Source organism: Tauraco erythrolophus, chromosome 2 (genome assembly GCF_009769465.1).
Source record: "Tauraco erythrolophus isolate bTauEry1 chromosome 2, bTauEry1.pri, whole genome shotgun sequence".
Taxonomy (NCBI): Eukaryota; Metazoa; Chordata; class Aves; order Musophagiformes; family Musophagidae; genus Tauraco; species Tauraco erythrolophus.
The window spans coordinates 62,184,194-62,306,089 of record NC_141466.1 but is presented as its reverse complement, the minus strand read 5'-3'; the positions used below and the strand labels follow the sequence as shown (position 1 = coordinate 62,306,089).

At 45.5% G+C, this 121,896-nt stretch overlaps 2 protein-coding genes and 1 non-coding gene across 3 annotated transcripts; 2 read left to right on the top strand and 1 right to left on the bottom strand.

Moving 5' to 3' along the window:
* Positions 1-715: 715 nt before the first annotated feature.
* Positions 716-4,631, bottom strand: GDF7 (growth differentiation factor 7). Its single transcript, XM_086623509.1, has 2 exons — positions 4,295-4,631; positions 716-1,638 (listed from the first exon to the last, which is right to left on the bottom strand). Exons 1-2 carry the CDS (start codon positions 4,629-4,631, stop codon positions 716-718), a joined length of 1,260 nt encoding a protein of 419 aa, XP_086479635.1.
* Positions 4,632-23,587: 18,956 nt separating this feature from the next.
* Positions 23,588-23,669, top strand: TRNAS-AGA (transfer RNA serine (anticodon AGA)). The gene has a single exon. It is a non-coding gene; the product is annotated as a tRNA-Ser (tRNA).
* A 211-nt stretch (positions 23,670-23,880) lies between these two features.
* HS1BP3 (HCLS1 binding protein 3) lies at positions 23,881-75,532 on the top strand. The gene is made up of 7 exons (XM_086623500.1): positions 23,881-23,921; positions 28,700-28,865; positions 38,268-38,475; positions 40,578-40,800; positions 63,569-63,720; positions 64,222-64,357; positions 74,779-75,532. Exons 1-7 carry the CDS (start codon positions 23,881-23,883, stop codon positions 75,005-75,007), a joined length of 1,155 nt encoding a protein of 384 aa, XP_086479626.1. The 3' UTR covers positions 75,008-75,532.
* The last annotated feature ends 46,364 nt before the right edge of the window (positions 75,533-121,896 follow it).

The window sequence follows — 121,896 nt, the reverse complement described above, 5'->3', positions numbered from 1 at the left end:
CAGCAAAGCCGGCGCAGCAGTATGAAGGCAGCCAGAAAAACTCCTTTAACTCAAAGAACAGATCATTGTCACCTCCCCTCTATCCCACCGCTGCAGCCAGAGGGGTGATGCTGGCCTGACCCCTCTGCCGCAGCCACCACTATGTCCCCTGCTCAGGTCATCATCCCCACCGAGACAATTTTGGCTAGACGTTTTCCAAAACCTTTGGGAAAGAAGGTGTCAGCTCAGCTTGGGCAAACTGAGCAGATCAGGCAGAGCTCAGAGGCAGAGCAGGCATCATCCCGGGGCTTTGCTGGGCTGTGTGCCCCCCTTACCAGGGTGGGAGGAGACAGAAAAGGCAAAGAGGTGGCAGCAGCTCTGAGCGGGAGCCTGGCCGCCCATCTCAGCGCATCACCCCTGACTGAGTCCCAGGAAATCCAGCGAGGGTGGTGGGGGTCACTCTTTCTTTGAGAGGGCTCCAGGGGGGCAATCTATAGCCTCGCTGTCCAGGGAGGGGCATTCGCAGCCCTCCTGGCCTCATGGCCAGGGCAGCCCTGGCAAGGCAGGGAACGCCTGCTCTGAGCTCAGCTTTCGGAAAGGCACACACATCAAAATGTGTACGTATGTATATATATATATCTTATATATATATATATTTATATTTATATATAAAAAATAGGGCAGGGCTGCTGTGACGGGCAGGGCGGGGTGGGGAGGGGGAGAGCTGCAGAAATTGCTACCTGCAGCCACACGTCTCCACGACCATGTCCTCGTACTGTTTGTAAACCACGTTGTTCCCAGAGTCTATGTAGAGGATGCTGATGGGGCTGAGCTTGGAGGGCACGCAGCAGCTGGGTGGGGTGGACTCCGGGTCCATGGAGTTCATCAGGGTCTGGATGATGGCGTGGTTGGTGGGCTCTAGGTGGGAGCGCAGCGGGAAGTCGCAGACCCCCTCACAGTGATATGCCTCGTAATCCAGGGGGGCGATTATCCAGTCGTCCCAGCCCAGCTCCTTGAAGTTCACGTGGAGGGGCTTCCTGCTGCAGCGGGTCTTTGCCTTCTTCCCGTGGCCTCTGCCCCCGGACCGGGCAGCAATGGTGGTCCGTCTCTTCCTCCGTTTGGGGTACGCCTCCTGGCCGGGATCAGGGGGCTCCAGGAAGTGGGGGCTGCCCAAGGCCTTGATCTTATCCCGGATCTCCTTGAAGAGGTTCTCCTTCCTCTGGGTGCGGGAGAAGGCCACAAGCAGGGCTCGCTCATGGGGCTGCGGCTGGGGCTTGCTGAACCCCAGCTGCCGTGGAGGCAGGAGCCTCCCTGACTGATCCGAGACGATCCTCAGCAGGAAACACAGCAGCTTGCTGGAGGGAGATCTCTCCCTCCGATCCCGCAGGGTTTCCCAGACATCAAACACCTCCCATCTGGAGGAGTCCGCGTCCAAAATGTCTGCAGCCCTGGAGTCCAGCAGCTGGGGCTCCTCACCGTCCCGACTTGGGCAGGTGAAGAGGAGGAGGTGGTGGAAGGTGCCTTCGGGGGACAGGGCCAAGCTTTGGTTTTCGGGGAGGGAGCGTAGAACTCGCAGCTCCGCGCCCGTCACCTCCTCCGCCTCGGGCAGGCTGGAGATGTCGAAGAGGTATTGCTGCTCAGGGGCGGATAGGGAGGCATCTGGAAGAGATAAAACAAAAAATAAAAAAAAAAAGGAAAAAACAATATAAAAACCCAGCAAGCTGAAGGCAAGCTCTCGTTACAGAGGTGCAAGGGACGCAGAGCTAACAGGGGAGATCATCACCTTGCACCAAGGCTCGCTAAGCATGTCGGGGAAGGGACCCAGCCTCTGTGCCCCGCATCCAGGAACGTCATCCTGGCTGAAGGCACCGAAAGAAAATGGGGAGGAAAAGGCAGCGAGGGAGAGAGGAAACAATTCAAACAAGTGGCTTCCCATCAGCACTTTTCCCCACGTCCCGAGGTGGCTTCTCTGCCTCTCCCCGGGTGTTTCAGTGCCCCCAGCTGCACCACTATCCTGTTTTGACACAGAAACCCCATCTGAACCTGTGCAGCACAGCCCCATCCCCAATCAGCAGGTCGTCACCGATTTCTTCTGCCCTAAGTGTCACCCCTCTGCCGCAGCCTCAGCCATGCCAAGTGAAGTGCTGTGAAAAATCTCATTTTCTCTCGCAAGCAGACGCAGGCACACATGACACTGTGCCTCGGGGTGTCTGACGAAGGCACTCCCAGAAGCTGAAAGTGAGCCCAGCTTGAAATTGTCACTATTTTTGGTGGATCCAAAGCCCAAACACAGGCTTGCACAGTTTCTGGCACTGATTAAATATACTTGGTGTGAATTAAAAAAAAAAAAAAAAAGCAACACAAAACAAAAAGAGATGGGGTTGGGGAGAAGAGATGAATGAATTCTGGGAAAGTTGGTTTTCATTTTCCCCCTCTAATAAGAAACTGAACCTGGGCATGCTGCAAACATTGCTGCTGCGCCCGAGCCCCCCAAATTGCTATGGGCAGAGCCCTGCCTGATGCCCCCACACTGCAGATCCCCTCCCATGGGCATCACTCCTGGGCTGCAGCCTGCACCGCCCTCCAGGTGGGAAAGATTTTTCTCCCTGTCATTTATTGTTGTTATTACTATTATTATTATCCTCATTATAAATATTATTACTATTATTATTATCGCCATTATTATTATTAATATTATTCTTTTTAAAGTAGATCTAAAGTTCCTGTGAGCAGCAGATAAGGAGATCCCTTTGAACAGCTCATCTGGTTTCGTTTTGCGCTGAAACTTCCCAGGAGCTGTGCACAGTTTTTCCCCGGCTCTCCCAAGCCGGGCACTGCCCACTGTCCCATCGGAGCATCCTCCCTCTGTCCCGCCTCGCTCCCCCGCCGTTTCCCCACCAGCTTCCACCAAAAAACCTGCCTGCAAAGGCTGCCGACAGGATACGGTCCCTGCCTGGGTTTGGGTTCGGGGATGGGGTTTGGGGGCTGCGGGGAGCTCTGCACCGCCAGCCGCCGCTCTCCCACCCCGGGGCAGCCGGCGACAGGCACGGAGGGAGCCCGGGGCTGCTTTTCTGTTCGTCTTTTCATTTTATTCGATCGGGATTTTATTTAATATTGTTTTCTGTAGTCGAGCGAACTTCGCGGGCGTATCTATAAATACATAAGAGTTAACTGCGTAGATGTGTTTATTTGATTATTATCATTAGATCCGCGGGTATGAAGGGGACAAAAGAGGGAGAAGAGGGAGAAGCGGACCGCGATGCCGAGCTCAGCCGGCGGGGTCGGCGGGAGACGCTCCGGAGCGCGGCGGCAGCCCGGGGCTGAGCCCGTCGCGGTGCCCCACGGAGTTTTTCGGGCTGCAAAGGCTCTGGCGGGGCTTCTCTTTCCAGGTCCCGGGGATGCTGCGCGGATAAGTTGCTCTCAAACGGCGCCGAACGCTCCCGGCCCCGCTGCCGGGCAGGGCATCAGGTGGCGGGGGGTCCCGAGAGCTGCCCGCACCCCTGTCCGACCTGTCCCAGCTGGGCTGCAGCTCGCAGCCCGTCCCAAATAGCATCCCCAGCCCCGAGAGCCATCCTCGACCGTGACTGTATGTGCAATCCCATCGCCATCCCCGACCCCAAGCTCATGCACAGCCTCATATCGGCAACTCTTTTCCCCAGCTCCAGGCACAACCCCTTTGCTATCCCAGTCGTGACCCCAGCCCCATGCCCACGCACAGCCCCATTCCCACCCCTGTCCTCATCTCCATTCCCATGCTCAGTGTCATCCACGGTTCCATTCCCGTTAAACAACTGATGCACACCCCGTGAAGCTCCATCTTCATCCTCGCGTGCTACCCCATCCCATGCAACCACCTCCTGCCCAAAACAGTGCACAACCCCATTCCCCAACCAACGCACAAGCCCCATCCCCAGGCACAACCCCGTGCTCACACCAATGTGCAAGCCCTGTCTCCATGTGCAACCACGTCTCCAAAACCATGGTCAAAGTAATGCGCGACCTCGTCTCCATCCCCAAACTCACGCAGAAGCCCGATCCCCACACCCATGCACGAGCCGCAGCTCCATCCCCAAACCCACGCACGACCCCGTCTCCATCTCCGAATCCTTGCAGAAGCCCCGTCCCCATCCCCAAACCCATTCCCAAGCCTCATCCTCAAGCCCAAACCCATCCCCATCCCTCCCGCCCGACGGCGGGGTCCCGGCGGGGCAGCCCGTCCAGGCTCCCCTGCCCCGTTGCGGGCGTTGCGCTGCGCTGCGTTGCGCTGCGCGGCGCCGCGCTGCACTGAGCAGAGGTACACGCGTCCCGCACTCACCGCTGCGCCCTCGCTCCGCGAAGCCCGTCACCGTGTCGGCGCGGCGGCCGGGTGCGCGGCGGGCGGCCAGGCGCTGATAGAGGGCCACCATGTAGTGGTGCGGCACCACGGTGCCGTTGCGGAGAGCCCCGTCTCCCCGCGGCGGGGAGGAGAAGGGGGAGGCGGCGGCGGAGGAGGAGGAGGAGGAGGCGGAGGAGGAGGAAGGCGCGGCTGCCGAGGGTCGCTGGGGAGCGGCCGCCGACGGGCCGCGCACGGCGGCGGCCTCCAGCCCGCGGCGGAGGCGGCAGGCGCCCAGCAGGCAGAGGCAGAGGGCGGCGGCGGCGGCGCGGAGGCGCATGGCGGCAGCCCGGTGCTCGGCGCTGTGCTGCTGCCGCCGCCGCTCCCCGCCCGCTTTTGAACATCGTCTTCGCCCGCCGCCGCCGCCGCTGCCGCCGCCGCCGCCGCCGCCGCGGCCGAGGCGCCCCCTGCCGGCCTCCCGCGCCCCCCCCCCACCCCCCCCCTAACCACCCCCCCGCCGAAGCGCCGCCCGCGCCCCGGCCCCCGCCCCGCCTCCGCTTGCAGGTGGGACTCCCCGGGCCCCCCCTCCGCCTCCCGCTGGCCCCCGGGCCCGCCTTGCAGGGAGCACCTGCGCCCCTGGTAGGGGGGCAACCGCACCCCTCATTTGGAGGGGGGACCTCCGTCCCACAGCCCCCGTGCTACGGGGGTCGCCCGAGCCTTAGTTTGGGGACGGGGGGTCCGACTCTTATTTTAGAGGGCGACCCTCGGTCTCCGGTCGGAGAGAGGACACCGCCATCTCTGTCTGGCCCGTATTTTGGGCAGGGGAGCACCTCCCATCCCATAATGGAGGGGGAACCTTCACCCTGTATTGGGGGGGTCACCCGCCACCTCGTATTGGGGTGGCAGACCCCGGCCCCGCACTGGAAACGGGGCAGCCCCGGCTCTGTTTTGGAGGGGGGAACCGCCACCACACTTTTTGAACGGGAATCACCGCCCCATATTGGAGGGGGACACTCTACAGCCATTTAGGAGGGGGGACCCCTGCCCCGGTGTTGGAGGACCCCGCTGTGCCCGCGGGGGTGAGGCCGGGCCGGGAGCGGCCGGGGGGCGGCCCCGCGGGCCCGGGCTCCGCGCCGCTCCGCGCCTCCATCGGCCCCGGTAATTCCACCTCGGGAGACCGACACCGGAGCAAAACAAAGCCCCGGCCGGGCTGCGGGCTGATGTTTTCCCTTGCACGGAGGGTTTCCTTGGTAAAATTCAGATGTTTCCTTGGGTCTCGATTAAAATAACAAAGTGGGGTATTTACTAGGATGTTATTTCAAGTCTCTTAAGTCCCTGGTTATGTCTGTTGCGATTTCTCCGCAAATACAAAAACAAGCGCCGCGATGATTTATTAGAAGGAATGTAGGTGTTTCGCCAAAACAAACACGGCTTTTTTCTTTTTTTTCCCTCTCCCCCCCCTAAAAAACAATCGCTTCTCACGAGCATTTGTCACTGTGGCCTCTCAGATTTCTTTCTGCTGTAATTTTACAGGTGCTTTGTCACAGCATCGCGAGCGGGTTTCTAATGCCAAGCAGCGGATTTGCTCGGTACGTTCACATAGCGCGAAGCATCGGAGGCAGCTCCCGTGACAACGTCCCGAGAGATCCCGGTCCCACGCGGTGCGGGATGGCCTGGCCCGAAGCCATTTGCGTGCCTCGCACACCTCGCACGGCATTTTCACGATTTGCACGGCTCACGTGGCACTTGCACGGCCTTCACACGCCATTCGCACGCCTAGCATGCTTTGCTCCTGCGGCAGGAGGCAGAGGAAGGGCCGGCAGAGGAAGGCTTCATTAACTGTTTTTTTCTTCTCTCAGCTACTCATTAAACTCAGCCAGATGCTGTTCAGATGCTAAAGGTCTCTTCAAGAAAAGCATCCAAAAGACCTTGCACCTCCCGGTGCCCCACTCCCCCCTGGGCAGGGTGCTGGGACCCCGGCCGGGTGCCCCCATAGCATTGGAGGAGGCAGCAGTGGGGCTGAGCGCTCAGGGTAGCCCTTCCCAAAAACGGGAAGGCTGAAAAACACTGTCCTGCTGTCCCGCACCTCCCAATTCCACCTCCAGATCCATACCCCGAACTGGGATTCCCTTCTCCCCTGATGCGCCTGCTGCGGGGTACCGCAGTGATCCCTTCCTAGTGCTGTCTGGGGAAGGATGCAAAAGGGTCAGGGGAAGGATGGATGGATGGATGGATGGATGGATGGATGGATGGATGGATGGATGGATGGATGGGAAGGACTGCTGAGCTTCAAAAAATGGGCAAACAAGTCCATCCCTAAACCTCCAGGCTTCTTGAAATGGTTTGTGGAATGTCCTGCTTGGATTCTTCTCAGACAGCAATTTTCACAGGAAACAGTGAAAGGTACAAAAAAGGTGAGTGAAGGTCCTGCCTTGGGCCACCTGCGTCTGTAGGCAGGTACATCCTCCTGCGCGTTGGGGTGTGTGTACCTGCCATGCAGGAGGAACCTCAGGCTTTGACAAATTCCCAGGGATGGGAACTGCCACTATGTTTTTTCTGTATATCTTAAAAAAAAAAAAAATTACATTGACACGACAGCCAGCCAGGCTGTGCCCCCTGTTTTTTCTTTCCCCCCAACTTTTTCACCACCAGATCAGTCCCCTTCTCAGCCCCCAGTGGGGGCAGCAGGGCCAAATCTCTGCTTGCTGCAGGCCGGCAGGGCTGAGCAATAGGTTCCTCTGCGGCGATCTGCACCACTCCGTCCTTGTCTCCATTCACAGTCAGGGGCCGTGGCGAAGCCGTGCGCTGCTGGGTGATAACAGCCAGATCCCTGTCCTCACCGTCTGTATGGAGACCCAAACACAGGCATGCACATACCCACACAACCCCAAGTGACACGTACATACATGTCTGCACGCGCCAGGCACACATGCCCACACCAGCTGGCACGCATGCGCTCACACACACACACATACATGCACATACACACACAAGAAGCAAAAATTGCACCCAAGAAGCAAATCATAGAATCATAGAATGGTTTGGGTTGGAAGGGACCTCAACGATCATTTAGTTCCAACCTCCCTGCTATGGACAGGGACACCTTCCACTAGATCAGGTTGCTCAAAGCCTCATCCAACCTGGCCTTGAACGCTTTCAAGGATGGGGCAGCCACAGCTTCTCTGGGCAACCTGTTCCAGCGCCTCACCACCTTCAATCTAAAAAATTTCTTTCCTATATCTAATCGAAATCTCCCCTTTTTCAGTTTAAAGCCATTGCCTCTTGTCCTATCACTATATATTCTTGTAAAAAGTCCCTCTCCAGCTTTCTTGTAGGCCCCCTTCAATTCTGCCTGGCTGTGCCAGAGGGGAGATGGGAAATCGCGCAGTCCACCCTCTCAACTGCACAGCGTCTATCAAGGTGCACGACTGCTGAGTTTCCCATCTGTTCTCCATTGCAGCTTCGTCTACACCCTTTTGGGCTTTCTTGAATTTCCACCAGCCCAGCCCAGCCCAGCTGCAGGACTTTCCCAAGCCGACACAGCCCTGTGCAGTGGCGTGACAGCTCCTGCCCCCAGCCCTTCCCTGCTCCAAGGACAGGCTCCCTTCTCTCCCCAGTGCAAACCTTTTGCGCATAATTTCATGCTGGCAAAGAGCCACCTTCTACCAGCCCCCTTCCAAAACCAAATTAGCGCGCTGCTGCAGCAGCAGAAATTGAAGAGGAAAGTCTGCAGTTTTATTTTACAACTCAATTAGCAAGTTTATACAGAAAAAACACCCATATAACCAAGGGAGATTTTATGTCCGTTTGGCTTCACCAGCAAATCGACTTGTTCCTCTTGAGGGCACATTGTGGGTACAGCGATGTGCTCCTGACCATGGTGGCCCTCAACCAACATAACGATGCTGGCTCCAGCCCTACTCGCTTGCTCCATCTCTCTTTGGTCTTACACTTATAAATCTTCTGGGTACCTCCATCCTGGACTGAAAAACACAGTTATGAGACTGTCCAGTCACCCTGTCCACTAAGTATTAAACGAACAAGAAGTCTGCCAGAACCGAAGGTGAAGATAAAGGGCCACATTTACACCTATTTTTTTCCGAAGAACCTATCCTGAATAACTTGACACCAATGATTGTATGCCAGAGAGGGATCCTCACTCCTGCACCTTGACAATTTGCACCATGTCCCATCACAGTTTTTCTCTTTTGTTCACAAAGAGACTCTTCTGGGCGGGTTTTTGGAAAGAAGGAGGGAACCAGCTCACTAAGCCTGTTTTTTTACTGGGAACATGCTTGGGCTGCTGATTTCTTCAGGATCAGGAAGATATTGTTCCTGCCTGGCTGACACTTGGGCTTGTCCTCTCCGTTGCAGTGGAGAGGACTCTACTCCCTCTCTTGGTCCCCTACGCTGTCCTACTTGCTCTCCTGTGTCGTCCATGTGGTTGGGGACCCTTGCATGTGGAGCATTGATTTATTTCCATGTGTGGCGTTGAGTCCTGGGCAGGGTGGACTCTCCTACCATGACTGCATCCTCTTTTGCAATTGTGGGCAAGGTCCCAGCCTGGGACTCTCGCCTGCCAGAGAGAGGCTGCCTTACAGATGCTTTTCAGCAAAGGAAAGAAGGGGGTATTTGATTTAATCAGAACCCCATCAGCTGTGGAAGACCAATTCTCAAAGGATCAAACAGGTAGAAAGGAAATCCTTCAAGCAATAACCATGTACCTGGTGTTACAACCACATTCTCACAGCCTTGTACTTCCACAAACGTTCACCTTTCCTGCCACCAGCACTTTTTGATGGAATAAAAATAAAGTGCAGTGACAAATCCCCTCCACACTTCAAAACTGGAGGTGTTTGTGGCTGTTTCCATCAGCTAAGCCAGTGGGGCTCAGCCAAATTTGCAAGTCTTGAGCAAGTTCAGAGAGGTCACAGTATTGATGCTAGTGGTTATTTGGAAGAATATGTTTTCATGTAGTGACCACTACATGAAGTCTCTTGTGGCTTCACTTAACAAATGTCTTCTAGCAAGATGGCTACAAGTGATGGCAAGGCCAGCTCCCCAAGTAACCAAGCAACAGCATCATTTTCTTTCTAAATCTTCCAGCAACTCCTTCCAAAACTTACTTAAATTGAAGCCAAGCTGAATTCTTCCTGATTGTCTGCACGGGGATGGCCTGGGAAGATAAGACAAACCAAGGTACAAACTCCATACATGAAACATCAGATGGATTCAAAGACCCTGTAGGGCTGCTTTCCTTCAGAGACCTTACGTCACCACAATCTGGATGTCTAAAGCTATGCTTGTCTCGCATCGCTTTCTATTTGAACTTTATACTCTAGCTAAGGGACAGGAGACTTATGGAAACACTTTGCTGAGAGTTCAGTCCTTCTGGAAACATAAAAGCTTCTTGGATTAGACTTTCCATTCCCCTCGGGGAAAATTGTCCTATTCGGCATCTGGTCGACAAGGGTCTGGCATAAGCCACCTGAAGATAGCACGTCTAAACACAGCTGAGCGCTCAGTCGATTTTTAAAAAAGCCTGTTTGCTTTTTGAAAAGTGCGGAGTCAGCAGGTAATTTGTCAATGCACCAAGCCACAGATGCAGAGTTGGGGTTATGACTCACTCCAAGTGTCCTTACGGTGGCAGTCTAGGCTAGGTCTGGTTGGAAGGAGTGGGATTCACTTTGCTTCGTTTTGGCTTCTTTCTCAAACTAATCACCTTCCTCACATTAATCGTTACTGGAGGGAAAGCCATATCTCCAGAAAGTGATTCCAAAGCACTAACAGAAGAGCCCAGCTGAGACAGCTGTTACAGAGGTTTGGTCTTCCTCTGAAGAAAGAACTCATCTTCCTCCCCACGCCTGCCAGTCCATGTGAGATGTCCACAGGGGAAGTGCTCTCCTACAGCTCTCCTCAAGCTCTGCTCCATGCTCCCTTATTTTTCCATATTTCACTCTTCGACCTCTACTCAGTCCCTTTTTCTCTCATCTGTCTCCCAGATTATCATGTTTCTCCCCAACTTCTTGTGCTCCAGATCCCAGCCCAGCCCCTTTGCAAACACTCCTCAGATTTGGGGAGTATCAGCCAGTCCTGATGGGGACACCTGACTGGAGGGTGTCTGCCAGTGGGCACCTAAGGGGGCATGAGAAAGGGAACACTGCACACAGTATTTCACCCGGATCTTTCCCCTTCCCAGCTATTCCCAGGAGACCTCTTCTCTGTCCCCTCCCCATCCCTCCTCAATCTGTGCTGCTCACGGCTGTTGTGTCATTCTCACTTCTCTGCCACTTGAGACAGAGAATCTCTCTGTACCAAAATCAAGTCCTTTGCTTTCTATCCCAAAGCAAAGCCTGACCAATAACTCCAGTTGTGGCTCACTCCTAACTTTCTGTATGCAAGTGTTCACCACTGTGAACATGGAAGGAAGGTGGGGAGGTTTTTTCCCGCTTTGGGTCATCTTCCTGTCCTTTGGTATTGTTTATTCCTTGTCAGATAGCTACTTCTGCTCTCTCATTCACTTCAATGCTCTTAATCCCATGCTTTTATTTTCTGCTGTAGACCAGCCAAATGGAGCTAAACTCTGAAGTCCTTCAGGTCAGCCCAATAGTTCTCCATAGTGACAGGAGTCTGGCAAAAAAAAAAAGTCTTTTCCCCAAGAACTGCTTTCCCTCCCTTTTGGGAACATCACCTTGAGCAAGAGCCAACAGGTGGATGCATCCTACCTAAGTGCAGCTAACAACACAAGGAACCTAGCTGGAGGTATCAACTTTGGCTTCCTTGACAGTTACTCTGGGAACACCAACAAGCCATGGGGGGTTAGCTGAGGCACGCAGAGGGCCAGAGCAGACCCGCCAAGCCCTCAGCTCCAGCCCAGTCCTCCTTCCTTCACTCCTCTGTGCCTGCTGCTGTGCTGGGCTGTGAGGAGGAGGAAGTGTGGAGGAAAGTGGGTGTTTGGGTGGGGAAAAGGTTGTGGTCCAAAGTCCTGTTTGATTGCAACTTTGCATGGTCTGGATCACTTCTTTCAAGGACTATGTCCCTCTGACCTTCTTGCCAGGGCAGCACGTCCTTCCACAACAGACATGGATGATTTGGGCCAGACACCTGGCCATTCGGAGAGATGCCTCTCACCTGAAAGACCTCACAGAGACCAGCATAGACCATGAAGCAAATTGAGCAATTCATAAACTAATTTTTAGCATGACTGTATCTTCTGGCGTCTTGTTCAGTTCTGAATTTTAACCCCACATTTTCTGTTTTCCATCTTGCCTTTTCCAACTTTTTTTTTGGTAGACGTTTTGTGCCCTGGGCCTCTTTCTCCTTCAGCTGTTGAGTAGCATGAGAAGCTCAGAGGAGAAGAAACCATTCCACAGGACCACCTCGACCCACCTCAGCAGAGAGGCTAGGTGGCTGCAGCAGGACCGAGCATCAGCAGAGCGCGGAGGAGTTCCGGGTGGGTGCCCGGGCTTTCGGGATGGATCTCTCCCAGGGCAGGAGCACCATCTCCCGGTGAAGAGATTTATAGCAGCAAGTCTCTCTGTAAGGTGTTTCCCGATGTACACCTGAAACGTGAAAGGCATTAGCACTCTGGAAGACCCTCACTGGGGTTTCTCTCCCCTCAGGCTGTGAAACGTGTAAAGCAGCCCAGTACAAGTGTGGGCTGTATATAAGGGACGGAGATGGAAAATTGGCCGTGAACAGGAACACATTATGTGGGCACATCCCTTCTCCTTTGTGCCATGTTGTCAGATGGACTTCTGAGTGTGCGTCACAGGATTGGCTGTTAGAGTTCTTACTATAGGTGTATCAGGTGAAGCTCCATCTTGTTTTGCATTGCTCTGACCGTCTCAAAGAGCCCTCGAGTTAACAAAAAGAGCAAATCATATTATCGTATTTCACTTAAGGGTCCTGCGCATAGTTTTAATGTGTAAGTCAGAACAAAGTTTTTGCCTGCATATCTTTGCCTAGGTAGATGCATTACGAGGACAGGTTGCACAGAGAAGTTGTAGATGCCCCATCCCTGGAAGTGTTCAAGGCCAGGTTGGATGAGGCTTTGAGCAACCTGTTGTAGTGGAAGGTGTCCCTGCTCATGGCAGGGGGGTTGGAACTAGATGATCTTTGAGGTCCCTTCCGACCCTAACCATTCTATGATTCTATGCACTAAATCCTGCAGGCCCTGCACACTTATTTAGTGCTCCCACTAAAGTCAAAGGCATGCCTCTGTGCAGTGACAGCTGCATGGACGGAGCCACTGATACGCATTACTGGATGGGACGTCAAATGTCTCATCAGCAATGACCTTAATTTCCTAATATGTTACTGTGGCATGTGTTCACAACTGCCTATCTACACGTCTTCACAAAGACTGTAAGTTGGTGTGGGCTGTGCTGACATCAGTATTTAGGTAAAAAATGTTTCTGCCTTTTATATTTGATGCAGGCTACTTACTCGCTTTGCCTTGCCCACTTGCCTGTTCCTACCCATCTAAACACTCACATGCAGGTTCAAGCACCTGAGACCATCTCAGACACTTAAATATGAGAATCTAGTGCCACTTGAAACATCCAGACCTCCAGCTGCTGCCTCAGAAAAGCATGGGGTTGTCCTACACCTTCCGCCTCATCTACCAGCACCATGTGGATGTCTTGGGTGCCTTGCAGCCTGCAAAGAGACCCCAGGTGCCTATTTTAGCACCTGAGCAAAGCACATGCCCTTATAAGAAGATGTCCTGGTTTTGACTGGGATAGACTTAGTTTTTCTTTTTAGCAGCTAGAAGAGCTTTGTTTTGATTTTAGTCTGGGATTCACTATGAGAAGGATGCTGATAGTGCACTGATGTTTATAGTTGATGCTGAGACCTCAAGGACTTTTCAGCTTCCCATGTTTTGCCAGTGTGCAGGAGCACAACAGGCTGGGGGGGGGAGCATGGCCGGGACAAAGGGCCCACAGCTCCCCTTATGATTTGAGCTTAGACTTAGGATTGAGGGCTAAATTGACCAATGAAGTATTCCATATCATGCAGTGTCATCCCCAGTATAAAGATGAGAGTTGACTGGAAAGAAAGGCTTTTGCTTTTCCAGGAGCTCTCTTCTGAGGGCACTCTTGGGCTCTCGGAGTGCTCTCTCTCTCTCATCCTCTTTTTGGGCCTCTCGCTCATTCAGGATTGCAGTGTTGGGACTTATCTGTTTCAGAATCACTTGCCAGGATGGGATAGACATTGGTCACCAAGTGGTGAGCAATTACACTGTGCATCACTTGTTTGTATATGTTATTATCTCTCTCTATATATATATTAATATTTTTTAATTATTATTATTATTATTAATTTTACATTATTGTTATTATTAAATTGTTATCACTCAACCCTGTGAGTCTCCTTCCCTTTTCCCCTTTAAGTCTCTTCCCCATTTCCTGGAGGTGGAGGAGGGTGAGCAAGTGGCTCTGTGATGTTTAGTTGCCAGCTGGCCTAAACTACAACAGAAGAATATGTAGTAGGAAAAACTATATAAGATGGGACTTTCCTGTACTGAAGAAATCCTTGAAGAGCACACCACTGTGTGTGGGTCACTTCAGCAGTGTACAGGGAGGTCTGCCTATTCCGATGGTTCCCACGTTGATTCCACCAGGTTAGTATGTCAAAATATGCCATTTTGGGATCCTTACTCTGTGTCCAAAAGAAAAGTGCAACTGCAGAAGATTTGATATGACTGGCTCCTGTATGAAACAAAATGATTGTCCGGCAGGCAGCTGCCGGTTTGCCAACAAGCACTTTGCGCTTGGAACAAGGAGGTGTTAAATTCAGCCTCTGTCCTTTCTGCAGGGCCTCACTCTGCAGCGCAGATTAAGTCTGGGCTGGCAGTTTTATTAAGAGCCAAAGGCACAAGGACAGTTAAAGATCTTCCTGGGCCCTGATGATTCAGCAATGTGGAAACTGCAAGTGAACTCAGCTCTGAATCTTCTCAGTAGTTTTTTCCTCTGTATGGTGATGGCTTATGGATACAGTATTTATAAGGCAGGCTGTGAACATAAAGACTTGTCCCATGAGCTCTCTAGGCAGACATAATTGTGCAAGTAGAGCTGGCCACTTAGGTGACATCTATACAGGTAAATTTAATGTTTGTAGGACCACTCTTTGACACCAAGGTCAATTGCTGTGGATCAGCTCATGTCCACATGGCTAAACTCCCGTAGCTTTCAAGGCTGATGGCCATGTACAAGCTGTCGGTTGAGAATGGTCCCTGGCTTGTGTCAACAACTGAACTGCCCCCAGAGTCTGCCAGCAGAGTCCTAGGCTGAAAACATGCCAGGGGTCCTTTTAACAATGTCACAGTGCTGACATTGCTCTCTGGCATTATTTAATTTACTTGTGTAAATAGAGCCCTGGAGACCAGGGCAGGGTAGCTGATAAGCTTGTGTGTTGGAAACCTAGCTCATTGTCAAGAGCTTCATTCTTTCAAAAGTGTATTCCAGCAAGGTTGCAGTGAGCCTTGGCTATCCAAGGAACAGTGGCTTTTCTTTTAAAGAAAGAAAGGTCCAGACCTTTGGCATTTTGTGGGGAGCTGAGAAGCTGGCAGCAGGAGCAATGAAGAGCATTCCCCTCGAGATGGACTTAAGCCAGTGATAGCCAGGGCCATGGGACAGCCATGCTCCCTCCCATCTCAGCTTCTCCCTCTCTGTAGTAACAGGTCCCTGCCTGCTCTTGCAGGCAGCTTGGGCAAAGGATGTACATAGGTGAATCGCCAATGCTGCACAGGGTCAGTATGGATGTTCCTGGTGGAGTCTGGGGAAGGAAGAGCATCTTCCATGCAATCAGTTTTTCCATGATTCCTAGGTCTCCCTTTTCGCCCCCCAGCTCAGAACAGCCCAGATCACCTGAGTGATCTGACCAATTCACCTGAGTGTGTAATGCTTGGGCAGCATTCATCATCCTGGTTTTGTAATTGTAGCTTTGAACTCTGAGTGACTGATCTCAATAGAGGCTCTGTATGAAAAGGGAATGGATAAAGCTGGTTGTAGGACCAGCTAGAACAATGTGATCTCTCAAGAAGCTTCACTTCCGTTCTCCTCAGTCATTGTTTCTCTCACCAGATGATGGTTGCTTCTCCTCACCTTACAGAAAGCTGAAAACTTGTTTCATGAGAAAAATATCCAAAGTGCGTGCTACGCCATTGTAGTATCAAGGGCTACATCTATCTCTAGAGCTGTATTTTCCTCTGTCTTTCTGAAGGACAATCATCTGTTTCTATAAAATCATAGAATGGTTTGGGTTGGAAGGGACCTTAAAGATCATCTAATTCCAACCCCCCTGCCATAGGCAGGGACACCTTCCACTAGATCCAGTTACTCAAAGCCTCACCTAACCTGTCCTTGAACACTTCTAGGGATGGGGTATCCACAACTCCTCTGGGCAACTTGTGCCAGTGTTCCACCAACCTCACTGTAAAAAATTTCTTCCTTAGATCTAATCTAAATCTACCCTCTTTCAGTTTAAAGCCATTGTCCTTACACGCCCTTGTCAAAAGTCCCTCTCCAGCTTTCCCGTAGGCCTCTTTTAAGTACTGGAAGGCTGCAATAAGATCTCCCCACAGCCTTCTCTTCTCCAGACTGAACAGCCCCAACTCTCTCAGCCTGTCTGCGTAGGAGAGGTGCTCCAGCCCTCGGATCATCTTCATGGCCCTCCTCTGGGACTGCTCCAACAGCTCCATGTACTTTTTCAGCTGGGGGCCCCAGAGCTGAACACAGTACTTCAAGTGGGGTCAGTCTCCAAATTCAATCTCCAAATACCCATACGCAAATCTCCAATACCTATATAGTATCATTTTAGTAGTTACTGTTTTGGAGGAGTGTCATAAGGAAGCATTTAGGGAGGATTCATTTCACTTGAACTACAACATAAAGGCGAGATTTGCTAGACATGCATCAGCTGTATCACTCTGTTAGCTCCAGAGACCATGCTGACTTGATTTTCAATTACTATAATAAGTACATATATATTTAATGCACATGAAGGCACCAACACGGTAACATCTACTTCTAAGATCATGAATTTCAAAGCAAGAAATGTTTGAGTCATGGTAATCTCTCTCTCCTAGCATCTGCCAAATTAGTTATCTTGAATTGGAAACAGAGCACGAGAACTCATGTAACTCAGTAAGCCAAAAAATCTGTCGTACCTCCCTTACACTTCTGTCCCACATCAGAGGCACGCAAGAAGTGACTGGCCTACTGGCAAGCCAAACCAAACAGGTATCTGCTGAGTTTATGCTTCAGTCTTTCCCTTAGAGAGATGCAATGCCGGCCTCTCACCTATCCAGCTGCCAGGTTTTCACAATGGTTGGAGGAGCTGAAAGTTGTCTATCCACCTGCTTTTCTGTTATATTTGGTTACAATTGGCCATCAGGTTATTACAGGGTTATTAGGTGGGGAGCAGACAGACTGGCAGACATACAGAGTGACAGACAGACAGAGCAATTGCATACACTTTTTTTTAGGAAGAGATGCTGAAGAATAACATGCTAACACCCCCTCACATCCCACCCCCTTCTCTTTTTTCTTGCTAATTCAAAAAGTTGAAATTTTTCTATACAGGAGAACCTCAGTCAGGTCCAAAATCACTCATAAAATGGAGGAATTGTTTCAACAATGTCCCTGAAAAGTTTCATAATTTTAATAAGAAATCCAGGAACAAAATGTGGCCAGCTCTAACCCAACTGACTCAAACCATGCTGCGATGGGTAGTTCAGCAGAGGAGCCTGGGTCTCCATGAACCTCAGCCTTTTCTCACTCCTGCAGACAGGATCTTCATACAGGGAGTCATCTCCACATTTCAAGCAGGTAATGAGCAACCACGAGTCAGCACCAAAGCCAAGCAAAGCTTGGGCTCTTGTTTATCTCCATTCACATAAATTAGCATGGATATAAACATCTCCAGAGCTTGTTTGGTGGGAGTGAGGCAAACCAAGGTAAAGTCCTCGGGCAACAGCTTACGTCAGACGTGTGGTGAAGATGTACTTGAAAAACTTGGCAACATGTTTGGGAATCTACATGCAAACTTGTGCAATTACTGACTGTTCCCTCACCTTTCCTTTATCTGGGGAAATACTCTTTTCATTGTACCTATCTAAATAGTCAACTACTCCAAAACTGTCCTTTCTTTAGAACAAAAAAAAACCCCACAAGTCTACTGTATCTATCTACTGTAGATGTGATTTTTTAATAAGACAGACAATTCTCTGTATTTTAAGGCTCAGTTTTATTAAACTCGGGAAAACGAGGAAATCTCATCTTTTCTTCCTCACTGGCTACCATGAAATTTATCCATGATTTAACTAGGACACGCAAACTTACAAGAGGTGGGATTTTAATTCCACGGCTGCAGCAAATCAAGAGCTAGATTCATCTTTCATCAGGGGTTACCTATGATTTCTACTAGATTATTCCTGACATGTGAATCATCATATTGCAGGTTAACTGTTTAAAGCAGGGGGAGAGGGAAGCATGAGGCATAACGAAGAACAGCTACATAACTCTCCTCCCTTCTCCCCAGAATAAATCTATCCAGAGTTTAGGAGATGTGTCGATTAAAAGGCTGCCTTGACAGGCTATCAAGAACCTCACTACATCATATAACAGAGCAAACCTTAAATCTACCATTTTCACTCCCTTTGAAACTCACAGAGAAGCCCAGTCCTAATACCAAATCTCCTAAGGGTTCACATCTGGGTTCTGTAATTGTCATCTGAAAACAAACAGGGGTAGGACTGATAAAGTGACTGGTCATCTCACTGAAATCTCATTACTCTAGTGCAGCCTTTTTCAGTAATTAAATAATATTGTATTTCTCCCAATATGAATCAAGGCTGCAAAAAAATTTATTGTTCAGGTTTTGAACCGTGTTTTCATAGCCAATTTCTTTTGGTTTGTTGCGCTTGCTTTTTTTCCACCTATTTTATTTACTATGCCCTAAACAGGGCTTTGATTTCTTCTCATTCTGCCATGATTACAGGCAGAGTCCTCTGCCAGGGCTTAAAAAATTGGTGGACTATTCCCTCTTGGCTTCTAAACTCACTGTTCTTCACCTGCTGTTTTGGGGGAGATGAAAAGCCAATCCACGGGCTGCCAAGAATCAAACTCAGGCAGGGAAGCAGTGCTGGGAGAGCTGGTCCCTGCTTGGTGGCCAGGAGACGGACGTGACCTGGGACGAGTTCATGGGGTCACACTTTGGCCCTGATGGAGACCTTCCATTCCCTCATGCCCTCACGGGGACCAGAGTGGGATTAAAGTGCAGGGCTGTAATCTGAATGAACAGACCCCAGCCACAAATCACTCAGTATTTTAACAGGCTTTGGGAGGCTTTTCTTCCTCACTCTAACTCTTTGTGGGAACTCGGGGCCTGCAGAAGATGGCTGGTGGGCAGTCCTCCAGTGGCAAAAGGCTACCTGGTGCAAATCTGCTTTTCATATGTCGCAGCCAGAGCTGAAGGGACAGGGAAGGATCATCCCCTTCACCTCTCGGGTCTGGGCTCTCTGCTACAGCTGCCCTCCAGTGCACTCCTTGTCACTGGTGTTTCCCATTGCTTGCTCACCAAACAGGTCCCCAATTTGGCACCAAGCTGTACCCCGAGGAGGCTAGGACCTGGTTGTCAGTTATCTCACAGGTATCGGACTATAAGCTCTACAGAGGACCTGACTGTCTCACAGGTGTCAGACTATGCGCTCTGCAGCTGCCTGCCAGCCCCCGAACCATCTGAGCATGCCCAAGTCATTGCAAAAATCTCGTTCACATGTTTTTTTAGGTCGCCACTGCAAAGACCAAGGGGATACCTTTTGAGTCATGTCTGGCAAGGGACACCAAACGTGTTTGTGCCCCTTTCTGAGCACTGGGGAGGAGGACGGTTGCTGCATCTCCATCATTTCTCTCTGTATCCTCTTGCCTGTCCTGCCCTAGGCCAGTGGATGGAGAATGAACTATTCTCTGGCAGAAAAGCCCTGTGTGAGTACAGAAAGAGATCATGGAGAACCCACTGCTGATTGCTAACCTTCAGCATTTCTGTCTTTTCCCCTGTTTCACCCCACTCCAACTTGGTCCCCCCTAACCCTCTTCATATTGAGGCAAGTGGCTGAGAAAACTGCTCTGGCTTATGAGTCAGAGCAAGGCTTTTAGTTTGGCTATTGGGCGTAAAACTGTGTATAAAAAGTAAATACAAACATCAGCCCTAACTGCAAATGTGGTCATATCACCGACTGGCTTCGGCTCTGTATAAAATCCCAGTGTAACTGGTCTCAGAGTTAGGCTTTGAGCCTGAGCGGAGAGTTAGTTTGGAGTCAGGGGGATTGATTGTGCAAGAAATCGGTGCTGGACAGGAGCTGGACAGGTGCTGGACAAAGGGTGAGACACAGCTGGGGATCGGAACTAGCACCGGCAACCTGTCCCTCATCTATAGGTTGTGTTTGAGTGCTCTCTAGTGGACAGAAAAATTAGTCCAGAGGAAGACATCACTGATACCCACCCTGAGCTGAAGTCACCCTCACCTGGGTGTCTGAGGCATTGGGTCTGTAATATCTACACACCATGGGGCTGTGCTGAGTGCCTGGGAGCAGCATTTTGGAGGGTGGCTCAAAGCAGGGTCTTCTTGATCTGTGACCCTGCAGGGCAGAATTTTGATGCAGAGTGGTGCAGGGTCATGGGGGATGCACCCCTCGTTGGATGCCTTTGATCAGGCATGGAGCACAGGGTAACGTCCCAAGCCCTTCACTATCACATGGTCTCTCAGCGCTTCTTGTGTTGAAGGAAACACCTGCAGGACCTGCTCCTGTGTGTGCAGTCAGCAGGTAGAAGAGCAGACGTATTGTGGAAGGAGAGTAGAAACAATTTTTGGTCATGAAAGGGACTTCATGAAGAGGTGGGGAGAAATGACGATATTGACTCATTTACCAACCACTGCTGAGCCTCCAGGAGCCCTTTGCTCTGAGAGTCCTGTCAGTGCTGGACATAGCTGCTCTGAGGGAAGAAGATAGTTCTTGTTTCATAGCACAAACTGATAACCCACTAGATATAGTGGAAACATAACCTATTTCAGGGTGACAAGAAGGTTTTTATCCCATGGAAGTCAGCTTTGGACACAGGCCATCAGGTCGTTACGTAGTGGGTACTCCTGGATCAGCAGAACCGTATTACTGAACCCAAATGTTCAAAAGGTGTCCCAAGATCATGACATTTTTAAGGACACTGTATTGCAGTTGGAATTTACCTACATCAGGTGTCTGAGTTTTGAGTTCTGAGAACAGCTCATCACATTTTCCTTTTATTTCTGTGAAATAATGCCAACTAAAAGGTTTTTGATGACAGTGAAAACTGAAACAGCCACTTGCCTCATGAAACAGCTACACCAGCTATAGAAGCTTTATTTATCTCTCCTTAATTTCTTTGCTTAAAACCTGGCTCCTCCAGGTTACCCCTGTGTAGTGGGAGCTACTATTTTAGGTTTTCAAGATGATACTGTCTGTCAGCAAGAGCTCTTCTTGTATGGACAACAACATGGACAACAATATGGACAACACTGCACAATGCTCAGACATCTTGAACACAAATTAAGACCCTTCAACCACCTACCGAGCTTAATTACTTGTCTCTCATTCATTATTCTTCACTTTTTAGAGGCCTTTGACTGAATCAGACTGGCCGTCTGTTTTTTGAGTGTCTTCTTCCACCTGGAGCAGTCATCTTTGACCGTGCTTTATCTAGTCAGAAACCACTAACAAAGTACCACACATACCTGTAGTAAAAGATGTGGGATTGTATATGGGCAGTTATTCTATGCAAATTCAGTAATAGTTTTATTACAGAGATGCTGCTAATTAAGCTATTGAATTAATTAATTTATTAATTTAAGCTACTGAATACTGACTGCATGAGTATGTTGATTCAGTTTGTTGAAGGTCCAGAAAGGAAGAAAAAAACCCCCAATGCATAAATATAAACCAACCAAACTACTAAAACTGTCAACACTGGAGAGTTAAGAGACAGGAAAAAAGTCAGCAGTCCCAAAGAAAAGAGCCCTGAAACTTCAGAGAGTTTCTGCCTCTTTGCTTTGCTCACACACAGCTGAACTGAGGCAAGGGAGACCTATGAGGTTGAAATGAGCAGCTGAGGGTAACCCAGATATTAGTAGGAAATCATAACTTTGTTAGTGATGTTACACTGGTGTTGGTGTGGGTTCTCAGATTTGCTGCACGCTCTCCCATAGCATCTCCAATTGATGATCAGCTACGCTGACAATCAGTGTCTCTGTGCCTGATGGCCTGAGTGCAGTGTCTGGCCAAAGCTCATCGATGTGCTCTTTTCTGAAAAAAAAAAAAAAAAAAAAAAAAAAAAAAAAAAAAAAATTCTTCAATCCAACTGAAGAAATTTTATATGTAGCATCCAAAGCAACACGGGAATCAAAGTCCAAATATTCTGGGAAGTCACTTCTGAAAAAGGCAAGATTTAGCTCCAGCAGACAGTTCCATCGACATATTACAGTTTACTTCTGTCAGGTTTGATTTTTGTCCACTTTTTATGCTGAGATACACTCAGAAATGCACTCTGCACAGTACTCACCTGATGAAAAATCCTACTCTAACCTCACAGATAAGTCTTCTGAATCTTGCCACAACTTCAGAGGTTGGCAACACCGAGGCATTTGTTTTATTTTCCAACAACATGATGTTTTTGATGATACGGGCTGTGGAGTTAAAAACATGCCACATATGATGAGACTTGCTAAGAAAACAGATAAATAGGTAGTGCTTGGACTTCTTCATGTGCATAACGACAGGGTGCACACAACCATTCCAGGTCAAAGACAGAGCCCAGCAGCATACTGGGGCCAAACAGACACTTCTGTTTGGGGAGAAAAGCCTCAGTTTTTGAAGGATCTTCACAGGCGCTTGCGATGTTTGGATGGACGCTGTTCAGCAAGTGCGACAAGCACCACCTCAGTGGGGACTCGGGGCTCGGGTCCTGCTCTATTTTTGCTGTCTCAGGTGGCAAACTGCCAGCTGCTTACTCCTTGTTACTATCTGAATAAATTGGATTATCCAGGAAGCCAACTGGGTATAAAAATGCCATTAGAGAAGTAATTCATTTAGACATATAACTATTTAGGATATACTTACGCTTCCAGAAACTTCAGCCCAGAGCTTTTTAACCCTTCAGAAGCCACATGAGAACGATTCACATTTCAAAAGCATTTTCCAGTGGCTTGCAGCTCTTCTGGGGACTGTGATTCCTGTGCAAGGAAGGCTGCAGCCATGTGGTGGTATTTACACCCTGCTTAACAAAAGGTTTCCAGTGGCAATAGCCAGGGAGAGAAAACAAGTGGGATTTAGGAAGGAACTCCACTTACGAAGTCTCCCTTTTTTGTTTGTTTTGACTCCTGAGTTTCATGCTCCAGACTTGTCGTTTCACCAGAAGCAGAAAAAGATTGTTCTGTACCTGTCATCTTTGCATCTCTCTTGACTTTTACAGACTTCCATCACATCCCCAACTCCTCTAGCTGTTTCTTTCCGATACAAAAAAGCCCTAGCCCACCCACCAGGTCCTCTTTTAGGAGCTGTTCCTCTCCAGCTGCACCCCTGGACCCCACTGCGTACCCACTTGGGGTGCAGAGCCTGTTCTGGAGGTGGCTGCACTGATGCAGCAGCAGAGACTGGTTTCTCTTGCTTTTCTAAAACAAGCATCTCCTTAGTTTTGCGCTGTCATACTGAAGTGCGAGCAGCAGACAGCAGAAAGCTGTGCCTGGTGCCAAGCTTTTTTTTTTTTTTGCTCGGTGCTTCCCGAAAGAAGCTCCGCACACCCGTGCAGAGAAGCACCGAGCAAAAAAAAAAAAAAAAAGGCACCCAGGTGCACCCAGAAGTGTGAAAACAAAGCTGGGCTCCCCAGGCCGGCTGTGGGTGCCGGTGAGGGACAACAGGGGAACAGCTGCCTGCTGCTTTCTTCCCAAAATAAAAGGCTGGAGCAAAGAGCGCCTCTGAGGAACTTTGTGGCCGGGGTCGTGTGGGTCTGCAGGACCCTGCGCCGGCTGCGCGCATTGCCCCGGCAGCGGCACCCAGCACCGGGGCGGTTTTTATTCAAGCTGACGCTCTCGAGCAGCATCGTGCGGGTCATTTTAAGGCGTGCGAGCTGTTTCCGCGTAGGAGGAGGGCACACGGGTGTCACCGGGGAAATGTTTTGGTCCCGTAGTGTAAAAAGAAGGAGCGCGGAGGGTGGCGGAGGGTGACTTAGTGGAGCTTCCGTGCCAAGTTCTTCGCCCGTCGGTGTAGTCGTGGCCGAGTGGTTAAGGCGATGGACTAGAAATCCATTGGGGTCTCCCCGCGCAGGTTCGAATCCTGCCGACTACGGCCCAGTCTTCCCCTTTTCCCTACGGCCCGGAACGTTTTCCTTCTCCCGCTCTTCCCAGCGATCGTTTTGCACCGAAGCCGCCCGGCGGCCAACATCCGGCAGGGCGGCCGCTGCCGGCCCGAGGGAAGGGAGGCGGGACCCCGTGACAGCCGGACGTGGCCTGTCCGCCCGGGCCGGCGCTCATCCGGAGCGGCGCCGCTTCCCCGCGCCATGCAGCACAGCCCGGCGCCCGCCGTGCTGGTCACCACCAGGTACCGGGGAGGAGCGGCGAGCAGCGACCCCGCCGCCCGCCTCAGCTTCGCCAGCCGCGACGGGTGCTGCCGCCGCGGAGCCGCCCGCCGCGGCCTTCCTTTCGCGCAGCCCTCCCCGCCGGCCGCGGGCACCGCCCGGGGAAGGGACGGGACGGGGCGCGGCGGGCGGCGCCTCACGGGGGCCCCGGGGCGGGCGCGGAGGGGAGGCCGAGGTGGGCTGCGGGTTGTCGGTGCGTGGGTTTGCCCCCAGGACACTTCGGCGCTGTGCGGTTCCTCGAGTTTTCCGGCATTTCTCAGCCGGGACACAGCGCCGTTGCCTGCGCCTGACCCGCGTTCCCTGCCGCCATGGGCTGCGCCCCGTCCCCCGTGCCCACCGGGCCGCGGGGAGCCCGTCTGGCGGGAGGTCAGGCCAAAGGTGGGTGGAATAGGTTTAGTCTGTTTTCCCGCTTTCTGGAAATCATTCCCTAGGTGGTTTCAGTTGCATTAGACATTTAAAACCTGAGTTTTCCTACATGTGGCAAAGGGACCCTCAAGAAGAAATGCTTGTGGCAATCTTTATAGAGAAATGACAAGAGATGTTGTTCTCTTTTTTTTTTTTTTTACCCCCGTGAGATATTTGAGACCACATGGAAGCAGCTCCCTGTCAGATGTGACGTGAGAAACACAGGTGTTGATTCAGCGAGGTCTTGACTCGCACCTACCTCCTAAGACATAAGTAGAAACTACTTCAGTCACATTAACTTCAAAGCCATTATTTTAATCCTTAAACACTTGGCTATATCAGGGCCTGACTTCCTTTGGAACAGTGGCCTTGAACCTACAGACGTATCTGACTTAAATCGCGTACCTGTTTTGTAGTACTCACTTTATATGAAGTTTTAGGCTTGGAAATGGAAATCTGAACACCTGGATCTGTTTCACAGTCAATAGACTTTACCTCTTGGAAATTGTTCTGCTGATACTGGAATGCTTTCGGTGACAATATTGGATATATATGTATATGTGGGATTAAGGCTTTAGCAAATGAATGTATTTTCTAGCTTGTGAGATAGGACAGCTGTGTAGTTGTGACCTTTTTCACTCTATACATACTGGTTTTGGTTTGGGAATACGATTCCTAGTTGCTCTGGTCATGTAGGCAAATAATAATCTGTATACTTGTAGTTAGACTATACAGAGAAATAAAAATGTTTGCTGGCTAATTTGTGACTGATATTTTGCCTTCACTTAATGAATAAACTGATCACACAAGTTTTTTTTTCCTTTTACTGTGACCTGGGTCGTCACAGTTTGGTCGCTTCTGGGCAGAGGTTGCTGGAGCTGAGTGCTGCTGATTGGGCTGCTTAGTCAAGGCAGAAAGTGCAGAGTCCGGTCTCCTGACACGCTGGAATAAAGTTTCTCTGGTCACAGCGCTTGCATCCACTTTCTTGCTTGCCGTGGCTACTTTCCCTTCTCTCCCACCTTTCTTAGCCTTTCAGCACAGAAAGCAGATTAATTAAAATACAAAGCCTCTACATTATGCGCACGTCAAAAGATAGGAATGAAAAATGGTGGCTCATCTGTGACCTATGGAAACTGCTCTGTTCAGCAGACCTTTATATAGTCTCCCCTTCCTCTGTCCTGTGCCGATCCCGCATGATCTGATTGTGCAAGCCCAGTGTTACTGGTACGAGTGGTCTTATATTCAGGTGAAGCAATTCATGTGAGGAAAGTTAACTGTGTGCCCAAGTCTCCCCTGAACCGTCTGTATTGTTGACAAAAGCCTAACTTAGAGATGCACAAGCTGCATTTAAAGAAGGAGTAGAAGCAATAAACCTCTGTGTCCAATTTAAACATCCAGCTTCCTCCTTTTGCTTCTTTTTTAAAGCTACTAGCGTAAAAGTAATTGTGTTTGAGGTGAAAAATGCAATGAAACTGTATTCTGTCTTGGGATTTATAAATGCTGCTTCCATTTCAATAACAACAGTAACAGTATCGACTGAAGAAAACGCTGGCGCTGCTTATTTTGAAACTGAGGGGTTACAAGAGCTAGTGTGCACTTTGGATATTACGCTCTAACCGTTGCAGCCTCCCTGCTGACTTCTGTTCGTTTGAAATCATTTTTATATTTAAAAAAACCCACACAATCCTGTTGCTCTGGAAGAGATAATAGTGGTAGATTTCCTGTAAGAGATGATAATGAAAGTGATCACGAGGCCTAAAGCAAACAAACAAAAATGTAGCTGTTCCCTCTACCTCTAATCACTCTCCATTACAGTCATTTTAGCTGAGACTTTTAACAGCTTTAGAAGAAAAACCCTGGGTGTAGATAAGGTACTTATTAACTTCATGACATTTTTAGAACTCTTTGATGCAGCAACTCTTAACAGTGAAGTCATCGTTGTGTCATCTCAGAACATCTGTACGTGGTTGGTGTTTTAAGCTAAATAAGGCCATTCAGGAAGGATGGTTTACAGATGTTTTTTTCCTTTTATTTACATGAAAGGTGAAAAGCAGGTTAATTTGTCATTTATACTCTGTGGTTGTGTTAGAATTCAGTTACTCCTGAGTACCAACCGACAGACCTTTTTGCTGTCGTAGCTGCAGTCACAACTTTTGAGTGACTACACATCTGGAGGGCATTTCCTCTGCTGCAAGTATATTCTAAAAACCCCAGATCTGGCTGATTTTACTGGCAGGTGTCCTTTGAGTCAGCATTTTGGCTGCCACTGAAGGAGACAACGCTCCAGATAATGACTTATGGGTTTGACAGAAGGCTGTGTGAAAGCCAGGCACCTATGTAAGCACTATTGATTCTGTGTTTACAGCCTGACAGTGTGTAACTGAGAACAAAATTTTGTCTGTTAGTGTAAAGTCAAGTCCTTGGCTGGCATAAAATGAGACCAGAATTGGAGCAAACAGAGTGGTGTTTAGGTGCCTGATATAAAATCTTGGCAACGGTAGAGCTGTTGTTAAAACCTTAATGTTTTAAACGTGGCTTGCAAAGAGGATTTGGTACAAAATTGGGCCTGTTCCCTTGTTTGTTGCTGTCTGATTTATAGAGAACTCTCAAGATACTCTATTTAAAAAGCTTTTTGTTCAGTTTTGTGTTGGAGATTCAGAGATTGCTGTCTTGGGAAAACTCAAGTTTCAAAAGAACTCGTCAAGTTTTGAAATGATGAGAGAAGTCTTTTGAAACTTTATTTGAATCTGGATTGTTTAAACCTCTTTAAAGTGTATTTTAAGTTCATACGCCATTAGGTGAAGGGCACCCGTGTTAATAAATCTAAACTTCCTAAAGAAAGAGGCAAGAATTCCACAAGACACCTCTGCAATCCACAGGAAGTCCAGGGCAGATGAGATTTGACATTCCTCATATGGCTAAGGTTAAAAACATAAAAAGCAGAATAAATATTTAATGAAAAGAATTTATTTTTTTTTAAACTCCCTTCTGATTTCATTGAAAAACTTTCACACATAGGAAGGACATACTTGGAAGTGTGTTCAGAGAGTGTTCAATGCTTTGGATGATAAACCTCCTTCTGCTTCTGGCAGAGTATTTGGTTCCATTGACAGCAGTAGTAAGTGTGCTGTGGCTTGGCATGGAGGTAACTTTAGGGAAAGGATCTCTGATCAGTTTTGATTTCCAGTCTATTGAAACCAACTGTTTATTTCATTACATGTGCTGTTCTCTTGTGCCCCAACAGAAGCCGCTCAATGTTCCTGTTGGTGCTTGAGCACTATAATATGATCCTGGCATTCCTCTTGCAAAAATGTCATAAAAAATTTCCTTGGGTGGGAATCCAGAGGAAGGTGTTGCCACCATGGTCCAGTGGATCTGAAGCTGCCAGGAGAAGAAAATGCGTTGAGTAAACTGCAGCAGCTGCACCCTTGTTGCATTTTCCTCCCAGAGGAGCCGTGGGTGGTTCTGACTGTTGGCAGCTCTCACAGGTTAACATTGTGATTCTCTGTCTACTTTAACTGGTTATGAAAGGACAAGTGGTTTTGTTTCCAGTGGGTTTTCTGTGAGAAAGCTGAGATACTTTAGCTAGTGTACCCTTTCTGCTATTTGACAACAAGACTGGCAGTCAGACAGTCAAGACCAGAAGGCAGCTGAAAGAGGTCATGTGCTCCTTTAACTTGCTCAATCCTGAGAGGTGTTTGTCTAATTTTCCTCAAGGACCTTCACAGATGGAATGTGTGATTGGCCCAGCAGTCTGCTCCAGCAGCTTCTTTTTGTGTTTCAGGCTTTGATCTAGTTCCCTGGTTGGCTCTTACAAAGCTCATGTTGTCCTTGCACTCAAGCAATCTCCTTCTTCCTTTCGTGGTCTGTTTCAGCTATTGTCTCTGCCATTCCTGGGGTTGTCCTAAGACAAAGGAGAGATGGATAGGGCTTGGTGTGAATTGTAGTAAACAGACCTTTGCTTCAAAAGAAGCCGTGATGAGAGATCGTGGATCGTCTCATCTGCCCTGCTGGGTAGGACAGCACCTTCAACTCCTGTGAGTGAAGTCTGGTTTTGAATGAATCCCCATCTTCTATTCCCAGAAATGCTGTGTTCCTGGCATTTTATCTGCAGTGGCCAGTGGCAGGTTCTTTGGGGTACAATATAGGAAGCAGGCAGTGTCCAAGTTTGTATTGTTGCAGAGTAGGAACAGTGTTGGGGTAGGGTCTGTCTTGTGTCCTGATGAAATGGGAGTCTTTGCACTGACTTTCTTGAGCTTTGATCTGGATCCTCGGAGATGGTCAGTTAAAAGTCTTTGTGTCACTGCCTGAACTTTGCATGTATTTTTTTCCCTAGGCAAATTCAGAATACGCACACGGGACTGGATTTGTCAGTGCCGGAATACCAGGAAATCCGTGGGAAGATGATGTCTGGCCATGTAGAGTATCACATTGTCGTTGTTACTCGACTGGCTGCCTTCAAATCAGCAAAGCACAAGCCTGAAGATGTAGTTCAATTTATGGTAAATATTTAATCAGTGCTGTGTTAGTGATCACTTTCTTAATCAGCTTTGATTATTTTGGTCCTGATGTAGCAGATACTTTATCATCACAGCCTCCCCTGGTGGAGGTCCTTGGTACTACCTAACAAAGTCTGTACCGTTTCTGCAATAGGAGTATTATACATATATTAATTGAACTTTTTATTCCAGGAACTCAAAGCAACAATGACTGTTTATCATTGCCTTTAAGGCATTTTGCATTATGGGTCAACAAATAGAAACCAATTAAGCTTTCTATAAGTCCTGCTACAAAATTAGTTTCTCTTATATATGTAGTGGCATTGGGATTTGGTACATAAACATGAAATAAATATACAGTAATTTACTTGAATGGAGGGAGAACCATGTGTGGCAGTAAGAGGAATTAACCTTGCGGTAGGTTGGCCTTGACCTGTTAGCCTTGGTCTATTAGCCTTGACATGGTTTTTAAAATCCTGGGTAAGAGAGTTTTACAAGGAAGTGTTCATATAAAACATTATTGAGTTGGATTGTCTTTTTCATGATACTTGCGGAGTAAAGGTTTGAAAACATAGCACATGAGATTCATTTCACAGAATCACAGAAGATTAGGGATTGGAAGGGACCTCACCTGTTTTAAGTCATTTATAGCGTGTGCACGTCCACTTGAGCTGTCTCACCTGGGAATGGCTGTTGAGTTGATTGAAAAAAATGCTTTTAGGGTACGTTTAGTTTGATTTGCTTTAGCTGTCTGCTGAACCACTCCCAAGAAGTGCGTTTCTCTGTCCATTAACTATAACGAGACTCTAAGGGAAGGCACCTTGTTGCATGCTGTGAACATCTGCTCTCTTCAGATGTTTTGGGGATAACTATAATGTCAGAGTGATATGAGTGCGTGGTTACCTGGTAGACCATTAGCTCTAGTGTAACTCACACTCCGTAGCAGATAGCTGATAAATGGATATTTACACAGTCCTGATTTGCAGATAAAGCCACATCTGCCAGTGTTGTGAAGAGGTGCATAGTGAGGAAATTTCATACATTTATTGCACTCCTTGTGCTATATATAACTTCATGGTAAAAGCAGCAACGCTGGCATAAGGGTCTGTTCTGTTCTCCCTCCTCGTCCCTGACCGCTTGTTCTCACTCCTGCAGTGCTTCCTTCTGTGTTCCAGTGTCATGTGGCTATTCTGTAATGTCAGCTGAGGAACTGGTCCTAAAAATGGGTATTTGGGGGATTTTATTTAGTACTAATTTACGTCTGTTTCTTGAGCCTGGGAGTTGCACAGCCCCATTAAAATTTGTTTTAGGACAGGGGAAGGGCTGGACATGGGCATATAAAAGAAGGGGATGTGGAATAGCTTTTTCTGCAGCAATGCCTGCTTATATTATGTAATATTTCCGTGCAGCTCTGTGCAAGAAAGAACCTGACTAAACCCGAGGTGTTAAGCTGAACTATTGTCAGCTAACATTTTGCTTCACTTAAGAAAAAGTAGATTAAATCAGCTTGTCTATAAAAAGGAGAAACAGGCTTCCTACTGTGGCCTCCCTGCTCGTTGAGATTGTCCGTTCCCATGTTTGCTCTCTGTAGGAGGATTTTCAATACTTAGTTGCTTTTCTCAAGTGAAATGAACCTTTCTGATTTCCTCTCTGGTCAGACCTCCTGACATTTCATTCTTCATGAAGAAGAAAACTGGTGTAGTCGGAGGGGAATAACGTTTATCTCATCAGATACATTTTCTTCAGCTGACTAAGTCTGATATATTGTATAGTTTGGTGTATGAGAGTAATTTAAAACCCTGAGCTAGGAGGTTCAAGGATGGATGCTTTGCATCGATTCATTCTGATGAGTCTTTTCTGTATGTATTACTGGAAGGAACAGAGGGACTGACCTGTCCTAACTTATCTCTCTGTAACTTGGATATTTTAATCTGAGTCTGTCCATGCTTTTGAGGTCAATGAGTAGAAGGGGAATGAGGTGACTCATCCTCTTGAAATGCCTCTCTTCTTTGATGTTAGAGGGAAAGCATTCTACGTTTTAGACAGCTAGGGTGGGCTTCAACTCCAGGCTAAAATGCTTAAGGCTCAATTGCATTGCACACAACTCACTGTCTGTACTGCCCTAGTGTTTTCCACCTAGCCTTCAGAAGGTTGTGGGTCTCCCATAGGTCCTGTGTGATATTTGCCTGCCCCACACAAGGCCTTTGTATACTCCAAAGCATCTCAGATGGCATGACATGACTGTCTTTAGGCAGAACAATCTGTTCTCTGATTAGACGTCTGCATTTGCTGCGGATTTCTAAGCTCCCATCCCAGTCAGTGCGGTACTGTTGAGAAGAATGTAGTTGAGCATCTACAGTGTTGGGGAATCCACTTTGCTAAATTTACACGGCTGATAGCATTTGAGAAACCCTAAGTTATCCCAGATGTCTGTATAGGGTCTGACAGATGTGACACCAGGCATAGAGGTGTTGGCACATTGTCCTGGAACAGAGCAAGGTGAGATACTGTAGGCCATCCAAGGTACCAGTAGCTGCCTGGTTTCAGGTGAGTTGAGTTTCAGTCACATCTTGCCAAAATGTAGTGACTATATCTGACTGTCATGAGAGCTGAGACACCTCTTGCATGTAGGCAATTTTCTTAACCTGGAGGCAAATCCCAACCCTATGGCTGCCAGGTGAGGTGAGTTGCGCCCGTAGTGTCTGTGTAGTGCCCTGTTCTGCTGGATGTTGTACCAACACACACAAGAACTGTGACCCTTCTCCGGAGACTTTGCAGGTGATGTGTAAGAGAACTAGGTGACTGGGGAACAGCAGAGAAGAATGAGGTTATGTTGGGCAGCAGGTCAAACACATCAAATTTGTATAGAGAGGGGGAGTGAGATGAGACGTGCGAAGGAGGAAAAAGAAACAACTGTGTGCCTGTTCTACCTTCCCAAGTGCGTGAGCAGTATGAGAGAGGGAGCTGATTTTTGTTATTGTTGAATTTATCAAATTTGAGAGACTGGAGGAAGGAGCCAATGTCACAGTGCTGAGATGACAGGTAGGTTAGAGAAGACGCGTGCCCGTAGTAGGTTTTTTATTGATTCTAGTTATGTTAATTCAATTTTGGCTGCCTCAGGAGCCAGCTCTGTGTTTTGAGACCCTTTGTCTTTCTTTTTCTTCCTCCTGCTTTCCCTCTTTCTCTCCCTGAAATATTAGCTAAATTGATTTTCCTTGTCTAGGTGTTCTTCCACCTGCTTCCAGCTGCAGTGACTGCCCTCCCTGCTCTCATGCTCTGGGTGGCAGCAGCGGAACTGGCTTTATGTGCGTTGGGCTGTGAGCAGCTGCAGGCAGCGATGTGATTGAGCGGCATTTATTGCTCAAGTAGCTTCTCTGTACCCCGTGGAGAAAGATGTTGAGCAGGGCAGAAGCGTCCTCTAAGCTAGCCGTGATCTCTGGGCTGGGATTTAGACCACACTGGATCAAGATATGTTAAGGGTCTATGACCAAAACCAGATGAACAGCAAAAAGAGATTTCAGATCTGACCTGTGGAGTTACTAGCCTTTACTAGGGGTCTAAACAATCCGGAGTTCCCTGTTCCCCAGCCTTAATGAGACTATGCAAAGTCAGTATCATAGCATTTCTAATTGAAATGTTTGTGGGGCAGTAACAGAAGAAGACATTAACTTCTGTGATGACTTTTAGATCTAAATTCTTGGAAACTGGAGGAATTTTTTAATTTAAAAATACCATTTGTAAAATAGGGCAAATGAGTTGTAGAACTGCTTAACCTTGAGGTTATATTTGGTAATTGCAGGAAAACTCAGCTGCATTTCTTTCAAAGGTCAGAATATTCTTGCCCTATTTAAAGAATGAAATTGGTTTTATCTTTGGTACTGCATCAGAGGTGCTGCTGCAAAGGTGATATTTAATTATTGCCTGTAGATCTGCCATTTTCTGTGAGAAGAAGAAAAGGCTTTGTTTATCTTAAATGCATTTCTTCTAGCCACGCCTTACCTGTTTTAGCAATTAACTTCTCTCTTCCCAGCCTTATTAAAAATCCACCCAGCCTGTAGTGCCTTCTCTTTCTGTCTGTGCCCAGTTTAATTGCTTCTTTTTTACAAGTTATTTTTGTTAGTCAAGTTCATTCTTTTTCAAAGCTATTTTCAAAGTTATTTTTGAACAAATAACTACTGGTGTTTGACAGGCACAGCACATTTTTGGGAAGGATTTGCTATAGAACTGTCTTCCTGTCATAAAATGAGGGAGTGTAAGTACGTGGGTGTGTATTCATCTATGTTTTCATCTATGTTTTCATCATTGTCTGTTTGCATATGTTGGCCTTCTTTCTGTGGGTCTCAAAATCTATGTGTTGGAGTTGCTATTTCCTGGCCATACAGGTGTGTTGTGAAGATAAATTCCTTCACATTAAACCTGTGCAATGTGAGAGGGGAGTAAAAAAGTCCCTGCTCAGTGTAGCAATAGGTTCAGGAGCTGTTAAGAATTCATGTTGATTAAAAAGAAATATTAGAGTGCTTGCTCTTCTGCTGGGCAAAACAGGTGGGGCGAACAGCATGTGGTCATGTAATTAAAATCTACCATAATGCATACCCATGAGGTCACCAAGCAACATTAATTCTGGTATAGCTTGAATTGGGAGTCTACAAGCGAAGGCTTGGTTTGTGCTGTCTGTGAGAAGGGATGCTTTTGACTCCGGAATCCAAAGCTAGTAGTTGTATAAAGGACAATGCTGCTGTACCTCCATTTTGTGACAGTGTTAAGGAGTGGGCCTGGTAAAAAGAAAGTCACGGTAGCCATTAATATTTCATGTAATACTAAAAAATCAAAAGTCCTCTTCACTAGTGTGCATTGGCTGGCCAAAGGGCTTGAGTTAGCTCTGTCCAAGATCTCCCATTTCATTGAAATCCTTGTGGTAAATGTAAAGCATATGAAGACACGTTTGAGGTCAGAAATGGGGCATTAAAAGGAGCCTAGGGAATGGAGGCATTAAATCCCATTAATACTGAGTGGAATCAAATTCTCCTACGCACATCTGAGAGTCCCAGGCTTGTATCCTACAGGCATTCTGGTGTGTGTACTTTCATGCATGAGGTTCTCCTGAAAAAGGGGGCAAGGCACATGCATGAGATTTGAGGGATTAGCAGCAAACTTCAGGCTTTCACTTTGAACTTCCCAGTGGTTTTCTTAACCTTCTAGCTGTATTTGATCATATTCAACTTACTCATTTTGTTCTAGTGCAAAAAATACTCAAACCCATCCCTGTCTCTCTTTCAGTTCTATGTTGGATGTTAATTGTTACAGGCAAATAAGGTCTTGACCTGGCAAATATGCACATGCTTTGCTGTATGTGCATGATTAACTCTTTTGAAGTGAAGTAGATTGAGCCTTGGATATTGTGACTTGACAGAACTCCTTGAAGTGCATGCACTCAGGCTGATGTACAGGTGGTGGGGGTTTAGCTCCACAGTGTTCACGGAGTTCAGTTAGAGGCATGGAGGGAAAAAGGATAATTTCAGAGTCAAGACCTAGTGGAATTACAGGCAGCAAGAGAAAAATATTTGAATATTAATCAAATGGGACTTTGTTTACTTAATAGGAATGATAAAATGGTTTTTAAAGCAGCATTTATTTTTTATCCTGACATTTTGAGCCATAGGATCTATTAACTCTTTTCAAAGGGTTGTGAGTGGTAACCAGGAAAAGCAAGATTTAATTTTGTTATGTACTGATATGCCTTTCTCCTGGAAAATTGTCAGAGGACGTCAGATTGAAAGGGTTCCGAATTGTCATGGCAGAGCAGTGCTTCCTGACTGGAAAGGTGGGAGAATGTTACAGGGACTTGTGGGACTTGACCTGAGAAAATACGCTCTGTGAGACCTGACCAGCACTGTGTAAGGGCCCTGTAGTGCCTCTGTGATGCTGCTTTGAAACAAGGAGGGCCAAATGTGCTCTTGCAGCCCAGAAAGCCAACTGTGTCCTGGGTGGCATCCAAAGATGTGTGGCCAGCAGGTAGAGGGAGGTGATTCTGCCCCTCTGCTCTGCCCTCGTGAGACCCCACCTGCAGTACTGCATTCAGCTCTGGGGCCCCCAGCACAAGAAGGACATGGAGCTGCTGGAGCGAGTCCAGAGGAGGGCCGCGAAGATGATCCGAGAGCTGAAGCACCTCTGCTATGAAGACAGGCTGAGAGAGTTGGGGCTGTTCAGCCTGGAGAAGAGAAGGCTCCAAGGTGATCTTATCACAGCCTTTCAATACTTGAAGGGGGCTTATAAGAAAGATGGAGAAAGACTTTCTACCAGGGCCTGTAGTGACAGTACAAGGGACAATGGTTTTAAACTGAAAGGAGGTAACTTCAGATTAGACATAAGGAAGAAAGTTTTTCACAATCAGAGTGGTGAGGCACTGGGAGAAGTTGCCTGGAGAAGTTATGGATGCCCTGTCTCTGGAAGTGTTCGAGGTCAGACTGGATGGAGCTTTAAGCAACCAGATCTAGTGGAAGGTGTCCCTGCCCATGGCAGGAGGCCTGGACTAGGTGATCTTTAAAGGTCCTTTCCAACCCAAACTATTCTGTGATTCTAATGCATCAGTCTGAGGTTGTTGGATTCAGCCAGTCTTATTGTGGCATTTCCAGCACCAAAACCAGGGTAAAGATGAGTGAAGACAAAGAGGAGCCAGCGGCAGCCCGGGTTTGAGGCAGAGGGACAGCAGGCAGCCGGCAGGAGCTTGATGGGGCCAGCTTTGGTCTTAGGTAAGTGATGAAACGTTTGGGCTGGAGGTTTAACATCTTGCCTGCATGGTAGATTATCCCAGCAGAGGGCATCCCAACGCTGTTGGAACTCAGCTCACAGGGTGTGCTGCAGGCTTTTGGGTAGCGCATTAGTATGCTTTGGATACAGCATTATCACACTTTGTATGCTGTGTCGCGTGTTATGGGTGGTGGTGTTGTTCCAAGCCCACGCAGATCCACAAAGGCTCAATTAGCGATAGGATGCGAGGGTGTGCATTTACATTAGGTTCAATGGTGTAATTAGACATAAATTGAGATCTATGAATAATTTACAGAGTTTGATAGAGGAGGAATGAAAATTAAGTGAGGAAAGAAGTAAGTTTCTATGTCTCAGTTCAGTGTTGTTCTTTGAGTATTTTAAAGCTGTTTTGGCATAGTCTTGTTGATTGGCTGCTGTCTTGTAAAGCTTTCAGACGTTAATTTGTTATTTATGATTGAAATTCATTGCGTATTAAACATCTTTCAGAAATCAGACTTGATTTTTTTTTTTCTGAGTGGAGGATAATACTGTATATTCTTTTGAAAAAGTACCAGTGAACTCCTCACTGCCCTTAAATTTGTGCTGAGACAGTATTTTTGGGAGGGGCTCTGGTATCATACCCTGTTCAGAGTGCTACTGGGACCTAGCAAACTAGATATGTACAGCAATTCAGAACTTCCAGAACTGCTTTCCTCTCTCTTTTTGGGGTGTCTTTCAATGGGAGGATGGTCTTATTCTGGGAACATCTCTGTTACCATCACTTTAGTGCTTGGCTGCTGAGCTGCATGTCAGGTCCTGCATGTGGAGGACAGTGTTATTTACATTTAGCTGTGTTGCTTACAGGAGACCAATCTAAAATTCTTAGTTTCTATTCACCTGTCGACTCAGGTTTGGTTTTGTGCTTCACATCTTTCTTGTAGAGCTGCTTGCTTTTTGTGACTGGACACTGAACTCATAGTAAACGTTGTACAGCTGAAATGCAAATATTTTTCAGATCAGCTAGCTTGGTTGATAATTGCTGCAAAAGGCAGGGAAGCATGAAAGCTAAGGTGGTTGTTGCTCTTTATGCCTATGTCTGATTTAGTAAACTAGTTGAGGTGTGCCAATGTTAGAACCTGTTCTCTGGCCGGAAGGACAGCTAGCACAGTGGTTGCAGCCATAGTATGAAACTTTCTTACCATCTGCAATGGGCATTGCATGGTCTTTGCACCAGGCTGTATCTTGGGCTGAAAAATTATCTGGAAGAGCGCTAGCTGCCCAGAGTCAAAACAGTGCTGGACATTGTCAGGTTCAAGTAAACGCTATAAGGTTTCTGATAGACACTCTCAGATTCCAGTGCCTGGGAATATGCCCTGATACTGTTTAGTTTGCTAATATGGATTCAGTTTATGGGTTCTGGGTTAATCTGTAACTTGTTTCCCTACTACTTCTGTGGTTTTTGTTGGATTGACGTTCTTTTATCACTGTATTGGTGGAAAAACTCTGCCTTCTTCTGTCCCAAGACATGATGCTTGAGTCTCTCCATCTTTTATGTTGCAGTATTAGTTAGGATTCACTCCACTAGAGTTCACAAAAGCTGGACCCTAGCAGAGGATCTGTGCCATACTCATTCCACTAGCACTATTTTTTTTGATTTTTTTTTTTTACTCTAACTCTGCATTCATTGAAACACATTCGTAGGTATTGAGGCCATGGAGGGCCATGATGAATGTATTGTCTGTATAATACCACAGACCTGGAGCATGATAGTCACTCTAAGTTGCACCTGTAACGTCATTCAGAGATAGTGTTTTGTTTGTGTGTGGTTTTTGTGTGTTGATTTTTTAAGGTAATGAATTCAAAACTTAATGTAGCATAGAAGCCACACCATTTCTAACCAATGTTCCCATGGTTATTGCTTTCCTTTTAATATCTTGGGCCTTACTTCTTCTCAGGCTTCCTGTCTTTTTCTGCAAAAGGAATGACTCCATTCATTGTTGGTATCTTCTCCCTGTATGAGAACCTGTAGGCCGTGGCCAAGTTGTTGAGTTTTATTTTCTCATGGATAAACTGAATAGTTAGGGGTCAGCTGAGGTCTTTGCTCTTTGGTTTTTGTATTCGATGCTCTTCAGGGCAGCAAATGTTTCAGTTTTTTAGACCTTAACAGCCAGAAGGGCATTGAAGCCCACGAGGGCTGAGAAATGGGTCTTCTGGCTTAATGGTGGAAAGATTCAGGCTGCTTTCTTCATCAGATGCCTACTTGATTGGGCTTCTCTTCCCTCCTGTCTCTCAGGGCTGAGCATCATGTAGCTCATTTTTAGTGGACAAGGATTTTTACTGTCAGAGAAAGGTATCTGGAGCAGTGACCTTCCCAGTATTTCATTTAATGATGAGTCAGACAAATGGATTCTGGGTATCTGGCAATGAACTTCAATTCCATTAGGGAGCAGATTTTAATAATTAGAAGACCAGCAACAATGTTTAGGGATTCACTGTGTAGATAACAGGCTTTTACTAGGCTATATGTAAAGCTCTTTAGTAATACATGTTTTTCCACTTCAGTTTCCAGGGTTAATGTTTCACCGTGCTTAAACTGCTGCTTTGCTGCTCATGTCGCCCTGGCAAAGAAACTTACCCAGGCAGCGTGTTTCATTGCAGGTTTCCAAGAAGTACAGTGAGATAGAGGAGCTCTACCAGAGACTGGCGGCACGATATCCGCAGGCTTCTCTTCCACTCTTGCCTAGAAAAGTTCTCTTCGTGGGGGAATCTGACATCTGTGAACGAAGAGCTATGTTCAATGATATCATGAAATTCATCTCAAAAGATGAGGATCTAGCAACGAGTCCTGAGTTACTGGAATTTTTAGGTAACGAAAAGATGTGAGTGTCCCCTCTCCCATGAATGTGCTTCATAAAAGCATTATTAAGTTGTTGACTGAGGTAGTCAGAAACTAGAGAGCACCAGAATAAAGGCTGTCACTTGGAACTATCCTCTTGTGCATCTACAGTGCTGCATAGTCATGTTTGCTAGTGTTTTCTCCTCTTCTCTGTGGACATCTGCCTCATTCAGAAGCGTTGATACCACAGTGTTCACTTTGAAGGTATTTATCCCACCGTCTCTGATTTCCCTTAGGCACAGAACTAAGCTGTGATTCAGAACACGTAAGAACACAGAAGTTTAAAAGGCTAAATAATCATATATTGTCAGCGGAGAGTTGCATCCTAAAGGGACAGCGCGGGGTCTCCCTTAGTGAACAACTGTTCTGTGTTTTATCTGTTTTTCATTCTTAATAAAATTGCTAGGCCTTGCTGAAGCGGATCCTAAAGCAAATTATTGACCGTGAAAAAGATTTGAATAAAAGGCAGATTCTTTATCAGTTAAACCCATTCTCTAGCCTTTTTTTTTTTTTTTTAATTTTTCCTTAGCCTCATGTCCACCTCTTGTTGCCTCTTCAAGTGATTCATATAGTTCCTTTCTTATGTTCCTTAGGCATAGCAGGGAGTCATTGAATGATTGGAACAGATGGACTCTCTGTTCTTAATTCAGCCAAGAGCTGCTGAGCGGGGAATAGTCCAGCCTGGTGGTGTGCAGGATTCTCAGTGTAACACTAGTTTTAAGGGAGTGAAGTTGCAAGGTGCTAGCAAGTCACCATGTGCAAACAGCCGATTTTGCGAAAGTGTCAATTGTGGCCAGATTAGAAGATTAGAAGTTCTGTAGGACTGGCAGCTTCCTAAAGTCAAAGGGGGAAAAACTGTATAATATTTGGCAAAATTATTTTGCTAATAAGATTTTGGATTATTTTGTTTTCTTTTTTCCCTGGCAGTGTTCTCTTGAAAGTAGACCCCTTGCCCAGAGAATTCAGAGTTCATGCTGATTAACCTTTGCATGCTGATTAACCCAACCATGGTGCACATGTCTACAGCTGAATTAGTCTGGACTGTGTTTATACTGTGGACAATTGAATGCGTGTAATGTGACCTGTTCATCAAAGTCTACCCTATAATAATATGTGTCACCCTACCAAACCAGGTGGAATTCAGTACATATGCTGCAGATCGTCACTGTAGCTTTGTACGCTTTCCTTACAGATGCTGGAGACATAGTCAATATATTCAGTGATGTTTAGGGAGAATCAACATGGTAAAACACAAACGACTGTGGGGATAAGATAAGCAGCATCCTAACAGTCACTGCCTAGCCTGACCAACGCTCTCTTGCCTATAAGGGGAGCATAAGACCACTTGCTCAGTGTAAACACCCACATTTAGTCAATGAAGTCTGCTCTGGGGGATTTGGCAGATGCAAGCACGAAAAGCTGGGTGAGTCTCCCATGCCATGTTACTTTAACAGTCAAAAGGATGAAACCATGAATTTTATCCTTCATGGTTTTCACTAGCCTATTTTTATCTAGTCTCACTGTTTTAAATTGCTTTCCTGAACATCCAGAGACTCCACAGCAAGGAATAGTTCTCTGCTCATTCTCCTGGAGAACCAAAAAAAAAAAGTGGACTTTATCTCAACTAGCTATGTGAAAGTTAGCTACCTACTTCTAAGTGGAGTATTTACAGCCTCCCTGCAGCCAGTGGAGAGAAATAGCCACTTCAGAGGGCAACTCCTCCTCAGACAGCTTTATTTGGATGGGGTGAATCACCATGTGGAAATTCTGTTGTTTCTATTGACTATAGAAGGAACATAAATAAGCAGATTAGACATGTGCTGCTATGTCTCAGATAAAGTTCATTTCCTCTGTCTTTCTCTTCTTAGCTGCTTTAAATCAGTAAACAGATCAGACACATAATGACACATCAGTGCGTAGAAGGGACAGTCAGGAATGTTGAAAGAGTTTCACAAAAGCTGATTGTGTCCTTCATTCCTCAAACAAAACCATCAGGAACAAATGCAAGGTATTAAATGAAACGCAGTTGTTACCCGTGTACTCAATTTTGCATCTGTTATTGTATTTTGCAGGAACAAAATCTACTAGTGCCATTGACTTCAAGAGTAAAAACATTCCTGATGACAAGGAGAAAGAAGGCGAAGAAAATGACACATTGGATTTTTTCAGAGAGGAGAAGACATCTGACTTAATCTCACAGCTTTCATCAGTGGAAAATGCCAGAAAAGGGGAGAAAAAAGAAGAGAACGAGGAGGAAGAAGAGGAAGAAGATTTAGACCCTCTTGGTATAATCAGGTATGTCTGATAGTGCCTTTGTTGTTTAGTTTTTAGTCTAGTTTTCTAAACAAATAAAGCTGTTCTATGTCAAAGTACCCTCATCCCAACATTTTATAACATCAGGCACTTTCAGATGAATTTCTCAGAGGAGGAAGGGCCTCTGCAGTTCATGAAGGGGGTGCCTTGGTTGAGGGAAGAGACTTTCTAGTGTCTCTTTAGTGCGTTCCTCAGGAAATCCAAGGGACGGAGAGACATTGTGAATGCCTTGATAACAGTATCAGCTACAGTAGACACTGTACTGTACAGTGCAGGGTCCCACCACAAAACAAAGCCACCAGGGTCCGTTGGATGTGCCCCTCTGGAGTACACTGGTGTTTACAGTGTCTGGAACTGCTTCTGAGCTTACTTGTGTCTACAGGGAGGTAAAGTTATAGCAGCGTAAAGACCAAAAGAGCCAACACTTCAGTCGTGATGTTCGCAAATAGGCTTTTCTTTCCTTCTTCCCTTATCTGAAGGTGTCACATGCTAAATGCCGATAAGGCATAAGCAACAACAGCTTGAGAAACAATAATGGAATCAAAGCTTCCTGATTTTAGTGTCTGGTTTGCTTACCTGTCCAATAATTTTCAAACAGTTACTTTCTTCACTTCAGGATGGAATTTCTTACTCAGGTCCCAAAAACATTTCTGGCTACTGAAGCCTGGAAACAAATTTAGTTTCTGTGTCTGGGATCATGAGTAGTGAATACTTTTTTTAGGGTATCTCAAGCTTTAGATGCCCAAACAGAAAAGACTTAGCTGTTCTTGATATTCAGTAAGCACTGACTGACTCAACTGAATTGTTTCAGCCACCCACAGTCACCAGCCACTAATAAATGTTCTTTATCTTGAACTCAGACAGTGCTTTCCAAACGCTTCTTCATAGCAATAAGCAGTAACTGATAGTAACAAGCCAGAGCCCTCTCTTGGGGTTTCCCAATTACCTTGAATCATTTCCAAGGGTATCATTCACTTCAGGCTCTAAGCTGGAGTCTCCCACGTTAAGTCGGGTCAACAACTAATACTGGAAGCGCCATTTGGACTTTGCTCCTGCTATTATAATCGTGTGTAATTGTTGATGTCCAGATACTGTCCTTTTTACTTGAGTATTTAATCCTTTATGTATCACCAGAAAACTTTAAATATTATTCTCTTGACAAAGCACGTGCTTAATTACTCAGCATCAAAATTATTCTTTTGTTGAAGAAGAGTTTAAAAAAGTTAGATAACTATTTATAATGAGAAGTTAGATAAAGCCCACAAAATGGTCCTTAGTTGGTAAGTTTACAAAAGAAGCTATCCTTTTTTGGATAGGAAAATAATCTATTGGGTTAGCAAATGCAATGTTGTATTTTCTGACTTACAACAAGTATAAACTGTAAAGAATTTACTGTGCCAGAACAAGCAAGAAGTTTGCTTTTCTGCTCTGCACAGTTTGACATAGCTTTTGAAGGTCTTGATTATTTTGATCTTTTATTATATTGCAGGATGGCAAGATCTGGTATTTAATCCTCATTTAGTTTATTGCTTCCATTCCTTTCGAGAACAGAATTCTTACTGAATCAGAATAACTTAATTTAAATAAGAAGTATGGTCTTTACTGGTAGAGCTGCAGCATGACATGTTATGCAGTCAGATGTTTTTCACTCTAAACCAGTGATTGGCTATCCAGAAAAAAATCTCCATATGTATATAGTGGAAGGTGTCCCTGCCCATGGCAGGGGGATTGGAACTAGAAGATCTTTGAGGTCCCTTCCAACCCTAGCCATTCTATGATTCTTTTTATAAATCTCACAAGGCAGAAACATGAAAATGCGAATCCTGAATCTGATTTTACATTGTCTCTATTCTCCTGTAACTCACCTTGCTTCCATGGAAGATATTTTCAATTCACATCAATGGAGATCAGATCGGACATAAGCATCGTATCCCAACGTTATGCCATCTAGTTATAGATGTCTAGGTAAGAGGCCAAAGGCAGGAGCTTAGCTGTCAGTGGATGAACGTTTCTTGGGTGACCATTTTAGAGAGTCTTCTATGCCCGTTAATATGTTAGGTGCTTACATGCTTTAAAGAGGGAGTTTGCAAGCCTCACAGCTTTGTTGCTTCAGGTGTGCTCAGATGTTACTTTGGGATGGGAATGAATAGAAATGGAGGTGATGCAGACTGGATAAATATGTTTAGTAATAAATTGCTTCCTAATGCATAGTAAATTCAGGTTAAAAAAAAAATCCACCATCTTTTTCCCTGTGAAAAACCTTCAAAAAGATGTAAAGTCAGCACTGAAACAAGGCAGTCCATTCCACACAGTGTCAGTGGCCAGGGTGCTTTGAGCAGCAGAGCTCTGACCTGGATTGAATCATGTGTTTGGCATAATCTTACAGGCTTTTTTCTTTCTGGAAGAGGATGAAACTGCTTCAGGAGCACAGGCCTCCATATGTCGTTAACACGCTTCATTTGGTAACAACTTTTACTCCTGGGCCAGAGGGCTGTGACTTGGATTTGGCCCAGCACTGCTGCTGTGCTGCTGGACAACCAGATATCCAGTTAAATATACTGGCCTTGGGGGTAAAATGCTAAACTGGAGTCTATTTTCTGGTTTTGTATTGCTGATGATCATCCCGGTGGAAGCTCATAATGGTCTAGTTCCTTTTGCCTGGAAGAGACATCCCAGTTGTGCTGATTTTCTTCCTTACATTCGAGGCTGTGTATGAGTTCCTCTTTCATGTTCATGTCTGGTGGGCAACTCACTTGCCAATTCTGCTCTTGAGCTTTGGTGGGTATAATGATGGTCTAGAAACTTTGTGTTTCTGTGCTATATGATTCTCAAGCCCAAAAGCTTTCTTTCTGTGTTAGCAGGATGATCTTGGACCATGTCTAGGATTCTTAACAACAGAAAGACTGTGGGTTTTTTTCTTGTCCAAATCCGGGACGTTTCAAAACCTGTAATATTTCTGTTGAAGTTTTCAGCTTTTAACACCACATCTCCTTTCCCCCCCTTCCCCCAGGCCTAGTTCTTCCTAGAATAAGAAGTGTTCAAAATTAGGTTACGTTTGTGGGGTGCATTGTTGAAATTAATTTCAAATATGTTTTCCAGGGATGTATCATCTCCTCTTTCTCACTGTCTGTCTTGATAATTTGGAGTATTGTTATTTCACTGTATTGTCACCAGTTGCTCTGCAAGTTTTTCTGGACATTTGTAGAAATCTTTCCAGATTTGGACAAAATATACAGATCCTATAAGAACAAGCACTCCTATACTAAGATGATCCTTCAACATCAGCTATGCAGCAGGAAATGAGTATAGTCTACTCACTTTTGAAGCAGTGGCACATTTCTAGCTTTGTTTCATTTTTCTTGGCAGTCTAAGTGTGTAGTGACTTTGAAGTCACAAGGCTCTAATAGCCAAACTATTTTTTTTAAAGTTAGCATCTCTTTTTTTCTTTCTTTTTTTTTCTGGTAAGTGGCAATCATTAGAATATCCCTTTGTTAAACTGTTTTAATACCTTTATAAATGAGAAATCAGATATGTATTTTACTCCACATAGTAGGGACAGTATTGGATACATTGACTTACCTTTGTCTCTATTGTTCTCCTTAAAGTGAGTGCAGTACGGCTCCTTATCAGTCTTCTCTAAATCCATCTATCTCAACGTTTGCAGTAACATATATTTAAGTGCTCAGTAGACTACCATGGCACATTGACAATATACCTGAGTTTTTAGAGGTGCAATATCTTTTAACACTGCTGTCTTTTAAAGGATTTTCCTGGTAAATTACAAAATATTACTATGTGGCTAGTCAGGATTGCAATGCCTTCAGGAATGAAAGAAGCAAGAATACTAGATCTGTAAGAAGCTAATCCTGTAAAGGGAAAGGCATGGAAGACAGCCACAAGATGGAGGAGCTCTTCACTTGCAATTAGGATATTCTTGATGGTACTGTTGAAAATTCTGCAATGGAAAAAGGTGTCATTTGCTAGTGATTTGAGAGAGGATTTGCATGGAGTGAAGAGAGCTGTGTGAAGCCGGAATCCAGAGCAGCATCAATGCTAGTCAGCTCAGTTGTGCCAGGACGTGTTGGCTGACTCTGTGCAGTATCTCACTGTGTCTATACCATTATGTTCTCCTGTCCTCCAAATTAGGTTTGCTACATCCAGAATGCCCACTGGAAATGGCTGCTGGCCTGTGCTGCCTCATGGGCTGTGATGAGGATGGTTTAGGAGAAGGCAGATTGTCTCATGCCAGGGGAGTACCAGGTTCTATCCTAACACCTGAATTGTTGAACTGAGCTCCTGTGCTCAGGCCCAGGGTGTGAAGAAATTACTAAAATAAGTAGTATGGTTTTGAGCTCCTCTGTGCACAGGGATTAGCTTTCTGCTTGATGCTGTGTTTGCTCCCAGTCTGCCCTGAGGGTTCCCTAGGGTTTTGCTTTTCTGTAGGGAATTCAAGTGACCAGTTGTGGATTTTTTCACTTGACCAAGCAGGATCAAGTTAGGCATTTTTAGCTCTGAGTCTTAAAACAATTTTAAAAACATATTATGGTAACTGAATTGAGCTTTGTCTTCTCCCTCTATGGATGCACTTTGCAGTTTTATTGTTTGTAGGTTGAAGCCAAGAGCTTTAGCATCTCTCTCCTCTCTCTTTGTAGTTAAAACAACTCAATTTAGTACTTGTGTTCAGTTTACTCCGATAAACCTGAGACAGCAGCTCATTAAAATGACTCAGAACCAGCTCCTCGGAACAAAGCAGCAATAATTTTGCAAAAGGAGCGTGACTGCTTCATGGGTTAAAGCATGCAGCAGCCCTTTCACTGCATGCATTTCTTCAGCTGCAATTAACTTCTGAGGTAATATTTGTTCGCCAGCTTGGGAGAACCCACCTTTTCCTGTGCTTTCCTTTCCTGTCTTCATCCGCTCTCTGCAGCCCTTGCAGGAGCCTCTCCTCCACACATGGTTCCCTCCCTTCCGTCCTTTTCCCTTTACCTCCCTAAATCTTTTGCTGACAGCATATCTTCCCTCAGCCCTAGGTTTTTCCGGGCAAACTGCACAGAGCACAGAGGTGGGTGTTCCCCGAGGAAGAGCTCTTCTGTCTCCTTGCGGGCCCTGGAGAATTTCTGTCTTCACTCTCTGCCTTTGCTATTGTTTCAGAGGATTTCCCCTCTTGGCTTCTCCTCATCCAAATTTGTGCCTTTCCAGAGGAATAAATACACGTGGGTAGGTGGAAGCTTTGCATATGTTGTGTTTAAACAAAGATACAGCTAACTTCTAACAATACTTAGGAAGGGATGGGTCTGGTGAGGGCTGACCTTTTGGGAGCCTGCTGCCAAAAGTTTTTAAAAGCCTTCTAGCTAGTTGTTGCTGGGGTCAAGCTCAACCACCCCTGATGCCAGAGGTTTACTGCTGCTGAGCTTAGTTAGTAAGGAGATTATTAAAGGACTTGGGACCTTTTCTAGCTGCTGATGACTTTGAGCTATAGATTGGCAGGGAAGGAGCAGCCAGGCAGCCAGCCCTGGCCTTGCCAGAGCCCTGCAGAGTCAGACTGGCTGCAGGAGGAGGTAGGTTGGTGCACAAGCCAAGAGTTGTTTCTGGGTTGCGTCCTACACCTTCATGTCTCCCAGCCCCCTAATGACAGCCACGTTAGAGTTTGACTCCTGAGCTGTTCATCCCAGTGCTCCCTTTCCTTTTCTTCCCTGTTGTTGCAGAAGAGCCTGGGATGGCCTCAGCCTTTCATCTTTGGGGAATAAATGAGTGGCAACATTTGATCTTGCTTTCTTTGCCAGAAACCTTGGGCTGCTGAGAATGGCTGACAAAGAGGCAGAAATTGGCATAAGGGAAGTCCTACATTTAGCATCTTTCCAAGTGGTTTTATTGATGGAGTGCCCAGAGCTGTAATAGGTGAGGGCACTGTGCTTGCTGGTGGATTTTCACTTCCAAGAAAGAGAATTTCTGCAGGCTGGAGCGGTGTCATGGCACAGCTGCTGTCTGCTGGACAGATGGTCTGGAGAAAACTTGTCAAAATGTGTGTTCAGCTGCTGTGCCTTCTGGTCCTTGGTTGGCAGGGTTGTACTCCTGCTTCTCAGGATGCCACTCCTCAGTCATCCTCCTACTCCTCAGCCACTCATAAATTCACAGCTTTTGGTCTAGCTGGGTACGTGCATGACTTCCCCTCTAAATCCAGTAAGTTTCATACGCAGCAGTAGAAACCTTTGTCCTGATCAGCTGAGAGAGAGTGAAGGTGTCAAAACATCAAAGAAGAGAGAAGATACAGGTTATTTTTTCTCTAATGAAATTCAGATAGTTAAAACAATGAACAAGAAAAGAAAGAAAGAGCCTTGTTTTCCTAGCAGTGTGTGTATCTGTGCTTACAGAGTATCTGTGAAGCCTTCAGAGATTTAAACAGGCAGATCTTTATTTTCTGTCTTTTGTTGAGTCACAAGCTTAGGTTGCAAGGCATGCTCAACAGTTACTTTGCCAAGTGACATAAGTATTTGTCGCAATTCCAATCCAGCTGCTGTCAGATTGGCGACTTGCAAAATCCCAGTAAACAACCCCATTGGCCTTCTGTTGAAACATTTGCGACAGTTCAAATTTTTCCAAAACCCAAGGACATAATCTGGTATAGATGGAAGGTTGAGGGTGATTGAAAGAAAATAATGGAAAACAAAACCATGTTTACCTATTGAATCTCTCAGAATCATCCATATTTGTTCTGTGTTATGTCTTCTGAGTGAAAGAAACATATTGTCTTGGAATATGTTTTCCTTGGGAGAACTGTACCAAGGCGTGTGTGGCTCTAAGTGGTGGAACTGAGAACTTTTTCTAGCTGTACTTTCCAACCAGGGGAATCGAGTTGGATGTGTGAAGGACTCAGCCCTCTTCTCTCATTGCTGTTCTGTGGTACTAGTGCTAACTGAATGTAATGCACTCAGGAAAACTGAGATTTTCTGGTACTCCTGGGCTTGTAGTTGGCATACGTTACATCCAGAAGCACTCCTTCAGGAGAGTATATTTTGACAGGTGATTGTAAAAACCCTCCTTCTGTGTCCACTTCTGGGAATCAGAAAGAGCTGTAGCTTGGGATCAGAATGTCGGAGAGGCTTGGAGAGGAGTGGGTGCATAACTTTCAGATCTAAAGTTGACTGCTCTGTGTTTTCTTTAATTCTGGAGATAGTCCCTTCCCTGACCTAAGGAAAACTAGTGAGAGTCCTCCCCCATGCCAGCATTGTCCTCATCTGCATTCATATTTCCTGGTCTAGTGTTGAATTTTTGGCCCCATAAGATTATGCAGTCGTTATTTCCCCAGGTTTTATGTTGCATGTTGAAGCAATTGCCTTAGTTAAACTTCAGTGATGAGTTTCTGTCATGGCTGGCTTGAGCGATTCCAGTACGTACACAGCTGGAACATGAGGATCCTTTGGGAAGGAGTTTAAGTAATTATTTTAATGTGCTTAATTTTCTTTCTGATTAGAACACTGAATATACTTTAATGGGTTTTATAAATAGTAAAGTCGTGTTTATACCATCATCCTAAACCCAAAGGACTGCAAATAACTCTGTAGTCTGTGTAGTGTTACAGCTGTGTATGCCATTGGCAGCGTTTTCAAGCAGAACACAAATGTAACTACACCTGGGGTAAAATGCAGCAAGGACTTAATAGCTTAGTGCAACACTTCATTGCAGCATCGGACAGTAAGTGAAGAACACGTAATTAAACTGGAAATGTAGGGGGAATTGTACCGATGTAAATGTAAATACGTGGCTTGGAATTTGACCAGCTTGCTGAAGTAGATATATCTGGTTTTAAGAAAGATGTCACGGGATATTTAGTGGACCTGTTTAATTGTTTACAATGTATTAAAGCAATAAAACTTAGCATGCACTTTTCTGTATATAGAAGAATTGTAGAGCTAAGTAACGTCAGGGAACCGGAATGAAATACCATTGCCACTAGCTGGCACCAGCTTTTAAATAATTGCCATAGTCCTCTGAGTGAACTCTCAGCTTTTGATTTTCCCGTCCTGTTTAACAGCAATGCGAGGTCATTTGTAGCAGTGCAGAACTAAACGGTGACGAAGGCGTGCAGAAGCTGCCGTGAGCCATTCTGCAGGCATGTTAAGCAAGTCCTTACTTAACTGCGACACGTTCGTAGGAGGCAGGAGATCCTTTAGAAGAGGTACATACAGGATAAATTTACAACCACACAGAATCAAAAGTGTCTTTTTTTTTTTTAATTTCTGTTTTGGAAGAGGTTTGAACGTGATGTAATGGGGCAGATTTAAACATGTTTTGTTTCATGGACTTTACAATAATAGGATGACTCAAGTTCTTAATTAGAATAAAAAAGCATTACCTCATCGATTAGCCTGTTCCTTTCAGCAAGGCACGGGAAATCTTTAATCGACAAATGCAGGGAACTGCTTGTAGATGAGACAGACTGCTAATGAGGGATGGATTCAGAGCTGCCTTGTTTTTCTGTTCACCAAATATAACAGAATTGTTTGCTCTAGAAGAAGCTGTCTATGGGGTGAATGTGCACTTAGTTTACATTGAGATGGGAGATGTGCTTTCCCTTTCATACGATGCTGTCAAATTCCTAATTCAGCAGACTTAATAAAATCATTGTCCCCTTTTCCCCATGGATCTGCTGCAGAAGTTTCTGTCTTGGTTTCAAAGGATCAGAGAACTGGCTTCTGGAAAACCATTTTTGGAAGCAATCTGTAAAACTTTGCCAAAAATGCATGAATTAGCCAGTGTGACTGTGGGCTGGTACTAATTAACACACCTGGGGATCACATCTCTTGCTACTGCTCCTTGCAGCAGTTGGCCAGATCTGGAATTATCTGAAGTGCCAGCGGAAGGAGGAATCTCCTTAAGGACAGATGCATGTCTGGGACTCAGCAGCTCTTCATTCTGCACTTGAATTTCTCAGGTCGCATCACAATACTTAGAAGTTAGATCTCTCCATTATCCCTTTGGTAAAAGGAATAAGACTAATTTTATAGGTCTGCCTGCGGAAAAGTTTCCCTTTGCTCAGAAATGTAACATTCAGATCGTTGGTAATAACAATTGTCATTGAAGTGAAAGAAATGCTTTCTATTACTTTCCTTAAGTTTTGGATAAGACTCAAAACCTTTATTTCCATGCGGCCTGAGATGGCCAGTCATGTCCAGATCATAAGGGGGCGTAAGATTTATCATCACAGTGAAATACACAGCTGTGGTAGGTGATTTGACTGTGACTAAACTAGTAAATAAAAGCAGACAGGAACTGCAGTCTTGCTCTGTGCCAACTAGGATGAAGTAGCTTCTGTCCAACAGCTAAATCCTTCCGCTCCTCAGAGCAAGCTGGCCACGTCCAAAACAGGAAAGGCTCTGAGCTTGTACTGATCCGTAAACTGTGTTCAGGCACCATTTGGGAAAGCAGTAATTAGCCTGGGCCAAATTCATGCCAGGAAGCATACAAAAAACTCTCAAGACAGATTTTGTGTACCCTTATCTCAGCCCAAGCCTTGCCATGTTTATTTGCTGGTATAGATGTTGGCTTTTTGTTGTCAACAGGGCAGCCTGTAGAAGGTGCACATTTAGGATTCAGGATTGGAGCCATTGAGACCCTGCAATGAGACTTTTCTTGGTACAGGCAGTGCTGAGTGTATGCCTGGCGCTTAAGGATGCTTTGTGATCATAAAACACCAAGGGCATTTTGCAACAAGTATGTAGCTGGCTGCTGTGGCTCTAGCGCTAGCACTCTTTTGGGTGATGGTGGGCACAGCTCAGGAGCTTGCCCAGGACTGGACGGGTGTAGCCAGTCTGTCATGGAGTACAACAGAGTTCAGCTGTGTGGGTGTAAGCCATGGTGTGTCAGTTGGGTAGGAAAAGGTCTTGACTTGGGTTTTTGCTAGTATAGGCTATTTTCTGAGGTCTACTCTCTGAACCGTTTCTGTAATAACTGCTACTTATTTGGCACGATGCACAAACTGGTCAGAGTGGCTTGGATGGAAGATTTCCAAGCTTCTCTCTTCCTTGCTTTATTGCTTTTTGTCTGTAATAGCATCCGAGGCGTTCTTGAAGGCATCATTAAACACAAAACAGGGTGTCGTGCCCTCAAAACCACCTTACAACATTATCTAGACCCATTTGCTAAATACGTCTCATTTTTCATCTGTGTGATGGGTTATCTGCCAGCGTAGGCTGTTGCTGTGTATAGCAATCTTGTCCTAGAAACTTGTTCCCGAGTCACCCATCTTTCTTGTCTTCGCTATGAGTGACAGAGCCGTGGCCCCAACTGTTCCTGTAATATGAAAAAAAGCAAATGCATTCTGAGAGGCTCCTGAGGGCTAACCCGCACTTCCTCCCTCAGGGGCTGTTACAGCAAACCCTGACCTCACTGGAGTTGTTTTTATTTGTTCAGTGGTACTGCCAAGAGACAAGGGCAGTGCCACACAATGTGGGATGCTCAAACGGGAAGAAGCGGCATGTGGTCCAGAGCTGCTGGCCAAGGTCTCGGGGGAATTAGTTTCAGTTCTTTGTTTCAAAGACATCCTGTTTAGGCTGAAGACAGCTCACTTCTGGTTTTCAGGACCATTTCATTTCTGATCTGTAAGAGTGCTGGCATGCCCTGCCATGCAGAGGTGCAGAGAGAGTGAATTCTGAAAAGTCGAGAGGTGTTCGGAGACCATCAAAATGTTGCTTTCTTTGCAATAAGCATTTTAGTTGCCCATGGGAGGTGGTGGGAGATGTAACCCAGCCTGTTGTATCCCTTACTGTCGTGGAGGAACTTGCTTGGTCTGCCAGTCGTTTGCCAGCTGTTGGCTGCACAGCACCGTTGCTCACCAGAGGGGAGCCATCATGGTGCTGTTGTGCACTACAAGACGAATGCTACTGATGGATATTATGGAGGATGCCAAGGTATCCTTAAACCCTACAGACAAATGGACAGCATGGCAAAGGACAGTCTCCTTTCTGTTCTCTGCTTATCTGTTCTTCCTAGTGAACTAGGAAGACACCATTTCCAAAAGGCGAATGGAGAAGACTGCATCAAGTTTGCCTCCGTACACAGTTCTCTGGCAGTATCTCATCAAACTTTGCTCCTTCAAACACTACCGCATACCTTCGTTCTGTGCCCGAAGCATGTCATAAGCACCCTCCGTTTCAGGCTATGACTTTGCAGAGCTGTAGCACAACCTTCACATTATTTCAAGCACCTCGAACTGAAAATCAGATGCAGAATAAATAATAATTCCAGGACACCACACAGAGCAAGGGAAGACGAAGACCAAGTGTTGTATAGTATGGATACAGTTCTGCCCCAGCCCTCTTGTTCAGCAGGGTAGGGTGGGGCATGCTGCCTCCTGTGCTCATGGCACCTCTGCTGTGGAATTCTGCCAGCTGTGGGAAGGTGGCAGCCTCAAAACCCTTCCCTTCCTTGGAGAGACCACAGGCAGGTACCAGTGTCCTCCCTTGGGGATGCAAAGGAGGATGAACAGGGACAGGAGTGAGGCCAGGAGCTGCAGACAGGAGCTGGGTGGGCAGCACTGAGGGGCTCGGTGAGGGGCTCAAGGCAGCCCCATGAATGAGCACTTGGCATTTTGACTGTGTTTGATGTGCTATGTGTTTACAACCACGCTGATCCAGTGGTGTTGGTTCTCTGTCCTAGCCATGTGGCATGTGAAAGGTCTGCTGTAGCATTTCTCCTTATGGATCTGGATCTTGAAATGTCCCGGGTCTGTGTTTTCTGTCTGAAATCATTATTCTTTCCTCCAACATTGCCACAGCCACTGTAACACCAGGGATTAGAAGCTTAAAACGTGGTGCAGTTATTTTTAATTGCTGCTCCCCTGCTGTCCTCAGCATCATTTCACCACTTTTCTACTAGTTCCTCCCACTGACACAGATTAGTGATGTAATTTCTACTCCCCCTGTGTATTCAATAAAGACCCCCCCCCCTTACCAAACCTCAGTTAATTTCTCACATCTCTCTAATTTACTAGATGGCTTAATTTCACCAGATTCTCCACTCATGTAAAATGATGTAACTTTAATAAACTTTGAGTCCATTTAGGATTTGTGAGTCAGCAGACTGGCCCAAAGGATCAGGTTACTTGCCCAGACTCACACCATGAGTCAACAGCAGCTAATCCTGAAAAGAGCTCTCCTTGGGCTGATAGAGCACTATCCGCTTGCTGCTTTTTGTCCCTGCAGAGGCCTGAGGTCTCACATTGTATGGGGTTTGAGAGCCTGAGACGTTTATCAGCACTTCTGCTCCTGCTCTGTGTTTCCTGATCCATTTTCCCTACTGCATCCCCTGCAGCACATGAATCTTCAGTGTTTCTAATGCAGCCAGCCCCAAGGGGAGCGGCTGGCAGCAGCAGATCATCAGGTAGCTAAGTAGGAGCAAGGAGCAAGGTTTGCAATGAATCACTTGGGTGGATCTGCAGGCTCGTGTCACTTGTGTCAAGTCATAATTCTCTGGGGATATGAGATGCTAGTTGGAGGCCTCGCTGAGATCATCCATCTGCCATCCCTGAAGAGTGCTGTGGGAATAGCAAGTGTCGCTCTGGGTGAGCTGAGCTCTGAGAGATTTTTTTCCAATAGGAAGGGAATTATTTTGGTAATGGTTTTAGACTATTATCATGGCTGTTAAATAACACCAGCTCTGAGCTGGATCTCATGCATGAGCCAGAACACTTGTAAAGACTACTTATTTCTTCTTCTTTTAGTCACGCGTTCGTGGATTGCTTGTGTTTATCGGGTTTCTGCAATTCGGCGCTCGACCTCACTGTGCTCAGTGCTTCTCCAGCTGAACCCGTCCATTCAGCACGACAGCCAGCTGTTCTGCGTGCTGAGTGCAGTGCCCAGCCCCTGAAATTACTTATGTTGCAAAACCTTGTGTGCTGAGAAGTCAGGCCAGTTAGTGATAAAAACATAAATAGGAATCCAATTTGAAAAATGCAGAACTACGTCAGCTATTTTTCTACTTGCAGCAGAAAGAAGCCCCTTGGCAGCTGCAGCTGCAGAGCCTCAGTGCCTTGCTTAGGAGGGAGAATTTTGTGTCTCCAGTGCTCCCTGGTGTGACTGTTCCTACAGTCTGACCTCCAGCAACGTCTGTAACATCAGAAGTGGAATTACTTCATGCAATAGGCATATCCGTGGCCTGGAGAATATTTCACCCAGAGCAATTTTATCTTACCTCTGTAACAAAAAAAAACCCAAAACACAAGAAACCTCTAGGCAGGAGAGCCGCGTTTTCTTTTTATAGAAGAGGTTTTGATCTCGTGATCAGCAGGAAAGGCAGCAGCTGGAGCACAGGGCTGTGTCTGCAACAACGATATCATTTAGCTCTGACAATGTCTCACTGTGTCCTTCGCTATTTTATTTCCTGTGGAGCCATCTCTGTGTTGCGGTGAGAGGTTTGTTTTACCCACGGTGCAGCCAAGAGAAAAGTGACCTCTGTGAACAGCAAGACATAGGGGAGGGAAGACAGTGGGGAACCAGGCTCAGCACCATCTTCCCTCCTTGGGCCGTATCATGGAGCCGTCGAGACCCTGCACTTTTGGAGCAGCTTGCCTCTGAGTGCAAATCCTGCTTGGCTGCTGCTGGAATCTGCTCACTGCCTTGGTAACTGGCCCTTCTCTGGCTTTTCATAAGCTCTCTAGATGTGGTGTGGCAGGTAGGTCAGGCAAAATTTTAGACTGCAACATCACTTGTAGTTTGCTAGAGGTTTTCCGTAGGTTGGGGGTGGGACTGTGCAGGTACCAGGCAAAAAAAAGATGGGCACCTTTCAGACAGAGTTTTACATGGAGCCTCTGGGATTAGAGACATCAGAAGTTTTTTGATGCAGACATCCTCTCACGTTATGTTATCTATTTGAGGCTTTTCTGTTTGCAGGCAGATAAAAACTAGAGTTGTGCCCACAGTCTCTGTTCTTGTACCCATTCTGCTTTTGGTGAGGAGGGCATTCATGTGAGGGAGCAGCACAGGGTAAATTGTATCCTGAGGAGCACAATGTGGGGCCAGGAGGCTGTCAAACATAGGTGGCAGGAGGTGCTACTGGATATGATGGCATTCTGTTTGCGAGGAGGCAAAGATAAGGTAACACAAAATTAAACCTTAAATTAGATGTGGAACAATCAGGCTGCCTGTCCTTGGGCAGAGGCAACAAAACAGTTGCAGATCTCGCTGATTTGACATTAACAAGACCTATAGTGACAGGACAAGGGGTAACAGTTTTAAACGGAAAGAGGGTAGGTTTAAATTGGACATAAAGAAGAAATTTTTTATGATAAGGGTAGTGAGACACTGGAACAGGTTGCCCAGAAAAATTGTGGATGCCCCATGCCTGGAAGTGTTCAAGGCCAGGTTGGATGAGGCTTTGAGCAACCTGATCTAATGAAAGATGTCCCTGCCTATGGCAGGGGAGCTGAACTAGGTGATCTTCAAAGGTCCCTTCCAACCCAAACCTTTCTGTGACTCTATGGTTCTATGATTTAGAGGTGTGAGTGCCAAACACTTCTGGAAATGAGGAATCAACTATTCATGTGTTCAGTGGTTTTTCAGAAATTGTTCGAATATGTCTAACAAGAAGCTACAGTGGTGCGTTCATGTGTGTATATGGCTTTTTTCACCATTTCAGTTTTGAAGAAACCAATCACTTCTCCAAAACGGTTGCTGTTCACTTTTACTTACTAGTTGTAAGAATTCTTGCCACAACATTGGACACTTTCAGTACCATCAATTCCCTATTTGTGAGGCTTTCTTTTTTTGTGTTTGCTCCTGAATCTGTTGAGTATGTGGCAGGTAACATGCTCACTAGCTAGTTTTTTTCACACATTATTTGTTTCAGCTTGGTTGACTTTCATTGTAAAGCTGCTCAGGACATTTTGTGAAGATTGTGTCATAAAGGAACAATGTTGGCAAGTTGATTTCATTACAGTTGTCATATTTATATTCTTGTCGCATGTTTTATTGCTGAGTTATACTGCGTGTAGACATCACTTTACTGACATGCAACACAGCACTTGCCCAAGAATTTGCTGTCTTTGGAGCTACAGACCTGCAACAATTATTAATTAGTGTAAGGAAATGGATTTTTTTTCTTAGAGTGTGATTTTTATACGGTCAAAACATAAAGCTAGGGCCTATTCCCGCAAGTAACTCCATTAGATTGGATAGTGACCTTAATGGAAATAGACCAAGAAATAATGTCTGGCAGAGATTATTAAGTTGAAACTGTTCGTCCTATTTTTTTTCCTGATAAAGCTTCCTTGTTCCAGAAGGATTTTAAGTTTACTGAAGATTTAACACGAATTTTACCTTTTATTGAAAACTGACTGGTAAACATCCGTGTTTATTTTTGGTGGTCAGCAGTTATAGCTGGTTATCATTTGTGGTCAGCTTCAACCTCTTCCCTTTTTCTTGCTTTGCTAACTTGCCTCTTATTACCTCTGCTTAATTTCATCCTTTTTTTTCCTTTACTCTCCCTTCTGCATTTTTCTACTTTCTCATTGCAGCTTCCTGTTTCTCCTTCAGTTACAGCCTGTGGTCTTTTTTAAAAGCATTATTGGACCAACAGTAGTGATCTTTAGAGTTAAAGCAGGGAAAAAAGGAAAAAAAGAGTCCAGAATAGAAGTCTGGAGGGTAAGAGGTATATTTTGTGGATGAGGGGAGAAGAGGGCTGAAGATGGCAAGGAGGCCTAATTCTCTTTTTAGAGGATAAGGCAATACTGCAGACTCTGGAGATGGAGAAAGAAAGTATCTGATACTGGCCAGAAAATTGGGGAAATGGATTGAGATGGGATGAAAAGGATAAATAGGATGATATTGGGCAGAATGTGCAAGGATTAGGCACAGGGAAAATAGAAGGTGCTCCAGAAGAGGGAAGCAGAGCAAAATCGATGTTTCTCTCCTTCTATCAATTTGAATCAAGTCCTACCAAACATACAACTAGAGAAAGAGAGTTAAGGACATAATAAAAGCTGGTATACACCAAGACCTGATGTTGCCATCATCATGCTTGCCTTGTAGCTTTTTTACTAATTCAGAGACTGAACAAGAAGACGTGATATTCTCTCCTTCTTGTCCCAGCAAAGCCATGAAGAAGAACCAAAAAGAGAGCATTCTTGTTTTGTCCCTCCTTGCTTGAGGCATCTGAGTGCCTGAGTTAATGCACAGATAGCTCAGGCTGTCTCTCTACAGAGAAGCAGATACCTGCAACGCTGCAGTGAGATCCCTGTCCACAGGAGCTGGGGGATAGGAGCTTCCATTGTCTTGGTCCTGCTTTGGAAGAAACAGAGGGAAGTCTCAGGACTGCTGTGTCAATGCTTCAACGAGATACCATTGTCAACCAAGCCTGTAGGCTCATAAAATGAAAGCAGCAGCATGATTTTAGCAAGACTTAGTAATGAATGCTCTTTTAATTACTTACTGATTATATCTGATGATCTGCCTTTTTTTAACTTTACCAAGCATCAAGGCAATGCTCACCAGCCCATGCTGCTTTGTGTTGTACTTTTCTGACTTTTCTAATTTCTAAAAAGTTTTATTTTTAGCCCTTTGAAACCTCCCTGAAGTTCTAAAATGTGTTGAGTAGGGTGCAGAAAGATGCCTGGCCTATTTTTTCCAAGACACGTTAGTGCGTGTTATCTGGTATTGCATGTTTGAAAATGTGCATCATTGGCTTCTTTTAGGAAGAACAGGTACTCCGGAGTGCTGAGCCCTTGAAAAAAATCTCTCTGCAAAAGGAGGTCCCTAGATGAGAGCTGAACTCTTGAAAATCTATTCCTTCAGGCTTTCTTTCCATCTGTTGCTCTGCTGGAACAAGAGTCCAAGCCTGGCCTAATCTGGGAGCTGCAGCAGGAGGAATTTAGCCTGCAACTGAATGCTCTTCTTCCAAATGATTTCTAATAGGAGATTTTTTCCGTCTATTATGCGTTACCTTATTTTGGGATATGCCAGGGCCATTTAAAACACCGTAAGTTACTGTGATGTCCACAAGAGAAAGATTACTGTGTGAGGTAGAATATCCCTGCGGCCAGCACTTGTCACGGTTGCTTAATGCTTAGCAGTCGGGCTGTGTTGAGCTGACGGGCTTAGCATTTCTATTCGACATTCCTTGCCCAAAGCAGATGAGAATGACCCCTTTTGTCCTGTCTGTTATTATCAGGCAGCTTTGGAAAACGAGCACTGTTGAATGAAAAGCAAGTGGCAGATGACATTTTGTTTTCTGCATGAACTAGTGTATAGGTTCTTTGTTTTTCAGAAATGGTTTTCAAGAAGATGTGCTAATATTGCTGCTGTTTTAGCAGTAGTTCTTTTGTTCAAGCCCAACATAGATTTGTGGGAGCTGGGGTGTCCATTTATATTAGTGATCTCTTTCCTTGTAAAATCCCATGGATACCTATAATATGAATATGTATATTCTGAATAAATCTTTTTTTATGTTACTGTAACGTTCCTTTCCTGGAGTGTCATCTTATTTCTATAAAAAAGAGATGGTCATGTTTTCAGAATAGTAAGTTCTGAAAATTTTTTTCTGTGAGCTGAGATTACACTCATTTGGAATAATGACACGAACTTACTCTGAATAACTACGCTCACTATTATAACCCAGTAGTGAGCAAGGGTTAGGGCCTCCAGTCTGTACTGAGCACAGTTGACATGCCCTTTGATTCAAGCTATGTGTCACCGAGCATTAGGTCTGGAGGTCCAGTATTTCAAAATACAGCCATCACACATGCAGGTCTAGAGATCTTCTGACTTTGGAGTGTCTTAGTCATCCCCATCGCTGTTTTCTACAGCTGATCAGAAAGCTTTTCTGTGTTACTGATGTGCCAGTGAGACATGGAGGTTGCCGAACAAGTGACCTACGTTGTGTCAGTAATCAATAACATGAGACTTGCGCTCACAAAGTGGGTTAGGTTTGAACATGAGTGTCTTCTGCATGCAGCGTTTTGTTGACATTTTCATGGGTGATTTGAGAATTGTTTGGGAGCCAGGAATCTCAGATGGATTTTCAAGTGCGCCATCAGCCTGACTAGGTGGATTCATATACCCTAATTTTTGATCATCCGGTTTTGGTCCATGTCAGTTAGGAGGCCAGTCTTTATCTACAATCACTTATGAGGCAGTTTGGCTCCTTTTGGACTCAGAGCAGAAGACAATAGTGTTATTGGAGTTATTCTCACAGTGCTTTGACTATAGAAATCAATGAGCTCAGTTGGGTAAATAGGTATGGTTTCAGAAATCCCTTCAGCTGAACAAAGAGTACATCATCTTTAGGGCTCCTTTGGCTTTTGTTAAGATTTTTGAAATTCACTGGAGTGATGTACCAAGGTTCACTTGTTTCAGCAACGAAGAAATAACACTGACACGGGTCATCTTCTGTCAGCTGGATGCAGGTAGTTTCAAAATGTCAGTATATTGGGTTTGCGTGACAAGGTTTTAGTAGTGGGGGGGCTACAGGGGTGGCTTCTGTGAAAAGCTGCTAGAAGCTTCCCCTGTGTATGATAGAGCCCGTCCCAGCCAGCTCCAAGAGGGCCCCGCCTCTGGCCAAGGCCGAGCCCATTAGTGACAGTGGTAGCACCTCTGTGATAACATGTTTAAGAAGGGGGAAAAAACTGTGGCAAAAACAGCAGCAGAGAGAGGAGTGAGAATATGTGCAAGAAAACTCTGCAGACACCCAGGTCAGTGAAGAAGGAGGGGGAGGAGGTGCTCCAGGTGCTGGAGCGGAGATTCCCCTGCAGCCCATGGTGAAGACCGTGGTAAGGCAGGCTGTGCCCTTGCAGCCCATGGAGGGGAGTGGAGCAGAGATCCACCTGCAGCCTGTGGAAGACCCCACACTGGAGCAGGTGATGCGCCTGAAGGAGGCTGTGACCCTGTGGGAAGCCTGTGCTGGAGCAGGCACCTGGCAGGACCTGTGGACCCATGGGGAGAGGAGCCCACGCTGGAGCAGGTTTGCTGGCAGAACTTGTGACCCCATGGGGGACCATGCTGGAACAGTCTGTTCCTGAAGGACTGCACCCCATGGAAGGGACCCACGCTGAAGCAGTTCATGAAGAACTGCAGCCCATGGGAAGGACTCACATTGCCTAAGTTTGTGGAGGACTGTCTTCAATGGGAGGTATCCCATGCTGGAGCAGGGGAAGAGTGTGAAGAGTCTTCCCCTTGAGGAGGAAGGAGCAGCAGAAACATGTGATGAACTGACCACAGCCCCCATTCCCCATCCCCCTGTGCTGCTGGTGGGGAGGAGGTGGACAATTTGGGAGTAAAGTTAAGCTTGGGAAGAAGGGATGGGTGGGGGGAAGGTATTTTAAGGTTTAGGTTTTATTTCTCATTATCCTATTCTGATTTGATTGGTAATAAATTAAATTAATTTTCCCCAAGTTGAGTCTGTTTTGCCTGTGAGGGTAATTGGTGAGTGATCTCTCTGTCCTTATCTTGACCCACGAGCCTTATATTGTGTTTTCTCTCCTCTGTCTGGTTGAGGAGGGAGTGATAGAGCAGCTTTGGTGGGCACCTGGTGTCCAGCCAGGGTCAGCTCACCAGTCAGATACCAAGGTTGCGAGTGTGGTGTATGAAGAAGGTGCTAATGAAGTGCAGGGCTTGAGTACAGTAATACTTTGGGAGACTAAATGTTCCTTTGTTCCTGTCTTTCCAAAAGCCTCTGTATGCCTGCACCAGTTTATTGCACCCTAGCACATAATGGTCATGGAATTAACTATCCTTACAGCTTCTCCTCTGCATGCCTACCAGCATGTGGCTTCATGATCAGCTCAGTTCCAGCTAAGTCCCTGATCCTCTGCTTATGGGGACATGGCGGGAATGTGTAGAGAGGAGATGAGGGGTAAGCAGACACACTCTCATGCTAGCTGAAGCTGATTGAGAAACCAGAACCTCAGACTGGCTCCGAAACTTCTTACACACCTTTTCTCGTCCATTAACCTCTGCTAAGCAGTGCAGTGCCTGGACTGGCACAGCTAAATATGGAACCGTGGGAATCTTGTTTCCCAGTTAGAGATCAACCTCAACAGAGTCCCTGTATGGATATGCTGGAATTAACTTGGCAGTCCAACTGTGGCTTCCTTAGAAGGACAGTGAGGGGAAACAACTTAAAGGCAGAAAAACAACTTCTTCGTGTTCCTACTGGTAGCAGTCAAGCCCTGAGGGTTTGGCCCCATGCCCTGTAACTGCCAATGGAGTCCCCTGGCAAAACAGAGAGCGAGCCAGTGTCAGTGGGCTGGCTTGGTGGCTAGACTAAACAGAGTGTTATTAGGCCCTTTCAGTTCAATTAATTTTGGTTTATATGCTGTTCTTTATGACAGTCTTTATGGTTCTCTTCCCTTTCCTCAGTATTTCCCACCATTCTGGTACTCGTTGCTGCAAGTACTTTAGCTGACAATTAGTAAACTCCTTGTTAACTTCACTGGAGTGGAGAGCTGTTGCTTGGAAATGTATTGGCTCATGTATATAAGTACCTGTGGCATAACAGGCTCTTATGCGTCAAGAGAGCTGTTGTAATTTTCTGGATGGACAAAGGATCTTGTTGAAGACTTTTTGGCACTCCGTAGGTTGGCAAATCCTCATCTGTATTGTCATTCACTTCTCAAATAATACATCGAAAGGCATGAATTATGCAAATAGAGGTTGCACCTTCCCCAGTAGATTGGATTTATTTGTGTCTATTAATTCTGTTTTTAATCAGTTTGTCAGCTCTGAAAGACTCGGTCTTACTGTTCTCCTGTTGTTAAAGTCTAACGGTTGTTAAATATCATGGCTCTCATTTTTTACCTTTTCCTTTGATACTTAGGTTCATTTGAGTGATAGATTTCTTACCACAGTTAATAATGCAATGAATTTGAGTTTGTGTATAATCCTGGGTGAAAGCCATCTGGCTTGTACATATTACAACTTTAGACTTTGTCAGGTTTTGGAGGAAGCCTCTTTTACAAATGCTTCAGTTTGAGACAGTTCCTTAGAGCTGACCTTTCAAAAGTAGCTCAAATTCAGAAGTCGCTTGAGGCATATCCATGATGAATATAAATGCAAAAAAGAACACCATGGAAGTTTCTCCTGTTTTAAAAAGATTTGTATCATAAATAGTTCAGCAAATTAGTTGCTGACAACTTCAGATACCTTTAGTATATTGAATAGGGTATCTTTCCAATAACACTGTTTAAATTCTGCATGGGACTTACTCTTAGGCCTCTAAAAGTGCAGCATTTCCCATTGCTAAGAGACAAAGTGGTGGTAGCAGGGTAATATCATCCATAAGTTCTATTTGGTGATCATAAACTTGTGAAAATAACTGGAAGTAACTGGACTCCACTCTTTTATATGCAGCTGTAATCGGAAGAGGATTTTACAAGATTCTTTAATGTAGTTGGAATGTATGTGTAATCTCTTGACCTTAGTTCTTAGTTTTTGATGACTATGGCATGTTAAGTGCTGATAATTGGGTTTGCTCTGGGCTGAAACCTCACCTGCTCGCTGCAAAGGAGAAGATCAGATCTTCTATTGTAAGAGGCACTCAAAGGGACTACCTTAGAAATTGCAAGGCCATGACTGCTAAGAGTAAAGATCTCTGAAATATGGCAACTTCTTAGGAAGGACATGCTGTCCTAAGAAAGGCTTATCTTTCAGCTTAGTTTGAATTGGACTTTTCATCCAAAGATTTTTATCCTGTTCTCTAAATTCTCTTTTTTGTGCCATTTGGTTTGCCTCATAACTTAAACTTCCCTACCATGAAAGCTGCCTTGTAGCTTCAGCTCATGCGACATGACTCCTAGGCACACGCTTTTCACTCTGTCCTTGGAAGAGGATTCATCTCTCCTTGTTTAAGCCATGTGCAAATGAGGCCTCTAATCCCAACTAGTTTTTAGCTTCCTTCTCCAGCCAGGGGCAGAGGAGGAGATCTTCAGAGATTTATTGCATCCAAATATCAGTGTTCAAAATAGATGAGATTAATTGTCCTATGGAGATGTCTGTCTCTTTCCACTGAGTTGAGAAGAAGCCTAAAAATTAACTTTGTCTCACTGTCAAATTTTTAGAAGACTAAATTTAGAGTAAGTTAATCCTGTCCTTGGTTCGAGAAAGTACTGAATGACATTTGTAAATTCTGCAAATAGCAGTCTGTCTAACCAAGTATCTTCCAGTCCCTGTTTGCTTCAGCTTAAAGACAGTGTAGTCTTCATATCATGTCTTCTCTGGGGAGGATGCAGGGAGTGTCTAACACCTTTATGAAAGGAGCATGCAGCAGTCAAAAACAGCAGCAGGCACTGGCAAGGAGATGGAGCCAAAGAGATTTTTTAAAAGCAGTCCAAAGGGATCAGTGCAATGGTCCAACCTGCACTTTGTTTTTCAAGCCATCCCTTTTCTGTCTGTCTCTGACAGCGTTGCTGGAACTGCTCTTCTTTCTTATTTTAAGCTTTCTGTGTGGGAGGAGTAAGACTGCTTAAAACGAACGAGATCCGGTGATAGTTTGCACAGTACAGCATTGTTAGCCCTGCGCTTCAAGTTTCTGTTGGGTTCCTAGATAGTTCTTAAGAACAAAAACATGAGTACAAGTAGAGTATGTCAGACCAAGAGTCGCTCCAGCTCAATATCTTGTTCCTGCCAGCAGCTAAAAGATGCCTATGTACCTTTCTCTAATCCTTTACCAGCCTCCATCTATTTTTAGCTTATGAGACTTTCTAGCCATAAATCTTTCTTGTTAAATGAAGAATTGCAGCTGACTTTCTTGTCTCTTGTGTTTTTAGAACTAAAAAAACAAAGAAGGCATCTGTTCCTGCAACCAAGGAAGAGAAGCCCAAATTAACCATTTTTGAGGAGGAAATAGATGCAGATGAAGGACTCTTTGGCCCAGAAGAAGATTTCTCATCAATTGATCCCAGGAAGAAGATGAAAGAGAGTAAATCTATTCTATATTTGTATATACACTTTTTTTTTTTAATCTAAAACGTGTAAAACTGAACTTTTAAAATGTATTGATACAGAGTATACAGGCTAAATGACAACTCAGGAATGTTAAAGCGAATCTTCAGCTGGGGCAGAATCATCTAGAATCACTCAGAAAGAATAAATAAGACCTGTAGTTTCCCTAGCTGTTCACTGTTGACATTCTGGGCTTGGATATTGCAGGTCTGTGGGAGCTGGCTGTCCCACAGTCACTCATACCACACTAACAAGAGTGATGTGACCTACTTTTGAGTGCAAGAATAAAGCAGATTTACCAGGTCCTGAGAGTACAGAGTATCACTGCACTTTGTGAACTGAAAGTCTTTGTAAAAAAAGAATTGTCTATATGATCTTTTTTTTCAGCCCTCTAGCCAGATTTACTAGCTAGTGTTAATGCAGGTGTTGTGTTAGGTAGCATGATTTAACTACAGTGCTTTCTGGTTCTGCTTTCTAGATCTGAAATTATTTGAAGATCCAGACCTTGGAGGGGTTGTCAGATTGGGTGACTCACTACTGCTGCCAGCTGCCTGCAAGAGCGGAGGGTATGTGCTGAACACAGGTGCTGAGGAGGACACTGAAGAACTGCTGAGGTACATATCTCAAATCTGTGTTGTAGGATGAAGGTGATCTGAGGAATTATTGAGACCTCAAAAGAGATACATATTTGAGGGCAAAGCTTAAATGTTTTGAATGCTGTGAATCAATACTTGTACTTACAAGTAAAAAGTAAGGTAAGTCATGGAGCTTGGAAATTAAACACATTAAAAAGGAAATCAAGAAGACCCTTTGAGAAAGGTAGGGTGCAAGGTGTTATTCTGTGACTCCAAAGGAGGTGTCTTGAAGGCCCAAGGCATGCCGTCTAGTCCCTGTTTTCCAACATGACACTTCTGTTTTCTGCAAACAATCCACAAGGGGTGAGAACTGACCTCCATTGTGAAAAGTGAGAAACAAAGCCCAGAAACAAAGCGGATTTCAGCTTCAGTGACCTGAAATCAGGGGCTCTTGCGTCTTGCCACAAGAGGAATGATTTTCTGCTGGTGGCTCACAGACCTCCATACCCACTTCAGGAGGAATCCTGTGCACGCCTCCACAGCTTTAAAGGACTCTCAATAATCACCTTGAATTTAATTTTTAATCTAATGGAAAGGAGGGCTGGAGCTCACAGTTACAGGAAGGAATAATGTACTTGTTCTTAGACTTACCTGCCCCCTTGTTAGTGTGGTGCTGGAACATATCATCACTTAATGTGTTCTGTTCCTGACATCTCTCCCAGAAGGCTAGTTTACCTGCACTGATAATGCTCAAGAAATCAAGCAGAGAGCCAATGCCCAGAGAGACCAGCATCACCAGGGAACCCGTGGTGCAGTAAAGAGTCAAATTCATGCCTTCTGGATCTCAGGCTGGCATCTGAATGATGAGGCCAACCTGCTTCCAGTGCTAATTCTTGCCAGCCATCTCCTGTTAGTATGTTTAATTTCTGCAGCATGTACTAAACCCAGGAGAGAGAATCTGTCTGTGGTTTCAAAGCTCTCCTAAAGCAGGTAGTTTTGCAGCTGTTGCTTTCTACGCATGCAAAAGTGCTAGCTATCCCAGCAGTAATACCTAACTTAATTTAAACAGAGGTTAAATTGGGTTGAGTGCCATCTCACATTACATCCTGATGGCCCACCTGATGTTTATAGAAGCTGATGAGACAGGACACAACCTGATTTAGTGCTGTGGTATATTGGGAGCAAACACGTATGTGCTTGCAATATTTTTGTGTTTGCTTTCTTCTCTGCTAGCAATCACAGCATATAGTGCTTGATCCAGATTGTTCATATGGCTAGAAGAGAAGTGCCTGTTTCAATGCAGTCCTTGCGTTATTATCCACTAGTGGAGAGAGCTTCTCCATCTGTCCTGTTACTGTCCTTTAGATTATATGTTTTCTCTTCCTCTGTGGCAGAGAAGGGTCTCTGAAATCTGCTCCGAGACCATGCTTTTAGATGAGTTTGGGGTCGTCAGTGTTAGTAGCACACTCAGATGGTAATGGAAACTCATGGGAAAAGATTCAATTTCTTTTAAATTCCAGTAGTTTTCATTTGTTCTTGAATTGTCCCAGTGGTTTCAGTAGTTGACAGGTCATCAAGATCCAACTGGAAATGAATACACATAATGAGGCAGAAAATCATGCCAGCGGTCCAATGGGAAAGTTGCTGTGGGAATCCAGAGGCAACTCCTGGCTGTGCAGAAGGTATAGGCAGATAGGTCAGAATCTGTTGACCTGTTCAAGTGCCTAACACGCTCTGAAATCCCCCTAGTAAACCTAGTTCACAGTGTTATCTGCACATCATAGGGAGCTGGTGAACTGAATTGCAAGGCGACTAGGAGTAAAGGAGAAGCTGTGAAAGGGGGGAAGAGTAGAGACCGTGCTGTTTTAACCTAGTACAGTGTTTCACCTCACCTATATGTAAATTCTTTGCATTCATCTGAAATGCTGTAGCTGAACTTTCTAAAGAGGTAACAAACAGTGCACTTAATTTTCTCCTTAGCTGGAAGCCTTAACAGGACTGTCAGGTCTAATGTAGAGACATCTCCCACCTTCCCTTGCCACCAGACTGGTGTTACATGTTCTTGCAGGGCAGTGCCATGGTCTCTTTGCCATGCAATGACCCTCTGTGGTGAGAAGAAATCTTCAACGTGAGTTGAACCTTGCAATCTCTTTGGCATGGAGGCTTGAGCATCTTTTGAGGCCTGAGAATAAATCTTGCACTTGCCCTGTAGATGTCAACAATCCCTCTCCCCTCCCAAAAGGGACTGAAGAAATCTCTCCCCAGCCCTCAGATCAAAGTGGGAGCTGTGACAGCCCATTCCTTTAGCACGCTAGAGCTGGGTAAGCTACTGGAGGAAAACTGGCAGACATCTTGGTCCACTGGACATACAGTGTTATACTATACAGAAAATTTACCTAGACATATTTTGTCAAGACCTAAGACTGGCCTCAGCTATGATGCACCAGCAGGTCTGTGGTAGGTCCAGAAACCAAGACATGTTCACTGGGCACAGATGGATTAGCTGAATCATGCAGATGTGGTAGCTCTTGACTTATCTAGTGTGCATTTGCATGTACCACATGGTCTGCATGTGATAGATCCAAGAAGTGTCTGACTTACTGGAAAATGTACTTTCCAGTGAATCATGGGAAGAGATAGGAAAGCACTGCCTAAGGCAGAAGAAGGCAGAACCTTCTTCTTCCAAAGGGGAGATGGGAATAAGATGATGTTTAGAGCAGAACACAGGAGCAACCAAGTCCTTCATGATCTTTATGGTACCTGAGTGGTTGTAGCAGCAGTAGCACCACAGCACTGTCAGCACAGCAGTGAATCCCCAGCAGTGACTTGTAACTCTAGAGGAAGAGATGGTTATGGAGACAAATGAGTCTGCAAAATGTGCGTGGGCTGTGCTTGTCACAACATGAGGGAGAAGAGAATATGATAAATGTTCTCATTGCAAACTGAAGACTATGCTCTCTGTGGAAACCTGCTCAAATGAAATGAGAATTACTATTTTAAATAGAATCATCTACATTAACAAGTGCTGAGCTCTGAGAAGAACTGGGTGCTTTGTAAGTATAATGAAAGATTTGGTTTAGTGGCAAAATACCCATGTCTCTTCAAACAAATATCTTCTCACTTCCTGTCCATTGTCCAGGCTTTTACTGGTTATTAATTTCTAGGCCTACCAACAAATATTAAGTGATGATGATAAAGAAACTAGGCGAGGTACCTCTCTCTAACCACTGATGTTGTAGATGCAGGCACTCTTTCCTACCACTAGATCTGCCTCAGTGAGATGCCTGTAGAGCACTGTACTTGCATGTCCTTCCAGAACTTGTGGAAAAGAGATAAATTGCTGTGGTAGGAACCAGCAAGGTCAAGTCTCATCGTATTGCCTTCAGGAAAAAAAGAGCGTGTGATACTCTTCTTTCATGGGATGTGCTTTGTGAAAAGGAAGGAAAGGTAACCAAATCTTTTTGGCTTATCTTTTCACCACATAGATACGAAGGAACCCGTGCTTTTCCCCGAAATCCTGGATCCCATTGCTTTTGACTCTTCCAAGGTGCAAGGTGACCAGCTGCAGTGAGATGAAAGGGTAGCTGACCAACCCTTTCCCAGATGTTAAAAGAATTATCTTTGGGAATGGACTTAGGACCAGGCTTCTCTTTTCTCCTGTCGTTTTCCTGGCTCACATCATACCATATAAAGATTCCTTCTGGATGCATCATTCAGCCATTTACCTCTGTTCTCAAAGCTTCTCTTCAGGTCTGATTTCCATTTAAGCTAGAGACAGAAGTCAACTTCTGCAGAAATCAGTATCCTGCAGACTCTCCCATCGTGAATTCTCATGCTGTCTCATCTTCTCATCTCTGTCCACCCAGTGGCCACAGATGAGCAAATTAAGGTTTCATGTAGCAGGACTGTGGTCGACCTCTTCTGCCTCATTAATCTAAATTGTGCCTCTCTGGTGTGATGGATCAGGATTTTGTGGAAAACCAGTGCTAGAATTGATCCTGTGAACGTTGCAGCAGCTCTGTGGGCCCACAGAATTACATAAACTATCACACATCCTAGCCTGAAATAGTTATCGCAGTTGTCTGAGCAGCCTTTTAGGAGAGATTTAATTAGCTTCACCTTTGATAATTAATAGGGAGTTAAACTGGAAGGGAGCAGCTGTCAGCATGATGTTTGTCTTTTTCCAGGGCTTGAGAAAAGCGTCAGCAGCCGAATACCAGTTCTGCTGCCCTGTGATGGTCGTAGCGCTGGTGTATTTTTTCTTAGGCTTACGCTGATCTAAGACTGCTGGTGCGGAAAGGGACAGTCCAGCTCTTACCTCTGTGCTACAGCTGCATCATCCTGCTTGTGCCCTTCACAGATGAATTTTACAGGTTGATCTGTATTTGCAGCTGCGAGCTGTGCCATCAGTGATGCAAGTGATGACCCTTTCAGGAGCATTACATTGGTAGAGATGGAAGCTGTTTGTGAAACTGCATCCTAACAATGGCCATTTATAAACACTATTCAGTGCATACAGCTTCTTGAGCAAATTTGTTAGCTTCAGGTTTGCCAAGGAACTGTTGACACGCTTGAAGCAAAAACTTTTCTATTTTTTTCATTTGTCAGGCCATTAGCAGCTGCTGAATTCGAGTGCAACACTTGTATATTCGGACTAGCCAAGAGTTATCTAGGACACCACCTCCAGCAACACCTGATGAGAAGAGCTTTCTTGCTGTCCTGAGGAGATGAGAGCAGCACTATGGATGGGAGAAGAGCTTTGAGAAACTCCAGAGAGTTTAAATCTAGATCCTTTGGGCAGAGTTTGGGTGATGGGCAGGTGGTAGAGGAGGTTGCAACGACTGAGTCAGAAATTTCCTGACCACTCTAGGGCAGTTTCCCTTGCTTGTTGTGACCTGACTGTGGGCAAAGAACCAGGCCACAATAGCTTTCAGTAAACGAATAAATAGCTGTTCTTTTCTTTACCAGTTCTTGATGGGTTTTCTTGCTGCCCAAGAGCACTTTCCATGATGATTTTCAAGCATTTATATTGTTCTTTTTATTTTTCCTGTGATGTATAGGGATGCTACTTACAAATACTGGAAGAGCTACAAAGTAAAGTCCACCAACAGAATAGAAAGGCTTTTGCCAGATGGGAACCATCAGTTCTTGCCCTACCCCTAGCAACATCTATGAGTTGTATAGAATAATGCGGAGAGGTGACCCAGAGTCGTAGTCTCTCCTAGTCTAGCAAGAGATGCTTTTGCTAGGCTTGAGAGTCACCAGATTTCAACCATGTTGCCCCAGGTTACATGCATTTTTGCCAGCCATCTTTGACTGGGGTGGAAGCCGCCTGCTCTCCCTTGCCCAAACTATGTCTTTGCCTGGTGGTTGATGAACTTTCTAAAGAAGCAGGAGAGTAAGGTTTGGATTTTTTCAGGCTAGGGAAGCCTGAATTGTAAAAATTGAATTGTCTCATTTCCTGGATGAGTGATGTAACCAGTAGGCTGTTTTCCTGAAGTCTTCTTGTGGGCATATGCATGTAAGACTTACCTGTACTAATGAGTCTATTCTCTGGCCCTTGGCCAGACAGCACCACCGGGCTATATCCATGCTATCAGACTCTCTCCAGCTCCAGAGCAAGATGACTGTACACAGTTGCCTGCTGGGAATGGTCCCTGACCCTCGCAAGTTCCAAGTTGTGTCTGGATATTTTTTGGAGGAGGGCTAATCTGTTCCTAGACCTGCTGGGAAAGCAGGAGCAGGAGGGGAGATACCTCCTACACAGTCCCCTGTGTTTTGCACTCCTGTGGTTAACTCCATCCTGCATAATTTCCATGGGCCTTGTTAGACATCACACTGTCTCTACTGACCAGAAGTGATGGTCAACAGATGCTTCAAAGCCTCCTGCCTATTTTTGGGCACAAGTCTTTTCCCAAGCCGTATATGTGATATTATACCTATCCCCAAGGCTTCACTGAAGTATCTCTCATACTTGGAATTAACACCAGACAAAATAAAGACACTGATAATAAGATAGGAAAAGATGAAAGTCTATTCTGCAAGAACTGCTGTGAGTTGCATAACCTAACTTCAAGTATGATCCTTTTGGATACTTTAGCAAATTATGGGAGTCTCTGTCTCTTGTTTTCGTTACTGATTCTCCTCATGAGAGCATTCCCAGCAAGCAGAGGTCACTGTCCCCATCATGCTAGATGCTGTACATGCACATAGTCCACCCTGTCCCAAAGATCTTTTCCAGATAGATAGGACAGAGTTCAGAGAAGTGACATATAAAATGTTGATATTCTGATGGCAGCTGCATCTGTCTCCAAGTCAGAACTCGTTCACTCTCTTGAACTCCACATGCTGGCAGTCATATCATAGGGCTTTGTGACAGCCTTTCTTCAGTAAGGGTTTTGGTTGCTTTCTGTGTCTGGAAATGAAAAGATTTTCCACCAATAGAGTCTGTGAATCAGCACAACAGTATGGCAGGAATTTTAAACAATGTGGTGCTGCTTTTCCATTACAGAAAAAGAAAGAGACTAATTAGAGAATGATTAATTGCATGGATTCTGTGCCTGATTGTCTATAAAAAAGATGGGGGATGGGGGTGGAAAGGTTCTTCCTTTAATCTCCTTGTTATTTCAGATAGTTGCTTGATTTTTTTTTTCTTCATGCTCCTGGCCTGGAGTTAAATATGGTGGTAGTTATGCACTGTAACAATTCATTTGCTTCTCAAGAAATAGAAGTCTTTGTTTCTATCTCTGCCTGAGGCGTTTTGACTTTTACCTCTTTAGTTTTCCAAAGACACTTGTGTCTCACATGATCAAATGGCAGTGGATCAAACAGTTTGCCTATCACTGCACACTGAAAAGCAGGTTTTGAGACAAAGACGACGTATTGTCTGCTGTGTTTCTCTGTAAAGGACTTCTGTCTAACCAAGGTCTTTAAAAAACCCAGAACAACAAAAAAAAAAGATTTACGTGATCAGCTTCCAGACTTTGAAAAATCATCTCCTGCAGAATTTTTGGCCTAAAAGCACACTACCAACCCAACTCCTTCGCCCCAAAAAACCCTCACAACCTACTGGACTGCATCTTTTGGGGGTATTTTATTACTGTACTGAGTGGTTTTGTTGCTGTGATTAGCACAGAAATTAATATAGAGCCACACAGGAGTAGAGAATTCAGAAAGCTGTACTATCTAATCAGGTTAATGAACTATATTTACTGCTGCCCCTTCTGGGCAGTACACCTAGTTCAAAATCATGTTTCGTCCATATGATCTGTATGTATGGTTCATCTGGTTATTATGGTTTCTGTTATTTATGACCAAAACTTTGTGACATGGACACTGGTTCATTCAGTATTTGCTTATGCCAAGAAAGAAGGCATCAGATCAGCTAAAGAAAGCCACGCTTCAGAAATACCAGCCCTAACACGTTTTGTTTATTACACAGCAAAGAGAACAAGAACATGTCTTGGCAATGTGATCCCAGGTGTGATATCTCTTGTAATATCAGAGTCTGCAGCAAGGAAAAATACCTGGGCTTAAATTAAATTAACTTATTCTATGCAGATGAGGAATTCAGGAGGAAGAAATACACTGACAAGGTGTTTTGTAAGTTAGGTGGGATATGACATCCCCAGGGAATCACGGAACTAAAAGACATCAGAAATCTTAGTTATCTAAATAAAAGAGAATATAATCTCCAGAATTACTTAGGCCATGAAATTTGAGGTGACAGCAGGAGCTGCCTGCTGGAATACAAAGTCCATAAGGTAGAGTTGAAGTTGCAGAGCTCTGAGGCAGTGGCTTTGCTCTGTCCATCAGTTGGTCTGTCTAGGTATTTCCTAGTATTAGGCATCAGTGTTCAGGCAGTTGATTTAACAAGATTAGCCTTGGTTAAAACTGATCATTTTTAGAATCCCTGTGGGAATGACAAAAAGATCTAACTTCAAGAACAGCTTTATCTTAAAGGGTTCTGCCCATCTATACAGCAGAAAATTCAGGCTAATAATTGTTCACCTTATGGCCAGTTCACGGCGAGTGTAGTTTGTTTCAGCCTGGACAATGCAGTCATAAGTTCCTCACAGCTTTTAATAAGGGGGAACATAAAAATGAAACCCTTGAAATCATGCAATTTTTCTTAATAATAGTGAGATATTTAGCTGAGGGTGCTGGAGCTCTTCTGTTGATTGTGTTCCCAATGGTCCTGGCCGGTTATTCTAATCAGTTGCTTCCCAAATTATGGAAGCTTTGCTTTGACTGCCTACTTTAACTGTCTGCAGAAGGCCCCACCAATTGTTCTGCCATGTGGTAGAGGCATTTACAGTATCTCTCCTAAGGCTACTGGTGAACAAAGAGAGAAAGGGAGAAATCATGGTCCCATTTAGTCAACAGAAGTTATGCCAGTGGCTTCGCAGGGGTCTGGGTAACCCCCCCGCAACGGCCTCATTGTCTGGCAGTGAGGAAGATACGAGTTACAAAAGGCAAATGAGTGGAAGGACCGAAAAATACCTGACACGAAATGAGGTGAGACTCATGCATGCTCCAGGGACTGCCTGCTTAGAGGGCTTGTAGAAGAAGAAACTAAAAAGGCACCTTCCTTAAACTCCCTGTATGATGTCTTGTTGCAGTGAGTGGAGCTGCTGGGGAGCTGCTCCAACAAACCCCTTCCAGTCACTAGGGGCTCAAATGAGGAGCTTCAGAGAATTCTCCTGGAGAGAAACAGCTGTTGTCCTGGAGATGGTTATGGGTGCTATGACCAACAGAGAGCATCCAGCCCATCCTCCTGGATGGAGGGACCGTGCCATCTCTTGATATAGTGCTCTATCAGAGACAGAGGGAGAGGATGGGCTGCACATGTGCTGCCAACTCCTTCTTGCTTGAGAATCACTTGACCAGACTTTCTTATCCTCGCAAGTCCTCTAAGAGAGAACTAAGTGAAACAATTTGAAGGGAATTTTAGCACTGAAGAAAATTCCAGTCCCTTCGGAATAACTCCTGCACCTTAATTTCATCTCCTAGTTAATGTGTAGCTACCCTGTCAGGCTGAGGCTGAGGGAGTTTCACTGCCGGCACTGTTACAGCCTAATGGGCTGATTCAGTTGATAATGAAGTTTGATAAAAACAGTTCTTCTGTCAGTGCTTGTAAACAATTAAACAGTTAAATCATTTCACTGCCTAAGTCAATACGGTTGTCGTAGAGTAAGTGTGTCACACTGGAGCTGGGGTTTGGCAAGGACATACCCACATATTACAAACCTGCTGTTCCTCTTGGTCTGTGGCTCCTGGTTCCCGGTGTAAAAGTTTTTCGCTTGCACTTCTGATGCTTTAGCGTTCTTGATTTTGTGTGCTACAGTTAGGGGTGGAGCCTACTGGAAGTTGTGTATTTTGTAAACGTATGTGAGGTATGCATTTTATCAGGGGCTTCGCTTTTGTAGCTGGTCATTACACAACTGATGATCTGCATGGATTGCTGGTTGGGTTTTGACTGCTTAAACAAGTGTTTATCAATCAAGCCTTTGGGAAATTAACAACTGTTTACTCCTTGTGGGTATTTTTTTTTACCATTGTGCTCAGAGCACCAAAACAAGAGGCTGTTTTGATTCAGAGCAGAAATTACTGTGGCCTGTAAAGACTTCTCCAGCTATGCTAACTTTAACTTTGCCATCTCTACTATATCTTTTAGAGATACAATGTGTCACAGCGTTCTTTCCCTTTCCTTGACGTAATCACTTTCCAAAGGCTTCTTGGAGTTGCAAGACTATCCGTTAAAAAGGCTCTCTCAAAATCTTATAACAACTTTGATGGGAACGGAGTTGGGCACACACAGCATGCTGTGTCTTTTGATAAGGTCAAGCAATCCAGGTAGAAAACAAACTTAACTGTTTCAGATGTTTTCCTAGTCAAATAGCCACCTAATAAAGAGTATACATTCACAGATTGCAAAACTCCTTCAGTTTCATGGAAGTAAATGTGAATATAATATTTTTAAAGCCATTAGATTTTCCAGTTTCTCATGATTAAGCATGAGGGATGCTCAATGTCAGCCTTGGGTGATGGGGATGAAGAGGAAGCAGAGCTGAATGTGAAAAATTTTGTTGTTCCATGAAAATTTCTGGACTCTTGAGGAAGCAGGTCATCCTGTCACAAGTCAAAAGCATTTTTTTTTCCTAAACTAAAATCAATTTCTTTTTATTTTCATAATTGCAAATTTCTTGTAATTTAAACATTTGAAAATGCGATGTAGAATTTGTTAACTTGCATGGTGAACTGAAAAATCACATTATAAAAAGACAGTTCTTATTTTGGTAACATTGAAACTTTTAGGGGAAGCTCTTCCTAAAAGAGAAATTCATCAAAGTTGATCCTTTCCTGCAGAAAGTTCTATTTTGCAAGAGTGCATTTCCTTGCAAACAAAAAAGCAGTTCAGAAATTCTGAAAATGTTCCTGATGTTTTCTTCTCATTTCAGAGTTGAAGATGATTTAGAGAACCTCTTGAAAGTAACCTCCAAACCAAAACCTAAGGTACCACCAAAACCACCATTGCCTCAGAAGCCAGCAGTTGCCCCCAGGAACACTAATGCATCTCCACTGGCAAGGCCAAAGGAAAACAGGATTCAGACAATGAACGAAGTGGACATTCTCCAGTATATCCAGGAAAATGAATCTATCAACAATGAAGATACAAGTCTTTTTTGAACACACATATTTTTAGAACATAATGATGCCTTCTTGGCCCAGACTCCCAGTGAGCTCAAGTGTCAGTAGCAAGAATTGGCCCGATCTCTTTACAGTCGCAGTGCTCATTTGTACACCATCGTATAGACAGCAGCAAGTTTGACTAGCACAGGCTCAACATGATGTTTTCAAAACAGTGCAGCTGTGGTTCACTGCTGCCTTAGATATCCAGGGGTTTACAGGGAATGTGGACAAGGACATAGCACTACAGATTGTCTACTACTATTTTAGTATGAACATAGTACAGTTTTGGCCAGTTTAGTCATAGTTGAAAATGGTAAGCATGTTATGCACGTGACAAGTGTGAACAGTGTCCAGCAAATGGTCTGAGGCAGGACAGGGTGCTGTTCCTCTCATTTTAGACAGTGTATTTCAGCTCACTGAAAAGGTCATTTTCCTTTTATCCTGTGCATTTTTGTAGCAGCCTTTTCCTCCCTGACTGAAATTTCAGTAACTTATAACCAGAAACTGCTAAGTATAGGTAACAGTTCCACTGTCGTTCAGAGGAATACTGAAATCCCAGCTAAGCCTGACAATCTGCTGGCTTTCTTGTTGCGCAAATGCCAACTTGTAGGACTGCAAACACTAGATGCATCTCTGCCTCCTGGGAAGAATAACAAATGACTGAAGATGGCTACAAGTGTAGCTCCAGACACACGCAGAGGTTGTGGTGTGTAGGAGGTTTGGATGCTGTAGGACTCTTGTGAAACTACTCAAGATTCCCAAGGGCTAATTTTTTCCAGCTAAGCCTTCCTGGACTTCCACTGTAGTTAGTGGAGAGAAGGAGATTTCTCCAGGAGGTGATTCAGTGAAGGTGTCCTAATAGAGGAGCTCTGAATTGCTCTCTGAAGTTACTCTCTCTTTCTCCCCTTCTCCCAGAATTTAAAGAAGCCATAGTGATTAATTCCACTAAGCTAAAATGAGTTTTTTGATAAAACAGTGCTCTGTTCATTACGATGGCAATGGTTAAAACAAGGGAGGTCAAATCTGGGATTATCCAGAGGAAAAAAGTAGGAAGAATATAGACTGGAGAAATTTTAATATGCAGGAAAAGAAAAACACAGTAGAACAGGCATCGCAGACTACCCGTCTTCTTCCTCATCTCAGGCACGCTGGTTGAACGTGCTAAATTTGCATTTAATGTAGGTTGATACCTGCTGTCATGTAGAACGAGATTCCTGAACTCATTCCACGTGTGTTCTATCCAGATGTGAAGATAAGCTCCCCAGAGGGAAAATACTAATATATTTAAGCCATATCGCTATCTCCAAATTTGCCTTTCTAATATAGCACGAAATAAATAGAAAACATTATATATATTTTTTTAATAATGAAATTATCTCTCTTAGTATTTCCTTTTTAAGCCAATGGAAAATATCATTGCAGGGGGCTTAGAATAGATGACTTTTGGAAGTCCCTTCAGACCCAAACCATTCTATGATTCGATGATTAAAGCTGTTTTGGTTTGATGGGACAGATAAAATGTAACCATTGGCTCTCTATGTACAGTATGTTTCAGTATAATAAAACATTTTGCTAACCTGCAGGTGTTACTGTTATTGTTGTTCTTTAGGTTGTACAGCAGCAGCGAATCAGAGTTAAAAGGATGGATTCCATTTAAAACGTGAGGAGCATTAAATGTTGTCAAAGTGCACGCTCAGCGAAAAGCCTATGTAAATAAGTATGAAAACAAGAATATAGCTGCATTCATATTTCCTTCGCAGCTAAAGGTAAAACTGCACATGGGCAAAGGTGGTACCTGATCCCGTCTGTTCTCACACTGTCCTGGTGCAATTAGGAAACTTTTTTATCCCATCCTGCAAAAGGGGAACAAAAGCACCGGGAGAAAATAAATGACTTGCCAGAAAGCAGGCAGAGAATAGCAGGCAGGAGAAATGAATTCAGGACAGGCGTCGTGGTGTCACAAACAACCACTGGATATTTAACTGAGGGTTGGGGAACCTTGATCTCCACTTCATTCAGCACTACTGGGGGAAACTGCTTGGGTTTCTGGATTTTTGGCCTACAGCCCAGCACTTGGCTGGACACTGCTACAACTACCGTGTTAAGAGCCATGGATTTAATGATCAGTGGACTGAGTGGAGGTCTTCACCCTTAGTGGGGGATCAGCAAAAGAAAAGGACTAAGATTTCTTGCAGTAAATTAGAGAAATCATAAAAGGGGCCTAGGAAGACCAGTTTGTCCACCATCCTCCCTAAGCAGGAACATCTGGCCTGAGTCCTGCTGCTGGCAGATCTTACAGGCCAGGACAAGGTGTTACTGATGTGAGGTTGCAGCTGGAAGAGTAGGCAGATGCCAGAGCAGGACATGGAGGCTGAACACAGGCTGGAGAGATACCAGAGCATGGGCACTGAATTATTCTTGCACTGACAGTTGTTATGCCTGTGTTTTCTCTCACAGACATTTTTCTAACCTGTCCTTAAAAGCTTGACTGGCTGGAGAGCACCACTGGAGATGTCATAACCTCTGTGGGTGTGCCTTTACAATTCTTTGCCATCCTATTAGGAATGTTTTCCTACTGTTCGGCATAACTGTTCCTTCCTGCAACTTCAGCTAATTATTTCTAATTCCCATCACAACAGAAAGAGAACGAAGAATATTCTTTTAGTTCTCCTTTCTAGACTGAACAACTCTTCCCAGTGAGGGTGGCAGCAAGACGGGTCAGGACATCACTACGGTACCAGCTCACAACTTGCTGTGCCCTAGACGAATGCTGTCATCTTGCACCGATTTATCCCCTGTTTTTAGAAGAATTGCTACGCATCCATGTGACAATTCACCAGGGGCAATAAAGGATGCCAGCATCCCACACCCTTTCATTAACACCACTTGGTGCAGTGACGCAATGTGCAGCCTTTGTTCCAGCTGGAACTACGTTTTTCTTTCACCCTTCCTCGTAGCAATGTCATCTGTCCGCCTTCCACCACCTCTAGGAACTCCACTCACAAACGGCTCATGCTTTTGCAAAGCTGTGGGAGGGCGCTACCATCATAACCATGGGAACATTCCCAGTAATACTGATGTAACAACAGTATAGCTGTATCCATTTTGAACCGCCAAGGAATAGTTTGCCCCCCCCGCCCTCCCTAAAATTGTCAGATTACCTACATAACACAGGGAAGGAAGAGCTGTTAATTGTTTCCTGTGCTAGATTTTTAAGATGATTTTAAGGTCAATGTTTTGCTTCAGAAAAAATCTCTCTTTCCTGTCAAGGAACTAAGGTAAAGGGATCCTTCATAAATCCCAATGTTATGCATTTGTTTTACAATGCAAATGTCTAGCTGCAGTAATATTTATAGGCACTTAGAGGTGAGTTACAGTCCTTGAATAAATTATGTATAATGAATCATTATTATACAAGAGAAGAATGTCAGACAAATGTAGCCCAGAAAAATTGAACATATTATTTGAAATGACACAGGGAAACCACACAACATACTTTGCATCCTGCCAGACCAGAACTTTGTTTTTTCTCTTCATACATCACTTCTAGTAGCAGCTACTTTATTAGCCTGCTCTTGACAATCCTTGGAATTCAATTATGGACTCTAATGTAGTTCTTGGCTGACAGGCATCACCTTTTGACACTAGTAATAGCTAGCTCATCAGAAGATTTGAAAAGCAAGAGAGTTATATTTAAGCCCTTACAAAAGATGTTTTCTTTAGTGATTAGAACTCATAATAGGTATCTCTATTGCCTTAGAAGCTGCTCCTTGTTTCGCATAACCTTCTGCTTGCTATGTGGTGCAGCACTAATTAGCAACTAACGCTATATACTTTGTATCACAGTTAAAGTACTGATTTCACCAAGCTGGGAATTCCACAGATGACCTGTGGGTCATCTTCTCACGTCTGTTACGTTGTAAATTTTTAGGGAAGCTAATTCCCACATAGTGTTTAAGGCCTAGTTCTGTCAGTGACAATTTGGGTTGGATCTAAAAAAATATATTAATTGAAACTGATAATTTCTGCTAATCTTTGCCCAGTTAGCTTCTGCAAAGAAACTGAGCTTGCTAAAGCAGAATACACAAGTTAGCCTGTCGTTTAAGGTCATGAAAATCCAGCAGACTCACGAAGCACTAAGGCATTAGCTAATGAAAGGAGACTGTGAATGGCCAGCCCCTGTGGTCGTTAGATTTAATACAGAGTACTTGAAAGCACTGATAGTTCACTTAAAAATGTGACTGTCACTAATGTCACTAACGATTCTTGAATCTTTGTGTGTGTGTGTGCATCAACCGCGTTTCTTATCGATCGATGTGATCACACTTTTGTGGCAGTTTAAACCTCTGTAAGTCAAGAAGAGAGTGGGGGGATTTACTGTGGGTTTTATCTATGTTCTTGCTGTGCGTCTCAACAGCAACAATGGGACTGAATGAAGTCACTCAGTTGCTTTCTGTATTGCACCCATTCCTTCCCTGATTCATCTTTAAACCTTTCTGATCCAATTATTTCAGCCCTCACCATAACACTGATCTTCCTCTATAGCCTTCCACATACTACTTCTGGTATTTAATGTCACACATTGAACCTAGTGAAGAACTCAAGTGAAGGGAAATCATCTGCCTGTGTTACTAGGGAACAGGGTTACTACGATGGGGTTACGGCGTTGGTGGATAAGGAAAGAGCAACTGACATCATCTACCTGGACTTGTGCAAAGCGTTTGACACTGTCTCGCATGACATCGTTGTCTTTAAATTGGAGAGACATGAATGTGATAGATGGACCACTCAGTGGATAAGGAATTGGCTGGATGGTTGTGGTCAACAGCTTGATGTGGTGACATGAACAGTGGGATCGAGTGCACCCTCAGCAAGTTTGCTGACGACACCAAGCTGTGTGGTGTGGTCGACATGCTGGAGAGAAGGGATGCCATCCAGAGGGACCTTGACAGGCTGGAGAGGTGGGCCTGTGAGAACCTAATGAAGTTCAACAAGGCCAAGTGAAAGGTCCTGCACGTGGATTGGGGCAATCCCAAGCACAAGTATAGGCTGGGCGGAGAATGGGTTGAGAGCAGTCTTGAGGAAAAGGACTTGGGAGTGCTGGTGGATGAGAAGCTCAACATGAGCCAGCAATGTGCGCTGGCAGCCCAGAAAGCCAACTGTATCCTGGGCTGTATCAAAAGACACGTGACCAGCAGGTCGAGGGAGTTGATTCTGCCCCTCTACTCTGCTCTCGTGAAACCGCACCTGCAGTACTGTGTTCAGCTCTGGGGTCCCCAACACAAGAAGGACATGGAGCTCTTGGGGGAGATCCAAAGAAGGACCCCAAAGATAATCTGAGGGCTGGAGCGCCTCTCCTATGAAGACAGGCTGAGAGAGTTGGGGCTGTTCAGCCTGGAGAAGAGAAGGCTATGGGGACACCTTCTAGCAGCTTTCCAGTACCTAAAGGGGACCTACAAGAAAGCTGGAGAGGGGACTTTTGACAAGGGCATGTAGTGATAGGACATGGGGCAATGGCTTTAAGCTGAAAGAGAGTAGATTTTGATCAGATCTAAGGAAGAAATTCTTCACTCTGAGGGTGATGATACACTGGAACAGGTTGCCCAGAGAAGTTGTGGATGCCCCATCCCTGGAGGTGTTCAAGGCCAGGTTGGATGAGGCTTTGAGCAACCAGATCTAGTTGACCATGTTCCTTCCCCTGTCAGGGGCTTTGGAACTAGATGATCTTTAAGGTCCCTTCCAATCCAAACCATTCTGTGATTCTGTGATTCTAAAACCATCTGTAGGGTACACTGCTCTTGAGTAAAAATGCTAGCAGTGAAAGATGATGATGGTAAATTAAATTAATAGTCAAATTAAGTGCTGCTGTGGGAGTTCAGAGTCAATGAAGCTGCTTAAAGGATTGATTAGTCATAGATATTTAGAGACTAAGTTTTATTCATACCAGGATGTTATGGATGCTAAAAATTTATATGGGTTCAAGGAGACACTGGTTAGACTCATGGAAAAGAAATTTATCAAGGGTTATTAAGGATGTTGCTTAGAGATTGGGAAGTCCTTGAGCTACAAGTTGCTGGAAAAGAGGAGAATATTCAACAGGCAAATATTTTTGTGTTTCTCTGTAGTTGTCTATATTTGTCTGTTGTGAAGAATACTATCCTGGGCTAATCTCAAACTCACACTGAATGAATCACATAGTGAGGATTTAGTGACTGAAAGAGCAGAATATCCTTGGTGCTTTATCATCCTGCTTCCCGGCACCCTCAATGAGATCCATCCACTGGCCTTAGAACAACAAAGCCATTTCTCCTGTTTGCTCAGGAGAGATTCCTGAAGTTAGTGGAAATTTTGATTTGTAATACATAAAGCCACTTTTGTCATATACATGTTATATTTGCAGTGTGCAGTAAAAGTCTTTGTGATATCAGAGGAAGATCTCAACCATTCTTGAATGCTCCTCTAGATCCCACCCTCAATGGTAAGATCAGTAGATACTATGATTTGCCTACAAAGTCAAATGTAAAGAGATTTGCCAAGGGTAACTAGGTAACAAATGACATCATCACAACATCCAACAAATTTCAGTGAAATAACTCCTAAATAGACCATCCAATGTTATGTCATGCTCTTTTTCAATGAAGTGCTTAGGAACCAAACACAAAAAGACATAACAGCCCACTGGCCTCTGCTGCATTAACAGCCACCATGCTTTGTTACCCTCAGGTATATCGTTTTTATTATCGAGTACATAGGAATCACAGTATCAGATTTGGAGGTCTGGAGCTGATAAAGCCATGGGGAAGCGTTGTGATTCTCGTGGCATCTTGATGTGGGAGTTTCGGTCACCCACTCAAATCAGGACAATGTATGAAAACCATGATGGTGTTGGTTTTTGATCAAAAAATGCAAACCAGCCTCTCCTTGAACTCATTAAATACTCTTCAAATGCGATTTAGTGATTTTCTGCCAAAGGCAATGTTTCCATGCCATTTATGTCACCGAAGGGTTGCTTCCTGCGCCTGCTGGGAGAGTCGTACAGTCAATCTAATCTGTCAAAATCCCATGCAGGTCATTAGAAGCCTGGTGATGCTGATGCTTGGGAGAGGAGGTAAAGGAATAGGATGTGACACCACTGTTCAAGCCTGATCGACTCGGAGAGCATCACTGAAAATGGGAGAGACAGGACAGAATGAAAGAATGCATCTGCCTGATTTATACACAGAGCTCCAGAGCCCCTCACTTCCCTTGAAAAATCAGGGCTGTAGAGCTGAAACGAACAACTCATTTAATGGTTCTTTGAAGAGCTGATCACTATGTTTTTTCAAATGAACATAAAAGCAAACAAAATAAAATTACAAAATTCCTGTGGTATTTACTGAGCACTTTTCTTACTTTTCTGCTCATTTCTCTGTGCTTTTTAAGTTCGTCCAGGGAATTTGTGCTAATGATTGCAAACTTTTCAGATTATTTCATTGGTAATAATGATTTAAGGCCACTAATTTCACCTCAGAGGAGTTTATAGAGCTTATGGTTCAGTTTGATAATGTCTGGGTATGTTAACAAGTTCTTACTGTGAATGAAAATAATAATTTCTTTACCTTGAATACTAAGAATCACAGCTACCCAGTGGTTTCCCCCCCACACCTTATGCAATCAAATCTGCAGGCTACTATGATTTGTTTTCTTGCTTGTGCCTTCCTGTGTCTTGACCTTTAATAGCTTACATATTTAATCTTGTGTGCAGTCCCTGAAAGGAATTTTTTGTGTGCAGAACTGCTGGCTAATTATAGTTGTAATGTCTTCCCTAAAAAGAAAACCTGATTCTACATGGAATGATGTGGAAAATCCAGCTTTTTCATGAGAAATGAAAAAGAAATCTGGGGCTGTCTTCATCAGTGGTTTAGTTCAGCTCAAGAGGGCACCTTCATAGCAAATCTCCTGATCGGCTCCGCTTAACCATACATATGTGGGTTCCCATCACAGAGCTGCCATGGAGCAAATGGGATTCAAGTAGAAGTAGAAATGACTTCCCCTGGCTGTGTACATGTGGGCAGTGGGTACTCACCACCAGCTGTTTCGCTTTGCAGATCCTCTCCTGTTGTGCTGCCGCACTTGCTGATATCCTCAGTGCATGTTTGGTGGTAAACTGAGCCCAAAATCCAGATGACCTCAGCCTGTTTTTTTCCACCTTTGCAGTAAGGGATCATACTGAGGGATCAAAGGGAGGAAAGGGCAAAATCACAGGGAGGTTCAGGTGTCCCCTGGTCTGTGGATGCTGGACAATACCCAGTCAGGTACCCTTAATAAAACAGCTTAGTCTCTGCTCTCTAGGCTGGTAACGAGTTCTGCATTAAGCAAACATCGGCTGAACTAAGGGAACAATGTCGTATTGTGTGGGAGTGGCAAGGGGAGACAACAAACCCCCACATCTCCTGCTCCCAAGGAGATGTCCTTATTACTGACTATCAAATGTCTGTTTCTTCTCCCAGGAATCCTACTTCTTTCTAGTTCCAGCAGGGAAGGTAAAGCACGATTTTGGCACTGCCTTGCTTCTCATTTGCTGCAGCAATGGGAGAGGGAGGTTCAAAAGTCCCTGAGGCTGAGAAAGGCGAAAGGAACACATTACTGCCTTCCTGGGTGAATACTTTAGACAGTGTACCAGAAAAAAATCTGAAGAAATGAGAATTTCCTTAAGCAACAAGACAGGAGACTGTCTGTCCCAAGCCTGGCTCAAAAAATAGTGACTGGATGTCACTATGAAATAATGTTGATTCCTCCCGTTTCCAGGCTGGCACCAGGCTGGTGGGGTGGCAGGTGGTGGGGTGGCTGTGCCCCAGGGAGTACTCTTGGCTATGGCTGACAAGCAACCCGGCTATTCCGGACTGTGTTGCACTTGCTAGATTTGCCAGCTCCAGTTTTCCCATATTTGCAAGTCTGTGCATGACGGCTTCGTTCTGCAGAGTAGTCGTGAGCTGACCCATTTCCTTTTAATGCAGTAATTACCAGATCGACTGCCTTCCCCTTCAAGGTACTGACCTGCAGTGGCTCATCCAGTAATTACTGTGGATGAAATCTGTAATGTCTGCATTTACCACAGCTTTTCTGAGCCATTTCTCTTGTTGGGATTTTTTTCTGGATTGTTTCTTTTTCTTTTTCTTTTTTTTTCTCTCTTTCTTGAGCATCCTGGTGTAGTGGAAGGTGTCCCTGCCTGTGACGGGGAGGTTGGAACTAGATGATCTTTAAGGTCCCTTTCAACCCAAACCATTCTATGTTTCTGTGATGCTTTTTCCCACTTGACCTGCAGATTTATCAGTTTTGTGAAAGAAAATCATGGGAGATTTTTGACTTAGCCATACAATGAGAAAAGAAAGAGAAAAATGGGGAATTTATTGGAAAAAAAAGATAAAACTGTTTCCCTAGAGCAATGTTTGAATAACAAATTCCATTTAATTCTACCAGAGATCCACACAGGGCAGCATCAGAGACCCGTAAGAGATGCTAGGACAGCAGATATCAATGTTGTCTGCTGTCTCACCTTGCTGTTCAGCAGGGACACTTCAAAATGTGCTGGACAAGAGTGACAAAGTGAGCACAGCACCGTGCCCCCAGCTCAGGGTATTCACCTGTGCACAACTGCCAGAGACCTGCTGCCTCCCTTTCCTTTTCCTGCAGCCATTTTAATAATAGCCATTTCATGAAAACAATATTCAGTTATTTTAAACACTTCAGTAGAGACTGGGATTTAAGACTTTGAAGTCATTTATAGGCTCTGTGCTTCTCTCTGTCTGATAATATGTAAGTATATAGTACATATGAGAACATGGGAAAAAAAGAGGCTTATTAATCTTCCCACAGTTAAACAGGGAGTCTGTAGCAGAGCCAGCAAAAGAGTTGTCTGGTCTCCTATCCTGGCCATGAACCTCAAGGCTAAACTAAAAATACAATCAAAGCAATCGTGTGTGTTAAGGGATTTTCTGGTTTGTTTTTGCTTTATCGCGATATGCATATGGATGACCTGAAATATTTTCCCTTTGAAAAATTTTTGCCTGTCTTTTCTCTGTTTTCTTAGAAATTCAGGAAGATGCTTTGACTGCTGAACAGCTTGTGAACTGGTGACATTGCAACAGATGAAAGGGAGGGAAAACTAACAACTGGACAGGATATCCTAACTCTCTCAACCTCTCCTATGAAGACAGGCTGAGAGAGTTGGGGCTGTTCATCCTGGAGAAGAGAAGGCTCCGAGGTGATCTTACAGCAGCCTTCCAGTACTTAAAGGGGGCCTGCAGGAAAGCTGCAGAGGGACTTTTCACAAGGGCGTGTAGTGATAGGAGAAGGGGCAATACATTTAAACTGAAAGAGGGTACATTTAGATTAGAGATAAGGAAGACATTTTTTTACAATGAGGGTAGTGAAACACTGGAACATGTTGCCTGGATAATTGCGTGTGGATCCCTGGAAGTGTTCAAGGCCAGGTTGGATGAGGCTTTGAGCAATCTGATCTAGTGGAAGTTGTCTCTGCCCATGGCAGGGGCATTGGAACTAGATAGTCTTTAAGGTCCCTTCCAACCCAAACCATTCTATGATTCTATTCTATTTTGTTAATACAAGTTTTATTTTCTTTTCCTCATGAATTCCTGTTTAATTTTAAAATGTCTAACAATGTGTGTGAGAAAAAACAGTTTTGTTAGGATTGCTAATGAGTTTTCCCAGTACTAAGGATGTGAGAATCTGGGTTTCCTCCTTTTTTTTTTCCAATAAAATATGAGAAGGAAATGAATTGCCCTTAAAAATAAAAAAGGAGAAGCTTAACTGTTTTCATTATTATATCAACAACATAGGCCCAAACTGCGAATTCCTTTAAAAGCCACCTTTTTCTTCCACATCCAGTCTCCCATCCCCGAACTAGTCACCGTTCAGTCACTCTAGACTACTGAGAATCAGTGTGAATAAAGAATTTACTGGATTTGTGTCAGAACGTTGTAAGATAGAACTTTTTAAAGGGAAACTTTTTTCAAAATCATAATCAACTTATCACAGCAAAAACCACAGATGCCTTCAGAGGCATAAAAACTAGAAAGCCATCTGCATGGCCTTCCCCAGGATTAAGCACCAGGATATAGCCTTTATGGTTTCCTAAAAATAATAGGTACCGGACAGAAAAATAGAAAAGGCCTTTTTTTTTTTTTTTTTTTTTTTTGAGGTTTCGCAGAAGCCAGAACCAGGGCTGCTTTCTGAACAAAACAGGAAAATGCTGCTGCCCCGTCAGCATGGGCATGGGTGTAACCATGCCTGAAATGGAAATGGTATCAGCCCCCGTGGAGGCAGAGCTGGATGTTCTCTTGTTGCAGCCTGAAAGCAATGTCCTGACAGCAGGCTTGATTCTTAGAAACACAGTTATGAAAAATACCTAAAGAGTGATGAAATGCTGACTAACGAGCAGTTAAGTCGGAGCATGACTGTGCACTTTACAAGGAGAGAAAACGAGGTCAGTGATTTAACACAGAGGTGTTCAGGCCACCGCAGGCGGGTGGCGATGGGGCTTTCTGCCACCGCTGCACCTTGTTGAGTGGGTGTGCAGGGCAGGGGGCTTACAGGGGAGTGAGAAGTGAGATCTGGGAGTATGAATAGCAGCATAGTTTGTTGGGGTCTGGGTTGTTTCTAATCATTGGAGGCTTCCTGTTATTCCTTCCTTATTGATCGTGTTGCAAATGAGACAATAATCCAATTTGGCACCTGGTTAAGCCAATAGGAACATAATCTTTATTAGTATTAAGTAGTGAGTTATTCCTGCTGCAGATAAATACATCTAGCCATTTCCTTTATAGGACACCAGTTCTAGATCCTTAAACTTTGCCAGATTTTAGTTGTTCAGGATGACATTTCACATGCTCCATTATTTGGCTCCAGTCAGGATACTAAGAAAGCTTCACCTCCAATACTTTAGCGGTCTTTGGATGAAGAAGTCGTAGGAAGTTCTTCTTTTAGTCCATATAATTTTTTCTTAAAACTGTATGGATGACAAGGCTTTTTAGTCCCGTGTCTTGAAAGAAGGGTTTGGGTATCGGTGTAGAAATCACTTGAATTGGATGTCAGAGTTGTGCCTTTTGCCTTATTAATTAGAAGCAGACAAATAAAGCCTAAACCTTTCCAAATTTATCTGTATGATAAAAGGAAAAAAGTAAAGGAAAAAAAAGAAAGTAATGTATATATTTGTTGTAGGTTAGGCCGATCCGGCAACTAAACCCCACGCAGCTCTCCCACTCCAGTAAAATGGAGAGGAGAAAAATGTAATAAAAGAGCTGAGGATCGACAGGAACAGAGGAGCACCCACCAACCACGGTCTCGGGCAAGAGGCTGTTTTCTTAAAGCAAAACTATTTTTTAACAGCTACCTACAAAGAGAAAAGCAAACAAAAACGGTTACTTGAGAGGATAACAAGAAAACAAGGCCAGGTCTTAAAATCAACACCACTCCCCCCCTTTGCCTTCTCTTCCAGGCTCTACCTCCTCCCCCCAGCGGCGCAGGGGGGCAGGGAATGGGGGAGTGCAGGTCAGTTCATTCCAAGTTGTTACTGCCGCTTCCCTTAAAGGAAAAGGAGTCCTTACACCATTGTCCCTTGCTCCAGTGGATCCCCTACTCACGGCAAAAGCGTGAATCCTGCCGGCTAGGAGGCAAATCCTTACCCCATCGGATTGCCCCAAGTGCGGGCTTTACCAGTCCTGGGCTTTTAAGGAGCTGTAGCCACTCGCTCTGGCGTGGGTCATCATACAGACTTTAACTGCGCTCCGGTGTGGGTCGTCATATCGACCTTAAATGCATCTCCGTACAGACTTAGATGCGCAAATGCAAAATGCGTAAATGCCCTCGACCTGTGCCCACGATTCACAACAGTCTCAGGCTCAGGCATCTCCTTTAATGAAACACCTCCCCATCGGCGGGGGTCATCCCACGGACTCTAGATGCGTGCCGTGCTCAGGCTCTGGCATCTCTTCTCGACATGGTTCCTCCACGGGCTGCGAGTGGGTCTCTGCTTGCTCCACCGAGGACTGGCTACAAGGGGCTGCTGGCAAGGGGGACTCAGCCGCGGCACACGTTGTTCTGTTCCATCTTCACTGACCTCTTATCTGTGTGGCCGTTTCTCTTAGATTTCAGTCCTTTCTGGGTGAACTCGGCCTGGTGGGCGCCCCGGGAGTGGGCCTCTCCCCAAGTTCCCCAAGCGGCTCCGCCGCCGCCATCCTCGACGGGGCGGGCACCGGCCCGGCAGGGGGCGGGGGCCGTGCCCCCCTCCCTTCTCCTTGCTCCTGGGCAAAGGCACACCTTTCCGGTTCCTTTGTCCGACGTAAATAGGGCAATTCGCAGAGGCATCGATTGGCTCAAGCACCGAGGGGGATGGGAGTCCGGGCTGATGGGCAGCTTCTGCCACCCGGACCTCCCCCCCCCACTTCAAACCATGACAATACTGCTGGTACTAAAATATTGTGGGCAATTCTGTAAATTTTCCTGTAAACGTGATCTCTCCTGACAGTGCCCATCTGCAGTCAGCCCATGGACACAACATCTCTCCTCCATAAGCCCAGCGGAGAAGGAGACTGAGCAAGACTTTTCCTGCAAGGACATCTCTTGGCCACCAATGTCTAGCTCCAAAGGGCTAGCAAGTGATCGACCTGGAGCTGGGAGGACCTACAAGAAAGACTTTAGACCAAGCAGATGTTTGACATCCATGTTTAGGCGAAGGAACCAAACAAACTTTGAGTGGTGTTTCCTATCTCAGAGCTGGCAGCTGAGAACATCTTTTTAGTCAATGAGAGCAGCTGGTGTTTCCAGGCTGCTTCATCTGACCTTCATCTAACCTGGGGTGAGATGAAATACCCTCTGCAAGTACCTGTTTTTCTCTAAAAGGGACTCTGGCCAACTCACTCAGCTGCAGACTGTAGGCATCTAAACTCAGGTGAAATGGATCCTGCCCAAGGAGACTTTCTCCCCAAAAGTTATGCTGGGTCTTCCCTGAGCTGTAAGCAGAGGAGGCAGCTGCTGTGGCCCACCAGCTGCCAAGAGGCTATTCCAGGCTGGGACCCATCGACTGGAGCTGTGCCACAAGCATAGTTCTGGGCTTGTTCCTGCGCATGTGCTTTGGGCCATTTGTTAGCAGACCAGCCGGCCAAAAAACATCCTGGCAGGAGATACACAAAGGAGGTTCATGTCAGTTGATGCAGGGGAAGTGGAAAGATGGTGGTTTGTCCCAGGTGGGAATTGTCTCCTCTCAAGCCATGATGGGCCATCTCCTGTGGGTCTGTGCTGTGTGCTCGCCTGGGGGCAAAAGTGCATTTTCACAAGGACTCTTTAACTCTTTTAAAAATTGCTTCATACACGTTAATCCTGGGTGACCAGTAGCTGGAAGTGTTGGGGTCATGGATCTATTCGTAAGGAAATCTGAAGGTTTCAGAAAACGTGTCAGGTTCAAACACCACAGAAAAGCAAAATCTCTAACAGACAAAAAAACCTCCTTGCCAAAACCATAAAAGAAAGCACTGACCAGAAACAATGGAAGTCGGTTTCCATTTGGAGTATCACTTTTCCCCTAAAACTATAGAATTATAATCTAATTTTAAATTTGTACCAAAAGCCAGGAATGAGATATGTGAACAATTGTGGCAGCTTTTTAAAAAAAAAAAAAAAAAATTTTGAAAACCAGAAGTTATTCAGAAAGACACTGCCCTGTTTCAATTCTGTTTCAATAAAGTTTCATTTCTGGGTGTTAAAACTGAGAGTAATTTTCTTCCCTGCTCCAGACCTCAGCTATGCCGTGCCGTGGCATCTGGGAGGGACACAAGCCAAGTGTTGTCTCCTTGGGACTGACCGCTCGTGTGAGGAGCTGCCTCCCTGCGCAGAAGAGCACAGGGCTCTGAGACCTCTATCAGTGGGGAAAAAAAAGAGTACATTCTCTGGCTGTGAAGCCATTAAATATTTACAGCATCTAGTGGCAGACTGCGGCTGTGGCATGACGTCCGTGGATGACTTGCGCATCATGAAGGTGGGAAAATCTTCGCAGAGGGTTTTCGCCTTCCTCGTCTGCAGAGTTCATATCCATTCCAAGTTCCTTTCAAACCCAAAGTGAAGAATGTTTTAAAACCCACAAGGGGGGGACACCTGAGGAGAAAAATACCTTTTTGCTTTCCTGCAATCTGTTGAATTAATGGTGTATTTTGGAGAGCCTGGGTGATAAATATTTCAGGCATAATGAAAGGGAACTGTACCTGCAGCTGGCCTGTGGGATTTTAATGAGACAAGCTTTCTGATTTGCACTGCAGCATTTGTAGCCCAAAAATAAGCACCATCCTGACTTCCTTGTGCAGATGTGGGGTTGGAGAGTGGTGCCTCCGCCTCTTTCATTCCCTCTAAAGAGCTCTTTTTCTTGGTTTTGCAAAAGCTGCATTTGGTGTCAGCCCATCAGCCAAAGGTGAGGGCTGCTTATTTCACGCAATGATGGAACAATATTTCATTGACAAGTTATCCAAAGGGCCACACGCCTAGATAAAAGCTTGCATATGTAAAATTAAGATGGTGCCTTTCCTCCGTGTGTCCTGTTACAGAAGCTCCAGGGTCTCTGCAAGCAGTAATTAAGCTCAGTTTGCTGAAAGGAGCACAATGCACAAGTAGCCCTTCTTGCCTCCGTCACACCAAAACAAATCTAATCTGATGTGGCCATGTGCTCTTTTATAAACCCAAACCTCTAAGTGCCCTTACAGAAAAGCAGGGAAACCAGAGAGCACTTTGGGGTGCTCTGACCTCCTTTGAGTGCTTCATGGATGGCCACCCAAGTTACCTGGAGCTGCTCTCTCAGTAGCAGTGCTGGACTGAGGGGCTAAACCAAGTCACACGCGTGTGCCCAAACCCAGGCTCTGCTAGCCCTTCTCCCCAGGTGGGGATGGCAGAAGTTATGCCCGGCGGTGGATACAGAGGGAGCCCTTGGCCCGTTATTGCATTTTTCATGTGCGTGCAAAGAAACTCAACCCAACCCCATCCTGAGACATTGCCTTGAGTAACCCACTCACATAAGTGCAACACGCTCTTGGCAGCGAGCTCAGGGCCCTGCCTTCACAAACAGTCACGGGAGGCTGGAAATCAATTAGCGGGGCTTGTTCCGACGGCAGATAATGAGGAGCCCCGCTTGTCTTGCCAGCTCCTTCCGAGGCCTCCTCCAGTGCTGCCGCGAGCCGGTGCATCCAGCCCCACAACTGCCATGTCTCCTGCTGCTGCCGACTGGGTGGGAGAGCTGCTTGGAAATACCAGATCTGCAACATCTGACAAAGAAGGGGAGATGTAGGGGATAGGTGGGAGAAAAGGGAGGCAGTGTGGGGCAAGGGAAGCAAGGAGGGCAGGTGAAAGCCAGGGTTGATGCCTCACTGTTCACTCTTCATGGCTGGGAGCTACCTTGAGCTACCTCTTGCAGATCCTGTGGAGAAAGGGTCCTTCAGGAGTGCCCTCCAGGGCTGCAACACCCAGTCATTTCAGTCTAAACACTCATTATTTGCTTCAGGACCTTTCCTGGATGTGAACTGAAGTAGTAGGTGGGGAGAAGAGGGAGGGTCTCTTCAAAAGTTCACACTTGATCCAAGGCAAAACACTCAGGTGGATTCACTCATGTTTCCTTTGCTGGTTCCAGTGGGGAAGCTTGTATGGGTACAAGCTAACAGGACCAGGTGTTGTCTTTGTACATGGGATGAGACAGATAATTTTTTGATGTTTGAAAGTACCTATTGCCATTAACACTGACGCAGTGCCACCTGGGGAGAGACAGAGATGGAAAACAGCAATGCTTGATTTTGCTATAAAAAGGCTGAAACACTGTTAGCCAAATCCAAGCACTTCCCTGGCTGTTGGGCTGCCCCTGCCCCTGCCCCTCCCCACGGCTTTTAGGACTGGAAAGCCATGGGTGCTGCTTTGGCAGTTTGCTCGTCTGTTGCAGCCATCACTAGTTCCTTATTTATTTGCCTGTTTTTAATGACTGACACTGTTGCTACCTGCTTGGGCACAGCCTGCTCATGAAAGTGGTGACAGGGGAGGGTTTGTCTTGAGCAAATTTGCAGGCCAGGGACTCTGTGGACAGCTTGTAAAAGCAGGGACAAGCCCTTGGGGGTGCCGCGGAGCAGCTAAAACAAGAGGCTAATCCAGGCAGAGCGTTTGAGGGGGCAAGGTGGTGTGTGCAGGTGTTGGGCAGAGGGCTGGAGCTGCTGCAAGTATTGTAGCCTGGCACTGAGACACATCCCTCCATTTTGCAGATGAGAAGAAGCCTTAGCCGCAATGTTGTTGCAGCAGTAGTGATCTAGAGACACAAGCCACTTGAGATTTGTGTCTGTATTTTTCAGTAGTCCCATTGATGTAACTGAGGGAAAAAATGGATTTGCTTTTGGGCATGCGATCCAGTCTTCAGGTCTTCCCTCTTGGAGGAAAGTCATACACAAAAGCAAATCTCTCAAGGAACAGATGGACCCTTAATCCTTCCCCCGTGGCAGGGCTGGAAGAGGCACTATCGTGTGCTGCTTGGCTAGTAAGATGTCTCTAGACATGGGAGATCATAGTTCATTTCTCCCCTGTGACTGAATTGATTTCCATCTAATTCACTATGTTAAAAAGTGTTCTGGAGTTTGATGTTCCCCTAAACATAAACATTATTTCATGCTTTTGTTCACATGGGAAAAGTGAATGTTCTTTAGGCCATCGAGTGCACGTAAATAAGTATGCCTCCATAATATAGACATGAAGGCATGTATCTGATTTTAGTCTCTCCCTAAGATAAATGAAAAGATGTGTATTTTTACACTAGCTGTACCCTGAAACAGGGGTTGTTAGTAGGTTTCCCCGCTCTCAGGTGATATTCAACGTTCATGCCTTTCTGTCCTAATGAATAAAAAATAAAACATCTTTCACAGGAAAAAATTATTGTATCCCAGTCCAGAGGCTCTTCTGGCCAGACACTTAGAGCATCTGCCCGTTAGGAAGGAGGCATGGGTTCATCTGCCCGAAGGGAAGCATGGCCGTTCACGTTTCCCCCAGCAGCTGCCTAACCACTGAACTAGGACATTAAACATGTCTTGCCACATCCTCCCCAGATGTATTTTAAACACGGTTTGATCCTACTCAGCAAAGGAAAAGGCTGAGGCATTTCTGGGTGCGCCCAGAAACATGCTTAAATCTGTGACATTCAGTTTTGCCAATTTGCAGACCTCAGGGTGAACATCCACTGCTGTGTGTGATGGGAATAAGCCTGCTGACAGCAGACCTGGCTTTCAGCAGCAGCTTTGAAATTTGAAGAGGTTGACATCAACTCAGGTGCTGTGAACCATGGATGGAAAATCACTGACCTAGGGGACCTAAATGTCAGTGTCTGAGGGTTTTGCAGACACTAGATGCACCAGGGCTAGGCAACTGATGAGTTTTCAAAGGCCAGACTCTGAAGCTACATCCTTCAAATGGCATTTGGGAAGCCAGAGAGTCACCTGAGTCTTTTTGTGCATCATAGTCAACTAAAAAGATTCTCAATTTTATATATATATGTCTATATATATCTATATCTATATATATCTCATTCTTTGAGGCAGCATCTCCTAAGGCAAATTTTTGACACCTAAATCAATATCAGGGCTCAGAGAAATAAGGAGACCCAGCTCCCACTGGCTTCCATCTTTAATGAGGAAAGAATGACAGTGCCCCAGGGACAGAGAACTGATGATGCTGGGGAAAAGGGAAGGAGGTTTATGCCTTGCCCAACCTTTCTCATCTCGTTCCCAGTTACATCTTTAAGAATGTGGTGCTATAATGCAGCATGCAGATTGTGTGTGAGGCTGATGAACACGAGAGAAAGCTACATGTTCTTAAATGTCCAAAAAGCTGCACGTTTCCATTTCCCTAGAAACAAAATTCATCTGTGTGGGGATGTGCCTTTGGTATTGTGCGGCAGATTTTCGTACCCAAGGACAATACACACATTAAATTGGTTTGTTTCTTATCTGATTCTGGGGCTTTTTCACTCTTTTCAGTATGTAAATTACTCCATCCTTTTAAAGGCTGTTCTGCCTATGGTCTGAGCCGCTCAGGATGTCTCCTGCTAAGCTCCATGAACTGAGTACAAAGAGTGGCCCCTTTTCCCATTAACATCACTGCCTTTGATAAGGTCTCTACTAGCCAGTCACCTAATTCTTCCTCTTAGAGTGTGAACATAATGACAACCCAAAGGAAGAGCTTACAAGACCCAAAAGGAAAGTATGCTCCATGCTCTGCTTTTGAAACACTGGGATTTCTAGCAATGAACCTCGACTGGCACAGGATGTCAGAGCTCGGAGGCTGGGGACTGGCGATAAGCAGCTGCTGACACGGTCCGTGGGGCAGATGGGGCCGTGCAGCATTGGAGGCGATGCCGTGCTGCGGGCAGCAGGACCTGCCTTCTCCAGTCCAAGGCAAGTCAACGTGAGCTACCGCACTGAAACTTGTCTACTGCCTTTCTAACACCAACCTGACACCTCAACAAAATAAATATAGTAAATGGGAGAAGAAGAGTCAAGAGAACCTGAAATCTCTGACTGCTTTTAGAGAAAATCTCCACAGATAGTTTGATTTTAAAGGCATTATGACGTGGCTTTTGTATCTCAAGCAATTATTTGGTGTAGCCTTCGACAAGTCTTATAGGAGGGGCAGGCACTTAATTTAATTAAAGTATTTCGTAGCGAGTTTAAAAACAAAAGGACAGATCTGTATCTCTATTCCCAGGTTTCTTCACTGTTGAGATATTTCTCCTTTACAGGGGCTAGGGGAAAGCCAGAGTCCAGCCCCCAGGCTCCAGGCAGACAGACACAATCCTTGTGTGATTCGTAGCGTTATGCAATTAAAATGGTAAGAAATGATTTGCTGGGTATTGCTATTGTTTATTTGCTCCTATAGCCAACTCCCATTTTCCCATAGAAATAGCTAATGGTAGAGAACTTAATAGGTTTCCAAATATTTCCCTGCCTTTCAGCATAAAACTACTGGGTTTAGAGGTTAGATTAAAATCAAGAAACTGCTTCAATAGCTGAAATTTCTGTTGATACTGAAACTTTTCAGAAACTTTTGCTGCATTCTGCCAATTTTGTCCCTAGTCTTAATAACTCCTTTACCAGCAGAGTTAAAAAGAAAAAGGTCGGGTTAGGATGAACATGGTCTCTCCCAAAGCTAACAAAACCCTTGGCTCCATGTCTGGCCTGGAACCTCGCACAGAGCTGGAGCTGGGGAGTGCTCAATAGTCAAGGTGCCTCAGCACATCTCTGGGATAGCAAATGCCACTGCCATCATGTCCTGGGGACCATGACACTGCGTGTCCCAGCAGAGGTGGGACAGAGGCTGGCGCTGAGGCTGGAATCTCCTAATCGCTGGCTGTGGTGTTTGAGTCAGTGCAGAAGAGATTTCTCTTTCATCATCTCTCCTGTGGCTGCTGCTTCCTGACCCACGTCCCCATCACTCTGGTGAGGTGGGTGCAGTTTTGTGCAGAGCTGTGCTCTAGACCAGCCCTGTCCTCAAAAGTGATTTACCTCTGCCCTGTCAACCTCCATCCAGTAGAAATCGCTTGTTCCTAAAGCCACGTGTCCTGTTCTTGGCCAGCCTCCACTCCCTGCTGGTCCGTAACAACCTTTGGTAAAGGCAGACCCCTCCCTGCCAGGGTACTGAGAAAAGCTTTCTGGTCTATTAGCACACTAAAAGGATAAAGACATCATTGCTTTGACACACAAACATGGGAATGAGTTTTTATTGGAATGGCCCAGGAGGTTGCTCTGGCCTGGGGTTGCAGGCGAGCAGCTGTGGCAGCCCTGTCCATCTGCCCATCCCTGCAGCGTGGGAGCAGGGACATCTTCATGTCCCAGCTGTGGAGCATGGGGCTGGACTGCTGCGGGTGGCATTGGTACACAGGAAGAGTTTGCACCTCAGTTGTCTTTTCCTGTGAAACTGTCTGCTATTTCCAGTGTCTGCAGCAAAGTTCCTTTGCCCCTGTGTTGCCTTTTTTTCCTCCCAGTCATAGGAGGACACTTGGAGTCATGGTACCCTCTGCTAATGGCAAAGAGCTCCTTCCCCATAGCCCCAGGGTGTCTGACCCTTCAGGAAAAGCCTCTCCCAGGCCTGATCCTTGGAGTTAGTTGTACATAACCTCAACAAACACTTGACAGCAGAATGACACGACTGAAAAATATGAAGGATGTCACTAACTCTCCTGTGTGAAAAGGCTGATTTTTAATTCATTACAGGATAATCAAGACAGGAGACATCCTGAGCCTTTTCAGTCCGTTCCATGAATTCCCTGCAGGGCAGGGTGGCTTCCGAAGAGCTTTTGCTTTGATCTGTTCACCTTGAATGACTCTGAAGTTCTGGGATGAGATCCTGGGTGGTAGACCTTAGGTCCGTGCAGCTATGCTCAGCTCTGCACACGCCGGCAACATGCAGGTGGGGTTGAGGGTTGTGCTGCTGGTTTCCCGAAGCCGAACTGGGTTGGCCATAAGCTGCCTTTGCAGCAGGCTGGCTGCGTGTCTTCCTGGGAGCCACTTCATTCTCGTGCAGCATGGAAGGGCGATGATGTCAAAACTCTCTTTTCCCTTTAGAAATGCTGCATGAAAGAGGATCCTTAGAGAAGACAGGCAGTTAAAAATAACCCTGTGGGCAGCAGTGACTAATGTGCTCATTCATGCAGAGCTGTCTCCCCCCAACTCTGTCGCCGACGGTCACATACGTCTCCTGTGCGTGTCTGTGGTCTGCAACCTCAGTGGGGGCTGCCAAGTGAGTGATGGATTTACTTTCACCGGGAGAACGTCCGTTGTCAGCGATGCTCTGGATTTTAAGGTCTTCATGTCACTACCTTCGTAACTGCAATAGTCCGACAGGAAAATGGTCGAGTTTCTAGCAAACACCCTCCTGGGAGGCTGTGGTAGCCATTGGCTTACAATGTCACCTGGTCCCAAGTTCAGCCACATAAAGGAGAATGCCATTTGCTATGTGCAATAGGAAAGAAAGCTCCGTGTCCTTTCTCAGACTTACTTTTCCATGGCCATGTGCTTCAGCAGATCTGGTTGCCCTGGTCTGGGGAACGTTGTTTCAACAATACGCCCTCCATAACTCTCAGCTGGGATGGTGAAATCTCATCCTCTGTTGAGGAAAGTTTCATATGGCATTGTAAGGCTCAGATGTGCTGTGAGAAGCTACCTCCTGCCATGAGAGCGATGCTCCCTCTCAGCCTTCAGCAGTGCTGGCCCTCTTCTCGCTGCAGGCTGCACTGCTCCCATCCTTTATCTGCTGGCCTGGGACATGTCCAGCATGGTGATCTGGGGTCAGGTGCAGGTCTTGGCACACAAAAACAGGCCTGCCCAGTGAGACGTGTGCACCCTGAGGAACTTATTCCGCGTATTTATAGCCATCGTTCCCCTCTTCAAGACCATTGACCGGTTTCTGCTATAAGCACAAATGCTTTAGCTCTGGGGTGCCTCGTCCTGTCCCAGAGCACCCCAGCCATATGACACAGAGCAGCTTCATGTGCAGTCAACGCAGGGCTCACACAACAGAGATGGTCCTGTGCTCTTCTGACCAGAGTCTGGTCAGGCACAAGACATAGCAGAGCTACTGCTAATCATAGAATCATAGAACAGTTTGGGTTGAAAGGGACCTTAAAAATCATCTAGTTCCAACTCCCCTGCCACAGGCAGGAACACCTTCCACTAGACCAGGTTGCTCAAAGCTTCGTCCAACCTGGCCTTGAACACTGCCAGGGATGAGGCATCCACAAGTCCTCTTCCCCCACACAGCTCAATGTTTAAAGAAACCATCCAGGACTATTCACACTTCAGAATAAGTTGTGGCATTTGAGCAATTTCAGTTGGGCTGCATCTGCCACATGAAGCAGGCTGTGCTCTTCTCTTGAGGACAGATTTTCTTTAGGTCAAGTCTTTCAAGGACAATCTGCACCACCACTGCTAAGAAAGTGTTTGGCTGAGAGACAACAGCTTTCTCTTTGCAATGCAGAAAGCACATCTGCCGAGCTGGGGCCTTTCTCTCCTGTGCCTGCACTGAAACACCTGGGTTTCAGTAAGAAAACCTCCAACACTGAAACCCAGGACATGGAGAAGATCATTTTTCAGGACTGCAAAGCTCTTGAAGAGGAAAGGAAACAAGAGGAGATGGTTTGGCAAATCACCTGATTATGGAGGGCAGATACCATTCCAGACCAAGAGGTAGGCACAAGAGTATTCAGATATTTATTAAAAAGCACCTTAAAACCCTACTGGTAGATAAAACTCTGCAGGACCTCCAGACCTGACACCAGTTGGCAGAGGGGAACCATGCCATTGTAGGCACAGTCCATGGTGTGAGCTGACTCCCAGACCTGGGGGGACCCTCGGGGCCAGATGTGCACCAGGGACCACCAACCACCTCAGCATCATAGGCAAAGTCCTTCTGGTGCCTAGGCCCCTGGGACTGGTATGGTTTGAGTTTCCTCAAGGGTCCTACCCAAGAGCTGGGACTGGGGTGTTTGCTGGAGATCGTAATTTGAGGCAAGAGCACAGCAGTTCTCGTAACTGCCTTTTTTCTCGCTAGGCTACACGAGTTTTTTACATTGACTCAGCCCTGAGGAAGATGTTTTCTAAAAAAAAAAAAATAATTCCCAATCTAACCATGACTTTCCAAAGGATGTTAATAAAAAAAAAAAATGCTCACTATGATGAAAGATGACTGGCAAGAACACATGAAAGATAGTAAAACTGTTTAGTGGCACGTGAGCTCAGAAGGAAAGATCTGTTTCCCATTATACAGCCCATTTCCCATAAATCTTAGCTTGAAGCACTTATTTCAAGGAGCGTCAACCAGGCTTTTATTTTTTTCTGTACAGTTTTGAGTAACGCATGACTAACGGGTGTAGCCTCGCTGATAAGTGTGTAGAAGACTCGTTGCTGATGCTTTGCACCGATGTAATTGACTTTTATGGAGTTGTTTCTGATTTGCACTCGTTAAGAGGCTCTGAAACATGATTGCAGATCGGCAAGTTATCACACAGCACCTCAGCAGCAGCGAGTGCCCAAGAGTGATCTGAACCTCTGGCAGCAGAGGTTGTTTTTGACATCATTTAGCTTGCAGTGAGAGAGGATGCAGCTCCATCAAATTGCCTCATATCTCCTAAAGGCTGTAATGTTGGTCCAGACAGTCGACACTACTTCCGCTACGCATGGGAGCAAACTTACCTGGCCTTCTGCCAGGCAGAATATGCCTCCCATTCATCAGGATGTTCTCCATGCCCACACCATTGCCCCTGGCTATTTTAGGATGTTGTCTCCACTGACATCCAGTAATGCTGGATCCAGCCATACTTAACATGTTCTGCCACAGGCACACCACATGCTGGAGCCTTATGCTGACTGGTGCTCACTAGAATCTCAGGGTCATTTAGCTTTGTCAGTAAATCAATGCCTGCTAAGGATCATAGAATCATAGAATCACAGAATGGTTTGGGTTGGAAGGGACCTCAAAGATCATCTAGTTCCAACCCCCCTGCCATGGGCAGGAACACCTTCTACTACACCAGGTTGCCCAAAGCCTCATCCAGCCTGGCCTTGAACACCTCCAAGGATGGGGCATCCACAACTTCTCTGGGCAACCTGTTCCAGTGCCTCACCACCCTCTGAGTGAAAAATTTCTTCCTTATATCTAATCTAAATCTCCCCTCTTTCAGTTTAAAGCCATTGCCCCTTGTCTTATCACTATATACCCTTGTAAAAAGTCCCCCTCCAGCTTTCCTGTAGGCCCCCTTTAAGTACTGGAGGGCTGCAATAAGATCACCCCGGAGCCTTCTCTTCTTCAGGCTGAACAGCCCCAACTCTCTCAGTCTGTCTTCATAGGAGAGGTGCTCCAGCTCTTGGATCATCTTCGTGGCCCTCCTCTGGACTCGCTCCAGCAGCTCCATGTCCTTCTTGTGTTGGAGACTCCAGAGCTGAATGCAGTATTCCAGGTGGGATATCACGAGAGCAGAGTAGAGGGGCAGTAGAGGGATGGCTGGTCTCCAACCATCACAGCTGGAAAGAGCTAGTTGGCATGTGGGGTGGCATGTGGGATGGCATGTGGTATTGCTGTGCACCTTTTGGAGGTGCACTCTTTGGTGGCACAGCCTCCTCAGGGATCTCTGCCACCAGAAGCTCCATCCAACCCCAACTGCGAAAAAGGAAGGACATGACCCACTGAAACACAGGGGATCCTGCAGTAGCAGATGACAGTTTTAGAAGATGAGACCAAAGCCACAGATGATTACTATGGGAAGAGGGAGGAAAGAACTTACACTTGCCCATTTGAAGTCAGTGAGAAATCAGCCTTGTGATGGGGTTTGCTGCCCCATGGGCTTAGCCCATGACTGGGACTCTGTAAAACCTGCTTCCCGCTCACTAACTGGCTCAGCCCCTAATGACCCCCACCTAGTGCTTCACCATGCACGTTGGGGTTGCAGACCACAAAACTGCACTGTCTGCATGCTGGCCTGCCAGGGACCTTCCACATTAGGCAAGCACCCTGTCCTTTTTCAATGAACAGCCCTTCTTTATTAAGCTGTGACCTAGAGCAAATGTATATTTAGTGCTTTTTTTCACCTAGATCAGACAGCAGGTGCTGCAAGCTTGGGTGTAAAGAAAAAGAAGAAGCAGAAGAAGCAGCAAGGATGGTGTGGAGGGAGTGGTTAAGCTCCTTGCAAGCAAGGAAATAGTTGATAGAGAGACATTGAACTTCTGAATATTACCAGCAATTAATAGTTCAAAACCTCCAGCAAAATAAAATATTTTTAAATATTTTATGCTTCATGAAGATTTTATATAAGGCAACAGTCCCAAGTGTTTAATAAATTGTATTTATCTCTCCTTTAATCTGCCTTTTTGTTTATGAACTAGCTAAGTGAGGTCAGAGAGAAAGAGTGAAAGAGCATTTTTGGCAAAGGGAAACTTTCAATATGTCACATTTAATAGAAGTAACAAGTACATAAAATTCTAGGATCTATAAAGGTCTTTGTACAGGGAGGTTGATTTGCATCTCTATTGGATATCTTTCCCTAATTATCTTTTTCATTGTCATTGTTCCTACTTCTTTTACTGTGTGGATGAGTATCAAGGCATTTCCTCTGCCAAGTGGGGAAGGGTTGACACAGTTCACTGCGGAGCTGGAACCCACGAGCACAGACCAGTCATCGAGAATGCTGCGAGCTTTGTGTCACGCCAGAAGTGAATCATTAGCGAGAGGCACCCACAGGGTCTTCCACTGCTTTTTCGACGTCTTTGCACTCACAACATTTTATAGCCTGTGAGATTGCCTGAGCAGAGACGTGCCAGATGTTATTTGTGAATCTGTGGATGGAATCAAAACAAAGAGACTGGAATCAAAATAATCCCCTTACTGATTTCTGAGGCACCCTTTATGTCTGAAGTGTTTGCAAATCAAAAGGACTGCATCCAAAGAAGTGTGGCCAGCAGGTAGAGGGAGGTGATTCTGTCCTTCTACTCTGCTGTTGTGAGACCCCACCTGCAGTGCTGCATTCAGCTCTGGAGTCCCCAACACAAGAAGGACATGGAGCTGCTGGAGCAGGTCCAGAGGAGGGCCACAAAGATGATCTGAGGACTACAGCACCTCTGCTGTTAAGACAGGCTGAGAGAGTTGGGGCTGTTCAGCCTGGAGAAGAGAAGGCTCCGAGGTCATCTTATTGCAGCCTTTCAGTACTTATTGAGGGCCTACAAGAAAGATGGGGACAAACTTTTCAGCAGGGCCTGTTGTGGTAGGACAAGGGGTAATGGATTTAAACTGAAAGAGAGGAGATTTAGATTAGATATAAGGAAGAAATTCTTCACTTTGAGGGCAGTGAGGCACTGGAACAGGTTGTCCAGAGAAGTTGTGTCTGTTCCATCCCTGGAAGTGTTCCAGGCCAGGCTGGATAAGGCTTTGAGCAACCTGGTGTAGTGGAGGGTGTTCCTGCCCATGGCAGAGGATTGGAACTAGGTGATCTTTAATGTCGCTTCCAACCCAAACCATTCTATGATTCTATGAAATATTGAGACCTGTCCTGTGCCAGCAAGACCAGGCCAGAAAAACCCTCTGTTACATGGGGTCTCTTCAGTGATGATGCTGTTTTACCACATCTTTTAAGGACTGGCCTATTTTCCCATGAAATAGGAGTAAGTGCCTGAAGCTGGGAGAAATGCAAATGTCACTCTTATCTTCAAGAAGAAGGAGGATCCAGGGAACTACAGGCTGGTCAGCCTCAACTCCGTCCCTAGAAACCATTTCCAAGTAAATGAATGACAAGTTGTCAGGAGTAGTCTGCATGGCTTCACTAAGGGGAAGTCATGCTTGACCAACTTGATAAACTTGTCTGACAAAACAAAGGGTCTGGTAGATGACGGGAGAGCAGTGGATAGCGTCTACCTGGACTTCTGTAAGACTTTCGACACTGTCTCAAATTAGATCCTCAAAGACAAGCTGTCGATGTATGGGCTGGATGAATGGACAGTGAGGTGGATTGAAAACTGACTGAATGGTCGGGCCCAGAGGGTGGTGATCAGTGGCACAAAGTCTAGTTGGAGGCCAGTGACTAGTGGTGTACCCCAGCGGTCTGTACTGGGTCCAGTCCTATTTAACATCGTCATTAATAACCTGGATGATGGGGCAGAGCGTACGCTCAGCAAATTTGCTGATGGCACAAAACTGAGAGGAGTGTTTGATACACCAGAGAGTCATGCTGCCATTCAGAAGGATCTCAGCAGGTTGGAAAAATGGGCCAATAGGAACCTTGTGAAATTCAACAAGGAGAAGTGCCAAGCCCCGCACCTGGGGAGTAACAATCTCATGCACCAGTATATGCTGGGGCCACCCAGCTGGAAAGCAGCTTGGCAGAAAAGGACCTGGGGGTCCTAATGGACACCAAGTTGAACATGAGCCACAATGTGCCCTTGCAACGAAGAAGGCTAATGGTATGCTGGGCTGCATTAGACAAAATATTGCCAGCGGGTCAAGGGAAATGATCCTTCCTCTCCACTCAGCAGTGGTGAGGCCACACCTGGAGCACTGTGTCCAGTTCTAGGCTCCTCAGTACAAGAGAGACATGTACATACTGGAAAGAACCTAACAAAGGGTCATGAAGATGATGAAGGTACTGAAGCATCTCATACATGAAGAAAGGCTGAGAGAGCTAGGACTCTTCAGCGTGGAGAAGAGAAGGGTAATCTTATTAATATGTATAAATACCTGAAGGGAGGATGCAAAGAAGTCAGGACCAAGCTCTTTTTGGTGGTGCTCAGTGACAGGACAAGAGGCAATGGGCACAAAGTGAAACACAGGCGATTACCTCTGAACATTGGGAAAGACTTTTTCGCTGTGAGGGTGACCAAGCACCAGCACAGGTTGCTCAGGGAGGTTGTGGAGACTCCATCCTTGGAGATATTGAAAAGCTGTCTGGACACGGTCCTGGGCAACTGGTTCTTAGGTGGCCCTGGTTCAGCACGGGGCTTGGACCAGATGTCTTCTGGAGGTCACTTCCAGCCTCAACCATTCTGTGATTCTCTGATGGCCCACAATAATAAGAATGTCACATATGGAGGTACTTTGGTGGCCCCTGTTGAAGGTGGTCGCTGTGGAAGTCACTAGCTCTGATCAGCCCAGCTTTTGAGCTGGAAGAGTCGTGAATTGCTGCAAGACCCAGTGCCTACCAGTCCCCTGGGGACAGCCCTCCCTTGTCTTTGTTACCCATCTCACCAGCTTCACCCACTCCCATGTGCCGGGGGGGTCTCCCTCACCTGCCTCCCTCCTTGCAGTAGGTATGACAGTGCCCTGCCAGCTCCCCACAGAGCATTTCTGTGGAAGTCAAAGAGGACCGAGGGCAGGATGGGAGCTGCAGCTTCCACATCATTTTGGCCACTGTGGCTCCCCACTGCTTGTGTTACCCATGCCTTCGTTCCAGATAGAGAGGCTGCCTGTTATCACAAGCCTCTTCTCTCAAGCTCCCATGTTTTGCCTGCCAACTTACGCTCAAATCCCATGCTGTTTATCAGTGTACTTATTTTCTCTGGAGGACGGTGAGCAATTTAATTAATGCTGAATTTCAGCTTGTAAGAAAGCAGGCTCTCTCACTAAAACATGAAGATTAATGCAGATCCTTTCCCTTTTTCAAGACTTTCTACTTGGCTGGCTTGACTCCTTGCATGGATGCAGCCTGCATGTTGGAACAGGGAGCAACTGTTTTTCAGGCATCTTTGGCTCCTGCTGTTCTGAGATCTCCTTTGTTTTCTGCAGCACAGTGGTGATTGATATATCTTGCACCCATGCCAGTGCCTGAAGCTCAAAAGCTGAGGATGCTGGGCAGGCTGGAGCTGGTGAGCTGCAGGGACACCAATGATCTGCTCTTTAGCACCCTCCAGCCATCTAAGTTAGAAAAAGAAAGAAGCACAACAATGAACTTTTTCTGAAATACTGAGAAAAACACTTTAAATGCTAGCTGTTTGTCAGTAACAAAGTCCACACTGTAGTTTGAACAAACCCACAAACTCCTTTTGGATCCCAATATTATGCCCACAGTATGTGGACACCAGCCCAGACTCAGACATGAGCTAGAGGTGACATTTGGTGCTGTCTAAATGGAGAAAGCCTGAACTCAGGCCACCCAGGAGCACTGGTCCATGTTCATCTCCACCTGCAAGTGGGATGGAGTAGCTGTGCAGCTCTCACCCAGGCTGCCACCTGATTTCTTACCTGTTCTTATATCAACACGAAGCAGTCAAGGTTGGGAAGGTAAAATGGCCATGAGGTCTTCCATGGCGGACTTACATGGGCAACTGGGGTTTATAGACCACCTCTTATTGGATTACCTTTATAAGGCCATAGACTGGTCTTATTTCCACTTTGGCCATCCAAAACTAGGAGGACAAATCCTGCTACCTGGTGTGACTCCTTCAGATGTTGCAGGTGTATAGTCAAGAAGAGGAAAGGAAGGACTGCCTAGGGGAAGATCTGGGAACGGTGTGAGCTTTGTGTACCCTGAATCAGAGGTGGGTTGGGGAAGGATGCAGAAGCTGAAGGGAGAATAAGAGGAAGCTTATGGAAACCCACCAAGGCTGTCATCACTCAGAGCGTCAGTAAGGATTGCTGTCAGGCCAGAGGAATAGTGGTAAGGACGCAGCCCTGAAAGACATCTGACACTACTGGTGCTGTTGGACCTTTGTCTGCTATTTTCCTCCTCTATCCCTGGAAGGAGAAGGCCAATGGAAAAATAATTGCAACTTACTTAGTGTCTATCCATAAAAAGTTTGGTGTCCAGAACAGTTTTCCTGGTCTTCAGGCTTGTTAGTGTGGGAAGCCTGTTAAATTTCCAGTGTCTGAAACAGAGTGCTTCAGCTTGATATTGTTTCCTCTGCTCAGGCAGATGCAGCCATAGCTGCTGCAAATATGCCTGGATGAACTTTTCTAGAGCCCTTAAAGATGAGATGATGTGAAGTGAGGGTCTGCCCAAACTTTCCTGGTAGCTGGGGGTGCTCTGCCACTGTGTCCATCTCTGCTGGCAGCAGTTCACTGCAGCTTTTGCTCTTGCACATTTCCTTCTGTTTCCCTCTTCATACTTTTTTGCTTCTGCTCCTCCTTCCCTTTCAGCTTTCCACTTGGTCTTGAAGCCAAGGATCCTGCAGCGAAGGGGGAAGGTTTGATTCAACCATCTACTGGAGAGATCCCAAATTAAAAAAAAAAAATGACCCATAGTAATGAGGTCTGACACTGGGTGACTGATGATACTAAACCCCCAAACTCCTTTCCTTTCTCCCCACAAAAAGGAAAATAGGTAGACAGGTATATATATACATCCTGGTACCACCAAGGACTGCTGTCTACTATGGCTGGATTCACCAGCAGTGTTTGGAGGGATGTCAGAGACATCTCAGTGATTTCCCCATCACTACCACCACCTCGACAGCCAGTCTGACGAGGACACCAGTCCTGGTGGAGGCTGCAGAGGAGGAAGGTGCTGGAGCCTTCCTCCCCCTCTGCAGCATCACACTCTACTTGGGGAATTGCCGAGGCAGGGGGAGGGAGCTGGCCTTCCCTGGCGTTTGTGGAGCTGCACAGTCAGGCCTAGGAGCTGAAGGAGCAGTCTTGTCACCCGGCACTTTTGTTAGCTCCTCACGTTGTGTTGTAGACATGTGGAAACATGCTACTGAGATACTGGGGTATCGCCCCTCTGAAGATAACACGCAGCAGACCTGTAGCAGGTGTGTATAAACAACCACCCCGGTGCCTCAGCCCGAGAGGCTCAGCGAAGCTTCAGTTCTCCCTTTCCTCTGTGTCATCCCTCCTGCTCCCCTGCAGGAGTAAAGCCACATCCCCTTCTTACCTGAAGGCAAGTAAGAGCTTGCTTTGCAACCAGCTTGAAACGCAGAGACAGAAATAACCCTTCTCTAATCCTTCTTCTCTAGGAGGGACTGAATCTTCTCTTTTCAGTAAGGAGGCTGTGGTTTGACTGCCTCTGCCTTGCCTAACCCTCTACTTCAACATGTTTTATGCTCTGTTTTTATTCCTTTTCCTCTTCAGCCCCTAGAAGTTTCTGCTGTTGACGTGACTTTTCAAATATGCCTACCTGCCTTCAAATGGGCCTCATTTCCATTTCTTGAACTGTTTAAACTTTCAGTAGTAACCTTTTAAGCCAAGCTTTTATTAACATCAAGCAGTGACAGAACCAAGAGGCGGTCTTGCACTCGGTACATCATCGTCAGACTCTCTGGGTCCAAGAGGACAATGAGCGATTGAAACTTGTATGCTCAGAGAGAAGTAGTCCTAACACATTGGGTGCTAAAAATAAGTATACAGTCATAGTTGGTCACCTGAACACTGCCAGGCTCTCTGTACAGTCCACAGGGAGAGATGAGAACCTCTAGAGGATAATTCAACCTCAAGATAAATAGTTTTCTGTTTGTCTCCATTTTCTCAATCTCTCGTTATCTACCTTCCTAAACATTCCTGAAGAATTTGAATTTTGTTCAAGGTGGCATTTAAGGTAAAATATCCATGCAAATTAGATTAGTTCTGGATCGTTAGATCCCTTCCCAGCTTCTGAGCAAACACTGCCAACCATTTTCAGAAGTGCCAACAACCAGTGAACAAACCACCATTATCCTTGCCGTTGCAGGTTTGTTGTCTGCCAAGACGTAAGGAAACAGCCAGCATTATTCTACTCCAGTTAAATAACATAATTTCACAGATAATAATAATAGACAAGATAAATTGTTGTAATATTTCACAGATAAATAACATAATTTCACACTAAGGGAAAGCATATCAACAGGTGTTTTAACACTTGGAAATATAAGTTCTAATTTGGGAAAGCAAGACCACTGAGAAGTGGCATAACCAAAATGCCATTAATGTAGCTAAAGTGAAGTTTACACTGAGTTTTGGGCTTAAATTCATAGAACAATCAAATTTGGGCACCCGATTACTTTTCCTGGTGCCACCTTATACCTGGGTTGCTGACACTACTCCATGTCCCCCAGCATTCAAGGCCTCAGCAGCTGCTGTCTGGGCATGACCCACACAAACCAAGTGCATTAGTGTCAGCAGTGTTTTAGCATTGCGCAATGTCTGTGTACGGGAATATACTAGCAAAGCTGCTATTCATCTTCTGCCTGACAGCAGTCATAGCTTTCACCTGGGGGAAAATCCTATTTTTTTGACTTCCTTTCCCTCCTCCTCTCCAAAACCTGTACCCACAGCTCCTGTATGCAGGAATGCTTTAACACACTACAGTATGAGGATATCACAGATAAAAAATCTCCCCATGACTCCCACAGGGGCTATAAGGTTGGGAGACATGACTCAAGACTTGGGATTGTGAATGATGGAGGTCTTCGACCATCTGAGTTTGGAGAGAGATGAATGAGAATATGCCTGCCTTGGCAGGGCTATGTGGGTTAAAGCCTTTCCCTGTCACCTTAGTGGGTTGCGCTGTCCCTCTGTGATCCTTGGGGATAAGGACGGGGTGGCCAACAGCAGGGAAGTCTCTCCTGGTAAAGCAATTTGCAGCACATCCACAGTTATCTCAAGTCAAAACGAAGCGTGTCCCACAGCCTTGCCTATCTTATTAATTACTGTGTGGTGATGTGCTACAGGCAGCTTCATATGACATACAACAGGCAGTTTCATAAAGCATCAAAGTTAAATCGGTGACCAAAAGCCCGCTGTTGGAGTCCACAAAGAGCCAGCTGCCATGTGTGTACACACAGAGTCGTTGCGGTATTGCGTTTCACAGTCCCAGGGGACACGCAAACATTGGCCACGGACAGAAGATCTCAGGACACAAGGTCACATAAATCTGAGCTGCACAAAGAAAGCCCGTCAGCTGAGCCAGACTGCTGCAACGGACCTACAGTTCCTGACATTTACTATTCTGGGACAAAGCAGCCCTAAATGCTCCACTTAAACTATGGCTTTGAAAGGCTCCTTATTTAAATCCAGACGGGCGCTGCTGAAGCCAACACAAGCGACACAAAGGCACATGGGTGCCTGGCATTTTCCCACGTGGTGCTCCAGTTGAGTAACTCAGAATATGCAAAACCCAGCGTCCCATTTACCAGAAATGGTCTGGGAGGGCTGAATCGCTCATAACTATTCATGGAAAAGGCCTCTCAACTCAGAGCATCCTCCCAAAAACCAGCACACAGAAATCTGCTCATCCCAAAAACAGGGTGCACCAGCCACAGCGCTAATGACCATGGCTGGCAGAGTCTCCTCTCACCATGCTAAATTGCCTGTCAACACAGACATTTTACTTTCTGGACTCAGGGAGGCACAGGAGGAAGCTGTGACACCTCTCGTGCCGAGAAGGACCCCTGTGTCACCCCTTGCTTGGAGCGCACATTCAGAGAGCGGAGCTTGCAGTGCTGGGAAGCTGCTGCTTTAGCCCTTGTCATCGGGACTGGACTGGATCCCACAACAGCAACACAGCTCCTGCCTCGAGGTTTGCAGAACAATAGTCCTTTCAATTAGTGATTAAACCGGTATCTTTGCAAACTGGTTATTTCTGGTTTGCGTTTGGCATGGAGAGCAGGTTTTTGGCCTTTTTCTTCTAAGCCGGCTTTAAAGTGTTTTCATCTCACTGAGCTCTTTTTAATGAAATACTTTATTCTTATTGAACTGATGCCCCAGCTTGTCTGGAAACATTTTGATTTCTATTTCGTTATTAATGTGCCCAACTAAATATTGCAAACAAAGGGAAGACGGGTAAAGGCACTTCCAAATCGATGACTTGATTGTGGTCTCCTTCTACCTCCAATCTTCAACTGTCACAGCACAAAAACTAATCTTCCCTGTGAAACCGAAACACAGGAATCTAATGTTGTTTATGAGATTGTTATCCTCAAAAACAAGGAGGTGATGACCGAAGTCAAAGGAAGTACAGGCTCTCTCTCTTATCCTAGCAGGACACAACTGAGACATGAGGAGGAGGAAAGGATCACCGCTGAACTTTAAAGTCTAAAAATATCTAAGTCAGAGAAAGGCCTGGAAATCTTTTGGCTTGTAAAAAGCTCAAGTTTGCAGCAAGAGAGAGAAAAATTAAAGGGTGGTAGATACTGGACAAAACTTGCCAAACAAGGTTGGAGTAGAGAGGCAGGGGTATTCCCGCTGCCGACGTTGGCAGTGCTTGCATGGACAGGGACACGAGGGATGGTTGGGACAGGGGGAGCACCGGGCTCTGCCTTCTCCCTTCGCACCATGGCACCAGGCAGGAGTAAGTCTCAGTAACATCCCAGAGGCTGATGTTAGAGAGTGCCAAATACTCTCTAACTCTCTACCACCTGCAGTGGTAGCTGATGCCTCAGCAGCCAGCTGACTGTTAATAGTGTGGAGGGGGAGAGAGAGGCAAGTGCCCTCTGGCTTTCAAGCTAGTCCTTCATCTGCAGGCTCAGAAGAGGCTGATTCAGCCTGAACTTGGCGTTCTGTTCAGTGGAAGGAGAGCAGGCTGTCGAGACTAGATCCAGGGTTTTGTGCTGTAGAAGAAAATCAGATGAAGGTAAAGTCATTGCTGAGATTTAAAAGATGAGCATGGGCTGAAATAGGCTATTTTTATCTAATGGAAAAGGGCAGAAAAGGAAAGTGGGCTTTTAAGATGCTTGGTAGCACTGTTTTCTGTTCCTGGAAGGCTCTTGTCTGTGAGAGTGTTGTTTCCCAGGAGTGAAGGCATGCAGAAAGGCACAGGAAGGCTTTCAGAGCCATTCACTACAACGCCATAGATCTCACAGACCCAGAAGGACACCTGTGCACACGAGAGCCCATAGGTATTGACTGCTAAAGGTAAATGCACAGGAGGAAACTACTGAGTAAAGGGCTTTTCATGAGATGAGCCACCTCAAGATGTAGCCTGGGATGGTAAGTGTCCCACCAGCTGGGAAGTGCCAGGCCCTGGCACCAAAACCCCACCGACACCTCTGTTCTCTTAGCAGTGCCCCACCAGCAAACATGCCAGTGCCTGTAAGTCTCAGTGATACACACTCACTGCTCCCCAGAAGTCCTTTTTTAAATACTTAACCTCCTCAGTCAAGAGAACAATTGGGTAAGAAGTCATGTTTCTGAGCAGCCCAGCTTGGGAGATGTCCTGTCCTCCAAGTTACTGGCACTGTGGGTTTCCCTACTGCCCGCACAAGGGAAGGAGCAGCGTATGCTGACACAGATTAGGCAGCAGCCAGGGCACCAACATCCTTGTAGGAGACTACTTTAAGTGGAGGGAAGTTTTACTTTGCTTTAAGTCTTACTTTAGTGTTTTCAAAGCCACTAAGCTTTGGTTGAACTCAGTCAGTACCAAACTTTGGTGGGACCAGAACTGCATCCTGTTGGCAGTAGCGATTAACACACACATGTATTTTCTGCACCTTGAAAAGTGCAAAATAATGTGTGAACACAAGGTCTTGTTATTAAAACTAGTCTGGTCCACTTTTGTCCCACATAGCAAACTTTTTTCCCCAAAAGTATTTAGTCCTCAGCTTGCTGTTACCACAAAACAGGAAAGTTTAACAGTGGTTAGAATAAGCTTCCCTGGTTCACTTAAAGTCATCCTGGCTGTAGCCTCCTCGTAGTAGAGACAGCATGATTTAAATTAGCGAGAAGATAAAAACATGAGTTTCATTTTCTTCTGAAAGGCTGTGTGCATTCCAAGCAACTTTTAAGAGCACTTCCAACTCTAGCTTTTAGAGAAACTTTATCACACTGAGATTAAAGGATTAGAATCTAAAAAGACTTCCCAGACAAGCCTGAAAATTTACAAAAAAGGAAGAAACATGTTAGAAGGAGAATAAAAGATTCATTGTGAACACCGCAACGTCTGTTTCTAAAAATTGTAGAAGAGAGTGATGTTCTCCACAACCTGATAAGGCGCTTCTTCCTTTGTCCTTCATGATTTGAGAATCGGAAACCATCCGAAATGGATTTCATCTGGCTGGATTAAATGGGCTCCGCAGGAAGTTCTGTTTTCAGTCGCTTAATGGCAGGGATTACCCAGTGTGCTTGTTCCCAGCAGATCCTTTTGCATAAGCCTTGATTACCTTACAGCGGGAAAGCCTCCTCACCCCAGCAGTCGCTCTGCCCAAGGGGCACAGTGCACTTACAAAAATGCATAATAATAAGCAGTTACAGCATCATGATACAGAATTCTTGATAGCTGAATCTGTAGTTTGTTGATAGGATCAGATTAGAGGCTTAGGGCTTGCCTAGGTGAAGGAGGGTTTTTGCTAATGAAACTCCAGGTAAATCCTGCAAGTGCCTCAGGAAGCCTTCAGGCAAATTTGACTCTGCTCCTGGCACTGCTCTTCTCCCTCTGGGCTCTGTTCAGCAAAGTATGTAAGTACATAAATATATACTCAAAGTTAAGCAGGTAGGTAGTGATATCTCTGGAAATGAACAGGGTTTTTTTTGCGTGTTTTTCTGAGATATCAGTCTCACTTGTGTCCGGGATAGATGGTGTCCTACAAGTGTAGGAGCTGAGCTCTGAAGAGGTATGAGAGGCACAGATGGTCTTCAACAGTGGAGCCAGGGAGTTTGCATCAGGCCAACTTCACCAGGGCAAGCCTGTGAACCTGGGGGTTTAAAACATGCTCCTGGTATCTCTCCTGTTTCTATATCTCTTCTGCTGACATCTAAAGAAGGAAGCCTTCATTGAGTATGAAGAAAACTTTCAAACAGGAGAGGAGATCATCCAGCTGCATCTTCCCACAGTCTACACATAGGTGACCTTCCACGCATGCACCATCCAACACAGGTGACAGTAACAGCATCTGCCTCCTCTCAGCCAGTTCCTAGGCAGGAACAAGAGCATCTAGACCTCCCTGGAGAAGACTTGTCTAGCCTGCTTGTGAAGGTCACCAGTGGAAGAGGTTCAAGAACTCCCTGGGCCACTCCTTCCACTGCTTCTCTGCTTTATGTTTGGAAATATTTTCCTGCTATCTCATCTAAATGTTGTCTGTGGCAACTTCAATCAAATATGTTTTGCCTAGTGCTGCTAGACAGACAGACAAAGCTGCTTGCTGTCCTCCCTGTCACATGCAGAGAGACTGCTGCCCACTCCTCTCCCCTCAGTTCTCTTTTTTCCAGAGTAACTTGTCTGCCATTCCTCCTGACTCAAAATTTCCTAAACATCTCTCACAGCTGCCTTTCCTGGACAATAGCCAACCTTTCTTAAATTGGATTTAGCACGCAAGCCCAAGACTCATCAGCAAAGAGCAGCGCAAAATCACAGCCTGCGACATTCTTACCGATGCATCCCAGAATACATTCTCCTTTTTAGTTAGCATTTAATCTTCTATCTAATATAAACTCATGCTTGAGGATGTTTGAGCGTTTTTTTGGGGAGGATGTTGTTTTGCTGCCTGCTTTGTATTTGCACGTTTGATTCTCCCTTCCCAAATTCAACATTTTACTACATTCGACTTCATCAATTGTGCTTTTCCTCTGACTGACAGACTGCTCTGAGTCCTGCTGCATCCCTCAAATAGCTTTGCAAACTTCCCTCCAGGGGCTTCATCCCTCCACAAAAGACAATGCATCCTCTACTCCCTTGTCTGAACTGGAAGTAAAAGAAAATTGACTAGAATCTTTGCAAATTTTGTAAAGAAAAATTTGCGGAGAGAGAACTATTGATGGCTTGCCCTTGGGTGCCATTTGTCAAACGATCCAACACCTATCTCGTCATGATTTAATCTCTTTCACATTTTCTTAGATTGTATATAAGAACATTATCTGTCCATGATAAATACATTTCTGAAGTTGTGATGCAACATATCAGATACTTCTCTCCTGTTCACCAGACCAGTTATCCTGTCAAAGAAAGGAGTCAGACTGCACTCATCTAACTCATTTTTGAAAAATCTACTTTTGATATATTTGCATTTTATCCTGCTGGTGCTCATAAAGTTATCAATAATTCATGCAGAATCCTTCTGGGTACCAAAGCAAGACTGACCGGTCTGTCTTCTCTCCATCCACATCCTTCTCACTTTCCTGCTGTTGTTTGCTCTTCTCCAGTCTGCTGGGACTCCCCTTCCACCCTCGTTGTGCACTCGAAGATAATTGCTCATGTCTCAAGGAGTGCTTCAGCTTGTCCCTCACTTACCCTAGGGTGAATATCATCTGTCCTTCTTGGCTTATCTAGTTTCTCTAATTGATGCCTTACATTTAAAACATTTAATTGATCTAAACATTTCAGCACTGAGGAAATTACAGAGAAATACGAAATAATAGTTATAATGCACTGATTTATCAGTCTGCTGACTCAGGAGAAGTAATGGATCTTTTATGTCCCATTAATTTCAAAGATATTTTCAAATAGAGATAAACATCAGATTTATTAGGACTAATGGTAATGGAATGTTTATAACTCCGTCCTGAAAATAAGATTTTTGCTACAAAGAAATAACGGAAGATCAAGTTTGAGTTTCCTCTTTATATAGCTGTGACTGCTTCAAAGGCTATTCCTTATCTGCTGTATTTTTGCTTTAAAATCAAACTAGTTTTTTAACCCAATGGAAGTTCATAATTTTGTTTCTTAAATCACTCAAACTGTTGCCATGGAAATAATTCTATATGGAGATGGGTCAAGAGAAAATAATCTCTCAGAGAAGATTGCTACTTGAAAAGCACATAAATTATAATAATTTAATCAAAAGCATACAGTAGTAAATCTGAAAACCTATGCAAGTATAATAATTCAATTCAACTGCCTGATCTTTCTCTTCTGTGCATATCTTCTACGCTGTTGTTAAAAATCCATTACTAATTAATCTGCTAATACAGTTTTGCAGGGGACAGCCCAGTTGGCCACTGAAAGTATTCTATAAAGGAGATGGGAAAGGTTTGTTGTTTGATAAAATAAAAAGCATTGTTCTCACACTTGCTTGTCATTTCAAAATAAATGTGATTTCTCCTGGATATAGAATCTTTTATCTTTCCCCTTTCTGCCCTGCTGTACTGCTGTGGGAAGGCTTGCAACAGTTAATCCCTGTCTCAGATGTGGCTCCACATCCATTGTCAGTATTTTGTCACCAGGAACCTGGTCCCAAGCTCAGTGAAAAAAAAAATAAGAATCTTCAGAAAGAAAACATTGCTTTTTTGAGGCTACAAATGGTTGTAGATACTAGTTGTACTGTGAACAATTCTGCTATCGAGAATGTTTTTGTGTTAAAGTAAGAAAATCTCATATTAATATCATCAGGGAAATACCTGATCATTTTAAGGTAAAACTAACACATCCCAGAAGTTCCAATTTACTTTACTTCTGTTCTTCTCATTAATTCTCCTGTGAACACTTGTGATGTATCTGCCACATCTGTGCCTGTGAGCTATATTAATGGAGATTTTCCCTGGGCCTTCTCCTCAGAGGTCACGTTGTCCTTCTCATCGTCCGTCTCGCTATCTATTCTCTGCATCATGTTTTACCTGGGCTCAGATACGTTTTTATCTGAGAGCTATCTGGTGCCCTTAACCCAAGGCTGTTCAAGGCGTTATGTTTGAAACAAGCTGCAATAAGATATTGGCAAACATTCTTCCCCTTTCACAGACAGCTAAAACAAGATGGATTTGTTGAGTGATTTGCTCCTGGCTGTTGATCTCACTCTGCCAGAAGTGGAGAAAAATCCAAAGCACCCAAATTCAATGTTATCCTCCAATCCAGCCAATTCATGGGGTGACCCATGAATGTGTGAGACCTATTTTTGCCTAAAAACTTTGGAGAAAGGTGAAAAGAGCACAAAACTTGAACAAAGTTACAAAATATAGGAGAAGAAAAATGGCAAAAATAAGACCAAGAGTCCCAGGACAGTAGAATTAACCGAGAAGATCTGAAGGCTTATGACTAATGTTGCTAACAGAGAAGAAGTGATTTTTCCTTGCATGAATGAGATAGGGGAAAGTATAAACTAAAAATAATAGAATAACAGAGTTATTAGGCCATTGTTTATCTGACTTTAAAGTTGAGAAGGACAGGCTTTTACCTAAACTGGTGATAAGATTTCTAGAGAGAGAGAAGTAGGAAAACGAGGAATTCTGTAAGATAAATCCTAAAATAGCTTGTGAAGGCTTCAAGCCTCTCGGTATTGACAAGACATTAAGTGCAGACAGCATCCGTCTGAGGGTGCAAAGGGAAGTGAGGGTGGGACGGGGAGAGGTCCAGCAGTTTTTTTCCAAGGTCATGTGTCCCCCCCACGCCGGGGACAGACTAAGTAAACATGGATGAGTCAAAGGCACCAGCAGCTGCCACGGCTGTTTGATAGCAGCAGTGGAGAAAATCCCACAGTTTACAGGAATACATTGGGAAGAGCTGGAGAAGGGAGATTGATTGGCACCAAAAGGCAGATCTAGGCTTTCTTCATCCCTTCCTGGCAGCCTCCAGCTCTCCCCATGGAAGATGTGGGGAACACCAGGAAATCAGTTTCTAGGAGAGATACTTAAACTTGGGCAGCATGAATATGCTTTTCCTCATTGCTTTTCCTCACTGTGCCTAGCAGAGGGTAGCCAGAGTGAATAACAGCTCACAAACATACACTCTAGCTTAGTAAAATATCCAAATTTAGGAAAAACTCGGGGCATTTCTTTCAGTCTCACTGAAGTTAAAGGAAGCAGACGCATGTTGTAAGAGTTTTATATGAATATGACTCCCAAATTGAAGTCAAATTATTTTAGCTATTGACTTTTTAATAAAACAAAGTGTTCCTGAACTAATGAAAAAAATGATTTATTACTAAGATGAATTTACCAGACAGTTCCATTTTTTTTCAAGTGATTACTTACTCTGACATGATAAGTCTGAATACTGATGGTCAGGTTTAATAACAGGTTACCTAAAGGATGCCATACTATTCCTATTCACCAATTGGTTTTGGCTTTCGAATAGAAAATAAAAAATAATAGCTTAAGAAGTGCTCTAAGAAATCTAGAGCAGTAATTCTCTTGTGCTAAAATTCTAAAAAACTAAACCACCTCTGACCTCTGAATAATTCATTGTTACCAACAATCAATTTAATAACCCTAAAGAACAAATACCACAACACAAGTGACACGGTGGTGATTCATCCTCCAAATTATTCATACATTCACATGTCTTACTGAACTTTGTCACATAAAGTTCAGCACTTCAGGTGAGAAGGTAGCCTTATCCCTGGAGGCTTTAGGTTTTTCTTCCTTATTGACCTACCATTGTAAAGACCTATTGTTGTAAAAGAGCACTATTGATTTGCAGAAGCTCTTTGGAAAAGCAGTATCTTGACTTCATTAAAAATTGAACAGCATGGTATACATCTGGAAGAGAGCTGAGATGGTCTGCGTTTAGCATTCAACTGATTACAGAAATAAAGCCAAACACCCATAAAAGGTTTAGGAATCCAATTGGGACTTGGAGTTTTAGTCTTAGTCAAGTTTAGACCTGTAGATCTGCAGATATCTCCATAGCTGCTGCCTCTCTGTGGAGGTACCTGAATTGCACGGGCAACTCAGGACTTTACCTTAGATTTTCTGAACAATCAAAACTTCTCCATTGAGTGCCTAGATATGTGAGTTTAGCTGGGCTAAGTCCACCTTATACCAAAACCTGCTCATGATCCAAACAGTAGATGCACCCCTGCGCTCCCCAGCTAGCTCATGGTGCTCGGGGTTGCTGCCATAGCAGACACCTGCCTCCATGGTCATGCTGCTCATCTTTGATACCTAAAAGGTAATTCCTGACAATGCCTCATTTCAGTGTCTCTTGGGCGTACTTCAAATCTCTCTTTCAGACTCAACGCTCCCACATATGTGCAAGGTCCCTAGATCTCCTCCAGAAGCCATTATCAGATGTTGCAGTATGTGGCAGCAGTGATGGACAACCCATCAATAAGGCATGTTGTTGGATGCTCACTCTGGTCGTTCCTACTGATTTTTGGCACCTTCAGGAGTTAGGCAGAGCTTGAGAGATAAGTTGTCCATGGCTTTCTAGAACTCTCTGGTGTTTAAACTGCTCTGGCGTAGCATCTAGGACTTATGAGAAATCAGTTGAGCTCTGGTTGGCAACTTGGTTCTTCTGTGACCTGAAGCTTTTTGATGTTTATTGTCCTGTCTGATGGATAAGGCCGTACAAAAACTACATAAACCTCAGAGGTAAAGAACAAAGTAGAAGTCTCAGACAGGATTTCTGAAAGTTTTAAAACTTTTTCCATCAGGCCGTTCCCAGCAGGCAGAGAAATCCTGGCTGAAGAGTAAAGGCTCCTGAAATGAACAGAATAAAAAGGCGTCTTTTATTACCTTGCTTCAAAGTACAGATCATGACCATTAAGTTATGCAGAACTACAAGTTCCAGACCTCCTTTTTCCCTGCCTTTCATCTAACCAGCAGATGAAAAGGCCGTAACAACTTCAGCATTTAGCACAAGCCAATGCATCTTTCTCTAGAACGAAACATAACCCCTCCAAAACCCCCTGTAACCAACCCCCAGCCCTCAGTCAGCCTTATTTCAGTGTCTGTGTGATGTGCACAATGACAGACCAGAGACAGCAATATTTGTCAGCCGTCTCCTCGCTGACCTTTAGATAAGAGCAGCCTTCCTCACTTCTGGCCACCAGAAAGGAGAGGTCTGCGCTCCAGGCGTGCCCCAGCCGTGGAGCGAGCTGCAGCTTACGGCTTCACTTTCCCAGTGTGCTGGGATTTTTCACCAGCTGCAGTGTGGAGGCAGGGAGCAAGCCCCCCTCCTGCCCACAAAAAGCCATACTCATGTCGTCACTCGGACATCTGATACATAAAGCTATAAATGTGATCACCCACTGTCGCTGGGCTCCCCAGGGAAGCTCTGTTGCAGGGCACTAGGCTGATGGAAAGTGTCCTGCCTGCCAGGAAGGGGTGGGAAACACACCTGGTCCCTCAAAAAGCAGCATGTAGGTGTCCTGCTGCCATCCCACCAGGCACTTGGGACAACCCCAGGGGCTGACACACGGCTTGTGGACATCCCTGTTGGTATCTCCAGGGACCGCACACCTAGGGTGTGGACAGATATCATGCTCATGTGGTATGAATGTAGGATCCCTCTGGGTGCCAGCCACACACACACATCTATGCTGTGGGTGCCAGTGTCCCTGACTCCATCCTGCCCTCTGGTATGCATTCAGGTTGAAAACTCCCTTTTTTTTTTTTCTTTTCTCTGAGAGCTTCTATCCGCCTTTTCTGCTTCTTTACTGTCATGGAGTTTGTTAGAAGTTAACGTCCTTAATGCTTCTGTACCAAATTTGGCTGAAGCTGCTGGCCAAGGGTCTTGAAAAGGTGAGTCCTTGTCCCACAGTGAGCAAGAGAAAAAACATTACAGGTATGTCACTGCTGCCCAGAAATAATGTCTTTGCCTGCGCAGCAGGCAGGAATGTGCCTGAGGCAGAGCAGCAAGTTGAAGAGCCCAGAGAGGTCATCTCAGTACTTATCCCAGCCCCTCATCCAGCTGTGACCAGGTTCATGGCAGACTGAGCGGGTCTCACAGGTGTCCTGCTCCCTCCCCTGCCTCCTCTCCCTGCTGCATCCCAGCTCTGGGGCGCATCAGACTTCTCAACACCCTCATCCAACACAACGAGCAAATGGTTTGCGATGGCATCGACACCCTGAAATGGCTTGGGCAGGCTGCGCTGAAAGCTGGAGTCTGGGTCCGTGGGAGAAGATGGTGGTGAGTTATTGAGGTAAGGCAGAGGACAGGCCCCGTGAGCTGGCCATTAAAGGAGTGGGGAACACCACCCCAACCGCAAGAAGCAGGAGGGGAGCCCAAGCACCAGCAACTCGCGCATGGGCATAAGAAATGAGCAGCCTCAAGGGTCTCAAAACTGGTGCTGCCAGCCAAATGGCATGGAACAGGGTGTCAGACAGTTTTATGCTTTTTGCAGCAGCCAACTTTACACTTTAATTGAGAATTAATTTGATTTCTTACATCAGATAAGACTACAGCCTGTTGGGCTCAATAGCAGGAGGTTACATATGGAAATGCAGAGGAGCATAGATGAAATACAAACTATCCAATCTAATATATTAGCATATTTTTGAGTGATGAATGGCCATTACCTTGTGAACAGCTTGCTGCTACATCAGCCTTCTGCAGCAGCAAATATATAATACGAGCTATTTGCTAGCATCATATTCAAGCTTTTTTGAGCCTCCTACATTCATGAGTGGTTACCCAGTAAAGTGGAGCAAGCCATACATCACGTTCAAGCACTTGCAAGGCTGAGTTGAATTGGTGGCTTTGTGAGATGATGAGCATCTTCTGAATGCCTCCGGCTCTCCGTCAAGTTAGCAGAGAGGGTTTTGCATGCCCTGGATGTGCCAAGGCTTGGTACATGAATGTAATGGGTAAAGGCTGGATGCCAGGTGGTGCTGCCCACCTTGGCGGGGCCGTGCAGTGGCTCCCTGCCTCTCTGCCTTGTGCCTCGAGCCTCCGTCTGGGCGTGCGAAGAGGTGAGGCTCATCCAGAGCACAGCCAACTCCCACCCCTCGGGGCTTATGATTAACATGTGTGACGGGGCAGAGCAGGTGGAGGCTCAGAGCACGCAGAGCGCCTGAGGACATCCCCGCTGTCAGCGCGATGACCGCCGCGCACCAGCTGGCTCTGCACTCTCCGGGTACTTGTCACCAGGACATGACGGGCCAGTAACGCCAGACAGATGGCCCTGCACTGGGGCTGGCGGCTCTGCCCCCTCCATGGTGCTTTTCAAGGAAACTAATTGACGAGAGAAGGGCCCGCATGTATCGGTGGCGATACCACAACCGCTGGCACCATCGGCCAGCACTGGTGACTGCTGGCAATGAGCTTAATAAGATGGTGGGGCTGGTCAAAGAGGCAGCACATTCTGGCTCTGCCAGTGCTGAGAAACACTTTGGGGCAGGATGGAGAAGGAAGATATTCCCTGAGAGATGCTCCGGATTGCTCGGGGCACATGCTGGATGAGGCCAGGGCTACCAGGCACTGTGGACTTAGCCACAGTCATGCCCCCATGCTGTATGGCCAAGGCCGCACACACAAGCCCAGGCAGCTTCATAGTCCAGGGTGCAGCAGGATTTTGGAGGAATGAATGCTGCCAGTGGTATGAAGGAGAAAGAAAGATGCTTGCATCTGACACTGCATGGCTGGAGAGGCAGGCTTCTCCACCACCCTTTGCTTTTGGTCTTCACGACTGGTGCTTCAACCAAAGCTATGGCAAAAGCAGAGGGAGCTCTGGTGAACTCAGTGCTACCACTGTCCAGAAGGCAAAACAAGGTGTAATTTTGTTGGAATCACCCCCGAAAATGCTGTAGGAAGCTAAAAATATGAGAGCAGAGCAAATGTCCTGGGAGGTTAATGCAGGAGTGGAGCTTTATGTTGGGACACAGAGGTGTGGTGCTGGTGCTCCCCAGCAGACGCCTCTGGTGCAGCACTATGTGCATGCAAAGTGTTTGTAAGCCATTTTTCCAGCTTTTCCAAACGTGCCTCTGATAAGCTTCAAGGCCAGTGATGGCCACACGTGCAGGTTGGTAGGAACCAGGCAGAGAGTTCTGCTGTGGCTGCACCTTCATCTTTGCTGCACAAAGCAAGGAAACAGAACTTGCAGGAGAAAAAAAAAAAAAAAAAGGCAGCATTTCCATTTAAAGGCAAGCTGAAAGAATGCGAGACAATTCGTGTGTGGCCACAAGGCAGCTCCGTCGAGACAAAAAGGAGAGTTGTATCAGTGCAACTTTCCCAGACAGACAAGCCATAACTCAGAGCGCCCTTTCACCGTCTCCCCCAACGCGCTTCCCTTTCGCCGCTGCCATCTCCACTCATTCATTTCCTCCCCTCCCTCTCCACCACTTCTTTCATTACCCCACTACAAGAGCTATTCATGGACACCCCCTGAAATGTGCCATTTGTTGAGGGGGTTGCAGCACTTGCTTTTGCTTCCAGCTACTGGACTTTTTGAGCCAGGGGCCCAGTCCTAGGTAATAAACATCGCCTTTGTCAAAACCAAGCAGAGTTTAAGTACCAGCGAACAGTGTCTGTCTGCTAGATAGGGGGCTGGTCTGGCCTTAGCCAGCTATTGAGATGTCTTTGTGCCATGTTGCCATAGCTACCCTCCAGCTAAATAGGGAAAGAGCTCCTTTGTCCCAGATTAAGACCAGCAGACTTTTGGAGTGGAGCCTGCTGGAGACTGTGGGGAAGGAGCTGGTCTGCAGCTGGCAGGACTTTTGCGTTGTTGTTGTGTGTGTGTCGGGCTGGATGGAAAAGGAGACAGAGGATTACTTGAAATAAATTGATTTTATATACATGTATATGTATGTATGCATATGTACATGTATTTTTCACATATATTCATATAAAGAAGGCCATGGAATGG

Coding starts and splice junctions, on each gene's coding strand:
- GDF7 (XM_086623509.1), bottom strand. CDS start 4,631: ATGCGCCTCCGCGCCGCCGCCGCCGCCCTCTGCCTCTGCCTGCTGGGC. Junction 1,639..4,294: donor CGCGGAGCGAGGGCGCAGCG/GTGAGTGCGGGA, acceptor TATCTCTTCCAG/ATGCCTCCCTATCCGCCCCT.
- HS1BP3 (XM_086623500.1), top strand. CDS start 23,881: ATGCAGCACAGCCCGGCGCCCGCCGTGCTGGTCACCACCAG. Junction 28,866..38,267: donor AAGATGTAGTTCAATTTATG/GTAAATATTTAA, acceptor GTTTCATTGCAG/GTTTCCAAGAAGTACAGTGA. Junction 40,801..63,568: donor GACCCTCTTGGTATAATCAG/GTATGTCTGATA, acceptor TTGTGTTTTTAG/AACTAAAAAAACAAAGAAGG.